Source organism: Falco cherrug, unplaced genomic scaffold (assembly GCF_023634085.1).
Source record: "Falco cherrug isolate bFalChe1 unplaced genomic scaffold, bFalChe1.pri scaffold_41, whole genome shotgun sequence".
Lineage (NCBI taxonomy): Eukaryota > Metazoa > Chordata > Aves > Falconiformes > Falconidae > Falco > Falco cherrug.
The window spans coordinates 259476-399324 of NW_026599482.1; the positions used below are offsets into that span (position 1 = coordinate 259476).

General features: G+C 48.5%; 5 protein-coding genes and 2 long non-coding RNA genes across 8 annotated transcripts; 3 read left to right on the forward strand and 4 right to left on the reverse strand.

The window, feature by feature from the left end:
* Positions 1-24824: 24824 nt before the first annotated feature.
* Positions 24825-36723, reverse strand: LOC129735147 (ribosome-binding protein 1-like). The gene is made up of 12 exons (XM_055700511.1): positions 36602-36723; positions 35518-35640; positions 34158-34585; positions 32885-32966; positions 29404-29811; positions 28710-28858; positions 28363-28485; positions 27200-27352; positions 26745-26863; positions 25796-25949; positions 25237-25371; positions 24825-24953 (listed from the first exon to the last, which is right to left on the reverse strand). Exons 5-12 carry the CDS (start codon positions 29789-29791, stop codon positions 24915-24917), a joined length of 1260 nt encoding a protein of 419 aa, XP_055556486.1. The 5' UTR covers positions 29792-29811; positions 32885-32966; positions 34158-34585; positions 35518-35640; positions 36602-36723; the 3' UTR covers positions 24825-24914.
* Positions 36367-51860, reverse strand: LOC129735146 (ribosome-binding protein 1-like). Of its 2 annotated transcripts, XR_008730594.1 has the most exons (10): positions 51763-51860; positions 48331-48738; positions 47637-47785; positions 47290-47412; positions 46125-46277; positions 45670-45788; positions 44721-44874; positions 44164-44298; positions 43342-43880; positions 36367-36379 (listed from the first exon to the last, which is right to left on the reverse strand). XR_008730594.1 is itself a non-coding variant. In XM_055700510.1 (9 exons), exons 2-9 carry the CDS (start codon positions 48716-48718, stop codon positions 43842-43844), a joined length of 1260 nt encoding a protein of 419 aa, XP_055556485.1. In that variant the 5' UTR covers positions 48719-48738; positions 51763-51860; the 3' UTR covers positions 42960-43841. The 2 variants fall into 2 exon arrangements, 1 of the variants encoding a protein (XP_055556485.1); XM_055700510.1 differs by lacking the exon at positions 36367-36379 and having other exon boundaries at positions 42960-43880.
* An 8506-nt stretch (positions 51861-60366) lies between these two features.
* Positions 60367-72507, forward strand: LOC129735148 (ribosome-binding protein 1-like). The gene is made up of 12 exons (XM_055700512.1): positions 60367-60547; positions 61503-61625; positions 62558-62985; positions 64146-64258; positions 67292-67699; positions 68245-68393; positions 68618-68740; positions 69751-69903; positions 70240-70358; positions 71154-71307; positions 71732-71867; positions 72151-72507. The coding sequence occupies exons 5-11, from the start codon at positions 67312-67314 to the stop codon at positions 71846-71848; spliced, it is 1203 nt and encodes a 400-aa protein (XP_055556487.1). The 5' UTR covers positions 60367-60547; positions 61503-61625; positions 62558-62985; positions 64146-64258; positions 67292-67311; the 3' UTR covers positions 71849-71867; positions 72151-72507.
* A 6662-nt stretch (positions 72508-79169) lies between these two features.
* LOC129735150 (uncharacterized) lies at positions 79170-82458 on the forward strand. The gene is made up of 3 exons (XR_008730596.1): positions 79170-79390; positions 80352-80474; positions 81407-82458. It is a non-coding gene; the product is annotated as an uncharacterized LOC129735150 (long non-coding RNA).
* Positions 82459-82799: 341 nt separating this feature from the next.
* Positions 82800-92473, reverse strand: LOC129735149 (ribosome-binding protein 1-like). The gene is made up of 9 exons (XM_055700513.1): positions 92382-92473; positions 88914-89321; positions 88220-88368; positions 87873-87995; positions 86710-86862; positions 86255-86373; positions 85306-85459; positions 84746-84881; positions 82800-84462 (listed from the first exon to the last, which is right to left on the reverse strand). Exons 2-8 carry the CDS (start codon positions 89299-89301, stop codon positions 84765-84767), a joined length of 1203 nt encoding a protein of 400 aa, XP_055556488.1. The 5' UTR covers positions 89302-89321; positions 92382-92473; the 3' UTR covers positions 82800-84462; positions 84746-84764.
* Positions 92474-99104: 6631 nt separating this feature from the next.
* LOC129735134 (heat shock factor protein 5-like) lies at positions 99105-111964 on the reverse strand. The gene is made up of 4 exons (XM_055700493.1): positions 111803-111964; positions 110786-111338; positions 107563-107937; positions 99105-99238 (listed from the first exon to the last, which is right to left on the reverse strand). Exons 1-4 carry the CDS (start codon positions 111962-111964, stop codon positions 99213-99215), a joined length of 1116 nt encoding a protein of 371 aa, XP_055556468.1. The 3' UTR covers positions 99105-99212.
* A 21289-nt stretch (positions 111965-133253) lies between these two features.
* LOC129735153 (uncharacterized) lies at positions 133254-136641 on the forward strand. The gene is made up of 2 exons (XR_008730599.1): positions 133254-133394; positions 136601-136641. It is a non-coding gene; the product is annotated as an uncharacterized LOC129735153 (long non-coding RNA).
* Positions 136642-139849: the final 3208 nt, after the last annotated feature.

The window sequence follows — 139849 nt, forward strand, 5'->3', positions numbered from 1 at the left end:
TGAGGCAAATAAAGCAACACATTTAATAACTGGGTGCAAAATACATCTAAACAGTTACTCAGTTTTGTTAGCAGCTTCTTCAGTCCTTGACAGTTGCTGCATCCTGAATAACTTCATACTATTTGTAAAGACTGATACCTCATCTGTCGTTGATACCTACTCCTAAGTTGCTCGTGAAGGCGAAAAACAGCCTTCTGACCACTTATTGAACGTTTACCCTTCTCTTCTGTTCCCTGTCTTTTACCCAGTTATTTAACCATGCAGCTGCCTTCCTCCTTATAATGTCTGAATTTCCGTAAGAGCCTTTGGTGAAGGACCTTGCCAAAAGCCTTCTGGAAAACCAGCAGTCAAGCCCGTATCAATATGCTTGTCGACTCCTAGAACCTGCAGGTTGGTGAGACAGGACTGCTCATCACAAAAGCCACACGACTCTGGCTCAGTATCTTATATAATGGTCCAAATCTGCATTAGATACAAATTAAACTTCTAATACAAAACCAAAAAGTCCCAGACATTTGATGTGCGAAAGGAAGAAGACAGAAACAGTGCAGTCAGTAATACTATTGGAGAAGAGTGCTTCAGCAGAGATGGTGTAAAATTATGGAGGATTAAGAAATATTTCAGAGGGAAATAGAAGTAGCAGTGATGAAATTTAACTTGAAGTAAATAAACACACATTAGCCTGAAATAATCCCATACTTCAATTACTGAGCACAATTACTGTGCTCTGAGTAGGCAGAACCTCTTCATAGGAGCAAACATAAATAGCAATATCAATTTCTGCCCCCCCTCCACCAGAAGTTAACAATACAGATAATGTATTTTTTAAATGAGCAGCGGAAAATCAAACATATGACATCTTTATATTCTTCAATGCTACTGTTGTATTTGAAATTATTTGCTAAAACAAAGATTTTAAGACAAAGGGACTAGCTGAAATGGTAGCAGGCAGCAGGAAAAACAAGCTTTTACTGTAATATTTAGCAGTGTGAATGGAGAGAAAGAAAAGGAAAGAAGCGGTGTGTTTTACAATTATTGGGAAATATATTTAACATGTGTAAGTAAACTGTGGGATTCACTGCTGCAGGAGGCAAAATGTCTGTGATGACCTTGAATGATTAAATGATACATCCCAAAATATTGTGAAGGAAATCATATGGGCAAGGCCACAAACAGGAGTCAGAAAAAGATATTCCACATTAATCTGTAATATTAGAGAACTGACTAACAACAATAGGAATTATTAGTCTTTGAAGAACTTTTCACTGGATGGATCGGGACATGGTGGGGGGGTGATTTTCCTTTTGAAGATTGCGAAGTAATAAATATGAAATGTAAAAAAGTTTCTAGTTTTCAAATGCTAACTTAATCCCCCCTAAATTATAGAAGCAGCTAAGCGAAGCAATGTGTGATCAGCCAGCTAGCTGTCTGCAATATTTATGGGTGTCATGGGAATAACAGTAAATGTCAGAACTGAATGTATGCTGTCATGGCCACTAATGCAAAGTCACAGCAACTTAATTTTTCCGGTCTTCTTTTTAGTGATACAGGGCTTAAAATGGTTTTAAATGCATTTAGAGAGTTCTTTGTTAAAAACCATATAAATGTCCAAATGCTGGCATGTTTAAAAGATTTTGGAATAACGTATTATGCTAAACTGTTTGAGAATGGCTATGCATCGTTGTAAGTATCAGTCTGGCTTATTCATCTCCCAGACACTGTGAATTTGGACAATGAAGCCAAATCCAGAATTCTCATTTTGTTGTACCTGCCCTGACTTCAGTGGAGGACCTTCTTGAGCATGATCACAGGATTAACTGAATATAGGAACTTAAGAACACATTCTGCGTGATGGTGAATGCCTTTAACTTGGATTGATTTCAGAGGAAATTAACTTTAGGAAGAGCTAAGAATCCTCTAGGGATGACCTCTTTAAAAAAAACAACCACCAAACCAACCACGACCCCCTACTCCCCCAAATACAAAATCAGACAAAATTCCTGACAATACGAGTATAGAAGTCCTGATTCGGTCATTCTACAACCTTGGCGAAGAGTGGGCTACCAACTCTTCCTTGAAGATGATCATACTCTGATCTCATAGCCATTGATACATGAGAGTTTCAAAGATGTGTAAAGAGAGCAATGAATTTCACTGCAACAATGATGTAGCCAGGAGATAGCTTTTAAGGACCAGATTATATGAGCATGTAACAAAGCCACTGACTTCCCTATTGTCATATTTTGTTTGCCATTTTACATGTAGTCATATTACAATAACGATAATTTTTCATTTCTGTGATTGATTTGTGAGGAACAAAACTTTGGGTTTATCTTGCCTGAGGTAGTTCAGATATTTACCCACCTGGATCTGAAATATCTATGCTCTTACGATCCAGCCACTTGTCCTACATCTTGGGAACACTTCAAAATTTTGCCAAAGTATGTCAAAAAAGAAGATCTGTGTGAATGGATAATTACAAGAGACAGTCATGTAAGGCTTGTCCTACCCTTAAAACTTTTTGTATCAGAAGATGCTTATCTAGCCAAACTGCTTTGCAACTCAGGCTGACCAGAACACACCCGTTGCTGCTGTAGCTCAGCTGACAGATAGTACTTTATTAAGATGCATTAGCTGGGTGGATTAGGACCACCGACTAAATTCCTGCGCTCTGCACCCAAAAATCATGATAGTAGTGCATGAATTTTTGGGAGCATGAATTTATAGAGCACTCATCTTGATAAACATCAAAGTCATAAACCTCTTTCCTCCACAGACAATGGAGTAGAGCCCTATGCTGGGAGCCCTCACCAGCATCTTCTGTTCTGGTTCTCAAATGCTGACTTAGGGGGGCTGCCTGTCCTTGGAGCGAGTGTGCCCTGGGCTTGGGGGGTGTCACCTCGGTACCCTTCCTGCCCGCCCCCCCGCAGACTGCTCACCCACCAGACCCCAATTCACAGCACAGAAGGGTGCTGTCTGCATCCTGCTGACCCCACACCAGGGAACAGCAGGGAGTGAAATGAAACCGGTTTTATAGAGGGTGCAATTAAAGGAAGCAAGGGGCAGAAGTTCATCATCCCCCTTTAACAGGTGCTGAGTTTAGGTAAGCTGCTCTGATGACAGGACTGCTGTGCAGTTGGATAGCCACAGACTTCTGAACTTTGTGGAAGATAGGTCTTTGGTTTACATTTTGGTCACAAAGGATTTTTCTTCCCACTGAAAAAACACCTCAGTTACTTGTAATATTATTTAAATGCAGTCATTTTAGTACTGGCGAACACTGCAACAGACTGACAGCATGATAGTCTTAACAGGTCTATCCTGTAGAAATCTTTCTAATGTCTCAGAACACATTTTACAGTATTTCTTAGTGTAAAAATATCATCTTAAACCTCAGCTTTTAAAAAGGGGGGTTTTTTTGAAAGAAAAAAATTAAAAGAAAAAAAAAATCCTGCCACAAAAATAGAGAATTCTAACATGTTTTATGGCAACGGTTTTAAATTAAACTGTTTCAGAATTAAAAATCCATTAATAGTGGAACAAAACCTCCCAGCATAAAGACATCTATCTAGGGATTCAATTACTGAAACTGCTTGCAATCAACTTACTTCAGTGGAATATCCTTTTTTCAAGCTTACAAGAAAAAAAAAAATTGAAATAAATCAGAGAAGTCAACACCAAAGTTTCTCTACGTCACAAAGCAATAAGGCAATTTAATGTGGTATTAACACATGAAACAGAAGTTAACTATGCTTTTCAAAGATCACTTAAAACAGAACTGAGAAAAATGGGCTGATGATATGTTCTTAGGCTCCCGTTCTAAAATTGTCATGTTCCATAGTTTCAGATGAGTCAGCCGAGTAGGAAAGTTGGTTGTCTTGTACTATGCTCGTGCTTCCAGACCTAATCCCATCCATAATTAAAAATAGAGATTATTTGTCAAAATTTGTCAAATCTGAAAACAGTTTTGAGTTTCGCCTTATCTGACTTATTAGCAAAGCATCTAGGTCCTTCTTTCCTTCCTAATTAAGATGACATGGATAGAAATATTCAATGTTTACTTATGTTGATTCAGAACAAATTAAAATGTAGTAGTAGGAGACTCTGCCTTAGCTGTGTTACAAGAGGTCTGGAGCTCAAAGATTTGTACTGCTATACATCAATAAGAAAATAATATCCATCCTTCTGCACTAGCTAATTATTTCTTTAACTAGAAAAAAAAATGTAAGAAAAATCACTTTTCTTCCAAAATGTTAATTCTCTAGGGAATGTTTTTCAACTGTTCTTTGTTACCTTCCTAACAAAACTGAAACTAATTACAGCAACACTTCTTACCACTCACAGATCTAACAAGCATATAATCATGGTAAGAACAGTTATTTTCCAGCTTTATAGTATATATGTACATTCCTCTTATGCATTTAGAGGTGGACTTTTTCAGCCCAGGAAGGGTGACTGTACGTAGCGTGTCTGGCCTTCTTCAAATTACAGGCTTGATAACGTAAACTGGTCACTTCCTCAACTAACTGGTAGCTGAACAAAAGCACACATTGATTTAAATTTTCCAGGTGATGAAAATTCCTCCACTTAACCTGGTAAGACCTTCCAGGGATTAAGTGCTGCCTTTACTAACAGTAGTATGTCCTTTGATGGTAGTCAGGGTCAGCACACCGCATGGAAATGCAGCTGTCCTTGCCCTGACATACAGTAGACAAGCTAACAATACCATTTTTGTTCAGCTCTGCAGAATCAGTTTGCAAAATGTGTAATTTACATCGTTCAGTTGGTAGGGGTTTTTACTATATATATATATATGTATAAGCAAGGGAAACACAGAAAACTAGGAGGTTATTACAAAAGGTTGGAATGGAGATTAAGCACTGGCAGGAGAAGAGGATTATGAATTTCTGGCAAAGGCCCACCTTCTCGTGTGTAAAATAGGGACATCTCTGGTGTCCCGCAGCAGGGAAGGAGGAAGAAAGCTAGCTGCAGAGAAAGGCACAGCTGTGAGAGAGGCAGACACCAGGGAGTAACTGCCATGGTACATGGCAAATAGGGGCGTGCAGGCTAACAGCAATTTGAGTTCACATGGGTGAAAAAGAAGGAAAGCACTGAGTCCATAACACAAATTAGTAATAAGCTATTTCTTCTTGCAGCTCCCATCACCTTTGGCTAATAACAATCTTTGACAGCAAAGTAACGATTAAAGTCCTCAGGACCAAATTTAACCCACTGACCATGAAGTGGCAAATGAATCCGCTCTTGTGGCTGAAGTCAAGAATGGCCAGTGGTACCAAAGGGACCGCTGTTTCTGTGTGTTAGTTCTAGGGAATCATGCTCTGCATTTCAGTTATGGACTACGTATTGCTGGCTCTGCCCTGAGTTACGGATGATACACTAAAAACCTCACCTGTCCCACCATCAGGTAGTCATGGTCTTCTGGCACTCTCGCTGCACAGGGGGAGAGAAACCCAGATTCATTTCACTGAAGTAATGCAAAAGACAACCTCAGGAATGCCGAGAAGAATTTTTTGTGAAGTGGACATTTTTCTGGATTTTTCAGATTTGCATTCAGTATGCTTTACTTAAGTTTTAGCTGTTTACACTGAGCAACGTAATTCTTAATAAATTATTACCGAGGGGAAAAAAAATGCAAAGCCTCTTGGGAAGACGACAGCATGAGGTTACTAGAATCGCAGGCCGTTAATTCCTTGGGTAAAGCAACATCCTTCTGTGGTGCTGGATTTAGCTTTGATGACAACATTGACAAAATTTCTGCTTCTGGTTTAATTTGAAGTGTGAAACTCTGTTAGCCACCCCGCCCAAACACCATTTTCCTCACTTCAGCTATGCGGAAGAGCAGAGGGATATTACTTTCAGTTTAAAAATAGGAACGGTTTCCCATCAGTTTATTCAATTTTGCCCCCTTTCTGGAACTTACTGCGCTTTTACTTGCCTTGGTGGTTAGGGGCTGTGCTGTAAACCAAAGCAATAAGGACGACTTTAGGTAAAGAAGAGGTTTGGGTTTGTACCTTCTTGCTAAGAAATTTTACGACAACTCCAAGATAATGTACTTGAGGTCACGAAACACACAGGTGCTCAGTCTTCTCGCTACTGTCTTGCTTTGAGGGCAGCCAAGAGAGAGGAATGTCATTTTCTTCCGCCACTGCTGGTGACCTGTGGGCAAGATGCAAGCAGAGAGAGAGATCACCGCACTCTTCCTTCCCCGGCTCCCTGCTCTTCTTTGCCTGTTGGTTCGTAGCAGATTCCTGTTCTGCAGCGGTAAGGATGGTTCTGCTGGTTCCTGCAGTCTGCCTGCAGTCACAGCTGGCAGCACAAGGCTGAGGAGAGGGCAGATCTGCACCAGTGCAGCTCAGGCACCGCCTCAGAGCTGTGCCAGCGCACAGTGCAAGCACTCGCAGTGACAAAGGTGCCGCTTAAGAGTTCTGGCCTTTGTGAATATAGCTAATCTTGTTCTTTTTCTTTTTTCCTCTCTCTTTTCTTCACACACACGCACACCCCCACACCCTCCCTTAGCCAAGTAACATTGTGGTACCCAAAACATCCTGTGGCAATTAGTTCCCCGGTTTCCCTGTGATTAAGTACCTGATTTGATTTCTCCTATTTGAAAACCTCCAGTAGTCGTGCTTGCCTCCTTTACACTAACTACAACTTTACTCCCTATGTTTTTATACAATAACCGCCCCTCTGAAGATTCCTTCTTCAGTATTTCCTTCCGCTGAAGCTAGCTCTTACCCTCGCTGCTGATTTTCTCTGCCCCATTTTAACCCCACCTGATCTGTTCTGGCGTGGGGATCAGAGCTGCACAGGTCTGGGGGGGTTTAGGGCAAATGTGACACAATTCCCGATTTGTTCCGCGTTCCTCTGCGCTCCTCATAAATTTGCTTTTCCTTTTGTGAACTGCCAGTGGTTTTTAAGCCGACACTTTGCAACACCTGCTCTGCCGGCAGCATTCCTCCCGGCGGGGTAAGCACCAGCCCGGTGCACCCCCGGCACATGGAGCAGCTCCCCAGCCCCCCGCTGCCCGCGTCCCCCTCTGTCCCCCCCGTCCCCTCCGTCCCCGCCACCCGCGCCCCCGTCCGTCCCCTCCGTCCCCGCCGCCCGCACCCCGCGACAGCGCAGCGGCCCGGGCAGGTCCGGCTGCTCAGCAGAACCCGCCCCCGCCCCGCCCCTCCCTGGGATGCGAGGTGTCACGTGGCCCTGCGGCCCCGCCCCCTTTCCCGCGCGCGGTCCCGGTGCGGCGGGCAGCCGTGGCGGGGCGCGGGGCTGCGGAACGCGTGCTCCCCGCTCTGCCCCGCCTGCAGCCGCTTTCCACGGCCCGGCGCCCGCCCGCGCCGTGGTTCGAGGACCTCCAGGCTGCCGCCGGGACGGCTCCGGGCTGGCGGCGGGGCCGCCCCGAGCGGCAACTTTCGGCCCCGGGCCTCAGCCGCCCGGTCGCTCACGGAAGCTAGGGGAGATGCTGGTGGCAACGGAGCTGAGGGGCCGGCGGGGTGAGGGGACCGGCGGGGCGGAGGGGGTGGCCGAGGGGACCGGCGGGGCGGAGGGGGATGGCTGAGGGACATGGCCCGGCTGAGGGGACTTGGGGAGCTGAATGGACGGCGGGAGCTGAGGGGGATGGCGGGGCTGAGGGGGGCGGCGGGGCTGAGGGCACCGGCGAGCTGAGGGGCGGCCGGGCTGCGGCCGTGCCGTGCCGAGGGACCGGGGCGCTGCGCGGACCAGCGCCGCGGCGGGGCTGAGGGCCGGGGGCCGCGCGCGGCGGGCGGCGCCTCGCAGGCGGGGCACGTGCCGTTCGGCGCGTGGCGGGGGGAGCGGAGGAGCGGGGCGGCGGTTGAGCGCGGCGTTGGCGCCACCTACCGACACGGACGCGTCGCAGCAGCCCGTCCCCGTCAGTGCCGACACCTTCCCCGCCAGGCTGCGGCGGCTGGTCAACAGCCCGCGCTGCCGCTCCGTTCGCTGGGGCGCCTCCGGCCGGGGGCTGGTCATCAACCGGCCGCGCTGTGAGTGCGAGCTGCTGGGCGCCGGGCCGGCCGTCGCCGCGCAGCCGGGTGGCCGTGGGGCAGCGGCAGCCGCCGGTTTCTTCAAGACCACGAACTTCAGCAGCTTCATGCGACAGCTCAGTCTCTATGGCTTCCGCAAGGTGGGGGTGTTGCCGGGGAGCGGTGTGCTGGGGCCGGGCCCAGAGGGTGGACAAGGCAACGGTGGCAACGGCACCGGGCCCCTGCATCGCTTCCGCAGCCCCCACTTTTGCCGCGACCGCCACGACCTCCTCGTCCACCTGAAGCGCCTGAGGAAAGGCAACAAGGCGAAGATGGCAGCGGGCCTGGATGTGACCAGCCGCCCACCCAACCGCTTCCAGCGCTTGCTTGGCACGCCACTGGCCGGGCAACCGCTGCTTCCGCCCTCGACGCTCAGCAATGCCAACAGGCCTGGTGAGTCGGAGTGGGCCGTGTGGGGCCTTGGTGGGTTTTTGAGAAGCGCTGGGTGGCATGGGATTTGGAAATCAGCACTCCCCTGAGGGAGAAGGGTTACCTGTCCTTGCCGGTGGCATCTCAGTTCACCTGGTGTAGGGAAGCTGTCGTTGTTTATGCAGGTAGATCTGCTGCCAGTAAGCATGAGTAGCATGGTTCACATGTATTTCAGGCTGCCTGTAGACTATAGTACAGTCTCCATTGCGTGCTACACTAAGAACACCCTTGCCCGATCTCTGTGGAGCTGGCACAGCTCTACCAGATGAACGTTACCGCTTCTTGCCCGTCGGTAAGGATGCCCATCAGTAGGGGTGCTTAATAAGCTGTCATTAATTGTGTGCGAAACAGTGAGTCTTGTGAAGTGATAATTAGAGCATCGTGTTAGTTTTGTGCAAAGGAGGCAAGACCTGGTAGTAAGATTTTTGTCGGTTGTCTCCTGAAAAAGAATTCACAAGCTATGCAGTTTTTAAAACGGATTGCATGAGTAGGTGAGAGCTAATTAGAAAATAATACTGCTGAAAAGCCCTAGAACGTGTTTTCTTTCTTTCTAACGCTCTTTGAGAGGATCTGAGTTTTCCCAAGACAAGTCTGAGCCCTCAGGATTATTCCACACGTTTTGTATCGGCCCGAAAGCTTTGTAGCTGGCGCTGTGTAAGGCAGATGTGAATATCTTGCTTTGCAGTGCTCTTGGGCTGCTCTAACTGTGGGCTGCTGCCAGAAGAGCACTCCTGCTTCCCATTCCTTTGGTGGCGTGTTAACTGTCATCTTCCTTGCAGCTGATACAGCAACATGTTGGTTCAGCGCAACGATCGGAGAAGACTTCAACAGCCTTTTTGTGGCTGGCTCCTGGACCCGGGTGATGCACCCCGTGGGTGCAGAGCTGTAAGGCGCGGTGTAGGAGGAGCGGCAGGACTGTAAGGCGCGGTGTAGGAGGAGCGGCAGGACTGTGCGACCAGGGGAAGGGGAGAAGCAGTTGACGGTACTGCTCTCTGCAGCACCGGCTGGCATTTAGAGCAGAGTAGGGTATCACCATGCTCGTGGTTACTGTGTCAGGGTAGGAACTGTCATCTAATTCAAGTGGTGTTTTCCGTGATGTGTGTGGAACTGCACGTGCAATACCAAGAAAACAAAATGAAGCATCGGAGAAGGGATGGAACTTATTTCAGTAGGGAGGCTAGGAAGCATTTAAATTAATGATTTGATGTGAACGTTGTTAACGCTAAGATGAGTCATTGCAGACTTCAATGACATGTGGTTTGTCTGATGTAATGCAGACCACTGGTAAAGGAAATTATTAGAAAGAGATGACCTGTTCATTTTTTGTCCTCTGTTTTGATGGCTGCAGTTTCAGAGTTTTTGCTCTAGGAGTCTCATTTTCTAGAAAGACTGAACAAGGAAAACACTGGGGTTTCTATGCAGTCAAGTTCTGACAGGCTGACAATGCACTGTTGCGCTCTGTACTGACTATTTAGGGACACGTCTTTGCTGTAAATGTGAGGTAATTTGATAGATAAGAGATACTTGTGTTTGCAAAGCGTCAGTCTGTTCCCAATGTCTTGCAGCATGTAACGCTGTGTTAAACATTCAGGAACAATTCCTGGACAGCAACGGGAGGTGGGTAACTTGGCATCCTGTGGTGTCTTGTGTATGTGTTAGAACTAGATAATCTTCATGTCCCTATCCAAAGGTAAAATATAAACAAAAGGATTTTCATACCCCTGTTCCTTCTCTGTTTATAAATGGTGAAAGTACTGAACAGGAAATAAACGGTCCTATACGTTAAGTCTTAGCAAATCTTCAGGGTCAGCTGGTATTTATTTAGTGATTCTTAATGGTTAAATGTGAACTTGCAGAATAATGACTGTATGTTACTGATTTCTTGAATTAGCTTCCGTCAGAGGAGTGCCAGAGGTAAATGTGAGGCTATTTTTAAAAAAAACACCTTTTGAGTGAGAATTGGAAACTACAGGTCTGAGAAAGCCTGGCTTCTAGATCAACCCTATTGATGTGAACCATCCTGAAACTTGTAATTCTCATGGCTAAATGCAATCCTGCAGGGGAGTCACAAATGCAGTAGTTCTTGGAGAAATCAATGAGCACAGGCGTTCGGGGTGTTACTGTCAGTGTTTCAAGAAAGCCACCGAAACAGAAATTGGGCTGTCATGGTATAAAAGCAAATACCATTTCATGAAAACAGTAACTGTCTGAGAGAGGAAACTGTAAAATAATAGAGAAGAATAAAAGGACTATCTAGGAAATAACAAAATGGCAAAGTCTGGGATATTTTAGTCTGCACTGAACTAGTTGAGCTGACTGAGGAAAAACTGGCTTTGAATTTTTTTTCTTGACCAAATAAATGACTTGTCATAAAGTACTTGCAAAGTCCTTTGGAGGATTTTGACATTGCCCTTCCCTTAGCTGTTTGTGAGCTGTCAGTAGTGGAGTTTGGTCAAATCTTGCTTTATGATGTCCCTTTTTTAAAACGTATTGTCTGATTTAACACACAGTACTTTCAAATTGCTTTTGTTTGGTTTAGTAAGTTACTACACTTTCCGATGTATGGCACATTTCTAAATATGGGTAACTCGTTACTGCCAGTTTAAGGAGGTTGAATGCTACGCAGACACCTGTGTTGGCGCTTCACTCGTGTGCCGCACAGCAGTTACTGCATGCTCGGGTCTAAGAGTACAGTCTCCTTTCTGGGTTAAGTATGCTGGAGCAAAGGCAGTCTTCCCAAATCATGTTGTAGAGCCTTGGCTCCTCATATTGCCTTTCTTTGCCTGTGAAAACTCCTTTCCTTAACACTTGTTTCGCTTTATTTTGTACCCACTGCAGGACTGCTGACTGTAGGACAGTTTCATCAACTTTACGGTCAAGGTGTTTTCCCTCCTTACTCCTACACGGCAACCTCGTGCCGAGCCCCCAGCACTTCACCAGCACAAAGATTAGGTCCGACTCCAGTCCCTTCCACTTGGATCCAGCAGGGACGACTTGGGTTGCTGCCAGGGCAAGGGGCTTCCCCAGCTTTTCCAGATAAAGGGGCTGCCTTTCCGGTACTCCAGACGCTTCCAACGGGAGCCACGTACACACTCCAGCCTGTGGCTTCTCTTCCGCCACTTCAGCAAGGGACTCAAAGCGTTGCCGCATCCATTGCAAATTGTAGCAGCTCTGCATCTTCAGTGCCGTACTCACAAACCTGCTGTCCAACAGGTATGGAAAAAAATTTCTGCATTTGCTTTTCGAAAATAGATTTTAAAGTGAGACTTTCAAATATTTTTCTATAATACTCTGCCATGTGTATATCTCAAGTGAGAATTAGAAAGTGTCAAGTCTAAAAGGAAGATGGACCTTTAAAGCAAAAGGAGTTTCTGTTTGCTATTCGTGTCCTTCCTCCAGATTTTGCGTGTCCCCTGGTGATTTTCTGGATAGCCTTTCTGTTGAGGTGAAAGGGCGAGGAGAAAGACATTTGTCCAAAACTAGTCGGTGTGAGGCTAACTTTCATTTTTGTTTTTTCAATTAAGCAAAACTTGGACAATGATATTAAAGCACTGAGACCTTGTTAAGAAGTAGTATCCTAGGCCTTGGTCTCATGTTTTTCCAGGTTAAGGTTTTAAACCTTAAAGATCAGTCAAACGTATTGTGTAGAACAGGGGTCCTCAAACTTTCTAAACAGGGGGCCGGCGCGCGGATTAGGTGGCCGGAAGTCATCTGCGGCTGCTTGGTTTCCCCCTCCCACCCCCGGCAGGGTGGTGGTGGTGTGGGGGTTCTGTAAATACGGGGGGGCGGATTGAGGACCCTGGGGGGCCATATCTGGCCCACGGGTCGTAGTTTGAGGACTCCTGGTGTAGAATATTTCATTCTGCTCGTACTGTTTTTGTATCTAAATTTTTTTTTCTTGCTTAGCTTCTTTATGTTGTATTTTTTTATGCACTGAAGACTAGAAAGTACAAAAGTCTTGGCTCCTTTCTTTTTTCGAAATTATTTCTGCCACAATTGTCAGTCTCACTTAATCACTTGATTACAAAATAAATCAGTCTCACTTCAGTGTTTTTATTCTTCAGAAGAGGAGTTGAAGCAAATTACTGTTCTTTTCCTTGCCCTTACCTTGAATTGGAAAAATCACATGATAGGTTATTTTCTGGGGAGTGGTGGTCTGTTTGTTGTTGTTTTGTGGTGTGTTTGTTTAATTTCCCTAAAACTTCTGAAATTCAGAACAGTGACCCTTTCCTTGAACAAACTAAAGCTCAGTTATTATTCTTTCCTTCTGCCTGCTCCTCCTTTGGCAGCCGCACCTTCACAAAGACAGCTATCTGTCCCTGTTTAGAAATCCTACACAGTGAAATCATTACATCTTTTGTGCATCTCTTCTGAGACCTCTGCTGAGAACATTTCAGGCAATAATCGCTAGTTTCCATAACGTCATTTTTGTCAAGGAAGGGTTCTGAGGAGCTGGGCATTTCTTGTAGACACACTTAAATGTTTAAGAGACAGGCAACTTCTGCCACGTGCTCCTTGCCTTGTGCCCCTTATGCAGAGATTACTGTGGTGGCCAAAGTGTGGAGCCTGCCTTACCAGCTGCTAACTATTAAGTCTTCTCCCAGGAGCAGGTGTCCTGAGAATCACAGAATGGTTTGGGTTGGAAGGGACCTTAAAGATCAGCAAGTTCCCACCCCCCTGCCGTGGGCAGGGACACCTTCTATTAGTTCAGGTTGCTCCAAGCCTCATCCAGAATACTTGCTTCATTAGGGTGGGAGGTGGGAGGTGGTCCCCGCTTTGCGTTTCTATGGTTACAGAGCATAGGCTGAAACTCATCATGATGAATTGTAGTTGTCTCTGTCTCAGCTAAGGCCCCAGCCCTCTTCCGTAGTCAAGGGAAGGAAAGGGGCGTCTCGGGTGCGATTCACGTTGCTCGGTTTAGAGTTTGTCTTGGGGTAAGATTCCTGGTGTCCTGGAAGTGCCTGTTTTGAAGTACTGCCTGTAGGGGAGCTGAGGGAGACCAGCGTAGATTTAGACATGAATATGGAGATCTCTCTCACTGGGTGACGCTCGTTGCTTTAAGTTTAAAGGATAACTTGGCTATGTTGCTCAGGTAGAATCTTCTGGGGTGGGAGGTGGGTGTGAGAATGTGGTGAAAACATACCAAATTTTGCAAGGTGTAATCAAAACTAAAATGCAGAAACTTAGGGAATCTGAGGCGTTTGAAACCTCCAGTGAATTAATTAGCGTTTCTGAGAGTGTAAGTGACATTTCACTGGAGTATGATAAATCTTTTAATTTTCACTGTCGCTCTAGGACTGTCTCAGCGGTTTTACTTCTGTGCCTGTGTATCTCTTAATCTCTCCGCTATCCTTTCTTCTGTATATTATAACATACAGAATGCTGAAAGCGTGTTTCTTCAGATGTCCACATGAAAAAGTCTGGTTTCCTTCATCATGAGAGCACAGCAGCAAGATTAGTTTGTTTGGAAAGTGATAGTTAACCTTAAGATACGTATTTAATAAGTGAGAGAACTGAAGAATGTATGTTCAATCTTATTCTTGACTCTCCATTTCACTTTTGAAGTCCCATTAAATGAAATCAAAGTAGAACTTTCTGAAAAGATTTCTTTTTATGTGTATTCAAACTTGTTTGTTAACTTCCGTGACAAAAAAATTCCTTGGTTTTTCATTATGATTCTTACTGAAAAGGCAGTAAAATAAAATACGCTCGTCTAAGTCTCTTTTTCCCCACTAGCCTTAGACCATAATTATTGTAAGGATTTAGTTCTGTTTACTTTCGGCTATCTGCAAAACCTTTGACAGTAGTAGAATCGGGTGAAAGAAATGCGTTGAAGCTTCATTATCTGAGAGTGTCTAATAATGAAAAATCAGTCATGGAGACCATGTGAGACACATTAGTTATTGGTGCCACCTGACAGTGCAAGTCCAATCGCGCCTTTGGCATACATCTGTGCCTGTAGGGTTCATTTACATATGAAAACCTTTCTGGTGAGTGGTAGTTCAGGAGTAGTCATGATATTCTTCGGAATGACACACTCTGGGTTAAGATAATTCATTTTCTTTGTAAGTCTTAAAATTCACATGGTCACAAGTGTGTATGTGTGTATGAACACCTAGGCTCAGCTATGTGAATGCACTTTGTGGTGTATTGTGACAAGAAACTCAAGCAGCCAAGTCAAAAAGGTGATATTAAGACAGAAAAGACTGATGATGAAGTTTCTGCATGTATGTGTGTGTTTTATCAATTTTACAATATATATTTTTAATATATCTATACATATCTTAAAATAAGTATTTTTAAGATTAAGAAATTGGTCTTAAAATGACTTGGGAGGTAACAATAAATTTCTGGAATTTCGCTTACTGTGTGATTATTGAAATGTTTAATCGAAGTAAGCAATAGAACTGCACACCAGACACAAGTTCCGGCAGTCTGATAGCTGTGTTTGAATTCTTGCAGCCACACCACAGAGCTGTTCAGCAGCAGCCCACACAGATCCTCTGGCTGGCTGTGCTGGTCCTACTGCTTCAGCGTGCACCCACGACAGCTTTCTCCAGGTGAGCGTAGCCTACTGAAAGGAGGTGAAAGCGAAGGAGACTGTATGAATGAGCTGCAGGTTTATACACTTGTGAAATTAAGGATATAAATTTGAAAATTGATCTGCTTGATAAAGTGAAAGTGATGTGGTTTACAAATACCTATTTCAAAGAACCACTGAATGTTAAACGGGTAGTTTTGTAATTCAGGTTAGGTTTCAGGGTAGCAGCATAGTGGGTGTCCTCATCAGCGGAGTGTTTTTTTGCTTGACTTCACCAGAATCACTTTTAGTTAATGAGCCTGCATTTGTATTGGAAGAATGCTCTTGCCTGGACAAAAAGAGATTCTTTAATATTATGAAAATACTGAGAAGCAGCTCCACTTCTTTGTCCCGGACAGCTTCCTGCAGTCCTGAGTTTCATTTGTTGAACGAGAAAAACTAAGGTGACTTTGTGGAATGGGCCCCGCCTCAGAGATCTCTTATTAAAGATAACTCCAGTACTTCCTGTAAATGCGTTATGTAATTCTAGTGGAAACTGCACCTTATTTGGAGGGCCTGGCTTATCAGATATCAGAAGATCTTTAGTAAGAATGCAAGGGCTTCCTTTTCTATTACAGCGTAACACATATACTTTTTTCCCCCCTCACAGAGGACAAGCGAAGCAAGTTATGCTTATGTGTGTTGAAAAAGGGTTGACCTACCCAAGCTTGATCATCCAGTTTCCTGTCTTGCAAATATCAACCTTTGTCTTTTATTCATGAGTTTTTTTAAAAAATAAGCTTATCCAAGATGGGCAGGTTATGGCCTGGATAACACGTTAGTGTAAGGCTATAAATAGCCAACAGCCAGTCATGCCATCGATATTGTAGTATTTATTTTTCGCGCAGTGCATCTTTGTCCTCTCACTTTGATCGTGAGCTGCTTTTTTCATCCAGGACGCGAGGATCCGTCTGAGCGATGGGAAGTCACAATTAAATAGCTTATCTCAGAAGGCCGAGATCAATGGGATAGTAAATCATTCCAAAGGAGTTGTCAAAGGTGGTGTTGTGGCTAGATTGAAGGGTAATATACGGTGTCCAAAGGGTCTAGTAAAACTCAGTTGTTTGGAGAAGCAAGTCCGTGGGCAGTGTGTGGAGTCAGAAGAGCTTTAGGCCACTTGCTAGTGGTTGCTTTGTTTCCTGGAAACCCCCAGCAAAAAGCTGCCGAGCATCTGGGCAGAGACTGCGGGAAGGCGATCCTCTGCGTGAGAAGGCCAAAGGCGAGCAGTGCCCTGTATCAGTTCCACCAGGTCAGTAACCGGCTGTCTCTGAGCAGGGTAACACAGCTATCGTACCGCGTGGATCAACGGGACTTCTAGAGATTTCTGAGTCTTAGCATAGCCTAGGTCATTTCTCCTGGAACGTGGTGACAGGCTGTGCAGGTGGTACAGAAGACAGCAGTTTGCCTGCGGTTCTCGCTGAGCTGTGGGGAATAATCAGTTTGCCTTTTGTGTGTTCTGGGGCATATACTTCCCCAAACTTCTGCTGGGGGATGTGGCAAGCTGCAGTATTGAGCATCCTGCCCGGCTGGCGTATTGATCATCCATCAGTAACCACTTGCACAAATCCTCAAAAGCGGTAAAATTCATCAGCCCTGGCTGACTAAGCATTTTTATTGTTCCTCACAAAAAATAGAACTATTGCATGGTATATTTCCTATCGTTCCACTCAATACCTTCCACCAGTTGCAGGAATTCAGTGCAATGCTGTTGAAGCGTGGTTTGCGGGGCATTTTAGGCTGTTTGGTCCCGCTGTGCGCTGCTAGATAGGAGTGGCAGAGCCTATACGAAACTGCCGGGCCAGTCCCGAAGACAGCGAACCGTATCGGCGCACTAGCAGTCAGCAAGCTGGTTACCAGCCCCGTTTCTGTTGGATCCAGACGGTGCTTTGTGGTCTCAGAAGGAAAAGCTGGCACTCTCGGACAAGGAAGCTTAAACCTTGTGCTGTTCCTTACTGGGTCTTGCAGAGAGCATCACTTTTTAAGTTTAGGAGAGATTTAAGACAGGTGGAGTTTCTGGGTCTTGGAGGCCAGCTGCTGGGCTTGTACAGTACGCACCTGAGCTGCTGAAAGTGTTAGGTGACCCTGCCTGGAACACGGGCAGACCAGGCCGGTAACTAACTGGTTGGTTGGCTGCAGTTTGCTCTCCAGGAAAAGCTGCAGAGAGTTACTGCGTGGAATGGCAAGGGGGCAGAGGTGGTTATACCCAGACATGGTGGCTGATGATGGTGTATCTCACCAGGTTTCTGAAATCGGGGTTTCAGAGGTTTGTATTACACTCTCATCACAGTTGGTTACAAAACAGGGAGCTCGGGTACAACTTCTTACCCATTTTCCATTAGGGTTCTCTTAAGTGGGGTTTGGATTAGTGTGATGAATCGGTATCCTTGGGTAGGAATGAGTCTTTTGAGAGACTTCCTGCTATCTTCTGCAGCAGCAGTGCTGGCAGCTCACAACCATTAGCTCAATACTTCCCCGCTGCTTTATCATAGATGTGAACTGAGGCTACATGTTGGATTTCAGCGATTATTTTCCATTTTTCATTAGGGTTCTCTTAAGTGGGGTTTGGATTAGTGTGATGAATCGGTATCCTTGGGTAGGAATGAGTCTTTTGAGAGACCTCCTGCTATCTTCTGCAGCAGCAGTGCTGGCAGCTCACAACCATTAGCTCAATACTTCCCCACTGCTTTATCATAGATGTGAACTCAGGCTACATGTTGGATTTCAGCGATTATTTTTTTTTTCCTGCCCTCACCTCATTTTTTTTTTTTTTTTTAATAGCAGCCCTGCTGTTTGATTATTGCTATTACCATGGTTATTAAGCTGTCAGTATTTCCTTGTGGAACTGAAGCAAGAGGTAACAGGAAATGGAAGAAATAAACGTGCAAGAAAAAAGAAGAAAAACTTTCTATTTGTAGTAAGGAATGATAATCAGCTATGTTATTTCAAAAAGAAATCAAGTCTGAATTCCGATTGCCCAAGCACTCAAGCCAGATTTGTGTAGTGCTAGCAGTCCCTGAAAAGGTGTGGTTGTGCTTTAATTCCTGCTCACGCTATGCTAATCTTATAAGTGAAATGCCCATCTTCTCTTTCACCACTTTTGCTAAGTCAGACCATTTTTCCTCTTGAGCTTGCGTGACCAGCAAGCTATTAGTCTTTCAGGTCCTTACTTCTCAGTCTTTTATCGGATTTCCTTGTTTTGTTGCTGCCTCCCCCCCATCCTCGTCTGTCATATCTTCTCCAGGTGAACTAAAAGGATTTAAATTGTACCTTTGCGTGGCCACTTTCTCCTGTTGGAAATACATACAAGATCCTGTAGTGCATCCAAGAGGACAATATGTGCTATAACAGCTTCAAGCTGAGGTCCCCTAAGAAGAGGCAGAAAAAGATTCAGTATGGGTGGGTTGGTTGGTTGGTTTTTGGCAGGGATGATCTTATTCCTGGACGGTTTGGTAACCCAGATCTTAATTAAAATCCTGACTACTTACGACAGTAAACAAGCAATGCAACAGAAATGAAACACCTTGTTAACATTTTTAAAAAATAGAACTGAAAAAAAAATCAAATGAGAGGAATAATGTGTGAACCTATCTCATAAAAACATAAAGGTGGCTTAGCCTTTAATGAAAAGATTTTGCTTAACTTAACCTAAATTTCTCAAATTCCAGGTTTTATTTCCCTCTCCGTTTCCCCCCACCCTCCACAGTTTGTGGCTATCTGCAAACTGGCACATCTACACAAATCCACACTAGGACTTGACTTCACACACCCAGAAGACGGGATCTCATCTCTTTGTGGTATCTCCTTCAGGGAGAGACCAAGTCCTTCACTGGCATTTGATCTGATACGGCTTTCCTAGTAGGTGATCCTGTAGCTTCCTGTTTCTAATTTACTCGTCTCTGGAAGTAGCTTTTCATTAACCGTGACCTCAGCTAGAAGGTCTAAGGAAGTCAGGCACTAAGGACTAATCCTTCATGCTGGATCTCTTCCAAAAGAAGGCTGTATTTTAAATAGACCTGAGTTTCTGTTCAACATCGTTGTATGACTTGTATTTGTCAGAAGAAATGACCCTTCTAGTGTCCTTTGAGTCACCTCCAGAAGAAGTAGCAGTACAGACACTGGCTGTTAAAATGTCATCTATTATTTCACTTGGGTAGGACTTGATGCTTTGGAAAAACTCTGTCATTGTCTTCGTTCTGTTTTAAAGGTTATTCGATATATATGAATTCTACTAAAAAAATCATCACTGGATTGCTGATTGTGTCCTGTCGTCCTGTGATGTCATTACAGTGAAAAATTTTAGTAGTGTTCAGACCTGATCTGTGATGGCAAAGGCAGTCTCTGTAGGTTCTACAAGAAGGGTTTCTGACCTGAAATTCTGTCGGGTTTTTACGCAGATTGATGCAGACTTTGGGTTGTGCCTTTGTGGGACCCTGTCATGACAGGAGAGTCCAGATGTGAGGCTGTGACAGGCAGGGCAGTTTTACAGTATTTGCTGTCATCGGTATTTGAACTCCCACTCCTCCTGGGACTGGGGCATCCCTGGGGGGCACCCCTTGTGTAGATGTGCCTATGGACAGTCGCTTGAGGAGGAAAATGATATTATTGGTTAAGAAGCGGTGAGTTCCTCAAGTTGTGTTGTCCATATGCACGTTTACAGCATATGGACCTTTTTCTTTTGCTTAAAAATGTTGTGGTTTATACTGGGTTTATACACAACAGGAATGCTTGAGTTTTAGAAGGAACTGAAGGCGGGTGGATTTTCTCTCTCATTTTCTATTACATATGTGGCACGTGAAGAGGGTGGTTCTAGTGTACCCCCACAGGTCCTACTAAGACCAGAAGTCTCTGATTTGAATGCTTGGGTATATTTAACACCTGCGGTGCAAAGGGTGTGCAGACAATGCATCTGCAGGCATACACCAGCTCCTCTCCAGGATAGACCATGAATAGAAGAAAGGAAGTGTGCCAAGAGTAAGGTGGTTAATGAAAACCAAGACAAAGCAGTAGCTTTTTTTTTTTTTTTTCTTCTGGTTAAACTTGCTATTTTAACTGAGAATAACAGACAATCTTTCAAGCTTTTGGATAAATGGATAAACAGAATCAATACACATCCTGTCATGGTAATTTTTTATACAAAAGTTCACTGTATTTTGTTTTTTCCAGAATCCTCCAATGCAGTCATCTTATGAAGCTGAACTGATGCCATCTGACTGGCTATGTAATATATCTGAAGAAAACAAGAAGGCAGAAGTCGGTCTTGAAGCCATGTTTCAGGTTGCCGCTGAGGTGCATTCATCATGCAAAGCTGAAAAGTGGAAGTGGCACCTGTAGAGAGCCAGAGTTCAATCCTGGAGCTTAATGGAAATCAGGCACTGCCTGTTAATAGTTACACACCTTCTTCAACTGAGGAAAGCCAGCTGGAAGGTCTCACTCCTGTAACTTCAGACACGTCATTTCTGGTGGCAGCAGATCGAACACTGAATTTGTCTCCATTACAGCCTTCTGACATTCTTTGTGCTGCCGATCCCACTCTGTCTATAGAAACTGCTGCTGCTGCTAAAATACTACAAGAACTTCTGACCACACAGGAAGCAGATGAAGAACGGAGCAAAGAACCAGATGACCGCCCAGCTGAGTTCTCCCTCATGATTTTTCAGGAAGAATTGTTCAGTCCAGAGCAGGTAAGGGGTAAAGGGAGGTAAACCAACATCTTTCTTGAGCTAACTATATTTGATAGTAATACTAGGGTCTGGACCGATAGCTTTTTCAATATTCTTGCCTGCTCAAGAACCGAAGGCTTCTTTAATTAAGCTGTTAATGGACAGTGAAGGGTTTGCTTGGTAAAGCAAGATATAAAAAGAAGACGGAATGAAAAAGTATCCCATGTTAATGAGCATGACATGTGTCAGCCTGTTGGCCAAGTTAGGGTGTTCATTTGCATGGGAAACATGTGTAGTGCAGGTGTATTCGTGGTGATGAAGTGGATGCTTTTTTAGGTTGTAACATACCGTCTTTTAATCTCCAACAAAGAAGAGTATTTTGAGAATTGCCACTGGAGGCAGATTTTTGCTTAAATTTAGATAAACGGTTAGATTGTTTCTGATAAATAGTTATTAAGTTCTGTTTTCAGTGGAAAGTATAGTCTTTTGACATTTGAATGGTATAAAGCATCTTCATTGGCTTATACCTTGTGGTGTACAACAAGTTGTAATTGTACTTCAGTCTACCTGGAGCTGGTCTTCCCTGTAGGTAAAGTTGTAAGTCTCATGAGGAGTGAGGGGCATTCTAGATGTTACTCTGTTAAGGCAGCAAATGCATGCTCTGCTTTTTTTTGGTTTTGTTTTGAAAACAAAGTAAGCTCAGGAGATTGACTGCATCTGTTTCTGCTGCATGAGACCTACCTTGCATGTAGGCACTCAAAATCTCATTTTTGTGTATGCATTGAAGCTACTGTCTTATTGTTCTGTCGGTAGCTTGACGCCTTCACTGAAGTTTCTAGATCGGAAATCATCAGCTGGTGCAAACCTCCCATTGTTGCTTTCAGCCAGCGTTATAAAGATTAGTCATCTTCCTCTTGGGTATCTTTCTAGAAAGGGCTGTGTATTCTGATCAAGCCTCTGCATAGCTCAAGCCTAGACTAGACTGTTCTGCTCCGTACTGTGTAGGGAAGAGCACATCCCTGTGCTAGTGCATAGAGTCGGCAGTACTCCTTAATTGGTGCCCACTCAATATATTAAGCGTTGACCGCACTTTAAATGTTGTCAGTTTCGAGAATTTTTGAACTGCGTTTTTAGAATGACAGGTTGTCCCTTGTTGAAGGCCTTTGGAGTCCATGACCTGAAATTCCTTGTCAAGAACTGGGGGAATTAAGCGCATGAACCACGTAGTTGTTTGGGAGGGAGGTTTTGTATATTTGTGAGAATCCTGATGTTGGTCCTGGACCGTAACTGGTTAAATAACTGGCCTCATTTTTTGAGCAATTGAAAAGCAATTCAGGGACTGTTCAGCGTTTTGTTTGACAGATTCCCTCTTTCTGTTAGAACTACTCTTTAACTAGTCTCCTCCTCCCAAACTCAGGAGAGGGAAGGTTAACTTAACACCCTGCTTGTCCAGAGCCTGCGGTCATGGCAGGTGCCGAACTCTCCAGAGGAGGCTTCTGTGCCTGTACTCCTCACATCAGGCTCCAGCACAGTTTTCTTCCTCATCCCTGAGTCTGGAAGCACTCAGGCTTTCAGCGGCTGTTGGTACCATGTGTTTTAGAGCAAGCTTGTGACAGAATAGTGGGCGTGCACAGAAGACCGCTCTGTTCCTCTCTATACGAGCAGAGGGGGAGCAAATTCCTCCACTGTTCGTACAAGAGCATCAGAACAGCTCTGCTGGGTCAGATCAAAGGTTTGTCTTGCCCAGTGTCAAGTCTCAAAACAACAGCTGTAATCTGATGTGTAGGGAAGAGCAAGAACAAGGCCCGCAAACAGAGCAGGGCATTCCTGCTTATACTTTCCAGCTACTTTCAGCCCGAGGACTTGCGATGATGCTGTGTACTTCATCTTGGGTTTCTGCTCTGTGGACTGAAGTCAGCCCTTGAAACTGTCGGTTTTAGCCTACGGGACCTTTTGACCAAGCTGGTACTTTGCTCACGGGCTATTCCTGCACGAAGAGCTTCCTTTTGTGCGTGGCTGTTAGTAGTTTCATGTGATGCTTCCCCATTTCCGTCTCAGAAGGGACATTCAGCTGTCATCCCTGGCTGCTTACTGCATGTCACTTGTGACTTTCCGCATCGCTTATCACAGCCGCCTCAGTAGTCGCCTTTCCTGACTGTACAGCCCTGCTGTAGCTTCCTCTGCGTGGCAGCTGCTCTGCACCTCTGGTTAGCATTGGAATTGTTCTCAACTTGTTCTAGTACATCCTCTTCTGAAATGAAGAGAACATTTTTACAGTGACACAAAGATGTTTGCTGTTTTGTTTTCTGTTTCGTTCAGGTATTTCCCAGCATTTAATTACTCTTGTGACCAGCACTGAGCCTTGAACTGTCTTCCTCATAGAAGTAACAGTTTAGTAGAAACCTGCTTTATTCTGCTTTCCCGATTTCCTAAAAGACAGCAAATTAAAGAGCAGTTCTTTACATGAAAAGAGTTAGTACATTCAACAGTTCAGATCCAGTGTTGCCCTCTCAGCCTCAGTGAATTTCTGTCCTAGACTTTTACAGGCTTTGGCCTTTAATGGGCATATTTTATTCCACTCCTACTCCTAAGAAATGTTTTATTTGCTTCTTAAAGTGGAAATAGAACATGTCTGTAATGCTTGATCAAGAGGAATTTGCCTCTATTTTGTTCAGTCTCCTTGGCCGCATACCTATGTGAAGGCTGAAACGCTTGCTTTCTTTGGGGAAGGTGAATCCAGCAAACCCCGTTCATGCGAGTTGCTAGTTTTAGTACCTCAGCTTCCCATCATGGTTCCAGCTGGGTATAGGTATAGTCCAGTCAGTGTCTCGTAAGTCGTGTAAGTAGTGAGTGAGATGAAGCAGTTTTGGCGTTTTTCAGTAACTGAGGTGAAAAGGCAAAACTTTCACGTCTGTCAGCTTTGGTAGCTTTGATTCTCCGCCAAACAATGTTTCGGACTCTGAAGCTGCAGAAGTATCAGACCTGAGTGGAGGGCCTGTCCACAGGTGCGGTGAATCCATGGTCAGAAACATGTTCGCTTAAAAGACCAAACAATAAAAAAAAGGGATAGCTTGGGAACCAGACTTGTGTGGGCTAGGCTGATGCTGTTTGGATGAAAATATTATTACCTATTATATTAGATTACTGAAGAGTTGGTGTGTAAGATTCTATGAACACAGTGATAAAAAGGAATCTGAAAGGGGTGCTGTGCAGTGTGACTGCTCTTCAGTTTCCACACACGCAGCTGTAAGGGTTAAAATTGGACACAGCATTGGAAGTACAGGTTCACCAGTGAGGGGGAATGAAATTTCCCCAGTTTGCTGGCCACGCTCGTCCTGGTGTAGCCCAAGGTGTCATTAGCCTTACTGGGCACTGCAGCACCCCCAGGTCCTTTGCAGAACTGCTAGTTAGAGTGTCAAGACTTCTTTCACCACGTCGGCTAGTAACAGTTTCTTGATAATGGTTATCCCAATATGCATGTTACTTGTTTTTTCTTTATCAAACACTGCAATTTGGTTTTTACATCCCCCACCTGGTATTGCTCTTCATTATTCTCTTCTTTCTGCAAATTTCATTATTTAAAATTGTTTCTAGAGCAGTTGTTCGGTGGAATATCCAGTTTAGAATGCTTACTTGAGAAATCTTCCCTTCTCTCACTGCTTGATTAAGGCTGCTCACTAATTTTCCTGGAAATTTATTATTATGTAAATGTCACCAGGAATAAAGAGGTCATCATCACTCGTGAGACTTGGATTCTAGCTGGTGTAGGTAGTGACCTACAGCCTGCCTGCCGCCTTTGTTTTTGTGCCTGGGAAGGAGTTGTGGTTCAGACATCAGACAAAAGGCACTGCTAGCCACGTGTTTTTCACGTGGCCTTGTTAATAGTACTGAAGCAGTACATCCAGACAGCGCATTTCAAAGATGGAAAAAAGAGTCAAGTGGGTGTCCAGCAAGTGCAGGAGGTGTGTTGGAGGGAACTAGTTCTCCCTGGAGTACTCCATTACTGTATTTGCACAGGTCTTTTTGAATGATATTATACAACTTTGTCAAGTTTCAAAACTAGGTTTTAGGTCACGAATGGCTTGCAACTTTTTTCTACAGTAAATCAGGCATATATTTTTAGTTTTCGTTTTAGGAATGTGTAAGGCATTTTGGTAAGGTGATGGTAAGGTCTAGGTCACAGACTCGTCAGACTGAAGTCCCTTCCTTCAAACTGTCCTCTTCCCCCTGGAGAAGGAAAAGAGAGGTGGGTTACTCAACTGGCTCTCAACCTTATCCTCGTGGCAGCTCAAGCATCAAAGTGTTTCACAGATGGGCCAGGTCCTGCCTTTTGAGAAGGGAGAACCATGGCCACCATCTCCTGTGCTCCCAGAGCTTCCCAAAAGCCACCCAGATGGTTTCTGGCAGCAAGTGCCACCTTGTCTCCGGTTTTCAACCACTGCCTGACACGCGCTTCCCCCTGCCCTCCACCAGCACCAAGGGGAGGGATGGCTGCGGCCACCACAAGTACCGTTTCCTGAAGCTGTTCTTTACACTTCTTCAGTCTCCCTTTGGCCAGTTGGTCCTGGGTAACCTTCAGTCGCTCCTGTAGTTCGCTTGCTGCCTGGCCCCGGTTCTTTCTTTTTTTTTTTTTTCCTAGTTTTTCCTACATGGGAGTCAAAAGAAGGCGTCTGCCTGAGTCTCCCTTGGCCGTCTGGCGACACTCCCCCCTCCAAAACATCTCGGGTCACCTCAGGTCTCCACTGAGCTGCCTCGGCGGCCACAAGCCAGCGATGCGCCACTGCTCCAGCGGCGTGCTCAGAGGCTCTACCTGGGAGGTGTCCTTTAAACACCCCTAAACCCCCAAATCCAGCCACACCCCGGTGACAATAACAAAGCCACAAGCTCTACCTCCTGCACCAAGGGCTTCAGAGTCGAGAGGGAGCACCCACGTCCTCGTGAGCACCCGCTGGCAGGGGCCACTGGGTTTCCTCTCTCACCTGAGGCTACCACCCAGCACGGTGCACCACCTAGGCTTCCCCCCCCACCCTCACACCCGGCGGGAGCAGGTTTGCAGGCGCTTGCCTGACCTGCAGCTGCTCCATCTGCCTCTCCAAGGCCGCCACTTTCATCTTCCAGCTCTTCCTCAGCTGCTCCTCTTGCCGCAGCACCTCTGACTTCTCAGACAGCTCGTTCATCAGCTTGCCGCACCACTCCTGTAACCTGGCCACCTCAGCGTTTTGCCTGCACCAACAGAAGCAGCGTTATTCCAGCCCGCAGGCCAGTCAAGCATCCCTGGCGTTACCCGGGGGGAACACATCCTCCTGGTGGGCCTGGTAACAGGGCTTGAAACATCTCAACGGTTGTGTTGGCCTGTTTCTCGGACACGCCTGGTCCTTCAGGGATGGGGTGGAAGGAGCTGACACATCAATTTCAAAAGCTCCGTTTCCATCACAGGAGACATTTCTTTCTCATGAAGTAGAAGACGCAAGGATCTGTGTTCCCAGACACAGGAGAAAGCACTCTAAGCAGCTGGCGTCTGCTCTGTAATTAACTGACCACTGTTAATCACCAGCCATTTCAGACTTTCTACAAAAAGGAGCGCCAAATTCTTCTCCCTAGCTCCTGGTTGTTCTGTATGCACCAGGCAGGTCTCGCTTCTCTGCAGCACCGCTCCCATCAAAGAGCCAGCGACATTTCTTCTGAAGTTGGTGAGCACAAGCTCTCCGAAGTGTGGAGAAATGCTGCAGTGCCTTCTGGTCCCCTCTGCCCCCTCCGCTAGCATCAGCACAGGTGACTCCAAAGCAGAGAGGGCTTCCCCTGCCCTTCCACTTGGGAAAAGCATCCTTGTTTCCCCTGCCAGGCCCACAGAAGCCATTTGGCAATCTCTTCCTCACTCCCTCCTCTACCTCCAGCTAGCTGGGGCGTCTGTAGAAGCACCCTCCAGAAAGGGGGTGGCCAATCATGATGGACAGCCCCCCCCAGGGCTTGCCAGAGGGCGGCCCCAGGCTCTGCCCCCACCCCCACCCCTAGTCTTACTTGCTCTCCATCTGACTTCTGATCTGGCAGAAGGCATCACTCAGGATGGAGTTCTCCTGCTGCAGGCGAGCCAGCTGCGTGTCGGGGCCATTCTCCAGCTGCTCCTGCAGGGTGCGGATCTAGGGAGAGACCAACAGGGGTTGATGCCGCTGCTGCCAGCCCCTCAGCTCTCCCCTGAGGAGCCCACTCCATGGGCAAGAGGGACTGGCAAGGAAGCCACAGCGAGGTGTCTGCTGCTGCTGACAGCCCCTGCGGCTGCTGCATCCCGTGAGGATGCTCCCACATCCCTCTTCTAGCGTGAGCACCACGGCTCAGGAGCACTGCGGGGCTCTCGCCCCTCCCCGAGGCTCTGGCCCCCTCGCCCACCTCGGTCTTCTCCAAAAGACCAGGCAGCTGCCACCGAGGGCCAGCCGGCAGCCAGCGGAGGAAGCTGCAGAGCACCGCGTGGGGCTCACCTTGCCCTGCAGCTGCTGCGTTTCGCTGACATGGTCCTGGTAGCTGGCCTGCACGCGTGCCTGCACCACTGCCATCTCCTGCTCGCGGGCCAGCAGCTGCTCCTTCAGCTTGCCCTCCACGGCCGTCGCCTTGGCCCGCTCGGCCGCCAGCTCCTTCGAGGAGAGAAGCCACCCGGTCAGTTTCAGCGCAGGAACTCCCCTGCTTTAAGGGGACTCGAAACAAGTGGCCTCCTGGCTCAGAAGACTTTAAGAAGTGTAACCCTTTCGGCGCTGCCCCCAGGCCCAGCTACACCCTTCCGCACTTACATTTCCTCCTGCATTAAGCTTTGGGCTCAGTGGCCACTGGATGCCACTGTTGTTCCACACTGGGCCAGCTAAGAGACAGGAGTGACAGCCTGGAATTTTATTCCCCTCCCCGGCCCCAGGATCAATATCATCACATCAAGTTTGGGGCAAAGCAGGAAAACAAAAAAAAGAAAACACCCCCACAAACCAAACACCCCCCCCCTCCGCCCCCTGCCAAGGCAGGGGTGCTCTCTTGGCCGGCTGGGTGATGCCGTGCCGCTGCCCTGGGCTGCCTGCACAGGCCGGGGCTTAGCACAGCACTCAGTGCACAGGGTGGCTTCGCCCTCTCCTCTCCTGCCTGCAGGCAGATGGACCTGCTGCAGCAGGGTCCTGGCGGCTGCGGGGCAGGAGGTGCTGAGCACGACGTGCCGGGGGTCCCTTCTGACTTCAACACCCAACGAGAGGTGGAGGCAAGGGGCTGAGCCAGGCAAGGGGGCTGTAAATAGCACCAGGCTCCTTAAAAAGGGACTGATCAACACCTTCTCAGCTCAGGGGCTCTGCCAAGAGATGAGAAGGGCTTTACTGTCCTCCGGAAAGCAGCAGAAAGCTGCAGTCTCTTACGGACACAGCTTTAGCCCCTCCAGCTGCGGCTGCCAACAGGGCACGTGCCTCCCTGGGCTGGATCAGGCCCAGGAGAGGAGCTCAGGTGGGCATCTCCTCCCCTTTTGGGGGAGAAAACAGCAAATGGATGAAGGGCCCAGAGAACCCCTGGGCTTCACCTCCAAGGGCGGGTAAGACGCGGGGAGAGGGAGGCACACGGCGAGCCGTGAGGCGCAGAGCCCGTGCCAGGGGTGCCGGGAGGGCTGCGCGGCACTTACCTGGCTCAGCTCCTCCACCTTGTTTCTGGCAGCGGCTGCAGCCTCCTGCTTGGTGGCGAGCTGCTTCTCCTTCTCCTCCAGCTGGCGTTTCAGGACAGTGACAGGGTCACCCTTCTGCTTGGCCTGCCGGCGCAGGGTGGCACATCAGCGGGGACCACCACCTCCGCATCCAACCCCTCCACCCCACACGCACAGGGTCCTGCCCTCTGCCCCAGGGAAAATTCAGCTCCTGTCTCTAAGGCTGCCCCTCGGGGGACAGCCTGCCCGAAAACGGGCTGCCTTCACCCCTCTGCACCCCCGGAGGCTTGGCCCAGCCCTGGTGGACACGGCGCTGCTGGCAGCCCTACCACGTGCCAGGTGTCCTGGACGATGCCCGCTTTCTCCGTCAGGATCTCGATGAGCCGCTGGGCCTCCCCCTCGCCGAACACCGTGCTGCTGACCGTGGACACGAGCGTCTTGTAGGGCAGGTGGAGGGGCCCATCCGAGTCCGCAGGTGCTGGGGAGGAGAGAGGAGGGGTTGGGAGCGCTCGAGCCAACGGCAGGGCTGAGTAGCATCGCCTCAGTTGACTTCAACCCCATAACTGCCATTTCACGCCAGCAACCGCCCAGATGTCCACAGCCAAGTTTGATACCTCTCTAACTGAAAGCAATGTGACGAGCGCTGGGGACGGCGCTCACCACAGACAAGCGTTCCCTGAGCCAGCTGCCACCTCTGCCTGGCTCTGCTACTGCTCCTGCCGCCCTGCCACCGCCCTCCATCACACTGATCGATTCCAGACGGAGCTGGGCACGCTTTGCTAAAGCCAGGGAGCAGAGACGTGGTGGGCATCAGAAGCTGGACTCCATTGTGACACAGCCTCGCTGGGGGACTGTCGCTCCACGCAGCGGTGCCAGTGATGCAGAGCAGCAAGGTCGTCTCCTGCCTTTCACCAGGCAGGTTCGTTCCAGCTCTTTGCTAAGGGAACGAGATGACTCCAGCCCTTCTCCGATCCCTCTGCCGGCTTACCCGACGGGGATATATGCAGAGGAACTTGGCCTTACCTGGCTCGCTCTTCTTCTTGGATGCAGCCACCTTCTTGACAGGTCCATTATGCTTCTGCTCCTCATGGGCTGGAAGAACATTGCTTTTCTTTATGGTGACAGAGCTGACCACTGGAGCACTTTGGCGCGCCTCTGGGACCTGTCCATTAGGTTTCTCTTGATTTTTCTTTCCTTTTCCTTTTTTCTCAACAGCTTCCTCTTTCTTCTTTTTCTCTTTTTCCTTCTGCTGAGTCTTCTTAAGCCCTTTGCCTTGCTTGGCCAAGGCTTCCTCAGAAGGACGGAGGACCTTCTCCATGAAGGTGAACACCAGGAAGATCCCGATGGCTGATACCACCATCAGACCTCCAAAGAGCACGACATTCGGCATCTGAGGGTCATAGACATCCATCCTGCCTTATTCTTCTGTGCCTGCAAGACACCACAACAACAGTTAGTGGGGAAAACAAAGAGGCGCAACAGCCTCTCTGTGAGCAGCGAGTTTCCCATGTCCATCTGTGTTGTGTGGGCAACCTGCTGACACCCCCCGCCCCCTCCCAGGTTTGCGCTCCTCCGCTGCGCTGCCTGCGCACGGTGCTCCAGCCACACCGCAGGGGCTGCTTGCGCTGGCTGCAGCAAGCTCCAGAAGAACCAAAGAGGGGGAAGAAAAAACCAGGGATGCAATCAGAGACAGCCACGAGCAAAGTGCCCATGCCATGTCCAATGGGACGCTTTTGCACGACCCTGGGCAATCCCTGCAGCCCTGCGGCAGTAAGAGAGCCCGTTTCCAGACTGCCTGGTGCAGTTTGGCCAAGACCTGGGCTCTCCCTGGGCCACCTGGCCTTATCTCTGCGCCCAGGCGCAGGTGGAAGTGCATCCAGGGTCTCAGCTCTGGAATAGAACACCCCCCTGGAAGGGGAAAGCATGCACGGGAGAGCTTTCCCCAGCTTTGCAGCAGCCCTGGCCGCCTCCCTTTGCCAGCCGCACCCTGCGGCACTGCTGGCCTCTGCCCAGCCTGGCAGGGAGGACACGCAGTGACCACATCCCACTGGGTCGCTGCTCCCAGCCTCCAGTGACGAGAACCACCCCAGCAATGATGCTACAGACGCCACACAGAGAACCAAGACGCTACCATCTCCTTGCAACGCAAACACCAGGAAAAGGCCCAAGTTCAAGCCAAAAAAAAGCAAAAGCATGGTCATTAACCATCTCATCTCCCCAGCAGATGCCCACAGGAAGAAACGAAACTTGCAAAGGGAGCACTGGATGTGGTGCTTCTCTTTCCACCTCTGCTGTTAACTGGCGGGCATCCGTTCCCACCCTCCTCTCCACGCTCAGGTTCTCCACCCATAACACACGGAGCCGCAAGGGAGACTGTACTGCCTGGTCTGAGACCTGGCAGGCAGGGTGCAGCCCCGCGCGGAGGAAGATGCTGCTGCCTCCACTCTTCTTAATCGCTAACCGAACCCCGTCCCGAGTCTGGAAGCCAGGCTCTTCCCCGCTGTCCCACTCGTGCGTTTCCCCCATGGGCACCACCTCCACGTGGCTCACAACGCCCACCCCCCACCACCCACCCCCCCACCCCCCCCACCCCCCCCCCCCCCCCCCCCCCGATGCTGCAGTCAGGCAGTTCATCTGCGCAGGGGCACTCCCCAGGAGGTGCCAGGCTGCGCTTTCTCGCTTTCTCGTGATCAATGCATCAAGCCCTCAGCTATCAGAAGTTCCCATCCCCGCCCTTAACTGTCAACATCATTGAATTTCCTCTTTAAGAGGTTGTGGGCTGGGGACGGAGGGAGTGGCTGGAAAGGGAGGAGGCAAAAATAAGAATAAAACTAAGGAGATCAGCATCTTTTCAAAACCTCAGTGCTCACAGGGAGAGACCTCAGAGCCTTTCCCTTTCTCACAGCCGACAGCGGCGAACTCACTCCCAGCCGAATCCGCACTGGTGCAGCGAGGGGGTGACAGGGCAATGAAAACGTCGCCTCCAACCCCCAGGGGGGTTGTTGAGGGCTGTTTCAACCAGCAGCCCAGCTCTCCCTGCCCGCCTCGCCAAGCATCCCAGACAAAGCAGCAGAGAGCCGGCAGGCGGGCAGGCTGCCAACGCCAGCTGGAACCAGCCTCCCCCCGGCAGGACCAACTTTCTACACCAGGGCACCGCGCGAGATCCCAGCTGATACTACAGGCATCGCTATCCCGGCCCGTCCCAGTCGTTTGGGATTTCAGCGGCCTCAGCCGGCTCCATCCCAGCACAGCTGGTGCCAGCCCCCTCCCTCCTGACAACGCAGCATCACTTTGGGATGGTCCCCATCGGGACAGAGGGATTATTCCTAACCTGCAGGGTGAGAAGGGATGGATTTCCTCTTCCTGGCAGGAAACAGAAACGAGGGTCCAGAGAACATGTACCCACGTCCTTCTGCTGGCTTTAGGGCCAGACCAATGTGCCCCGGAGCTGACCGGGGCGGAGCTGAGCGCCCTGCATTCCTCACCTGGCAACCCCAACAATGCGCTGGTACCAACAGAGCTGCTGACCTCACAGTGCCACCGCGTCAGACTTAGATCAAAATTCGCCACTCCAGCTTAGGGCAAGGGCATCACTGACTGCTGGCAAATGCTCTCCAGCCCCGTCAGCTGCTCCCGCCACCTCCCAGAGCAGCTGGATGCTGGATTGGTTTTTGGTTGTGGATGGCTGGGTTTTTTGAGATACTAGTGAGAGATGAGAACTTCACAAGTGAAATGCCCTGTGATGCAGCTCAAGTGAGCTCTGGCTAAAACTTACACCGTCTGACTGAATTTTAGAGGCACTAGAACTGTGCGCAGGACAAGAGCAGGTTTTGCAGTGTCTGTGACACCACAGCTGTGCCATGCAGAGCAGCACATCTGCACCATACAGGCTAGAAACCATTAGATTCCTTCTAGAGCTGCTGCTGTGGCAGAGGACGTTCAAGCCTGTGTCTGTTGAAAGACACGATCTCAAACACCCTGTGCAACAGTAGGAATTAACAATGCGCTTGATCTAGAGATGTGGTTGTCATTACTCATTTCAAAAGGCATTGCATCTCCACGTGGAGAAGCAAAGCTCTGTTCAGCCTGTCAGACACCGTTAACCAAGGAGTAAACATCTTGCTGCAGCATTCAGAGATTTCATGCTCAGTCGGCCTGGCTTGTAGCCAGAGAGCGCCGACCCCCTTCAGTTCCTCCTGCTGCACTGGGCCAAAATCTTGCAGCCTGCAAGACAGACAGGATCGTTGTGCAGCAGTGCCAGCCTTCACACGACAGCTGGCCAGTGGACTGCAACTAGCCAGGGAGGCTGTGCTGCACAGGTGGAAGTTAAAAAAAAAAAAGAAAGAAAGAAAGAAATCCTGAAGAAATTCAGCTTTTCTCCACATCAGACGGCTTGGGTTGGGCTCCCTGATCTCCAAAAAAAGAATCCATTGTTGATTCCTTGGAGCAGCAAAGCCTTTCTGGTCTCTACAGCCCAGATGCTCACTCTGATTCTTTCACCCACCTCTCCAGAGCCAGCGGGAGCCGAGTCAGCCATTGGAGCCTGCCTGCGTGTAGCTTCCTCACCCGCCATACCCAGGGTAGCCCTAGAAAGGAGAGGTGCGCTCCTGAGAGAGCCTGCAGCGAAAAGGGGAACAGTCTGAGCACGGATGGAGTGAAAACGTTCTCCCCGGTATTTCTGCATTGCTATTTGGCATGTAGCCAGATGTCTGCTCTGACACACGTCAGAGAAAACCATCCAAATGCCTACGCTAAGGCAGGGCTTACCTGCTTGGTGACCCGATTGCCTCTTCTAATGTTACTACCAAGTACATTTGATTGATTACTAGCATGCTGGAATACCACATTGAGTGTTTTGCCTCTTTTTTTAGGCATAAAGCATGAATGCCAAGCAAATGGGCCAGAGGACCTGCCCCGAGCTTGCACTGCTGAGAAGCCAGGAGGCTCCCTGGTCGTAGCTCTTGAAGCAAGTCCCGTGTAGATGTCATGCAGTGCCACAACTCTACAGGCATTCCATGTTTTAATAGATCAGTTATGTAAAGCAACCATTCTAGGCAAGGGTTTCACTAACTGCAGGGAAGCTGTTGGTAGAATAAAGCACATTTTGGAGATGTAGCTCGTATGTACAAATGACCCTCAACAAATCAAATCTAAGGATTTCTCTTGGTTTATTAATATTTGCATTGGTTGTCCAGCAGCCCAATACTGTCCCCAATGGATTAACGCTAAAGGTCTCCAAAAATGTTGGTCCAACGCTGCAAAGTGTCAATGTGTCATGGGATGAAAGGGGGGTGGGGGTGAGGTGGGGGTGTGAGAACAAACTGGTTCCTGTTCTTAATTTTCCGAGTTGTAAAAAGCAAAATTCAGTCAGTCTTTTTGAGGCTGCTGGTCAAATGGCCAAACTCAGAAACAGTTTCCCCTGTAACCACTTTATACAGAACTGAAAACCTGTAGTGAAAGTTAGGCTAAAACAACCTGTTGGCACAAAAACTGGGTTAAATTCTTAGTGCTAGCAGTTGCAGAGCAGTACTAATAAAGGCCAATCCTGAAGTGAAACAGACATAAAATAGACACATTTTTCTGGAGAAATAGTCCTAATCCACTCTTGTAAACTCACGGTGCAGTAATAATATTTAAAGGTTCACTTGTTCTAGAGGTTCAGTGTTCTTGTTATGAAGTGCCTTGAGTTCTCCTTCAGCCTGAGGGATTCTATCAACTACTTTTCTGTTGACATAGTTTAATTTAGAACTACCTTCGTTTCTCTAATACACACTTACTAGCGGGTCAGATGCTTCTGAGGCGTCTACAAATGCCGATACTTCTATCAGAGCGCTCCAGTTCTATGGGTAGTACAGTGAAAAGAAACCACATCTCAAAAAGTGGTATTCTCAGCCCCAGTCTTTGGTCACTTGGTCCGTTTGTTCATAATCACTATTGATCTAACGTGGTAGAACCAATCAGCCTGACTAATATGGCTTGATCTGGGCTTTTTGTCTGTTAGCTTCTTTAATTCTGCAGAAATGCATGGAAATACCACCTAGACAGTCTGACCTGAAACTGAAATGCCTTTTGTATGGGGGGTAGAAAGCATTCCTGTGCCAGCTCCAGAGATCTTAAAAGGCTTCCACGTTTCACCGGTGGTTGCTTAAAGCTGTTTCCTTTGTGCAGTGTGTACATGGGAGTTGCACAGAGTTTTCCTGTATGTCTGTAGAGAAGAAGAAGAAAGAAAAAACCAAACCAAACCCCTTAGCCTCCCGTGCGTTACTGGGATATGTTCTGTGCGTGCCAAATTCAAACAGCCTAAATAAATGGGCTTTCCCTCCCCTGGGTCAGCGAGTGATTCCTCTGCAGCCTGCGGACTAGCCCTCCTGCAGCGGGGCCAGCGCTGCCGGCTGAGCGTGCCAGTGCCCCGCGTCAGCCGGGGGCTCGGGAGGCTGGTACGCGCCTGCTGCAGCTGCCGCACGGGGAGAAAGGATGGGGGTACGGGCCGGGGGGAGCAGGCTGGAAGTAAGAGCTGGCGGAGGTGGATGGAGTGGGGCGCGGGGAAGCAGGTTCACCTGCCTGCTGAGTGACGGCCAGCCTGCCGCGGGCTCTAGCTCCCTGGCAGCGCCTGCTCTCGGCCCGGGGGGCTTCAGACCCAAACGCCCACGCCTTGGGGAGCTTCCTGGGAAACTTGTTGCAGTCCGAGCAGGAGAAACCCTGCACATGTCAGTCACTTCCCCCGTGAGAACTGGGGGGGCTTTCTCTGGCCGGCCGCTGGAGCCCAGGCGCTTCCAGGCCGCCCCCTCCCCTGAGCTCTGGGCAGCTGTGTGGGGACAGAGCGGCACTGTCCCCACCGCTCCCGGCACAGCAGCGGGCTGCGCTGGCTCAGCCGCAGGGCCAGGGAAATGGTGGTCCGTGACCTCTCGCAGCATGTGCCCGCTCTGGCCACACTGCGCGGTTCAAACCTTGAATTCAAAGGCAGGCGGCGACGGACTGCTCTGACTTGGCACCCACACAGGTCACAGCGTTGGGAGCACAAGGGTTTCCGATGCAAAGAGACCCACCAGAGCGAAGCTTTGTGACTTCCAAGAAAAGCAAAGCGGCCTGGTTTGAGCTGGGGCTTTTCGCTTGTGCTTCAGTCAGCTCTGAGCTCACCCAAAAGCGGCTCGTCGTCGTCCTCATCAAGGGCTCCTCCTTGCCGAGGTGTCTGCAGGACTGGTCTCTGTCCCAAGTCCAGGTTGAGAAGGAAATGTGGTGACACAGCGGGACTGGTGCTGCCTGACAAACAACGGGAACTCTGAATAGCGAATGCTGTACCACTTATCTAAAGGATGACGCACCTACGTTTAGTTAAAAGTCGGGAGATGTCCAAGGACCCTTACTGCCACATGACGGATGCACAGACTGCTAAGGCCTTGGGTTGGTTATCTTCAGAAGGGACATTCTGTCTTAGATTCCTGTTGTACATGCAACGTGGCGAAGACAAAGACTTTAAACATGGCCCCTGAGGAATAGAGTCTGCGCAGAGACAACTCCTCAAGGACATTGTGCAGGCATGAGATATGTAAATGAATTCTCAGAATTGTAATGAATATGTAAACCATTTCTTGGAAAACTCATGAATAGGTCTGAGTAGCTTGTATAAAGGGGGGACTGAAAAGTCACCTCGGGGTGCATGACTTTGGTGGCGCGATCCCCCATGCACCCAGCGCTGCCGAATAAAGACAACCTCCGCTCGCCTGCATACTGCTGACTGATTCTTCAAATCACCCTCTCCTGACAAAGGGCATATTAACTTAATGAAAAGGAAAACACCAACTGCACGGAGATCACTAAAATCACCTAGAAAAGGGAGTAGTAGCAAACCCCAGGTTCCTACTTTTCTTTTCTAGGTGGCCATTTCCTACAAAAATAACTGCTTTTTCCAGTCTGCTTTTCTTTCTGGTTTCAAAGATGCATTTTGCCTCAGTATTGACAAGGAAATCACAGGAATTTGGATGGGGGTTTTTTTTCTTTTCTTTTTTCCTTTTCTTTTTTTTAGAGCAGGCCATAAATTTGAACCTCCATCATGAGCTTAGTGTTTTCTAAGAAGAAATTTTCTTCACTTTTTGAAAAGCAGTGGACTACTCACTATGGCTTTCACCACTGAGGAAACTACTTCAACTACCACAGTATCAGAAAACCTAAGACACTTACATAGTACTACAAATAAGAATTAGAGATTATTTCCTTAGCTTACCCTTTCACTGGCATTTTAATAATTTTGAGCTCTCCCCAGATGAAAAAATCTTTTTGTCTTTTTCTTCTATCGTGTTTTCATTCTCCATTTTCAAACAGTCATTCTTCCTTACAGTAATCTTTTGTTTCATTTGACGATTAGTGATGTTATTTAATTTATCCACACATTCCTGTTTTGCCACCGCCTGCACTTTTGAACATCTTTCTTTGCTTTTTCCTTCTCAACCTATAAAAACAAAGTTAAGCTTCACGTATTTCTAGAAGACAGAAACACCACATCCAGGATTGATTAATTCAGGGTTTACCTCTGAAATAATAGAAAATGAAATCTTTTTTGTAATTCATAGAGAAGCATTTTCACAAAATTACACTACAAAGTGTATTATGCCATTGAAAGTACTTTGAATTCACTCATCATGAAGGACATAACAAAAATACAGCCCTTAGAAAGAAAACAATAGTGTCTCTTAAAACAGGAACAAGAAAAAAGTGAAAACATTACTGATGGACAAAGCGTTGGGAGGACTGCACAATGTCTGTTGTAACACCACCAGAAAAAAATCAAGTGGAACTGTGCTGGGCTACTGCTCCCTGAACAAGGGGAGGAAAGAAAAAAAAGATCCCAAACCCACAAACACAACTGGTTTCACAGGAAAGAGGAATTTTAGTGAAAGGCAATGAAGACATGTTATCGATTTGTTAATAAGTTAAGATTGATTGACTTTATTTGATTGATTAATTGATTTTATAAAATCATTTTATAAAATTGAAAAATAGAAGGATAAGAAATATTTTTAATGAAACTCTTAGTTGCACAGTAAAAGCTGCTATGAGATCTTCTGTACGTCTTGTACCAAGGCTAGAAGAAGGGGCTGGAACCATTGTTAAAACTTAGGTAATAACTTTAGGGTTGAAAGGTTTCTTTGTATTTAACCAGTCTTCTGTACGCAGAGGTGTACTGAAATGTCAGAATATGAGATGAATGGGAACTGGGGAGAGTCGACTGGAACAGCTTGTGGTTACCTGCCAAGAAACCGTGAACTTCAGTAAAAGGTAATTCCGGCAGGGGGAGATCGCGACCACCGACTCATACACCACCTACCCAAATTGCACCCCAGACCCATTTCTAGACCTTTCTAAGCTCTACTGCGCAGAATCGGATATAGGAGGAGAGTATGTTAATGATTTACGCGAAATGTTATGATTATGCATGAATATTTAATGAATATGTATGAATAAGTTCTATATATGGAATCTGATTTTGGGACCTGGCGTGCGTTGATCGTGAGAGGACTCGCTCACGTACCCGGCCGTCAATAAAGAAGTGTCTGCTTATCTACATCACATTGGTGTCGATAAGTTCTTCAGTCCGAGATTTCGGTAACAGGTTTGGCGACCCAGATGGGACCTCACTGAAGGAGACCGGCGGAGTCAGGGACCTGATCGGTTCCAGCCGGCACCGAGGATTTCTCGGGGACACCCATCGATCCCCGATCCGTAAGGCTCTTCGCGACGTTCCCTGGATATTTGGTAAGACACTTCTTTTTTTAATTGTAGTAAGTGGGTGGGAGTCCCGCTAAAGTAAGTAAGTAAGTAAGTAAGTAAGTAAGTAAGTGCACTGGAGAAAGTGGGGGGGAGTCCCACTATAATAATTGTATGGGAAAGAGTGGGATGGAGTCCCACCAGTGGGTTGGAGCCCCACTGAGTAAGTCTGCCTGTCAGACGCGGTGAAAGAGCTGCGCAGGGTAGGACTAGGAGTCTGCCCGTAAGACATAAGCGAAAGCTATTGCAGGGTTGGACTAAAAGGATCCTTGTGGAAGTGGAAGCCTAGGCGTCTGCCCGTAAGACATAAGCGAAAGCTATTGCAGGGTTGGACAAAAGTGGAGACAAGAGAAACTATACGCTATAGTGTTCTCTAAGGTAGTGCCTCTAACAAGAAGTTAGAAGGTTTTGGTGTTCTTTGTTGTTTTGTGAGTTTGTGTATTAAGAAGAAAATTAAGAGGTATAATATTGTGTTATATGTTTGTTTAAAGTAACTGTGGGAAAGTGTGAGTGTGGCTGTAAGGGTCAGACGTATAATTGAGAACGAAAGCGAGTGGGAGTGTGGATCCGCGGATCGGAGTGACAGAGTTGAATAATTGTGTATTGTACTGTGAGTAATTACACCATGGCAACTAAGTTAACTTGGTTGTTTAAAAGTAAAAGCATGGGTAATCTTGCTGTAAATGACAAAATCCCGAAAAATTCTTTGTTGGGATGTTTATTGGCACATTGGGGAAATTTACAGGATGATCTGCAAAAGAGCCAGATGATTGAGTTTGTAATAATTTGAGTATTGTAATAATTGGTGGCCTTTGTATATATTGGATGATCAGGAAAAGTGGCCCACGAATGGGACACTGAATTGTAACACTATTTTGCAGTTAATGCTGTATTGTAAAAGAGAAGGGAAATGGAATAAAATGCCAGATGTGGATTTGTTTTTTTTACTTAAGACAAAGAAAGGATTGGCAGGATGAATGTAAGCTAACTATTGGAGATAATTTGGTAATGGCTGTAACTTCTGATAATAAGAAAGTGGAAAAAAATGTTGTTTAAATTGTGAGGTTGGGAGTGGATACAGAAGCGACATTTTTTTATTAAATACCTGTAAAGGAAAAATTGGAACAACAACAGGCCATTCCTGCAACCCCTGGATTTGAAATTTGGAAATAAGATAATTACACATGAATTTTTGTATGTACCAGTATGTCCGGTACCCTTCTTAGGAAGAGATTTGTTATCCAAATTAAATGCACAGATTGTTTTTGACGAAGGAGAACTTTTCTTGAAAATACCTGAGTCAAAAACGGGAGAAATCCTGACGATACAAGAAAAGGTAAAGGAACAAGAAATTCCACCGGAGGTGGATTTGGCAGTGATCCCTACTGTATGGGAGACAGATATTCCTCGTAAATCGAAACTAGCAGAACCAGTTAAAATAGATTTGAAGGAAGGCGCAGAACAGTGAGAATTAAACAGTATCCAATCAAACCGGAAGTGAGACAGGAATTGAAGAAATGGATTGATAAATTTTTGGAGTATAAAATTTTGGAAGAATGTGAATCTGAGTATAATACTCCTATTTTACCAGTCAGAAAACCTTCGGGTGAATATAGACTGGTACAAGACTTGAGAGCAGTAAATCAAATAGTTGAGGATATTTATCCTGTAGTAGCAAACCCTTATACACTGTTAACAGCATTGAGGGAGAATTATCAGTGGTTTACAGTGCTTGATTTAAACGATGCTTTCTTTTGTACACCTTTGGAAAAGAAAAGCAGAAAACTGTTTGCTTTCGAATGGGAAAATCCTCAAACCGGGCAAAAGATGCAGCTGACATGGACTAGATTACCCCAAGGATTTAAAAACAGTCCAACTATTTTTGGAAATCATTTAGCAAAGGAACTTGAAATCTGGAAACAGGACAAACCAAGACCTGGGCATTTACTCCTACAATATGTGGATGACATATTGATAGCTACAGAAGAAAGACCTACCTGTATACAGGTGACTATTGACCTCTTGAATTTCCTGGGACTAAATGGGTATAAGGTATCCAGGAAGAAAGCCCAGATAGCCTGCCAGACTGTGATATATCTGGGCTTTGAGATTTCAAAAGGACAACGACAATTAGGAAAAAATCGCAAAGAAGCTATTTGTGGTATACCTGAGCCGAGAAATATTCATGAACTCAGAGCATTTTGGGGAATGACTGGGTGGTGTCGCCTTTGGATCATGAACTATGGGCTAATAGCTAAACCGCTGTACGAGGCCCAAAAGAACCCTCCCTTTGTATGGGGCCCACAACAACAAAAGGCTTTTGTAGAGTTGAAGCGTGCCTTAATGTCTGCACCTGCCTTGGGACTGCCGGATCTAACCAAAGATTTCCAGCTGTTTGTACATGAAAGGCAACACCTTGCACCGGGCGTGTTAACCCAGAGGATAGGAAGCTGGAAACGACCAGTCGGATATTTCTCTAAACAACTGGACACAGTGAGTAAAGGGTGGCCAAACTGCCTGCGAGCAGTGGCCGCAACAGTGATGCTCATACAAGAAGCTCGGAAATTGACTTTGGGAAGAACAATAACAGTCTATGTGCCACACATGGTGATAACTGTCCTAGAACAGAAGGGGGGACACTGGCTGTCCCCCAGCCGAATGATGAAGCACCAGGTGGTATTGACTGAACAGGATGATGTGATTCTAAAGACAACTAACCTGGTAAATCCTGCAGTGTTTTTAAGTTCCATACAGGAAGAAGGACGACTGGAACATGATTGCTTGGCTACCATCGAGTATGTTTATTCCAGTCGTGAAGATCTGAAGGATGTGCCATTGGAGAGACCAGACTGGGAACTGTATACTGATGGAAGCAGCTTTATGGAACAAGGAGTCCGATACGCCGGATATGCGGTAACAACAGAGACTACAGTCATAGAAGCAGGAGCATTGGCGGGTACCACATCAGCCCAAAAGGCAGAACTCATCGCTTTAATTCGAGCCTTAGAACTAAGCAACGACAAGAGAGTAAATATCTGGACTGATTCAAAATATGCCTTTGGGGTAGTGCATGTCCATGGAGCTTTGTGGAAAGAGAGGGGGTTATTGTCCTCTCAAGGATCAAACATTAAGCATCAAACAGAGATTTTACGATTATTACAAGCAGTTCAAAAGCCAGATCAAGTAGCAATCATGCACTGTACGGCACACCAGACTGGCAATACAAAAATAATAGCTGGGAATAATTTAGCTGATAAGACTGCAAAAGGGTAGCAAAGAAACAAGCATTGCAAATGGCAATAATTCCTTCTAAAACAGTAACCCTTCCCAGGGAGAAACCGAGATATTCAGAGGAAGATGACAAATCGGGTCAGTTATTAAATGCTAAGAAAAACTTAGCGGGATGGTGGATAACTCCTAATGGACAGGTAGTAATTCCACCTCCTGTGATGAGAGAGATAATTCAAACGAGACATCAAGAGTGTCACTGGGGAGCAGAAGCCTTAGTAACATCTTTGGGAAAGCAAGTAATATCAGTTAAGATGTTGGGAATAGCTAATACGGTAACTGCAAAGTGTGAAGTACGTTTGAAAACCAATCCAGTGATTAAGAAAAAGGTTCAAATGGGCAGACTGAAATCTGGTACAGAACCTGGAGATTATTGGCAAGTAGATTTTTCAGAGCTACCTAGACAAAATGGGTACCAGTATATCCTGGTAAGGGTTGATACTTTTACAGGATGGCCAGAAGCCCTTCCCTGTCGCACCACACAAGCAAAAAGAGGTTGTGAAGTGGTTATTACAAGAAATAATTCCGAGATTTGGAATTTCCTCTGACAGAGGTCCACACTTTGTGGCTGAAGTAGTCCAAAGTGTTAGCAAAGTATTGGGTATTAATTGGTATTTGCATGCGTCTTGGAGGCCACAATCTAGTGGGAAAGTGGAAAGGATGAATCAAACATTAAAACGACAAATAAGTAGAATTTGTCAAGAAACCAGTCTAAAGTGGCCTCAGGCACTTCCATTGGCATTATTATGAAACAGGGTACAGCCAAAGACACAGGAGGCATTCCTTTCTCATGAAGTAGAAGACGCAAGGATCTGTGTTCCCAGACACAGGAGAAAGCACTCTAAGCAGCTGGAGTCTGCTCTGTAATGAATTGACCACTGTTAATCACCAGGCAGTGGGGGTGGGGGTGGGGGGTGGGCTCTCAGCTTGCCATTCCCTCAGCCAGAATTCAGCAGGACCCCTTTTTCTTGCCTGATCAGAGACAGGTCACGCACATACCCCAGAGCCCAAGTGTGATTTGCACATCCCTTCTCCATCGTGACCCCCAAAGCTGCAGTGCTGGGGGGACAGGACACGTGTCTACCCAGTCCTGCCTGCGTGGAATCTCTGGTGTGTCTAATATAGAGGCTGAGCACACGCAGACTTCTCTGGGAACAAAAGGGAGGCGGGTCTGGCCTTCATCCCCCTTCCTGGCCTTGGTTCTTCACACCCCCCAGAGGTACCAAGTACTCTGGGGGCCTTTTCCCCCCACCAGCTCCTCAAATCCCACTGATGTCAGCGCCGGGCTCAGCAGCTTTATTGTGAGGAGGCAGGCACCAAGCTGTGACGTGGTCTCTGCCATTTCCCAATAAACCAACTTGAAATAAAAAAAGAAAAATTATTTAAAAAGAAGAAAACTCGGGGGAAAAAGGGTGGGTTTGTGTGGAGTTTCAACAGGAAAGCCACAAGAAGGGGAGAGAGAAGGCTGAAGAGCCTGGCAGTGCCCAAGGACCACCACCACGCAGCACCCGCAGGGACGGAATTTCTGGGGTGCGCTGAGGCTTAAGAGAGCAGGAGCAGCCTGCGCTGGGCTGGCGAGGCTGTGCTGCTGCGCCCTGTCCCCACGCTCACGCTGCTCTGCCCTGTCCCCACGCTCAGCCTGACCCCGTGGCAGGGGACCTCGGGGTGCACCGCCAGTGTGAGAACACTCGTGGCTGGAAGGGAAGGCTTCTCTCCTTTGCGTATCTTGGAGAAAAAACAGAGGGGATGGCTGTTTGCAGCACAGCAAGCAAGGCGGGGGAGTAAAGGATCTGCTCCCGGCCACAGCAGGGTCCTTCTTCAGTGACCCCAAACACCTGGCTGGCTTGCAAACTTAATAAAAAATTAGTAAATAATAACCCGGAAAATGAAGCAAGAATAAGCTCTTTTCACTACATCATTGTAAATGCATCGACACCCAGAAATACACAAAAGGATACGCGCCAAGAGCCACCCATCAAAGAGAGGCTTCCTTCCATGCTGGGTCTCACTTTCACACTTCTTCCACTCCAACAAACAAAAAAACCCAAACCAAAACAAAAAAAGTAAAAAAGAAAGGAAAAAAAAAATCACCAGTTGATGTACAAACAGAGTCTTCCCTTTTCACAGATTTGTGGGTTCTGCCTGCCCCGATGTGGTCGGTGCGGTGCCCTTGGGAACAAACGGTAGTTGTACAAAACAGTATGAAGATTTTCTTACAAACATATGCCTGCAGTGTTTACTGGTTGGGTTTTTGTGTTTGGGGTTTTTTCTAAGTTTCAAAACTAGGTTTTAGGTCACGAATGGCTTGCAACTTTTTTCTACAGTAAATCAGGCATATATTTTTAGTTTTCGTTTTAGGAATGTGTAAGGCATTTTGGTAAGGTGACGGTAAGGTCTAGGTCACAGACTCGTCAGACTGAAGTCCCTTCCTTCAAACTGTCCTCTTCCCCCTGGAGAAGGAAAAGAGAGGTGGGTTACTCAACTGGCTCTCAACCTTATCCTCGTGGCAGCTCAAGCATCAAAGCGTTTCACAGATGGGCCAGGTCCTGCCTTTTGAGAAGGGAGAACCATGGCCACCATCTCCTGTGCTCCCAGAGCTTCCCAAAAGCCACCCAGATGGTTTCTGGCAGCAAGTGCCACCTTGTCTCCGGTTTTCAACCACTGCCTGACACGCGCTTCCCCCTGCCCTCCACCAGCACCAAGGGGAGGGATGGCTGCGGCCACCACAAGTACCGTTTCCTGAAGCTGTTCTTTACACTTCTTCAGTCTCCCTTTGGCCAGTTGGTCCTGGGTAACCTTCAGTCGCTCCTGTAGTTCGCTTGCTGCCTGGCCCCGGTTCTTTCTTTTTTTTTTTTTTCCTAGTTTTTCCTACATGGGAGTCAAAAGAAGGCATCTGCCTGAGTCTCCCTTGGCCATCTGGCGACTCCCCCCTCCAAAACATCTGGGGTCACCTCAGGTCTCCACTGAGCTGCCTCGGCGGCCACAAGCCAGCGATGCGCCACTGCTCCAGCGGCGTGCTCAGAGGCTCTACCTGGGAGGTGTCCTTTAAACACCCCTAAACCCCCAAATCCAGCCACACCCCGGTGACAATAACAAAGCCACAAGCTCTACCTCCTGCACCAAGGGCTTCAGAGTCGAGAGGGAGCACCCACGTCCTCGTGAGCACCCGCTGGCAGGGGCCACTGGGTTTCCTCTCTCACCTGAGGCTACCACCCAGCACGGTGCACCACCTAGGCTTCCCCCCCCACCCTCACACCCGGCGGGAGCAGGTTTGCAGGCGCTTGCCTGACCTGCAGCTGCTCCATCTGCCTCTCCAAGGCCGCCACTTTCATCTTCCAGCTCTTCCTCAGCTGCTCCTCTTGCCGCAGCACCTCTGACTTCTCAGACAGCTCGTTCATCAGCTTGCCGCACCACTCCTGTAACCTGGCCACCTCAGCGTTTTGCCTGCACCAACAGAAGCAGCGTTATTCCAGCCCGCAGGCCAGTCAAGCATCCCTGGTGTTACCCAGGGGGAACACATCCTCCTGGTGGGCCTGGTAACAGGGCTTGAAACATCTCAACGGTTGTGTTGGCCTGTTTCTCGGACACGCCTGGTCCTTCAGGGATGGGGTGGAAGGAGCTGACACATCAATTTCAAAAGCTCCGTTTCCATCACAGGAGACATTTCTTTCTCATGAAGTAGAAGACGCAAGGATCTGTGTTCCCAGACACAGGAGAAAGCACTCTAAGCAGCTGGAGTCTGCTCTGTAATTAACTGACCACTGTTAATCACCAGCCATTTCAGACTTTCTACAAAAAGGAGCGCCAAATTCTTCTCCCTAGCTCCTGGTTGTTCTGTATGCACCAGGCAGGTCTCGCTTCTCTGCAGCACCGCTCCCATCAAAGAGCCAGCGACATTTCTTCTGAAGTTGGTGAGCACAAGCTCTCCGAAGTGTGGAGAAATGCTGCAGTGCCTTCTGGTCCCCTCTGCCCCCTCCGCTAGCATCAGCACAGGTGACTCCAAAGCAGAGAGGGCTTCCCCTGCCCTTCCACTTGGGAAAAGCATCCTTGTTTCCCCTGCCAGGCCCACAGAAGCCATTTGGCAATCTCTTCCTCACTCCCTCCTCTACCTCCAGCTAGCTGGGGCGTCTGTAGAAGCACCCTCCAGAAAGGGGGTGGCCAATCATGATGGACAGCCCCCCCCAGGGCTTGCCAGAGGGCGGCCCCAGGCTCTGCCCCCACCCCCACCCCTAGTCTTACTTGCTCTCCATCTGACTTCTGATCTGGCAGAAGGCATCGCTCAGGATGGAGTTCTCCTGCTGCAGGCGAGCCAGCTGCGTGTCGGGGCCATTCTCCAGCTGCTCCTGCAGGGTGCGGATCTAGGGAGAGACCAACAGGGGTTGATGCCGCTGCTGCCAGCCCCTCGGCTCTCCCCTGAGGAGCCCACTCCATGGGCAAGAGGGACTGGCAAGGAAGCCACAGCGAGGTGTCTGCTGCTGCTGACAGCCCCTGCGGCTGCTGCATCCCGTGAGGATGCTCCCACATCCCTCTTCTAGCGTGAGCACCACGGCTCAGGAGCACTGCGGGGCTCTCGCCCCTCCCCGAGGCTCTGGCCCCCTCGCCCACCTCGGTCTTCTCCAAAAGACCAGGCAGCTGCCACCGAGGGCCAGCCGGCAGCCAGCGGAGGAAGCTGCAGAGCACCGCGTGGGGCTCACCTTGCCCTGCAGCTGCTGCGTTTCGCTGACATGGTCCTGGTAGCTGGCCTGCACGCGTGCCTGCACCGCTGCCATCTCCTGCTCGCGGGCCAGCAGCTGCTCCTTCAGCTTGCCCTCCACGGCCGTCGCCTTGGCCCGCTCGGCCGCCAGCTCCTTCGAGGAGAGAAGCCACCCGGTCAGTTTCAGCGCAGGAACTCCCCTGCTTTAAGGGGACTCGAAACAAGTGGCCTCCTGGCTCAGAAGACTTTAAGAAGTGTAACCCTTTCAGCGCTGCCCCCAGGCCCAGCTACACCCTTCCGCACTTCCATTTCCTCCTGCATTAAGCTTTGGGCTCAGTGGCCACTGGATGCCACTGTTGTTCCACACTGGGCCAGCTAAGAGACAGGAGTGACAGCCTGGAATTTTATTCCCCTCCCCGGCCCCAGGATCAATATCATCACATCAAGTTTGGGGCAAAGCAGGAAAACAAAAAAAAGAAAACACCCCCACAAACCAAACACCCCCCCCCTCCGCCCCCTGCCAAGGCAGGGGTGCTCTCTTGGCCGGCTGGGTGATGCCGTGCCGCTGCCCTGGGCTGCCTGCACAGGCCGGGGCTTAGCACAGCACTCAGTGCACAGGGTGGCTTCGCCCTCTCCTCTCCTGCCTGCAGGCAGATGGACCTGCTGCAGCAGGGTCCTGGCGGCTGCGGGGCAGGAGGTGCTGAGCACGACGCGCCGGGGGTCCCTTCTGACTTCAACACCCAACGAGAGGTGGAGGCAAGGGGCTGAGCCAGGCAAGGGGGCTGTAAAGAGCACCAGGCTCCTTAAAAAGGGACTGATCAACACCTTCTCAGCTCAGGGGCTCTGCCAAGAGATGAGAAGGGCTTTACTGTCCTCCGGAAAGCAGCAGAAAGCTGCAGTCTCTTACGGGCACGGCTTTAGCCCCCTCCAGCTGCGGCTGCCCAACAGGGCACGTGCCTCCCCGGGCTGGATCAGGCCCAGGAGAGGAGCTCAGGTGGGCATCTCCTCCCCTTTTGGGGGAGAAAACAGCAAATGGATGAAGGGCCCAGAGAACCCCTGGGCTTCACCTCCAAGGGCGGGTAAGACGCGGGGAGAGGGAGGCACACGGCGAGCCGTGAGGCGCAGAGCCCGTGCCAGGGGTGCCGGGAGGGCTGCGCGGCACTTACCTGGCTCAGCTCCTCCACCTTGTTTCTGGCAGCGGCTGCAGCCTCCTGCTTGGTGGCGAGCTGCTTCTCCTTCTCCTCCAGCTGGCGTTTCAGGACAGTGACAGGGTCACCCTTCTGCTTGGCCTGCCGGCGCAGGGTGGCACATCAGCGGGGACCACCACCTCCGCATCCAACCCCTCCACCCCACACGCACAGGGTCCTGCCCTCTGCCCCAGGGAAAATTCAGCTCCTGTCTCTAAGGCTGCCCCTTGGGGGACAGCCTGCCCGAAAACGGGCTGCCTTCACCCCTCCGCACCCCCGGAGGCTTGGCCCAGCCCTGGTGGACGCGACGCTGCTGGCAGCCCTACCGCGTGCCAGGTGTCCTGGACGATGCCCGCTTTCTCCGTCAGGATCTCGATGAGCCGCTGGGCCTCCCCCTCGCCGAACACCGTGCTGCTGACCGTGGACACGAGCGTCTTGTAGGGCAGGTAGAGGGGCCCATCCGAGTCCGCAGGTGCTGGGGAGGAGAGAGGAGGGGTTGGGAGCGCTCGAGCCAACGGCAGGGCTGAGTAGCATCGCCTCAGTTGACTTCAACCCCATAACTGCCATTTCACGCCAGCAACCGCCCAGATGTCCACAGCCAAGTTTGATACCTCTCTAACTGAAAGCAATGTGACGAGCGCTGGGGACGGCGCTCACCACAGACAAGCGTTCCCTGAGCCAGCTGCCACCTCTGCCTGGCTCTGCTACTGCTCCTGCCGCCCTGCCACCGCCCTCCATCACACTGATCGATTCCAGACGGAGCTGGGCACGCTTTGCTAAAGCCAGGGAGCAGAGACGTGGTGGGCATCAGAAGCTGGACTCCATTGTGACACAGCCTCGCTGGGGGACTGTCGCTCCACGCAGCGGTGCCAGTGATGCAGAGCAGCAAGGTCGTCTCCTGCCTTTCACCAGGCAGGTTCGTTCCAGCTCTTTGCTAAGGGAACGAGATGACTCCAGCCCTTCTCCGATCCCTCTGCCGGCTTACCCGACGGGGATATATGCAGAGGAACTTGGCCTTACCTGGCTCGCTCTTCTTCTTGGATGCAGCCACCTTCTTGACAGGTCCATTATGCTTCTGCTCCTCATGGGCTGGAAGAACATTGCTTTTCTTTATGGTGACAGAGCTGACCACTGGAGCACTTTGGTGCGCCTCTGGGACCTGTCCATTAGGTTTCTCTTGATGTTTCTTTCCTTTTCCTTTTTTCTCAACAGCTTCCTCTTTCTTCTTTTTCTCTTTTTCCTTCTGCTGAGTCTTCTTAAGCCCTTTGCCTTGCTTGGCCAAGGCTTCCTCAGAAGGACGGAGGACCTTCTCCATGAAGGTGAACACCAGGAAGATCCCGATGGCTGATACCACCATCAGACCTCCAAAGAGCACGACATTCGGCATCTGAGGGTCATAGACATCCATCCTGCCTTATTCTTCTGTGCCTGCAAGACACCACAACAACAGTTAGTGGGGAAAACAAAGAGGCGCAACAGCCTCTCTGTGAGCAGCGAGTTTCCCATGTCCATCTGTGTTGTGTGGGCAACCTGCTGACACCCCCCGCCCCCTCCCAGGTTTGCGCTCCTCCGCTGCGCTGCCTGCGCACGGTGCTCCAGCCACACCGCAGGGGCTGCTTGCGCTGGCTGCAGCAAGCTCCAGAAGAACCAAAGAGGGGGAAGAAAAAACCAGGGATGCAATCAGAGACAGCCACGAGCAAAGTGCCCATGCCATGTCCAATGGGACGCTTTTGCACGACCCTGGGCAATCCCTGCAGCCCTGCGGCAGTAAGAGAGCCCGTTTCCAGACTGCCTGGTGCAGTTTGGCCAAGACCTGGGCTCTCCCTGGGCCACCTGGCCTTATCTCTGCGCCCAGGCGCAGGTGGAAGTGCATCCAGGGTCTCAGCTCTGGAATAGAACACCCCCCTGGAAGGGGAAAGCATGCACGGGAGAGCTTTCCCCAGCTTTGCAGCAGCCCTGGCCGCCTCCCTTTGCCAGCCGCACCCTGCGGCACTGCTGGCCTCTGCCCAGCCTGGCAGGGAGGACACGCAGTGACCACATCCCACTGGGTCGCTGCTCCCAGCCTCCAGTGACGAGAACCACCCCAGCAATGATGCTACAGACGCCACACAGAGAACAAAGACGCTACCATCTCCTTGCAACGCAAACACCAGGAAAAGGCCCAAGTTCAAGCCAAAAAAAAGCAAAAGCATGGTCATTAACCATCTCATCTCCCCAGCAGATGCCCACAGGAAGAAACGAAACTTGCAAAGGGAGCACTGGATGTGGTGCTTCTCTTTCCACCTCTGCTGTTAACTGGCGGGCATCCGTTCCCACCCTCCTCTCCACACTCAGGTTCTCCACCCATAACACACGGAGCCGCAAGGGAGACTGTACTGCCTGGTCTGAGACCTGGCAGGCAGGGTGCAGCCCCGCGCGGAGGAAGATGCTGCTGCCTCCACTCTTCTTAATCGCTAACCGAACCCCGTCCCGAGTCTGGAAGCCAGGCTCTTCCCCGCTGTCCCACTCGTGCGTTTCCCCCATGGGCACCACCTCCACGTGGCTCACACCACCCACCCCCCCACCCCCCCGATGCTGCAGCCAGGCAGTTCATCTGCGCAGGGGCACTCCCCAGGAGGTGCCAGGCTGCGCTTTCTCGTGATCAGTGCATCAAGCCCTCAGCTATCAGAAGTTCCCATCCCCGCCCTTAACTGTCAACATCATTGAATTTCCTCTTTAAGAGGTTGTGGGCTGGGGACGGAGGGAGTGGCTGGAAAGGGAGGAGGCAAAAATAAGAATAAAACTAAGGAGATCAGCATCTTTTCAAAACCTCAGTGCTCACAGGGAGAGACCTCAGAGCCTTTCCCTTTCTCACAGCCGACAGCGGCGAACTCACTCCCAGCCGAATCCGCACTGGTGCAGCGAGAGGGTGACAGGGCAATGAAAACGTCGCCTCCAACCCCCAGGGGGGTTGTTGAGGGCTGTTTCAACCAGCAGCCCAGCTCTCCCTGCCCGCCTCGCCAAGCATCCCAGACAAAGCAGCAGAGAGCCGGCAGGCGGGCAGGCTGCCAACGCCAGCTGGAACCAGCCTTCCCCCCGGCAGGACCAACTTTCTACACCAGGGCACCGCGCGAGATCCCAGCTGATACTACAGGCATCGCTATCCCGGCCCGTCCCAGTCGTTTGGGATTTCAGCGGCCTCAGCCGGCTCCATCCCAGCACAGCTGGTGCCAGCCCCCTCCCTCCTGACAGCGCAGCATCACTTTGGGATGGTCCCCATCGGGACAGAGGGATTACTCCTAACCTGCAGGGTGAAAAGGGATGGATTTCCTCTTCCTGGCAGGAAACAGAAACGAGGGTCCAGAGAACATGTACCCACGTCCTTCTGCTGGCTTTAGGGCCAGACCAATGTGCCCCGGAGCTGACCGGGGCGGAGCTGAGCGCCCTGCATTCCTCACCTGGCAACCCCAACAATGCGCTGGTACCAACAGAGCTGCTGACCTCACAGTGCCACCGCGTCAGACTTAGATCAAAATTCGCCACTCCAGCTTAGGGCAAGGGCATCACTGACTGCTGGCAAATGCTCTCCAGCCCCGTCAGCTGCTCCCGCCACCTCCCAGAGCAGCTGGATGCTGGATTGGTTTTTGGTTGTGGATGGCTGGGTTTTTTGAGATACTAGTGAGAGATGAGAACTTCACAAGTGAAATGCCCTGTGATGCAGCTCAAGTGAGCTCTGGCTAAAACTTACACCGTCTGACTGAATTTTAGAGGCACTAGAACTGTGCGCAGGACAAGAGCAGGTTTTGCAGTGTCTGTGACACCACAGCTGTGCCATGCAGAGCAGCACATCTGCACCATACAGGCTAGAAACCATTAGCTTCCTTCTAGAGCTGCTGCTGTGGCAGAGGACGTTCAAGCCTGTGTCTGTTGAAAGACACGATCTCAAACACCCTGTGCAACAGTAGGAATTAACAATGCGCTTGATCTAGAGATGTGGTTGTCATTACTCATTTCAAAAGGCATTGCATCTCCACGTGGAGAAGCAAAGCTCTGTTCAGCCTGTCAGACACCGTTAACCAAGGAGTAAACATCTTGCTGCAGCATTCAGAGATTTCATGCTCAGTCGGCCTGGCTTGTAGCCAGAGAGCGCCGACCCCCTTCAGTTCCTCCTGCTGCACTGGGCCAAAATCTTGCAGCCTGCAAGACAGACAGGATCGTTGTGCAGCAGTGCCAGCCTTCACACGACAGCTGGCCAGTGGACTGCAACTAGCCAGGGAGGCTGTGCTGCACAGGTGGAAGTTAAAAAAAAAAAAGAAAGAAAGAAATCCTGAAGAAATTCAGCTTTTCTCCACATCAGACGGCTTGGGTTGGGCTCCCTGATCTCCAAAAAAAGAATCCATTGTTGATTCCTTGGAGCAGCAAAGCCTTTCTGGTCTCTACAGCCCAGATGCTCACTCTGATTCTTTCACCCACCTCTCCAGAGCCAGCGGGAGCCGAGTCAGCCATTGGAGCCTGCCTGCGTGTAGCTTCCTCACCCGCCATACCCAGGGTAGCCCTAGAAAGGAGAGGTGCGCTCCTGAGAGAGCCTGCAGCGAAAAGGGGAACAGTCTGAGCACGGATGGAGTGAAAACGTTCTCCCCAGTATTTCTGCATTGCTATTTGGCATGTAGCCAGATGTCTGCTCTGACACACGTCAGAGAAAACCATCCAAATGCCTAAGCTAAGGCAGGGCTTACCTGCTTGGTGACCCGATTGCCTCTTCTAATGTTACTACCAAGTACATTTGATTGATTACTAGCATGCTGGAATACCTTCATTAGTATGGATGGAAACGGAGCTTTTGAAATTGATGTGTCAGCTCCTTCCACCCCATCCCTGAAGGACCAGGCGTGTCCGAGAAACAGGCCAACACAACCGTTGAGATGTTTCAAGCCCTGTTACCAGGCCCACCAGGAGGATGTGTTCCCCCTGGGTAACGCCAGGGATGCTTGACTGGCCTGCGGGCTGGAATAACGCTGCTTCTGTTGGTGCAGGCAAAACGCTGAGGTGGCCAGGTTACAGGAGTGGTGCGGCAAGCTGATGAACGAGCTGTCTGAGAAGTCAGAGGTGCTGCGGCAAGAGGAGCAGCTGAGGAAGAGCTGGAAGATGAAAGTGGCGGCCTTGGAGAGGCAGATGGAGCAGCTGCAGGTCAGGCAAGCGCCTGCAAACCTGCTCCCGCCGGGTGTGAGGGTGGGGGGGGAAGCCTAGGTGGTGCACCGTGCTGGGTGGTAGCCTCAGGTGAGAGAGGAAACCCAGTGGCCCCTGCCAGCGGGTGCTCACGAGGACGTGGTTGCTCCCTCTCGACTCTGAAGCCCTTGGTGCAGGAGGTAGAGCTTGTGGCTTTGTTATTGTCACCGGGGTGTGGCTGGATTTGGGGGTTTAGGGGTGTTTAAAGGACACCTCCCAGGTAGAGCCTCTGAGCACGCCGCTGGAGCAGTGGCGCATCGCTGGCTTGTGGCCGCCGAGGCAGCTCAGTGGAGACCTGAGGTGACCCCAGATGTTTTGGAGGGGGGAGTCGCCAGATGGCCAAGGGAGACTCAGGCAGACGCCTTCTTTTGACTCCCATGTAGGAAAAACTAGGAAAAAAAAAAAAAAGAAAGAACCGGGGCCAGGCAGCAAGCGAACTACAGGAGCGACTGAAGGTTACCCAGGACCAACTGGCCAAAGGGAGACTGAAGAAGTGTAAAGAACAGCTTCAGGAAACGGTACTTGTGGTGGCCGCAGCCATCCCTCCCCTTGGTGCTGGTGGAGGGCAGGGGGAAGCGCGTGTCAGGCAGTGGTTGAAAACCGGAGACAAGGTGGCACTTGCTGCCAGAAACCATCTGGGTGGCTTTTGGGAAGCTCTGGGAGCACAGGAGATGGTGGCCATGGTTCTCCCTTCTCAAAAGGCAGGACCTGGCCCATCTGTGAAACGCTTTGATGCTTGAGCTGCCACGAGGATAAGGTTGAGAGCCAGTTGAGTAACCCACCTCTCTTTTCCTTCTCCAGGGGGAAGAGGACAGTTTGAAGGAAGGGACTTCAGTCTGACGAGTCTGTGACCTAGACCTTACCGTCACCTTACCAAAATGCCTTACACATTCCTAAAACGAAAACTAAAAATATATGCCTGATTTACTGTAGAAAAAAGTTGCAAGCCATTCGTGACCTAAAACCTAGTTTTGAAACTTAGAAAAAACCCCAAACACAAAAACCCAACCAGTAAACACTGCAGGCATATGTTTGTAAGAAAATCTTCATACTGTTTTGTACAACTACCGTTTGTTCCCAAGGGCACCGCACCGACCACATCGGGGCAGGCAGAACCCACAAATCTGTGAAAAGGGAAGACTCTGTTTGTACATCAACTGGTGATTTTTTTTTTCCTTTCTTTTTTACTTTTTTTGTTTTGGTTTGGGTTTTTTTGTTTGTTGGAGTGGAAGAAGTGTGAAAGTGAGACCCAGCATGGAAGGAAGCCTCTCTTTGATGGGTGGCTCTTGGCGCGTATCCTTTTGTGTATTTCTGGGTGTCGATGCATTTACAATGATGTAGTGAAAAGAGCTTATTCTTGCTTCATTTTCCGGGTTATTATTTACTAATTTTTTATTAAGTTTGCAAGCCAGCCAGGTGTTTGGGGTCACTGAAGAAGGACCCTGCTGTGGCCGGGAGCAGATCCTTTACTCCCCCGCCTTGCTTGCTGTGCTGCAAACAGCCATCCCCTCTGTTTTTTCTCCAAGATACGCAAAGGAGAGAAGCCTTCCCTTCCAGCCACGAGTGTTCTCACACTGGCGGTGCACCCCGAGGTCCCCTGCCACGGGGTCAGGCTGAGCGTGGGGACAGGGCAGAGCAGCGTGAGCGTGGGGACAGGGCGCAGCAGCACAGCCTCGCCAGCCCAGCGCAGGCTGCTCCTGCTCTCTTAAGCCTCAGCGCACCCCAGAAATTCCGTCCCTGCGGGTGCTGCGTGGTGGTGGTCCTTGGGCACTGCCAGGCTCTTCAGCCTTCTCTCTCCCCTTCTTGTGGCTTTCCTGTTGAAACTCCACACAAACCCACCCTTTTTCCCCCGAGTTTTCTTCTTTTTAAATAATTTTTCTTTTTTTATTTCAAGTTGGTTTATTGGGAAATGGCAGAGACCACGTCACAGCTTGGTGCCTGCCTCCTCACAATAAAGCTGCTGAGCCCGGCACTGACATCAGCGGGATTTGAGGAGCTGGTGGGGGGAAAAGGCCCCCAGAGTACTTGGTACCTCTGGGGGGTGTGAAGAACCAAGGCCAGGAAGGGGGATGAAGGCCAGACCCGCCTCCCTTTTGTTCCCAGAGAAGTCTGCGTGTGCTCAGCCTCTATATTAGACACACCAGAGATTCCACGCAGGCAGGACTGGGTAGACACGTGTCCTGTCCCCCCAGCACTGCAGCTTTGGGGGTCACGATGGAGAAGGGATGTGCAAATCACACTTGGGCTCTGGGGTATGTGCGTGACCTGTCTCTGATCAGGCAAGAAAAAGGGGTCCTGCTGAATTCTGGCTGAGGGAACGGCAAGCTGAGAGCCCACCCCCCACCCCCACTGCCTGGTGATTAACAGTGGTCAGTTAATTACAGAGCAGACTCCAGCTGCTTAGAGTGCTTTCTCCTGTGTCTGGGAACACAGATCCTTGCGTCTTCTACTTCATGAGAAAGGAATGCCTCCTGTGTCTTTGGCTGTACCCTGTTTCATAATAATGCCAATGAAAATGCCTGAGGCCACTTTAGACTGGTTTCTTGACAAATTCTACTTATTTGTCGTTTTAATGTTTGATTCATCCTTTCCACTTTCCCACTAGATTGTGGCCTCCAAGACGCATGCAAATACCAATTAATACCCAATACTTTGCTAACACTTTGGACTACTTCAGCAACAAAGTGTGGACCTCTGTCAGAGGAAATTCCAATAGGAACTCCAAATCTCGGAATTATTTCTTGTAATAACCACTTCACAACCTCTTTTTGCTTGTGTGGTGCGACAGGGAAGGGCTTCTGGCCATCCTGTAAAAGTATCAACCCTTACCAGGATATACTGGTACCCATTTTGTCTAGGCAGCTCTGAAAAATCTACTTGCCAATAATCTCCAGGTTCTGTACCAGATTTCAGTCTGCCCATTTGAACCTTTTTCTTAATCACTGGATTGGTTTTCAAACGTACTTCACACTTTGCAGTTACCGTATTAGCTATTCCCAACATCTTAACTGATATTACTTGCTTTCCCAAAGATGTTACTAAGGCTTCTGCTCCCCAGTGACACTCTTGATGTCTCGTTTGAATTATCTCTCTCATCACAGGAGGTGGAATTACTACCTGTCCATTAGGAGTTATCCACCATCCCGCTAAGTTTTTCTTAGCATTTAATAACTGACCCGATTTGTCATCTTCCTCTGAATATCTCGGTTTCTCCCTGGGAAGGGTTACTGTTTTAGAAGGAATTATTGCCATTTGCAATGCTTGTTTCTTTGCTACCCTTTTGCAGTCTTATCAGCTAAATTATTCCCAGCTATTATTTTTGTATTGCCAGTCTGGTGTGCCGTACAGTGCATGATTGCTACTTGATCTGGCTTTTGAACTGCTTGTAATAATCGTAAAATCTCTGTTTGATGCTTAATGTTTGATCCTTGAGAGGACAATAACCCCCTCTCTTTCCACAAAGCTCCATGGACATGCACTACCCCAAAGGCATATTTTGAATCAGTCCAGATATTTACTCTCTTGTCGTTGCTTAGTTCTAAGGCTCGAATTAAAGCGATGAGTTCTGCCTTTTGGGCTGATGTGGTACCCGCCAATGCTCCTGCTTCTATGACTGTAGTCTCTGTTGTTACCGCATATCCGGCGTATCGGACTCCTTGTTCCATAAAGCTGCTTCCATCAGTATACAGTTCCCAGTCTGGTCTCTCCAATGGCACATCCTTCAGATCTTCACGACTGGAATAAACATACTCGATGGTAGCCAAGCAATCATGTTCCAGTCGTCCTTCTTCCTGTATGGAACTTAAAAACACTGCAGGATTTACCAGGTTAGTTGTCTTTAGAATCACATCATCCTGTTCAGTCAATACCACCTGGTACTTCATCATTCGGCTGGGGGACAGCCAGTGTCCCCCCTTCTGTTCTAGGACAGTTATCACCATGTGTGGCACATAGACTGTTATTGTTCTTCCCAAAGTCAATTTCCGAGCTTCTTGTATGAGCATCACTGTTGCGGCCACTGCTCGCAGGCAGTTTGGCCACCCTTTACTCACTGTGTCCAGTTGTTTAGAGAAATATCCGACTGGTCGTTTCCAGCTTCCTATCCTCTGGGTTAACACGCCCGGTGCAAGGTGTTGCCTTTCATGTACAAACAGCTGGAAATCTTTGGTTAGATCCGGCAGTCCCAAGGCAGGTGCAGACATTAAGGCACGCTTCAACTCTACAAAAGCCTTTTGTTGTTGTGGGCCCCATACAAAGGAAGGGTTCTTTTGGGCCTCGTACAGCGGTTTAGCTATTAGCCCATAGTTCATGATCCAAAGGCGACACCACCCAGTCATTCCCCAAAATGCTCTGAGTTCATGAATATTTCTCGGCTCAGGTATACCACAAATAGCTTCTTTGCGATTTTTTCCTAATTGTCGTTGTCCTTTTGAAATCTCAAAGCCCAGATATATCACAGTCTGGCAGGCTATCTGGGCTTTCTTCCTGGATACCTTATACCCATTTAGTCCCAGGAAATTCAAGAGGTCAATAGTCACCTGTATGCAGGTAGGTCTTTCTTCTGTAGCTATCAATATGTCATCCACATATTGTAGGAGTAAATGCCCAGGTCTTGATTTATCCTGTTTCCAGATTTCAAGTTCCTTTGCTAAATGATTTCCAAAAATAGTTGGACTGTTTTTAAATCCTTGGGGTAATCTAGTCCATGTCAGCTGCATCTTTTGCCTGGTTTGAGGATTTTCCCATTCGAAAGCAAACAGTTTTCTGCTTTTCTTTTCCAAAGGTGTACAAAAGAAAGCATCGTTTAAATCAAGCACTGTAAACCACTGATAATTCTCCCTCAATGCTGTTAACAGTGTATAAGGGTTTGCTACTACAGGATAAATATCCTCAACTATTTGATTTACTGCTCTCAAGTCTTGTACCAGTCTATATTCACCCGAAGGTTTTCTGACTGGTAAAATAGGAGTATTATACTCAGATTCACATTCTTCCAAAATTTTATACTCCAAAAATTTATCAATCCATTTCTTCAATTCCTGTCTCACTTCCGGTTTGATTGGATACTGTTTAATTCTCACTGTTCTGCGCCTTCCTTCAAATCTATTTTAACTGGTTCTGCTAGTTTCGATTTACGAGGAATATCTGTCTCCCATACAGTAGGGATCACTGCCAAATCCACCTCCGGTGGAATTTCTTGTTCCTTTACCTTTTCTTGTATCGTCAGGATTTCTCCCGTTTTTGACTCAGGTATTTTCAAGAAAAGTTCTCCTTCGTCAAAAACAATCTGTGCATTTAATTTGGATAACAAATCTCTTCCTAAGAAGGGTACCGGACATACTGGTACATACAAAAATTCATGTGTAATTATCTTATTTCCAAATTTCAAATCCAGGGGTTGCAGGAATGGCCTGTTGTTGTTCCAATTTTTCCTTTACAGGTATTTAATAAAAAAATGTCGCTTCTGTATCCACTCCCAACCTCACAATTTAAACAACATTTTTTTCCACTTTCTTATTATCAGAAGTTACAGCCATTACCAAATTATCTCCAATAGTTAGCTTACATTCATCCTGCCAATCCTTTCTTTGTCTTAAGTAAAAAAAACAAATCCACATCTGGCATTTTATTCCATTTCCCTTCTCTTTTACAATACAGCATTAACTGCAAAATAGTGTTACAATTCAGTGTCCCATTCGTGGGCCACTTTTCCTGATCATCCAATATATACAAAGGCCACCAATTATTACAATACTCAAATTATTACAAACTCAATCATCTGGCTCTTTTGCAGATCATCCTGTAAATTTCCCCAATGTGCCAATAAACATCCCAACAAAGAATTTTTCGGGATTTTGTCATTTACAGCAAGATTACCCATGCTTTTACTTTTAAACAACCAAGTTAACTTAGTTGCCATGGTGTAATTACTCACAGTACAATACACAATTATTCAACTCTGTCACTCCGATCCGCGGATCCACACTCCCACTCGCTTTCGTTCTCAATTATACGTCTGACCCTTACAGCCACACTCACACTTTCCCACAGTTACTTTAAACAAACATATAACACAATATTATACCTCTTAATTTTCTTCTTAATACACAAACTCACAAAACAACAAAGAACACCAAAACCTTCTAACTTCTTGTTAGAGGCACTACCTTAGAGAACACTATAGCATATAGTTTCTCTTGTCTCCACTTTTGTCCAACCCTGCAATAGCTTTCGCTTATGTCTTACGGGCAGACGCCTAGGCTTCCACTTCCACAAGGATCCTTTTAGTCCAACCCTGCAATAGCTTTCGCTTATGTCTTACGGGCAGACTCCTAGTCCTACCCTGCGCAGCTCTTTCACCGCGTCTGACAGGCAGACTTACTCAGTGGGGCTCCAACCCACTGGTGGGACTTCCTCCCACTCTTTCCCATACAATTATTATAGTGGGACTCCTACCCACTTCCTCTAGTGCACTTACTTACTACAATTAAAAAAAGAAGTGTCTTACCCAAAAATCCAGGGAACGTCGCGAAGAGCCTTACGGATCGGGGATCGATGGGTGTCCCCGAGAAATCCTCGGTGCCGGCTGGAACCGATCAGGTCCCTGACTCCGCCGGTCTCCTTCAGTGAGGTCCCATCTGGGTCGCCAAAACTGTTACCGAAATCTCGGACTGAAGAACTTATCGACACCAATGTGATGTAGATAAGCAGACACTTCTTTATTGACGGCCGGGTGCGTGAGCGAGTCCTCTCACGATCAACGCACGCCAGGTCCCAAAATCAGATTCCATAGATATAACTTATTCATACATATTCATTAAATATTCATGCATAATCATAACATTTCCTGTAAATCATTAACATACTCTCCTCCTATATCCGATTGTGCGCAGTAAAGCTTAGAAAGGTCTAGAAATGGGTCTGGGGTACGATTTGGGTAGGTGGTGTATGAGTCGGTGGTCGCGATCTCCCCCTGCCGGAATTACCTTTTACTGAAGTTCACGGTTTCTTGGCAGGCACCTACAAGCTGTTCCAGTCGACTCTCCCCAGTTCCCGTTCATCTCATATTCTGACATTTCAGTACACCTCTGCGTACAGAAGACTGGTCAAATACAATGGAACCTTCCAACCCTAAAGTTATTACCTAAGTTTTAACAATGGTTCCAGCCCCTTCTTCTAGCCTTGGTACAGGACGTACAGAAGATCTCATAGCAGCTTTTACTGTGCAACTAAGAGTTTCATTAAAAATATTTCTTATCCTTCTATTTTTCAATTTTATAAAATGATTTTATAAAATCAATTAATCAAATAGTCAATCAATCTTAACTTATTAACAAATCGATAACATGTCTTCATTGCCTTTCACTAAAATTCCTCTTTCCTGTGAAACCAGTTGTGTTTGTGGGTTTGGGATCTTTTTTTTCTTTCCTCCCCTTGTTCAGGGAGCAGTAGCCCAGCACAGTTCCACTTGATTTTTTTCTGGTGGTGTTACAACAGACATTGTGCAGTCCTCCCAACGCTTTGTCCATCAGTAATGTTTTCACTTTTTTCTTGTTCCTGTTTTAAGAGACACTATTGTTTTCTTTCTAAGGGCTGTATTTTTGTTATGTCCTTCATGATGAGTGAATTCAAAGTACTTTCAATGGCATAATACACTTTGTAGTGTAATTTTGTGAAAATGCTTCTCTATGAATTACAAAAAAGATTTCATTTTCTATTATTTCAGAGGTAAACCCTGAATTAATCAATCCTGGATGTGGTGTTTCTGTCTTCTAGAAATACGTGAAGCTTAACTTTGTTTTTATAGGTTGAGAAGGAAAAAGCAAAGAAAGATGTTCAAGAGTGCAGGCGGTGGCAAAACAGGAATGTGTGGATAAATTAAATAACATCACTAATCGGCAAATGAAACAAAAGATTACTGTAAGGAAGAATGACTGTTTGAAAATGGAGAATGAAAACACGATAGAAGAAAAAGACAAAAAGATTTTTTCATCTGGGGAGAGCTCAAAATTATTAAAATGCCAGTGAAAGGGTAAGCTAAGGAAATAATCTCTAATTCTTATTTGTAGTACTATGTAAGTGTCTTAGGTTTTCTGGTACTGTGGTAGTTGAAGTAGTTTCCTCAGTGGTGAAAGCCATAGTGAGTAGTCCACTGCTTTTCAAAAAGTGAAGAAAATTTCTTCTTAGAAAACACTAAGCTCATGATGGAGGTTCAAATTTATGGCCTGCTCTAAAAAAAAGAAAAGGAAAAAAGAAAAGAAAAAAAACCCCCATCCAAATTCCTGTGATTTCCTTGTCAATACTGAGGCAAAATGCATCTTTGAAACCAGAAAGAAAAGCAGACTGGAAAAAGCAGTTATTTTTGTAGGAAATGGCCACCTAGAAAAGAAAAGTAGGAACTTGGGGTTTGCTACTACTCCCTTTTCTAGGTGATTTTAGTGATCTCCGTGCAGTTGGTGTTTTCATTAAGTTAATATGCCCTTTGTCAGGAGAGGGTGATTTGAAGAATCAGTCAGCAGTATGCAGGCGAGCGGAGGTTGTCTTTATTCGGCAGCGCTGGGTGCATGGGGGATCGCGCCACCAAAGTCATGCACCCCGAGGTGACTTTTCAGTCCCCCCTTTATACAAGCTACTCAGACCTATTCATGAGTTTTCCAAGAAATGGTTTACATATTCATTACAATTCTGAGAATTCATTTACATATCTCATGCCTGCACAATGTCCTTGAGGAGCTGTCTCTGCGCAGACTCTATTCCTCAGGGGCCATGTTTAAAGTCTTTGTCTTCGCCACGTTGCATGTACAATAGGAATCTAAGACAGAATGTCCCTTCTGAAGATAACCAACCCAAGGCCTTAGCAGTCTGTGCATCCGTCATGTGGCAGTAAGGGTCCTTGGACATCTCCCGACTTTTAACTAAACGTAGGTGCGTCATCCTTTAGATAAGTGGTACAGCATTCGCTATTCAGAGTTCCCGTTGTTTGTCAGGCAGCACCAGTCCCGCTGTGTCACCACATTTCCTTCTCAACCTGGACTTGGGACAGAGACCAGTCCTGCAGACACCTCGGCAAGGAGGAGCCCTTGATGAGGACGACGACGAGCCGCTTTTGGGTGAGCTCAGAGCTGACTGAAGCACAAGCGAAAAGCCCCAGCTCAAACCAGGCCGCTTTGCTTTTCTTGGAAGTCACAAAGCTTCGCTCTGGTGGGTCTCTTTGCATCGGAAACCCTTGTGCTCCCAACGCTGTGACCTGTGTGGGTGCCAAGTCAGAGCAGTCCGTCGCCGCCTGCCTTTGAATTCAAGGTTTGAACCGCGCAGTGTGGCCAGAGCGGGCACATGCTGCGAGAGGTCACGGACCACCATTTCCCTGGCCCTGCGGCTGAGCCAGCGCAGCCCGCTGCTGTGCCGGGAGCGGTGGGGACAGTGCCGCTCTGTCCCCACACAGCTGCCCAGAGCTCAGGGGAGGGGGCGGCCTGGAAGCGCCTGGGCTCCAGCGGCCGGCCAGAGAAAGCCCCCCCAGTTCTCACGGGGGAAGTGACTGACATGTGCAGGGTTTCTCCTGCTCGGACTGCAACAAGTTTCCCAGGAAGCTCCCCAAGGCGTGGGCGTTTGGGTCTGAAGCCCCCCGGGCCGAGAGCAGGCGCTGCCAGGGAGCTAGAGCCCGCGGCAGGCTGGCCGTCACTCAGCAGGCAGGTGAACCTGCTTCCCCGCGCCCCACTCCATCCACCTCCGCCAGCTCTTACTTCCAGCCTGCTCCCCCCGGCCCGTACCCCCATCCTTTCTCCCCGTGCGGCAGCTGCAGCAGGCGCGTACCAGCCTCCCGAGCCCCCGGCTGACGCGGGGCACTGGCACGCTCAGCCGGCAGCGCTGGCCCCGCTGCAGGAGGGCTAGTCCGCAGGCTGCAGAGGAATCACTCGCTGACCCAGGGGAGGGAAAGCCCATTTATTTAGGCTGTTTGAATTTGGCACGCACAGAACATATCCCAGTAACGCACGGGAGGCTAAGGGGTTTGGTTTGGTTTTTTCTTTCTTCTTCTTCTCTACAGACATACAGGAAAACTCTGTGCAACTCCCATGTACACACTGCACAAAGGAAACAGCTTTAAGCAACCACCGGTGAAACATGGAAGCCTTTTAAGATCTCTGGAGCTGGCACAGGAATGCTTTCTACCCCCCATACAAAAGGCATTTCAGTTTCAGGTCAGACTGTCTAGGTGGTATTTCCATGCATTTCTGCAGAATTAAAGAAGCTAACAGACAAAAAGCCCAGATCAAGCCATATTAGTCAGGCTGATTGGTTCTACCACGTTAGATCAATAGTGATTATGAACAAACGGACCAAGTGACCAAAGACTGGGGCTGAGAATACCACTTTTTGAGATGTGGTTTCTTTTCACTGTACTACCCATAGAACTGGAGCGCTCTGATAGAAGTATCGGCATTTGTAGAAGCCTCAGAAGCATCTGACCCGCTAGTAAGTGTGTATTAGAGAAACGAAGGTAGTTCTAAATTAAACTATGTCAACAGAAAAGTAGTTGATAGAATCCCTCAGGCTGAAGGAGAACTCAAGGCACTTCATAACAAGAACACTGAACCTCTAGAACAAGTGAACCTTTAAATATTATTACTGCACCGTGAGTTTACAAGAGTGGATTAGGACTATTTCTCCAGAAAAATGTGTCTATTTTATGTCTGTTTCACTTCAGGATTGGCCTTTATTAGTACTGCTCTGCAACTGCTAGCACTAAGAATGTAACCCAGTTTTTGTGCCAACAGGTTGTTTTAGCCTAACTTTCACTACAGGTTTTCAGTTCTGTATAAAGTGGTTACAGGGGAAACTGTTTCTGAGTTTGGCCATTTGACCAGCAGCCTCAAAAAGACTGACTGAATTTTGCTTTTTACAACTCGGAAAATTAAGAACAGGAACCAGTTTGTTCTCACACCCCCACCCCACCCCCACCCCCCTTTCATCCCATGACACATTGACACTTTGCAGCGTTGGACCAACATTTTTGGAGACCTTTAGCGTTAATCCATTGGGGACAGTATTGGGCTGCTGGACAACCAATGCAAATATTAATAAACCAAGAGAAATCCTTAGATTTGATTTGTTGAGGGTCATTTGTACATACGAGCTACATCTCCAAAATGTGCTTTATTCTACCAACAGCTTCCCTGCAGTTAGTGAAACCCTTGCCTAGAATGGTTGCTTTACATAACTGATCTATTAAAACATGGAATGCCTGTAGAGTTGTGGCACTGCATGACATCTACACGGGACTTGCTTCAAAAGCTACGACCAGGGAGCCTCCTGGCTTCTCAGCAGTGCAAGCTCGGGGCAGGTCCTCTGGCCCATTTGCTTGGCATTCATGCTTTATGCCTAAAAAAAGAGGCAAAACACTCAATGTGGTATTCCAGCATGCTAGTAATCAATCAAATGTACTTGGTAGTAACATTAGAAGAGGCAATCGGGTCACCAAGCAGGTAAGCCCTGCCTTAGCTTAGGCATTTGGATGGTTTTCTCTGACGTGTGTCAGAGCAGACATCTGGCTACATGCCAAATAGCAATGCAGAAATACCGGGGAGAACGTTTTCACTCCATCCGTGCTCAGACTGTTCCCCTTTTCGCTGCAGGCTCTCTCAGGAGCGCACCTCTCCTTTCTAGGGCTACCCTGGGTATGGCGGGTGAGGAAGCTACACGCAGGCAGGCTCCAATGGCTGACTCGGCTCCCGCTGGCTCTGGAGAGGTGGGTGAAAGAATCAGAGTGAGCATCTGGGCTGTAGAGACCAGAAAGGCTTTGCTGCTCCAAGGAATCAACAATGGATTCTTTTTTTGGAGATCAGGGAGCCCAACCCAAGCCGTCTGATGTGGAGAAAAGCTGAATTTCTTCAGGATTTCTTTCTTTCTTTCTTTTTTTTTTTTAACTTCCACCTGTGCAGCACAGCCTCCCTGGCTAGTTGCAGTCCACTGGCCAGCTGTCGTGTGAAGGCTGGCACTGCTGCACAACGATCCTGTCTGTCTTGCAGGCTGCAAGATTTTGGCCCAGTGCAGCAGGAGGAACTGAAGGGGGTCGGCGCTCTCTGGCTACAAGCCAGGCCGACTGAGCATGAAATCTCTGAATGCTGCAGCAAGATGTTTACTCCTTGGTTAACGGTGTCTGACAGGCTGAACAGAGCTTTGCTTCTCCACGTGGAGATGCAATGCCTTTTGAAATGAGTAATGACAACCACATCTCTAGATCAAGCGCATTGTTAATTCCTACTGTTGCACAGGGTGTTTGAGATCGTGTCTTTCAACAGACACAGGCTTGAACGTCCTCTGCCACAGCAGCAGCTCTAGAAGGAAGCTAATGGTTTCTAGCCTGTATGGTGCAGATGTGCTGCTCTGCATGGCACAGCTGTGGTGTCACAGACACTGCAAAACCTGCTCTTGTCCTGCGCACAGTTCTAGTGCCTCTAAAATTCAGTCAGACGGTGTAAGTTTTAGCCAGAGCTCACTTGAGCTGCATCACAGGGCATTTCACTTGTGAAGTTCTCATCTCTCACTAGTATCTCAAAAAACCCAGCCATCCACAACCAAAAACCAATCCAGCATCCAGCTGCTCTGGGAGGTGGCGGGAGCAGCTGACGGGGCTGGAGAGCATTTGCCAGCAGTCAGTGATGCCCTTGCCCTAAGCTGGAGTGGCGAATTTTGATCTAAGTCTGACGCGGTGGCACTGTGAGGTCAGCAGCTCTGTTGGTACCAGCGCATTGTTGGGGTTGCCAGGTGAGGAATGCAGGGCGCTCAGCTCCGCCCCGGTCAGCTCCGGGGCACATTGGTCTGGCCCTAAAGCCAGCAGAAGGACGTGGGTACATGTTCTCTGGACCCTCGTTTCTGTTTCCTGCCAGGAAGAGGAAATCTATCCCTTTTCACCCTGCAGGTTAGGAATAATCCCTCTGTCCCGATGGGGACCATCCCAAAGTGATGCTGCGTTGTCAGGAGGGAGGGGGCTGGCACCAGCTGTGCTGGGATGGAGCCGGCTGAGGCCGCTGAAATCCCAAACGACTGGGCCGGGCCGGGATAGCGATGCCTGTAGTATCAGCTGGGATCTCGCGCGGTGCCCTGGTGTAGAAAGTTGGTCCTGCCGGGGGGAGGCTGGTTCCAGCTGGCGTTGGCAGCCTGCCCGCCTGCCGGCTCTCTGCTGCTTTGTCTGGGATGCTTGGCGAGGCGGGCAGGGAGAGCTGGGCTGCTGGTTGAAACAGCCCTCAACAACCCCCCTGGGGGTTGGAGGCGACGTTTTCATTGCCCTGTCACCCCCTCGCTGCACCAGTGCGGATTCGGCTGGGAGTGAGTTCGCCGCTGTCGGCTGTGAGAAAGGGAAAGGCTCTGAGGTCTCCCTGTGAGCACTGAGGTTTTGAAAAGATGCTGATCTCCTTAGTTTTATTCTTATTTTTGCCTCCTCCCTTTCCAGCCACTCCCTCCGTCCCCAGCCCACAACCTCTTAAAGAGGAAATTCAATGATGTTGACAGTTAAGGGCGGGGATGGGAACTTCTGATAGCTGAGGGCTTGATGCACTGATCACGAGAAAGCGAGAAAGCGCAGCCTGGCACCTCCTGGGGAGTGCCCCTGCGCAGATGAACTGCCTGGCTGCAGCATCGGGGGGGTGGGGGGGTGGGTGGTGTGAGCCACGTGGAGGTGGTGCCCATGGGGGAAACGCACGAGTGGGACAGCGGGGAAGAGCCTGGCTTCCAGACTCGGGACGGGGTTCGGTTAGCGATTAAGAAGAGTGGAGGCAGCAGCATCTTCCTCCGCGCGGGGCTGCACCCTGCCTGCCAGGTCTCAGACCAGGCAGTACAGTCTCCCTTGCGGCTCCGTGTGTTATGGGTGGAGAACCTGAGCGTGGAGAGGAGGGTGGGAACGGATGCCCGCCAGTTAACAGCAGAGGTGGAAAGAGAAGCACCACATCCAGTGCTCCCTTTGCAAGTTTCGTTTCTTCCTGTGGGCATCTGCTGGGGAGATGAGATGGTTAATGACCATGCTTTTGCTTTTTTTTGGCTTGAACTTGGGCCTTTTCCTGGTGTTTGCGTTGCAAGGAGATGGTAGCGTCTTGGTTCTCTGTGTGGCGTCTGTAGCATCATTGCTGGGGTGGTTCTCGTCACTGGAGGCTGGGAGCAGCGACCCAGTGGGATGTGGTCACTGCGTGTCCTCCCTGCCAGGCTGGGCAGAGGCCAGCAGTGCCGCAGGGTGCGGCTGGCAAAGGGAGGCGGCCAGGGCTGCTGCAAAGCTGGGGAAAGCTCTCCCGTGCATGCTTTCCCCTTCCAGGGGGGTGTTCTATTCCAGAGCTGAGACCCTGGATGCACTTCCACCTGCGCCTGGGCGCAGAGATAAGGCCAGGTGGCCCAGGGAGAGCCCAGGTCTTGGCCAAACTGCACCAGGCAGTCTGGAAACGGGCTCTCTTACTGCCGCAGGGCTGCAGGGATTGCCCAGGGTCGTGCAAAAGCGTCCCATTGGACAAGGCATGGGCACTTTGCTCGTGGCTGTCTCTGATTGCATCCCTGTTTTTTTCTTCCCCCTCTTTGGTTCTTCTGGAGCTTGCTGCAGCCAGCGCAAGCAGCCCCTGCGGTGTGGCTGGAGCACCGTGCGCAGGCAGCGCAGCGGAGGAGCGCAAACCTGGGAGGGGGTGGGGGGTGTCAGCAGGTTGCCCACACAACACAGATGGACATGGGAAACTCGCTGCTCACAGAGAGGCTGTTGCGCCTCTTTGTTTTCCCCACTAACTGTTGTTGTGGTGTCTTGCAGGCACAGAAGAATAAGGCAGGATGGATGTCTATGACCCTCAGATGCTGAATCTTGTGCTCTTTGGAGGTCTGATGGTGGTATCAGCCATCGGGATCTTCCTGGTGTTCACCTTCATGGAGAAGGTCCTCCGTCCTTCTGAGGAAGCCTTGGCCAAGCAAGGCAAAGGGCTTAAGAAGACTCAGCAGAAGGAAAAAGAGAAAAAGAAGAAAGAGGAAGCTGTTGAGAAAAAAGGAAAAGGAAAGAAACATCAAGAGAAACCTAATGGACAGGTCCCAGAGGCGCACCAAAGTGCTCCAGTGGTCAGCTCTGTCACCATAAAGAAAAGCAATGTTCTTCCAGCCCATGAGGAGCAGAAGCATAATGGACCTGTCAAGAAGGTGGCTGCATCCAAGAAGAAGAGCGAGCCAGGTAAGGCCAAGTTCCTCTGCATATATCCCCGTCGGGTAAGCCGGCAGAGGGATCGGAGAAGGGCTGGAGTCATCTCGTTCCCTTAGCAAAGAGCTGGAACGAACCTGCCTGGTGAAAGGCAGGAGACGACCTTGCTGCTCTGCATCACTGGCACCGCTGCGTGGAGCGACAGTCCCCCAGCGAGGCTGTGTCACAATGGAGTCCAGCTTCTGATGCCCACCACGTCTCTGCTCCCTGGCTTTAGCAAAGCGTGCCCAGCTCCGTCTGGAATCGATCAGTGTGATGGAGGGCGGTGGCAGGGCGGCAGGAGCAGTAGCAGAGCCAGGCAGAGGTGGCAGCTGGCTCAGGGAACGCTTGTCTGTGGTGAGCGCCGTCCCCAGCGCTCGTCACATTGCTTTCAGTTAGAGAGGTATCAAACTTGGCTGTGGACATCTGGGCGGTTGCTGGCGTGAAATGGCAGTTATGGGGTTGAAGTCAACTGAGGCGATGCTACTCAGCCCTGCCGTTGGCTCGAGCGCTCCCAACCCCTCCTCTCTCCTCCCCAGCACCTGCGGACTCGGATGGGCCCCTCTACCTGACCTACAAGACGCTCGTGTCCACAGTCAGCAGCACGGTGTTCGGCGAGGGGGAGGCCCAGCGGCTCATCGAGATCCTGACGGAGAAAGCGGGCATCGTCCAGGACACCTGGCACGCGGTAGGGCTGCCAGCAGCGTCGCGTCCACCAGGGCTGGGCCAAGCCTCCGGGGGTGCGGAGGGGTGAAGGCAGCCCGTTTTCGGGCAGGCTGTCCCCCGAGGGGCAGCCTTAGAGACAGGAGCTGAATTTTCCCTGGGGCAGAGGGCAGGACCCTGTGCGTGTGGGGTGGAGGGGTTGGATGCGGAGGTGGTGGTCCCCGCTGATGTGCCACCCTGCGCCGGCAGGCCAAGCAGAAGGGTGACCCTGTCACTGTCCTGAAACGCCAGCTGGAGGAGAAGGAGAAGCAGCTCGCCACCAAGCAGGAGGCTGCAGCCGCTGCCAGAAACAAGGTGGAGGAGCTGAGCCAGGTAAGTGCCGCGCAGCCCTCCCGGCACCCCTGGCACGGGCTCTGCGCCTCACGGCTCGCCGTGTGCCTCCCTCTCCCCGCGTCTTACCCGCCCTTGGAGGTGAAGCCCAGGGGTTCTCTGGGCCCTTCATCCATTTGCTGTTTTCTCCCCCAAAAGGGGAGGAGATGCCCACCTGAGCTCCTCTCCTGGGCCTGATCCAGCCCGGGGAGGCACGTGCCCTGTTGGCAGCCGCAGCTGGAGGGGCTAAAGCCGTGCCCGTAAGAGACTGCAGCTTTCTGCTGCTTTCCGGAGGACAGTAAAGCCCTTCTCATCTCTTGGCAGAGCCCCTGAGCTGAGAAGGTGTTGATCAGTCCCTTTTTAAGGAGCCTGGTGCTCTTTACAGCCCCCTTGCCTGGCTCAGCCCCTTGCCTCCACCTCTCGTTGGGTGTTGAAGTCAGAAGGGACCCCCGGCGCGTCGTGCTCAGCACCTCCTGCCCCGCAGCCGCCAGGACCCTGCTGCAGCAGGTCCATCTGCCTGCAGGCAGGAGAGGAGAGGGCGAAGCCACCCTGTGCACTGAGTGCTGTGCTAAGCCCCGGCCTGTGCAGGCAGCCCAGGGCAGCGGCACGGCATCACCCAGCCGGCCAAGAGAGCACCCCTGCCTTGGCAGGGGGCGGAGGGGGGGTGTGTTTGGTTTGTGGGGGTGTTTTCTTTTTTTTGTTTTCCTGCTTTGCCCCAAACTTGATGTGATGATATTGATCCTGGGGCCGGGGAGGGGAATAAAATTCCAGGCTGTCACTCCTGTCTCTTAGCTGGCCCAGTGTGGAACAACAGTGGCATCCAGTGGCCACTGAGCCCAAAGCTTAATGCAGGAGGAAATGTAAGTGCGGAAGGGTGTAGCTGGGCCTGGGGGCAGCGCCGAAAGGGTTACACTTCTTAAAGTCTTCTGAGCCAGGAGGCCACTTGTTTCGAGTCCCCTTAAAGCAGGGGAGTTCCTGCGCTGAAACTGACCGGGTGGCTTCTCTCCTCGAAGGAGCTGGCGGCCGAGCGGGCCAAGGCGACGGCCGTGGAGGGCAAGCTGAAGGAGCAGCTGCTGGCCCGCGAGCAGGAGATGGCAGCGGTGCAGGCACGCGTGCAGGCCAGCTACCAGGACCATGTCAGCGAAACGCAGCAGCTGCAGGGCAAGGTGAGCCCCACGCGGTGCTCTGCAGCTTCCTCCGCTGGCTGCCGGCTGGCCCTCGGTGGCAGCTGCCTGGTCTTTTGGAGAAGACCGAGGTGGGCGAGGGGGCCAGAGCCTCGGGGAGGGGCGAGAGCCCCGCAGTGCTCCTGAGCCGTGGTGCTCACGCTAGAAGAGGGATGTGGGAGCATCCTCACGGGATGCAGCAGCCGCAGGGGCTGTCAGCAGCAGCAGACACCTCGCTGTGGCTTCCTTGCCAGTCCCTCTTGCCCATGGAGTGGGCTCCTCAGGGGAGAGCTGAGGGGCTGGCAGCAGCGGCATCAACCCCTGTTGGTCTCTCCCTAGATCCGCACCCTGCAGGAGCAGCTGGAGAATGGCCCCGACACGCAGCTGGCTCGCCTGCAGCAGGAGAACTCCATCCTGAGCGATGCCTTCTGCCAGATCAGAAGTCAGATGGAGAGCAAGTAAGACTAGGGGTGGGGGTGGGGGCAGAGCCTGGGGCCGCCCTCTGGCAAGCCCTGGGGGGGGCTGTCCATCATGATTGGCCACCCCCTTTCTGGAGGGTGCTTCTACAGACGCCCCAGCTAGCTGGAGGTAGAGGAGGGAGTGAGGAAGAGATTGCCAAATGGCTTCTGTGGGCCTGGCAGGGGAAACAAGGATGCTTTTCCCAAGTGGAAGGGCAGGGGAAGCCCTCTCTGCTTTGGAGTCACCTGTGCTGATGCTAGCGGAGGGGGCAGAGGGGACCGGAAGGCACTGCAGCATTTCTCCACACTTCGGAGAGCTTGTGCTCACCAACTTCAGAAGAAATGTCGCTGGCTCTTTGATGGGAGCGGTGCTGCAGAGAAGCGAGACCTGCCTGGTGCATACAGAACAACCAGGAGCTAGGGAGAAGAATTTGGCGCTCCTTTTTGTAGAAAGTCTGAAATGGCTGGTGATTAACAGTGGTCAGTTAATTACAGAGCAGACGCCAGCTGCTTAGAGTGCTTTCTCCTGTGTCTGGGAACACAGATCCTTGCGTCTTCTACTTCATGAGAAAGAAATGTCTCCTGTGATGGAAACGGAGCTTTTGAAATTGATGTGTCAGCTCCTTCCACCCCATCCCTGAAGGACCAGGCGTGTCCGAGAAACAGGCCAACACAACCGTTGAGATGTTTCAAGCCCTGTTACCAGGCCCACCAGGAGGATGTGTTCCCCCCGGGTAACGCCAGGGATGCTTGACTGGCCTGCGGGCTGGAATAACGCTGCTTCTGTTGGTGCAGGCAAAACGCTGAGGTGGCCAGGTTACAGGAGTGGTGCGGCAAGCTGATGAACGAGCTGTCTGAGAAGTCAGAGGTGCTGCGGCAAGAGGAGCAGCTGAGGAAGAGCTGGAAGATGAAAGTGGCGGCCTTGGAGAGGCAGATGGAGCAGCTGCAGGTCAGGCAAGCGCCTGCAAACCTGCTCCCGCCGGGTGTGAGGGTGGGGGGGGAAGCCTAGGTGGTGCACCGTGCTGGGTGGTAGCCTCAGGTGAGAGAGGAAACCCAGTGGCCCCTGCCAGCGGGTGCTCACGAGGACGTGGGTGCTCCCTCTCGACTCTGAAGCCCTTGGTGCAGGAGGTAGAGCTTGTGGCTTTGTTATTGTCACCGGGGTGTGGCTGGATTTGGGGGTTTAGGGGTGTTTAAAGGACACCTCCCAGGTAGAGCCTCTGAGCACGCCGCTGGAGCAGTGGCGTATCGCTGGCTTGTGGCCGCCGAGGCAGCTCAGTGGAGACCTGAGGTGACCCGAGATGTTTTGGAGGGGGGAGTGTCGCCAGACGGCCAAGGGAGACTCAGGCAGACGCCTTCTTTTGACTCCCATGTAGGAAAAACTAGGAAAAAAAAAAAAAAAGAAAGAACCGGGGCCAGGCAGCAAGCGAACTACAGGAGCGACTGAAGGTTACCCAGGACCAACTGGCCAAAGGGAGACTGAAGAAGTGTAAAGAACAGCTTCAGGAAACGGTACTTGTGGTGGCCGCAGCCATCCCTCCCCTTGGTGCTGGTGGAGGGCAGGGGGAAGCGCGTGTCAGGCAGTGGTTGAAAACCGGAGACAAGGTGGCACTTGCTGCCAGAAACCATCTGGGTGGCTTTTGGGAAGCTCTGGGAGCACAGGAGATGGTGGCCATGGTTCTCCCTTCTCAAAAGGCAGGACCTGGCCCATCTGTGAAACGCTTTGATGCTTGAGCTGCCACGAGGATAAGGTTGAGAGCCAGTTGAGTAACCCACCTCTCTTTTCCTTCTCCAGGGGGAAGAGGACAGTTTGAAGGAAGGGACTTCAGTCTGACGAGTCTGTGACCTAGACCTTACCGTCACCTTACCAAAATGCCTTACACATTCCTAAAACGAAAACTAAAAATATATGCCTGATTTACTGTAGAAAAAAGTTGCAAGCCATTCGTGACCTAAAACCTAGTTTTGAAACTTAGAAAAAACCCCAAACACAAAAACCCAACCAGTAAACACTGCAGGCATATGTTTGTAAGAAAATCTTCATACTGTTTTGTACAACTACCGTTTGTTCCCAAGGGCACCGCACCGACCACATCGGGGCAGGCAGAACCCACAAATCTGTGAAAAGGGAAGACTCTGTTTGTACATCAACTGGTGATTTTTTTTTTCCTTTTTTTTTTCCTTTTTTTGTTTTGGTTTGGGTTTTTTTGTTTGTTGGAGTGGAAGAAGTGTGAAAGTGAGACCCAGCATGGAAGGAAGCCTCTCTTTGATGGGTGGCTCTTGGCACTCTTGTCATCCTTTTGTGTATTTCTGGGTGTCGATGCATTTACAATGATGTAGTGAAAAGAGCTTATTCTTGCTTCATTTTCCGGGTTATTATTTACTAATTTTTTATTAAGTTTGCAAGCCAGCCAGGTGTTTGGGGTCACTGAAGAAGGACCCTGCTGTGGCCGGGAGCAGATCCTTTACTCCCCCGCCTTGCTTGCTGTGCTGCAAACAGCCATCCCCTCTGTTTTTTCTCCAAGATACGCAAAGGAGAGAAGCCTTCCCTTCCAGCCACGAGTGTTCTCACACTGGCGGTGCACCCCGAGGTCCCCTGCCACGGGGTCAGGCTGAGCGTGGGGACAGGGCAGAGCAGCGTGAGCGTGGGGACAGGGCGCAGCAGCACAGCCTCGCCAGCCCAGCGCAGGCTGCTCCTGCTCTCTTAAGCCTCAGCGCACCCCAGAAATTCTGTCCCTGCGGGTGCTGCGTGGTGGTGGTCCTTGGGCACTGCCAGGCTCTTCAGCCTTCTCTCTCCCCTTCTTGTGGCTTTCCTGTTGAAACTCCACACAAACCCACCCTTTTTCCCCCGAGTTTTCTTCTTTTTAAATAATTTTTCTTTTTTTATTTCAAGTTGGTTTATTGGGAAATGGCAGAGACCACGTCACAGCTTGGTGCCTGCCTCCTCACAATAAAGCTGCTGAGCCCGGCACTGACATCAGCGGGATTTGAGGAGCTGGTGGGGGGAAAAGGCCCCCAGAGTACTTGGTACCTCTGGGGGGTGTGAAGAACCAAGGCCAGGAAGGGGGATGAAGGCCAGACCCGCCTCCCTTTTGTTCCCAGAGAAGTCTGCGTGTGCTCAGCCTCTATATTAGACACACCAGAGATTCCACGCAGGCAGGACTGGGTAGACACGTGTCCTGTCCCCCCAGCACTGCAGCTTTGGGGGTCACGATGGAGAAGGGATGTGCAAATCACACTTGGGCTCTGGGGTATGTGCGTGACCTGTCTCTGATCAGGCAAGAAAAAGGGGTCCTGCTGAATTCTGGCTGAGGGAACGGCAAGCTGAGAGCCCACCCCCCACCCCCACCCCCACTGCCTGGTGATTAACAGTGGTCAATTAATTACAGAGCAGACTCCAGCTGCTTAGAGTGCTTTCTCCTGTGTCTGGGAACACAGATCCTTGCGTCTTCTACTTCATGAGAAAGGAATGCCTCCTGTGTCTTTGGCTGTACCCTGTTTCATAATAATGCCAATGAAAATGCCTGAGGCCACTTTAGACTGGTTTCTTGACAAATTCTACTTATTTGTCGTTTTAATGTTTGATTCATCCTTTCCACTTTCCCACTAGATTGTGGCCTCCAAGACGCATGCAAATACCAATTAATACCCAATACTTTGCTAACACTTTGGACTACTTCAGCAACAAAGTGTGGACCTCTGTCAGAGGAAATTCCAATAGGAACTCCAAATCTCGGAATTATTTCTTGTAATAACCACTTCACAACCTCTTTTTGCTTGTGTGGTGCGACAGGGAAGGGCTTCTGGCCATCCTGTAAAAGTATCAACCCTTACCAGGATGTACTGGTACCCATTTTGTCTAGGTAGCTCTGAAAAATCTACTTGCCAATAATCTCCAGGTTCTGTACCAGATTTCAGTCTGCCCATTTGAACCTTTTTCTTAATCACTGGATTGGTTTTCAAACGTACTTCACACTTTGCAGTTACCGTATTAGCTATTCCCAACATCTTAACTGATATTACTTGCTTTCCCAAAGATGTTACTAAGGCTTCTGCTCCCCAGTGACATTCTTGATGTCTCGTTTGAATCATCACAGGAGGTGGAATTACTACCTGTCCATTAGGAGTTATCCACCATCCAGCTAAGTTTTTCTTAGCATTTAATAACTGACCCGATTTGTCATCTTCCTCTGAATATCTCGGTTTCTCCCTGGGAAGGGTTACTGTTTTAGAAGGAATTATTGCCATTTGCAATGCTTGTTTCTTTGCTACCCTTTTTGCTGTTCTATCAGCTAAATTATTCCCAGCTATTATTTTTGTATTGCCAGTCTGGTGTGCCGTACAGTGCATGATTGCTACTTGATCTGGCTTTTGAACTGCTTGTAATAATCGTAAAATCTCTGTTTGATGCTTAATGTTTGATCCTTGAGAGGACAATAACCCCCTCTCTTTCCACAAAGCTCCATGGACATGCACTACCCCAAAGGCATATTTTGAATCAGTCCAGATATTTACTCTCTTGTCGTTGCTTAATTCTAAGGCTCGAATTAAAGCGATGAGTTCCGCCTTTTGGGCTGATGTGGTACCCGCCAATGCTCCTGCTTCTATGACTGTAGTCTCTGTTGTTACCGCATATCTGGCGTATCGGACTCCTTGTTCCATAAAGCTGCTTCCATCAGTATACAGTTCCCAGTCTGGTCTCTCCAATGGCACATCCTTCAGATCTTCACGACTGGAATAAACATACTCGATGGTAGCCAAGCAATCATGTTCCAGTCGTCCTTCTTCCTGTATGGAACTTAAAAACACTGCAGGATTTACCAGGTTAGTTGTCTTTAGAATCACATAATCCTGTTCAGTCAATACCACCTGGTACTTCATCATTCGGCTGGGGGACAGCCAGTGTCCCCCCTTCTGTTCTAGGACAGTTATCACCATGTGTGGCACATAGACTGTTATTGTTCTTCCCAAAGTCAATTTCCGAGCTTCTTGTATGAGCATCACTGTTGCGGCCACTGCTCGCAGGCAGTTTGGCCACCCTTTACTCACTGTGTCCAGTTGTTTAGAGAAATATCCGACTGGTCGTTTCCAGCTTCCTATCCTCTGGGTTAACACGCCCGGTGCAAGGTGTTGCCTTTCATGTACAAACAGCTGGAAATCTTTGGTTAGATCCGGCAGTCCCAAGGCAGGTGCAGACATTAAGGCACGCTTCAACTCTACAAAAGCCTTTTGTTGTTGTGGGCCCCATACAAAGGAAGGGTTCTTTTGGGCCTCGTACAGCGGTTTAGCTATTAGCCCATAGTTCATGATCCAAAGGCGACACCACCCAGTCATTCCCCAAAATGCTCTGAGTTCATGAATATTTCTCGGCTCAGGTATACCACAAATAGCTTCTTTGCGATTTTTTCCTAATTGTCGTTGTCCTTTTGAAATCTCAAAGCCCAGATATATCACAGTCTGGCAGGCTATCTGGGCTTTCTTCCTGGATACCTTATACCCATTTAGTCCCAGGAAATTCAAGAGGTCAATAGTCACCTGTATGCAGGTAGGTCTTTCTTCTGTAGCTATCAATATGTCATCCACATATTGTAGGAGTAAATGCCCAGGTCTTGGTTTGTCCTGTTTCCAGATTTCAAGTTCCTTTGCTAAATGATTTCCAAAAATAGTTGGACTGTTTTTAAATCCTTGGGGTAATCTAGTCCATGTCAGCTGCATCTTTTGCCCAGTTTGAGGATTTTCCCATTCGAAAGCAAACAGTTTTCTGCTTTTCTTTTCCAAAGGTATACAGAAGAAAGCATCTTTTAAATCAAGCACTGTAAACCACTGATAATTCTCCCTCAATGCTGTTAACAGTGTATAAGGGTTTGCTACCACAGGATAAATATCCTTAACTATTTGATTTACTGCTCTCAAGTCTTGTACCGGTCTATATTCACCCGAAGGTTTTCTGACTGGTAAAATAGGAGTATTATACTCAGATTCACATTCTTCCAAAATTTTATACTCCAAAAATTTATCAATCCATTTCTTCAATTCCTGTCTCACTTCCGGTTTGATTGGATACTGTTTAATTCTCACTGTTCTGCGCCTTCCTTCAAATCTATTTTAACTGGTTCTGCTAGTTTCGATTTACGAGGAATATCTGTCTCCCATACAGTAGGGATCACTGCCAAATCCACCTCCGGTGGAATTTCTTGTTCCTTTACCTTTTCTTGTATCGTCAGGATTTCTCCCGTTTTTGACTCAGGTATTTTCAAGAAAAGTTCTCCTTCGTCAAAAACAATCTGTGCATTTAATTTGGATAACAAATCTCTTCCTAAGAAGGGTACCGGACATACTGGTACATACAAAAATTCATGTGTAATTATCTTATTTCCAAATTTCAAATCCAGGGGTTGCAGGAATGGCCTGTTGTTGTTCCAATTTTTCCTTTACAGGTATTTAATAAAAAAATGTCGCTTCTGTATCCACTCCCAACCTCACAATTTAAACAACATTTTTTTCCACTTTCTTATTATCAGAAGTTACAGCCATTACCAAATTATCTCTAATAGTTAGCTTACATTCATCCTGCCAATCCTTTCTTTGTCTTAAGTAAAAAAAACAAATCCACATCTGGCATTTTATTCCATTTCCCTTCTCTTTTACAATACAGCATTAACTGCAAAATAGTGTTACAATTCAGTGTCCCATTCGTGGGCCACTTTTCCTGATCATCCAATATATACAAAGGCCACCAATTATTACAATACTCAAATTATTACAAACTCAATCATCTGGCTCTTTTGCAGATCATCCTGTAAATTTCCCCAATGTGCCAATAAACATCCCAACAAAGAATTTTTCGGGATTTTGTCATTTACAGCAAGATTACCCATGCTTTTACTTTTAAACAACCAAGTTAACTTAGTTGCCATGGTGTAATTACTCACAGTACAATACACAATTATTCAACTCTGTCACTCCGATCCGCGGATCCACACTCCCACTCGCTTTCGTTCTCAATTATACGTCTGACCCTTACAGCCACACTCACACTTTCCCACAGTTACTTTAAACAAACATATAACACAATATTATACCTCTTAATTTTCTTCTTAATACACAAACTCACAAAACAACAAAGAACACCAAAACCTTCTAACTTCTTGTTAGAGGCACTACCTTAGAGAACACTATAGCGTATAGTTTCTCTTGTCTCCACTTTTGTCCAACCCTGCAATAGCTTTCGCTTATGTCTTACGGGCAGACGCCTAGGCTTCCACTTCCACAAGGATCCTTTTAGTCCAACCCTGCAATAGCTTTCGCTTATGTCTTACGGGCAGACTCCTAGTCCTACCCTGCGCAGCTCTTTCACCGCGTCTGACAGGCAGACTTACTCAGTGGGGCTCCAACCCACTGGTGGGACTCCATCCCACTCTTTCCCATACAATTATTATAGTGGGACTCCTACCCACTTCCTCTAGTGCACTTACTTACTACAATTAAAAAAAGAAGTGTCTTACCCAAAAATCCAGGGAACGTCGCGAAGAGCCTTACGGATCGGGGATCGATGGGTGTCCCCGAGAAATCCTCGGTGCCAGCTGGAACCGATCAGGTCCCTGACTCCGCCGGTCTCCTTCAGTGAGGTCCCATCTGGGTCGCCAAAACTGTTACCGAAATCTCGGACTGAAGAACTTATCGACACCAATGTGATGTAGATAAGCAGACACTTCTTTATTGACGGCCGGGTGCGTGAGCGAGTCCTCTCACGATCAACGCACGCCAGGTCCCAAAATCAGATTCCATAGATATAACTTATTCATACATATTCATTAAATATTCATGCATAATCATAACATTTCGCGTAAATCATTAACATACTCTCCTCCTATATCCGATTGTGCACAGTAAAGCTTAGAAAGGTCTAGAAATGGGTCTGGGGTGCAATTTGGGTAGGTGGTGTATGAGTCGGTGGTCGCGATCTCCCCCTGCCGGAATTACCTTTTACTGAAGTTCACGGTTTCTTGGCAGGCACCTACAAGCTGTTCCAGTCGACTCTCCCCAGTTCCCATTCATCTCATATTCTGACATTTCAATGCACCTCTGCGTACAGAAGACTGGTCAAATACAATGGAACCTTCCAACCCTAAAGTTATTACCTAAGTTTTAACAATGGTTCCAGCCCCTTCTTCTAGCCTTGGTACAGGACGTACAGAAGATCTCATAGCAGCTTTTACTGTGCAACTAAGAGTTTCATTAAAAATATTTCTTATCCTTCTATTTTTCAATTTTATAAAATGATTTTATAAAATCAATTAATCAATCAAATAAAGTCAATCAATCTTAACTTATTAACAAATCGATAACATGTCTTCATTGCCTTTCACTAAAATTCCTCTTTCCTGTGAAACCAGTTGTGTTTGTGGGTTTGGGATCTTTTTTTTCTTTCCTCCCCTTGTTCAGGGAGCAGTAGCCCAGCACAGTTCCACTTGATTTTTTTCTGGTGGTGTTACAACAGACATTGTGCAGTCCTCCTAACGCTTTGTCCATCAGTAATGCTTTCACTTTTTTCTTGTTCCTGTTTTAAGAGACACTATTGTTTTCTTTCTAAGGGCTGTATTTTTGTTATGTCCTTCATGATGAGTGAATTCAAAGTACTTTCAATGGCATAATACACTTTGTAGTGTAATTTTGTGAAAATGCTTCTCTATGAATTACAAAAAAGATTTCATTTTCTATTATTTCAGAGGTAAACCCTGAATTAATCAATCTTGGATGTGGTGTTTCTGTCTTCTAGAAATACGTGAAGCTTAACTTTGTTTTTATAGGTTGAGAAGGAAAAAGCAAAGAAAGATGTTCAAAAGTGCAGGCGGTGGCAAAACAGGAATGTGTGGATAAATTAAATAACATCACTAATCGGCAAATGAAACAAAAGATTACTGTAAGGAAGAATGACTGTTTGAAAATGGAGAATGAAAACACGATAGAAGAAAAAGACAAAAAGATTTTTTCATCTGGGGAGAGCTCAAAATTATTAAAATGCCAGTGAAAGGGTAAGCTAAGGAAATAATCTCTAATTCTTATTTGTAGTACTATGTAAGTGTCTTAGGTTTTCTGATACTGTGGTAGTTGAAGTAGTTTCCTCAGTGGTGAAAGCCATAGTGAGTAGTCCACTGCTTTTCAAAAAGTGAAGAAAATTTCTTCTTAGAAAACACTAAGCTCATGACGGAGGTTCAAATTTATGGCCTGCTCTAAAAAAAAGAAAAGGAAAAAAGAAAAGAAAAAAAAACCCCATCCAAATTCCTGTGATTTCCTTGTCAATACTGAGGCAAAATGCATCTTTGAAACCAGAAAGAAAAGCAGACTGGAAAAAGCAGTTATTTTTGTAGGAAATGGCCACCTAGAAAAGAAAAGTAGGAACTTGGGGTTTGCTACTACTCCCTTTTCTAGGTGATTTTAGTGATCTCCGTGCAGTTGGTGTTTTCCTTTTCATTAAGTTAATATGCCCTTTGTCAGGAGAGGGTGATTTGAAGAATCAGTCAGCAGTATGCAGGCGAGCGGAGGTTGTCTTTATTCGGCAGCGCTGGGTGCATGGGGGATCGCGCCACCAAAGTCATGCACCCCGAGGTGACTTTTCAGTCCCCCCTTTATACAAGCTACTCAGACCTATTCATGAGTTTTCCAAGAAATGGTTTACATATTCATTACAATTCTGAGAATTCATTTACATATCTCATGCCTGCACAATGTCCTTGAGGAGCTGTCTCTGCGCAGACTCTATTCCTCAGGGGCCATGTTTAAAGTCTTTGTCTTCGCCACGTTGCATGTACAACAGGAATCTAAGACAGAATGTCCCTTCTGAAGATAACCAACCCAAGGCCTTAGCAGTCTGTGCATCCGTCATGTGGCAGTAAGGGTCCTTGGACATCTCCCGACTTTTAACTAAACGTAGGTGCGTCATCCTTTAGATAAGTGGTACAGCATTCGCTATTCAGAGTTCCCGTTGTTTGTCAGGCAGCACCAGTCCCGCTGTGTCACCACATTTCCTTCTCAACCTGGACTTGGGACAGAGACCAGTCCTGCAGACACCTCGGCAAGGAGGAGCCCTTGATGAGGACGACGACGAGCCGCTTTTGGGTGAGCTCAGAGCTGACTGAAGCACAAGCGAAAAGCCCCAGCTCAAACCAGGCCGCTTTGCTTTTCTTGGAAGTCACAAAGCTTCGCTCTGGTGGGTCTCTTTGCATCGGAAACCCTTGTGCTCCCAACGCTGTGACCTGTGTGGGTGCCAAGTCAGAGCAGTCCGTCGCCGCCTGCCTTTGAATTCAAGGTTTGAACCGCGCAGTGTGGCCAGAGCGGGCACATGCTGCGAGAGGTCACGGACCACCATTTCCCTGGCCCTGCGGCTGAGCCAGCGCAGCCCGCTGCTGTGCCGGGAGCGGTGGGGACAGTGCCGCTCTGTCCCCACACAGCTGCCCAGAGCTCAGGGGAGGGGGCGGCCTGGAAGCGCCTGGGCTCCAGCGGCCGGCCAGAGAAAGCCCCCCCAGTTCTCACGGGGGAAGTGACTGACATGTGCAGGGTTTCTCCTGCTCGGACTGCAACAAGTTTCCCAGGAAGCTCCCCAAGGCGTGGGCGTTTGGGTCTGAAGCCCCCCGGGCCGAGAGCAGGCGCTGCCAGGGAGCTAGAGCCCGCGGCAGGCTGGCCGTCACTCAGCAGGCAGGTGAACCTGCTTCCCCGCGCCCCACTCCATCCACCTCCGCCAGCTCTTACTTCCAGCCTGCTCCCCCCGGCCCGTACCCCCATCCTTTCTCCCCGTGCGGCAGCTGCAGCAGGCGCGTACCAGCCTCCCGAGCCCCCGGCTGACGCGGGGCACTGGCACGCTCAGCCGGCAGCGCTGGCCCCGCTGCAGGAGGGCTAGTCCGCAGGCTGCAGAGGAGTCACTCGCTGACCCAGGGGAGGGAAAGCCCATTTATTTAGGCTGTTTGAATTTGGCACGCACAGAACATATCCCAGTAACGCACGGGAGGCTAAGGGGTTTGGTTTGGTTTTTTCTTTCTTCTTCTTCTCTACAGACATACAGGAAAACTCTGTGCAACTCCCATGTACACACTGCACAAAGGAAACAGCTTTAAGCAACCACCGGTGAAACATGGAAGCCTTTTAAGATCTCTGGAGCTGGCACAGGAATGCTTTCTACCCCCCATACAAAAGGCATTTCAGTTTCAGGTCAGACTGTCTAGGTGGTATTTCCATGCATTTCTGCAGAATTAAAGAAGCTAACAGACAAAAAGCCCAGATCAAGCCATATTAGTCAGGCTGATTGGTTCTACCACGTTAGATCAATAGTGATTATGAACAAACGGACCAAGTGACCAAAGACTGGGGCTGAGAATACCACTTTTTGAGATGTGGTTTCTTTTCACTGTACTACCCATAGAACTGGAGCGCTCTGATAGAAGTATCGGCATTTGTAGAAGCCTCAGAAGCATCTGACCCGCTAGTAAGTGTGTATTAGAGAAACGAAGGTAGTTCTAAATTAAACTATGTCAACAGAAAAGTAGTTGATAGAATCCCTCAGGCTGAAGGAGAACTCAAGGCACTTCATAACAAGAACACTGAACCTCTAGAACAAGTGAACCTTTAAATATTATTACTGCACCGTGAGTTTACAAGAGTGGATTAGGACTATTTCTCCAGAAAAATGTGTCTATTTTATGTCTGTTTCACTTCAGGATTGGCCTTTATTAGTACTGCTCTGCAACTGCTAGCACTAAGAATTTAACCCAGTTTTTGTGCCAACAGGTTGTTTTAGCCTAACTTTCACTACAGGTTTTCAGTTCTGTATAAAGTGGTTACAGGGGAAACTGTTTCTGAGTTTGGCCATTTGACCAGCAGCCTCAAAAAGACTGACTGAATTTTGCTTTTTACAACTCGGAAAATTAAGAACAGGAACCAGTTTGTTCTCACACCCCCACCCCACCCCCACCCCCCTTTCATCCCATGACACATTGACACTTTGCAGCGTTGGACCAACATTTTTGGAGACCTTTAGCGTTAATCCATTGGGGACAGTATTGGGCTGCTGGACAACCAATGCAAATATTAATAAACCAAGAGAAATCCTTAGATTTGATTTGTTGAGGGTCATTTGTACATACGAGCTACATCTCCAAAATGTGCTTTATTCTACCAACAGCTTCCCTGCAGTTAGTGAAACCCTTGCCTAGAATGGTTGCTTTACATAACTGATCTATTAAAACATGGAATGCCTGTAGAGTTGTGGCACTGCATGACATCTACACGGGACTTGCTTCAAAAGCTACGACCAGGGAGCCTCCTGGCTTCTCAGCAATGCAAGCTCGGGGCAGGTCCTCTGGCCCATTTGCTTGGACTTCGTGCTTTATTAGTTCATTAGAACACTAGTATTCTCCTTAAAAAAACACACAACACAACAACAGGAGACATTCCTTTCTCATGAAGTAGAAGACGCAAGGATCTGTGTTCCCAGACACAGGAGAAAGCACTCTAAGCAGCTGGAGTCTGCTCTGTAATTAATTGACCACTGTTAATCACCAGGCAGTGGGGGTGGGGGGTGGGCTCTCAGCTTGCCGTTCCCTCAGCCAGAATTCAGCAGGACCCCTTTTTCTTGCCTGATCAGAGACAGGTCACGCACATACCCCAGAGCCCAAGTGTGATTTGCACATCCCTTCTCCATCGTGACCCCCAAAGCTGCAGTGCTGGGGGGACAGGACACGTGTCTACCCAGTCCTGCCTGCGTGGAATCTCTGGTGTGTCTAATATAGAGGCTGAGCACACGCAGACTTCTCTGGGAACAAAAGGGAGGCGGGTCTGGCCTTCATCCCCCTTCCTGGCCTTGGTTCTTCACACCCCCCAGAGGTACCAAGTACTCTGGGGGCCTTTTCCCCCCACCAGCTCCTCAAATCCCGCTGATGTCAGCGCCGGGCTCAGCAGCTTTATTGTGAGGAGGCAGGCACCAAGCTGTGACGTGGTCTCTGCCATTTCCCAATAAACCAACTTGAAATAAAAAAAGAAAAATTATTTAAAAAGAAGAAAACTCGGGGGAAAAAGGGTGGGTTTGTGTGGAGTTTCAACAGGAAAGCCACAAGAAGGGGAGAGAGAAGGCTGAAGAGCCTGGCAGTGCCCAAGGACCACCACCACGCAGCACCCGCAGGGACAGAATTTCTGGGGTGCGCTGAGGCTTAAGAGAGCAGGAGCAGCCTGCGCTGGGCTGGCGAGGCTGTGCTGCTGCGCCCTGTCCCCACGCTCACGCTGCTCTGCCCTGTCCCCACGCTCAGCCTGACCCCGTGGCAGGGGACCTCGGGGTGCACCGCCAGTGTGAGAACACTCGTGGCTGGAAGGGAAGGCTTCTCTCCTTTGCGTATCTTGGAGAAAAAACAGAGGGGATGGCTGTTTGCAGCACAGCAAGCAAGGCGGGGGAGTAAAGGATCTGCTCCCGGCCACAGCAGGGTCCTTCTTCAGTGACCCCAAACACCTGGCTGGCTTGCAAACTTAATAAAAAATTAGTAAATAATAACCCGGAAAATGAAGCAAGAATAAGCTCTTTTCACTACATCATTGTAAATGCATCGACACCCAGAAATACACAAAAGGATACGCGCCAAGAGCCACCCATCAAAGAGAGGCTTCCTTCCATGCTGGGTCTCACTTTCACACTTCTTCCACTCCAACAAACAAAAAAACCCAAACCAAAACAAAAAAAGTAAAAAAGAAAGGAAAAAAAAAATCACCAGTTGATGTACAAACAGAGTCTTCCCTTTTCACAGATTTGTGGGTTCTGCCTGCCCCGATGTGGTCGGTGCGGTGCCCTTGGGAACAAACGGTAGTTGTACAAAACAGTATGAAGATTTTCTTACAAACATATGCCTGCAGTGTTTACTGGTTGGGTTTTTGTGTTTGGGGTTTTTTCTAAGTTTCAAAACTAGGTTTTAGGTCACGAATGGCTTGCAACTTTTTTCTACAGTAAATCAGGCATATATTTTTAGTTTTCGTTTTAGGAATGTGTAAGGCATTTTGGTAAGGTGACGGTAAGGTCTAGGTCACAGACTCGTCAGACTGAAGTCCCTTCCTTCAAACTGTCCTCTTCCCCCTGGAGAAGGAAAAGAGAGGTGGGTTACTCAACTGGCTCTCAACCTTATCCTCGTGGCAGCTCAAGCATCAAAGCGTTTCACAGATGGGCCAGGTCCTGCCTTTTGAGAAGGGAGAACCATGGCCACCATCTCCTGTGCTCCCAGAGCTTCCCAAAAGCCACCCAGATGGTTTCTGGCAGCAAGTGCCACCTTGTCTCCGGTTTTCAACCACTGCCTGACACGCGCTTCCCCCTGCCCTCCACCAGCACCAAGGGGAGGGATGGCTGCGGCCACCACAAGTACCGTTTCCTGAAGCTGTTCTTTACACTTCTTCAGTCTCCCTTTGGCCAGTTGGTCCTGGGTAACCTTCAGTCGCTCCTGTAGTTCGCTTGCTGCCTGGCCCCGGTTCTTTCTTTTTTTTTTTTTTTCCTAGTTTTTCCTACATGGGAGTCAAAAGAAGGCGTCTGCCTGAGTCTCCCTTGGCCGTCTGGCGACACTCCCCCCTCCAAAACATCTCGGGTCACCTCAGGTCTCCACTGAGCTGCCTCGGCGGCCACAAGCCAGCGATACGCCACTGCTCCAGCGGCGTGCTCAGAGGCTCTACCTGGGAGGTGTCCTTTAAACACCCCTAAACCCCCAAATCCAGCCACACCCCGGTGACAATAACAAAGCCACAAGCTCTACCTCCTGCACCAAGGGCTTCAGAGTCGAGAGGGAGCACCCACGTCCTCGTGAGCACCCGCTGGCAGGGGCCACTGGGTTTCCTCTCTCACCTGAGGCTACCACCCAGCACGGTGCACCACCTAGGCTTCCCCCCCCACCCTCACACCCGGCGGGAGCAGGTTTGCAGGCGCTTGCCTGACCTGCAGCTGCTCCATCTGCCTCTCCAAGGCCGCCACTTTCATCTTCCAGCTCTTCCTCAGCTGCTCCTCTTGCCGCAGCACCTCTGACTTCTCAGACAGCTCGTTCATCAGCTTGCCGCACCACTCCTGTAACCTGGCCACCTCAGCGTTTTGCCTGCACCAACAGAAGCAGCGTTATTCCAGCCCGCAGGCCAGTCAAGCATCCCTGGCGTTACCCGGGGGGAACACATCCTCCTGGTGGGCCTGGTAACAGGGCTTGAAACATCTCAACGGTTGTGTTGGCCTGTTTCTCGGACACGCCTGGTCCTTCAGGGATGGGGTGGAAGGAGCTGACACATCAATTTCAAAAGCTCCGTTTCCATCACAGGAGACATTTCTTTCTCATGAAGTAGAAGACGCAAGGATCTGTGTTCCCAGACACAGGAGAAAGCACTCTAAGCAGCTGGAGTCTGCTCTGTAATTAACTGACCACTGTTAATCACCAGCCATTTCAGACTTTCTACAAAAAGGAGCGCCAAATTCTTCTCCCTAGCTCCTGGTTGTTCTGTATGCACCAGGCAGGTCTCGCTTCTCTGCAGCACCGCTCCCATCAAAGAGCCAGCGACATTTCTTCTGAAGTTGGTGAGCACAAGCTCTCCGAAGTGTGGAGAAATGCTGCAGTGCCTTCTGGTCCCCTCTGCCCCCTCCGCTAGCATCAGCACAGGTGACTCCAAAGCAGAGAGGGCTTCCCCTGCCCTTCCACTTGGGAAAAGCATCCTTGTTTCCCCTGCCAGGCCCACAGAAGCCATTTGGCAATCTCTTCCTCACTCCCTCCTCTACCTCCAGCTAGCTGGGGCGTCTGTAGAAGCACCCTCCAGAAAGGGGGTGGCCAATCATGATGGACAGCCCCCCCCAGGGCTTGCCAGAGGGCGGCCCCAGGCTCTGCCCCCACCCCCACCCCTAGTCTTACTTGCTCTCCATCTGACTTCTGATCTGGCAGAAGGCATCGCTCAGGATGGAGTTCTCCTGCTGCAGGCGAGCCAGCTGCGTGTCGGGGCCATTCTCCAGCTGCTCCTGCAGGGTGCGGATCTAGGGAGAGACCAACAGGGGTTGATGCCGCTGCTGCCAGCCCCTCGGCTCTCCCCTGAGGAGCCCACTCCATGGGCAAGAGGGACTGGCAAGGAAGCCACAGCGAGGTGTCTGCTGCTGCTGACAGCCCCTGCGGCTGCTGCATCCCGTGAGGATGCTCCCACATCCCTCTTCTAGCGTGAGCACCACGGCTCAGGAGCACTGCGGGGCTCTCGCCCCTCCCCGAGGCTCTGGCCCCCTCGCCCACCTCGGTCTTCTCCAAAAGACCAGGCAGCTGCCACCGAGGGCCAGCCGGCAGCCAGCGGAGGAAGCTGCAGAGCACCGCGTGGGGCTCACCTTGCCCTGCAGCTGCTGCGTTTCGCTGACATGGTCCTGGTAGCTGGCCTGCACGCGTGCCTGCACCGCTGCCATCTCCTGCTCGCGGGCCAGCAGCTGCTCCTTCAGCTTGCCCTCCACGGCCGTCGCCTTGGCCCGCTCGGCCGCCAGCTCCTTCGAGGAGAGAAGCCACCCGGTCAGTTTCAGCGCAGGAACTCCCCTGCTTTAAGGGGACTCGAAACAAGTGGCCTCCTGGCTCAGAAGACTTTAAGAAGTGTAACCCTTTCGGCGCTGCCCCCAGGCCCAGCTACACCCTTCCGCACTTACATTTCCTCCTGCATTAAGCTTTGGGCTCAGTGGCCACTGGATGCCACTGTTGTTCCACACTGGGCCAGCTAAGAGACAGGAGTGACAGCCTGGAATTTTATTCCCCTCCCCGGCCCCAGGATCAATATCATCACATCAAGTTTGGGGCAAAGCAGGAAAACAAAAAAAAGAAAACACCCCCACAAACCAAACACCCCCCCCCTCCGCCCCCTGCCAAGGCAGGGGTGCTCTCTTGGCCGGCTGGGTGATGCCGTGCCGCTGCCCTGGGCTGCCTGCACAGGCCGGGGCTTAGCACAGCACTCAGTGCACAGGGTGGCTTCGCCCTCTCCTCTCCTGCCTGCAGGCAGATGGACCTGCTGCAGCAGGGTCCTGGCGGCTGCGGGGCAGGAGGTGCTGAGCACGACGCGCCGGGGGTCCCTTCTGACTTCAACACCCAACGAGAGGTGGAGGCAAGGGGCTGAGCCAGGCAAGGGGGCTGTAAAGAGCACCAGGCTCCTTAAAAAGGGACTGATCAACACCTTCTCAGCGCAGGGGCTCTGCCAAGAGATGAGAAGGGCTTTACTGTCCTCCGGAAAGCAGCAGAAAGCTGCAGTCTCTTACGGGCACGGCTTTAGCCCCTCCAGCTGCGGCTGCCAACAGGGCATGTGCCTCCCCGGGCTGGATCAGGCCCAGGAGAGGAGCTCAGGTGGGCATCTCCTCCCCTTTTGGGGGAGAAAACAGCAAATGGATGAAGGGCCCAGAGAACCCCTGGGCTTCACCTCCAAGGGCGGGTAAGACGCGGGGAGAGGGAGGCACACGGCGAGCCGTGAGGCGCAGAGCCCGTGCCAGGGGTGCCGGGAGGGCTGCGCGGCACTTACCTGGCTCAGCTCCTCCACCTTGTTTCTGGCAGCGGCTGCAGCCTCCTGCTTGGTGGCGAGCTGCTTCTCCTTCTCCTCCAGCTGGCGTTTCAGGACAGTGACAGGGTCACCCTTCTGCTTGGCCTGCCGGCGCAGGGTGGCACATCAGCGGGGACCACCACCTCCGCATCCAACCCCTCCACCCCACACGCACAGGGTCCTGCCCTCTGCCCCAGGGAAAATTCAGCTCCTGTCTCTAAGGCTGCCCCTCGGGGGACAGCCTGCCCGAAAACGGGCTGCCTTCACCCCTCCGCACCCCCGGAGGCTTGGCCCAGCCCTGGTGGACGCGACGCTGCTGGCAGCCCTACCGCGTGCCAGGAGTCCTGGATGATGCCCGCTTTCTCCGTCAGGATCTCGATGAGCCGCTGGGCCTCCCCCTCGCCGAACACCGTGCTGCTGACCGTGGACACGAGCGTCTTGTAGGTCAGGTAGAGGGGCCCATCCGAGTCCGCAGGTGCTGGGGAGGAGAGAGGAGGGGTTGGGAGCGCTCGAGCCAACGGCAGGGCTGAGTAGCATCGCCTCAGTTGACTTCAACCCCATAACTGCCATTTCACGCCAGCAACCGCCCAGATGTCCACAGCCAAGTTTGATACCTCTCTAACTGAAAGCAATGTGACGAGCGCTGGGGACGGCACTCACCACAGACAAGCGTTCCCTGAGCCAGCTGCCACCTCTGCCTGGCTCTGCTACTGCTCCTGCCGCCCTGCCACCGCCCTCCATCACACTGATCGATTCCAGACGGAGCTGGGCACGCTTTGCTAAAGCCAGGGAGCAGAGACGTGGTGGGCATCAGAAGCTGGACTCCATTGTGACACAGCCTCGCTGGGGGACTGTCGCTCCACGCAGCGGTGCCAGTGATGCAGAGCAGCAAGGTCGTCTCCTGCCTTTCACCAGGCAGGTTCGTTCCAGCTCTTTGCTAAGGGAACGAGATGACTCCAGCCCTTCTCCGATCCCTCTGCCGGCTTACCCGACGGGGATATATGCAGAGGAACTTGGCCTTACCTGGCTCGCTCTTCTTCTTGGATGCAGCCACCTTCTTGACAGGTCCATTATGCTTCTGCTCCTCATGGGCTGGAAGAACATTGCTTTTCTTTATGGTGACAGAGCTGACCACTGGAGCACTTTGGTGCGCCTCTGGGACCTGTCCATTAGGTTTCTCTTGATGTTTCTTTCCTTTTCCTTTTTTCTCAACAGCTTCCTCTTTCTTCTTTTTCTCTTTTTCCTTCTGCTGAGTCTTCTTAAGCCCTTTGCCTTGCTTGGCCAAGGCTTCCTCAGAAGGACGGAGGACCTTCTCCATGAAGGTGAACACCAGGAAGATCCCGATGGCTGATACCACCATCAGACCTCCAAAGAGCACGACATTCGGCATCTGAGGGTCATAGACATCCATCCTGCCTTATTCTTCTGTGCCTGCAAGACACCACAACAACAGTTAGTGGGGAAAACAAAGAGGCGCAACAGCCTCTCTGTGAGCAGCGAGTTTCCCATGTCCATCTGTGTTGTGTGGGCAACCTGCTGACACCCCCCGCCCCCTCCCAGGTTTGCGCTCCTCCGCTGCGCTGCCTGCGCACGGTGCTCCAGCCACACCGCAGGGGCTGCTTGCGCTGGCTGCAGCAAGCTCCAGAAGAACCAAAGAGGGGGAAGAAAAAACCAGGGATGCAATCAGAGACAGCCACGAGCAAAGTGCCCATGCCTTGTCCAATGGGACGCTTTTGCACGACCCTGGGCAATCCCTGCAGCCCTGCGGCAGTAAGAGAGCCCGTTTCCAGACTGCCTGGTGCAGTTTGGCCAAGACCTGGGCTCTCCCTGGGCCACCTGGCCTTATCTCTGCGCCCAGGCGCAGGTGGAAGTGCATCCAGGGTCTCAGCTCTGGAATAGAACACCCCCCTGGAAGGGGAAAGCATGCACGGGAGAGCTTTCCCCAGCTTTGCAGCAGCCCTGGCCGCCTCCCTTTGCCAGCCGCACCCTGCGGCACTGCTGGCCTCTGCCCAGCCTGGCAGGGAGGACACGCAGTGACCACATCCCACTGGGTCGCTGCTCCCAGCCTCCAGTGACGAGAACCACCCCAGCAATGATGCTACAGACGCCACACAGAGAACCAAGACGCTACCATCTCCTTGCAACGCAAACACCAGGAAAAGGCCCAAGTTCAAGCCAAAAAAAAGCAAAAGCATGGTCATTAACCATCTCATCTCCCCAGCAGATGCCCACAGGAAGAAACGAAACTTGCGAAGGGAGCACTGGATGTGGTGCTTCTCTTTCCACCTCTGCTGTTAACTGGCGGGCATCCGTTCCCACCCTCCTCTCCACGCTCAGGTTCTCCACCCATAACACACGGAGCCGCAAGGGAGACTGTACTGCCTGGTCTGAGACCTGGCAGGCAGGGTGCAGCCCCGCGCGGAGGAAGATGCTGCTGCCTCCACTCTTCTTAATCGCTAACCGAACCCCGTCCCAAGTCTGGAAGCCAGGCTCTTCCCCGCTGTCCCACTCGTGCGTTTCCCCCATGGGCACCACCTCCACGTGGCTCACAACGCCCACCCCCCCCCCACCCACCCCCCCCACCCCCCCCCCCCCCCGATGCTGCAGCCAGGCAGTTCATCTGCGCAGGGGCACTCCCCAGGAGGTGCCAGGCTGCGCTTTCTCGCTTTCTCGTGATCAGTGCATCAAGCCCTCAGCTATCAGAAGTTCCCATCCCCGCCCTTAACTGTCAACATCATTGAATTTCCTCTTTAAGAGGTTGTGGGCTGGGGACGGAGGGAGTGGCTGGAAAGGGAGGAGGCAAAAATAAGAATAAAACTAAGGAGATCAGCATCTTTTCAAAACCTCAGTGCTCACAGGGAGAGACCTCAGAGCCTTTCTCACAGCCGACAGCGGCGAACTCACTCCCAGCCGAATCCGCACTGGTGCAGCGAGGGGGTGACAGGGCAATGAAAACGTCGCCTCCAACCCCCAGGGGGGTTGTTGAGGGCTGTTTCAACCAGCAGCCCAGCTCTCCCTGCCCGCCTCGCCAAGCATCCCAGACAAAGCAGCAGAGAGCCGGCAGGCGGGCAGGCTGCCAACGCCAGCTGGAACCAGCCTCCCCCCGGCAGGACCAACTTTCTACACCAGGGCACCGCGCGAGATCCCAGCTGATACTACAGGCATCGCTATCCCGGCCCGTCCCAGTCGTTTGGGATTTCAGCGGCCTCAGCCGGCTCCATCCCAGCACAGCTGGTGCCAGCCCCCTCCCTCCTGACAACGCAGCATCACTTTGGGATGGTCCCCATCGGGACAGAGGGATTACTCCTAACCTGCAGGGTGAAAAGGGATGGATTTCCTCTTCCTGGCAGGAAACAGAAACGAGGGTCCAGAGAACATGTACCCACGTCCTTCTGCTGGCTTTAGGGCCAGACCAATGTGCCCCGGAGCTGACCGGGGCGGAGCTGAGCGCCCTGCATTCCTCACCTGGCAACCCCAACAATGCGCTGGTACCAACAGAGCTGCTGACCTCACAGTGCCACCGCGTCAGACTTAGATCAAAATTCGCCACTCCAGCTTAGGGCAAGGGCATCACTGACTGCTGGCAAATGCTCTCCAGCCCCGTCAGCTGCTCCCGCCACCTCCCAAAGCAGCTGGATGCTGGATTGGCCTTTGGGTTTTGGTTGTGGATGGCTGGGTTTTTTGAGATACTAGTGAGAGATGAGAACTTCACAAGTGAAATGCCCTGTGATGCAGCTCAAGTGAGCTCTGGCTAAAACTCACACCGTCTGACTGAATTTTAGAGGCACTAGAACTGTGCGCAGGACAAGAGCAGGTTTTGCAGTGTCTGTGACACCACAGCTGTGCCATGCAGAGCAGCACATCTGCACCATACAGGCTAGAAACCATTAGCTTCCTTCTAGAGCTGCTGCTGTGGCAGAGGACGTTCAAGCCTGTGTCTGTTGAAAGACACGATCTCAAACACCCTGTGCAACAGTAGGAATTAACAATGCGCTTGATCTAGAGATGTGGTTGTCATTACTCATTTCAAAAGGCATTGCATCTCCACGTGGAGAAGCAAAGTTCTGTTCAGCCTGTCAGACACCGTTAACCAAGGAGTAAACATCTTGCTGCAGCATTCAGAGATTTCATGCTCAGTCGGCCTGGCTTGTAGCCAGAGAGCGCCGACCCCCTTCAGTTCCTCCTGCTGCACTGGGCCAAAATCTTGCAGCCTGCAAGACAGACAGGATCGTTGTGCAGCAGTGCCAGCCTTCACACGACAGCTGGCCAGTGGACTGCAACTAGCCAGGGAGGCTGTGCTGCACAGGTGGAAGTTAAAAAAAAAAAAAAAAGAAAGAAAGAAATCCTGAAGAAATTCAGCTTTTCTCCACATCAGACGGCTTGGGTTGGGCTCCCTGATCTCCAAAAAAAGAATCCATTGTTGATTCCTTGGAGCAGCAAAGCCTTTCTGGTCTCTACAGCCCAGATGCTCACTCTGATTCTTTCACCCACCTCTCCAGAGCCAGCGGGAGCCGAGTCAGCCATTGGAGCCTGCCTGCGTGTAGCTTCCTCACCCGCCATACCCAGGGTAGCCCTAGAAAGGAGAGGTGCGCTCCTGAGAGAGCCTGCAGCGAAAAGGGGAACAGTCTGAGCACGGATGGAGTGAAAACGTTCTCCCCGGTATTTCTGCATTGCTATTTGGCATGTAGCCAGATGTCTGCTCTGACACACGTCAGAGAAAACCATCCAAATGCCTAAGCTAAGGCAGGGCTTACCTGCTTGGTGACCCGATTGCCTCTTCTAATGTTACTACCAAGTACATTTGATTGATTACTAGCATGCTGGAATACCTTCATTAGTATGGATGGAAACGGAGCTTTTGAAATTGATGTGTCAGCTCCTTCCACCCCATCCCTGAAGGACCAGGCGTGTCCGAGAAACAGGCCAACACAACCGTTGAGATGTTTCAAGCCCTGTTATCAGGCCCACCAGGAGGATGTGTTCCCCCTGGGTAACGCCAGGGATGCTTGACTGGCCTGCGGGCTGGAATAACGCTGCTTCTGTTGGTGCAGGCAAAACGCTGAGGTGGCCAGGTTACAGGAGTGGTGCGGCAAGCTGATGAACGAGCTGTCTGAGAAGTCAGAGGTGCTGCGGCAAGAGGAGCAGCTGAGGAAGAGCTGGAAGATGAAAGTGGCGGCCTTGGAGAGGCAGATGGAGCAGCTGCAGGTCAGGCAAGCGCCTGCAAACCTGCTCCCCTCAGGGAGATGGGGCGGGTGGCTGAATTGTGTGGGATCCGTGGGGTTGGCCATGGGCAGAGCTCGGGGGGGAGATGAACGTCTGCATTTGGAAAGCGAGCTGCCTGGTGGACCTCTTCATCGCCTCCTGCCCCCTGTCAGTTTGTCACATGCAATGAACTCTTCTTGCACATCCCCGGCAAAGCCCAGGGGGCACGCTGCCCTGGTGGGAGCCGTTCTCGCTAGAGGTTGTACAAGTTTAATATTTTAACTGAAGGAACAATGAGGTACTTACACGGCAGACAACAACTAAATTCTTCTACTCTCCCCTTTCTGTAATAGTTAGTTTCAGAGTAGCTGTCGCCGTAATCTCTGAGAAAATGTAGAATCTTTCTTACCGAGAGAGTTGCCTGTGTCTGAACCGCGTCTTTTCCTGGAGAAAGATTTTACAGATGAATCTGTCTGTCCTACAGATTCATTCACAGGCTCAGCTCCTGAAGTGAATTGTCTCTCTTCTGTCTCCGCTGTCCTGGATTCACTTTTAACACTAGTATTCTCCTTAAAAAAAACACACAACACAACAACAAAAGAAATAAACCCAAAGATCACTCAATGTTATCTTGTAATAAAACTAATATAAAACCAATAAAACAAAATAAAAGCTATTCTTCTCCACTCCAAAAGGGCATCCAACAGGTGTTGAACACTGCCTAGACAGTTGACATAGTAAGCGTTTTTAACTCAGAATTAAGGTTGCTAAATTGAAACAACCTCTTGCAAATATCATATTAAGCAAAATATGAGATCAGAAAACTAGAATACACAAAGTTAGGGTACATGTCCCCACAGTCTGAGCTTTGCCCTCAGTTATTAAACTAGCTAGAAGAAATAAGCTAGAAGAAATACAGGCGCGCTCCTTGTTACCAGCACGTGTAATAATGACGACAGATCTAGCTCAAACAACTTCGCAGAGCTGTGTGATGCAGAACCACATGGAAACCACACGTTTCTGGTTGGGAATCTCACCCCACCCCATCCAGTCATTAAGACATTAAGTTATAACGTGTTGCTTGCTTTTTAGAGCCCTCTGCTGCTGCTCTGCATGTGTTTTGCAGGCAGCCATTGGGCAGACTGGTACATTTCCATGATCATGTGGCAAAAATCTGTAGCTTAAAAAAAAAAAAAAAAAAAAAAAAGAGAGAGAGAAAAGGGCCAAACAACCAAGTTCTGTTTCTATTTCACTGAGGCAGTACAGGCCCAAAGTTAAGCACCTGGAATTTAGCTTTAGACAGAAAAATTTTCTCAGTATCACCTGTTCTAGAATATTCATCTCCTCTGCAAATATCTTATCCATCAATGACCTAAAGATGAATGACTGCTCAGAGTCTGCAATGTTTCCTTCTGTTAAGAGGAAAAAAGCTTTTGAAAACCATTATGTGTGAGTTTACAGAAGACAAGAGGTCACACTTGGTAATAAGACAGTCTTTCCAAAAATCACGCTCGCCACCTTGAGTCTGTCATTACTCAGTGCTGAGTATATAACCTGCTATGTGTATACATATCAATAGAAACACACGTACATTCCTTGACAAAGTTGTATAATATCATTCAAAAAGACCTGTGCAAATACAGTAATGGAGTACTCCAGGGAGAACTAGTTCCCTCCAACACACCTCCTGCACTTGCTGGACACCCACTTGACTCTTTTTTCCATCTTTGAAATGCGCTGTCTGGATGTACTGCTTCAGTACTATTAACAAGGCGACGTGAAAAACACGTGGCTAGCAGTGCCTTTTGTCTGATGTCTGAACCACAACTCCTTCCCAGGCACAAAAACAAAGGCGGCAGGCAGGCTGTAGGTCACTACCTACACCAGCTAGAATCCAAGTCTCACGAGTGATGATGACCTCTTTATTCCTGGTGACATTTACATAATAATAAATTTCCAGGAAAATTAGTGAGCAGCCTTAATCAAGCAGTGAGAGAAGGGAAGATTTCTCAAGTAAGCGTTCTAAACTGGATATTCCAGCGAACAACTGCTCTAGAAACAATTTTAAATAATGAAATTTGCAGAAAGAAGAGAATAATGAAGAGCAATACCAGGCGGGGGATGTAAAAACCAAATTGCAGTGTTTGATAAAGAAAAAACAAGTAACATGCATATTGGGATAACCATTATCAAGAAACTGTTACTAGCCGACGTGGTGAAAGAAGTCTTGACACTCTAACTAGCAGTTCTGCAAAGGACCTGGGGGTGCTGCAGTGCCCAGTAAGGCTAATGACACCTTGGGCTACACCAGGACGAGCGTGGCCAGCAAACTGGGGAAATTTCATTCCCCCTCACTGGTGAACCTGTACTTCCAATGCTGTGTCCAATTTTAACCCTTACAGCTGCGTGTGTGGAAACTGAAGAGCAGTCACACTGCACAGCACCCCTTTCAGATTCCTTTTTATCACTGTGTTCATAGAATCTTACACACCAACTCTTCAGTAATCTAATGTAATAGGTAATAATACCATTTTCAGCCTAACAGCATCAGCCTAGCCCACACAAGTCTGGTTCCCAAGCTATCCCTTTTTTTTATTGTTTGGTCTTTTAAGCGAACATGTTTCTGACCATGGATTCACCGCACCTGTGGACAGGCCCTCCACTCAGGTCTGATACTTCTGCAGCTTCAGAGTCCGAAACATTGTTTGGCGGAGAATCAAAGCTACCAAAGCTGACAGACGTGAAAGTTTTGCCTTTTCACCTCAGTTACTGAAAAACGCCAAAACTGCTTCATCTCACTCACTACTTACACGACTTACGAGACACTGACTGGACTATACCTATACCCAGCTGGAACCATGATGGGAAGCTGAGGTACTAAAACTAGCAACTCGCATGAACGGGGTTTGCTGGATTCACCTTCCCCAAAGAAAGCAAGCGTTTCAGCCTTCACATAGGTATGCGGCCAAGGAGACTGAACAAAATAGAGGCAAATTCCTCTTGATCAAGCATTACAGACATGTTCTATTTCCACTTTAAGAAGCAAATAAAACATTTCTTAGGAGTAGGAGTGGAATAAAATATGCCCATTAAAGGCCAAAGCCTGTAAAAGTCTAGGACAGAAATTCACTGAGGCTGAGAGGGCAACACTGGATCTGAACTGTTGAATGTACTAACTCTTTTCATGTAAAGAACTGCTCTTTAATTTGCTGTCTTTTAGGAAATCGGGAAAGCAGAATAAAGCAGGTTTCTACTAAACTGTTACTTCTATGAGGAAGACAGTTCAAGGCTCAGTGCTGGTCACAAGAGTAATTAAATGCTGGGAAATACCTGAACGAAACAGAAAACAAAACAGCAAACATCTTTGTGTCACTGTAAAAATGTTCTCTTCATTTCAGAAGAGGATGTACTAGAACAAGTTGAGAACAATTCCAATGCTAACCAGAGGTGCAGAGCAGCTGCCACGCAGAGGAAGCTACAGCAGGGCTGTACAGTCAGGAAAGGCGACTACTGAGGCGGCTGTGATAAGCGATGCGGAAAGTCACAAGTGACATGCAGTAAGCAGCCAGGGATGACAGCTGAATGTCCCTTCTGAGACGGAAATGGGGAAGCATCACATGAAACTACTAACAGCCACGCACAAAAGGAAGCTCTTCGTGCAGGAATAGCCCGTGAGCAAAGTACCAGCTTGGTCAAAAGGTCCCGTAGGCTAAAACCGACAGTTTCAAGGGCTGACTTCAGTCCACAGAGCAGAAACCCAAGATGAAGTACACAGCATCATCGCAAGTCCTCGGGCTGAAAGTAGCTGGAAAGTATAAGCAGGAATGCCCTGCTCTGTTTGCGGGCCTTGTTCTTGCTCTTCCCTACACATCAGATTACAGCTGTTGTTTTGAGACTTGACACTGGGCAAGACAAACCTTTGATCTGACCCAGCAGAGCTGTTCTGATGCTCTTGTACGAACAGTGGAGGAATTTGCTCCCCCTCTGCTCGTATAGAGAGGAACAGAGCGGTCTTCTGTGCACGCCCACTATTCTGTCACAAGCTTGCTCTAAAACACATGGTACCAACAGCCGCTGAAAGCCTGAGTGCTTCCAGACTCAGGGATGAGGAAGAAAACTGTGCTGGAGCCTGATGTGAGGAGTACAGGCACAGAAGCCTCCTCTGGAGAGTTCGGCACCTGCCATGACCGCAGGCTCTGGACAAGCAGGGTGTTAAGTTAACCTTCCCTCTCCTGAGTTTGGGAGGAGGAGACTAGTTAAAGAGTAGTTCTAACAGAAAGAGGGAATCTGTCAAACAAAACGCTGAACAGTCCCTGAATTGCTTTTCAATTGCTCAAAAAATGAGGCCAGTTATTTAACCAGTTACGGTCCAGGACCAACATCAGGATTCTCACAAATATACAAAACCTCCCTCCCAAACAACTACGTGGTTCATGCGCTTAATTCCCCCAGTTCTTGACAAGGAATTTCAGGTCATGGACTCCAAAGGCCTTCAACAAGGGACAACCTGTCATTCTAAAAACGCAGTTCAAAAATTCTCGAAACTGACAACATTTAAAGTGCGGTCAACGCTTAATATATTGAGTGGGCACCAATTAAGGAGTACTGCCGACTCTATGCACTAGCACAGGGATGTGCTCTTCCCTACACAGTACGGAGCAGAACAGTCTAGTCTAGGCTTGAGCTATGCAGAGGCTTGATCAGAATACACAGCCCTTTCTAGAAAGATACCCAAGAGGAAGATGACTAATCTTTATAACGCTGGCTGAAAGCAACAATGGGAGGTTTGCACCAGCTGATGATTTCCGATCTAGAAACTTCAGTGAAGGCGTCAAGCTACCGACAGAACAATAAGACAGTAGCTTCAATGCATACACAAAAATGAGATTTTGAGTGCCTACATGCAAGGTAGGTCTCATGCAGCAGAAACAGATGCAGTCAATCTCCTGAGCTTACTTTGTTTTCAAAACAAAACCAAAAAAAAGCAGAGCATGCATTTGCTGCCTTAACAGAGTAACATCTAGAATGCCCCTCACTCCTCATGAGACTTACAACTTTACCTACAGGGAAGACCAGCTCCAGGTAGACTGAAGTACAATTACAACTTGTTGTACACCACAAGGTATAAGCCAATGAAGATGCTTTATACCATTCAAATGTCAAAAGACTATACTTTCCACTGAAAACAGAACTTAATAACTATTTATCAGAAACAATCTAACCGTTTATCTAAATTTAAGCAAAAATCTGCCTCCAGTGGCAATTCTCAAAATACTCTTCTTTGTTGGAGATTAAAAGACGGTATGTTACAACCTAAAAAAGCATCCACTTCATCACCACGAATACACCTGCACTACACATGTTTCCCATGCAAATGAACACCCTAACTTGGCCAACAGGCTGACACATGTCATGCTCATTAACATGGGATACTTTTTCATTCCGTCTTCTTTTTATATCTTGCTTTACCAAGCAAACCCTTCACTGTCCATTAACAGCTTAATTAAAGAAGCCTTCGGTTCTTGAGCAGGCAAGAATATTGAAAAAGCTATCGGTCCAGACCCTAGTATTACTATCAAATATAGTTAGCTCAAGAAAGATGTTGGTTTACCTCCCTTTACCCCTTACCTGCTCTGGACTGAACAATTCTTCCTGAAAAATCATGAGGGAGAACTCAGCTGGGCGGTCATCTGGTTCTTTGCTCCGTTCTTCATCTGCTTCCTGTGTGGTCAGAAGTTCTTGTAGTATTTTAGCAGCAGCAGCAGTTTCTATAGACAGAGTGGGATCGGCAGCACAAAGAATGTCAGAAGGCTGTAATGGAGACAAATTCAGTGTTCGATCTGCTGCCACCAGAAATGACGTGTCTGAAGTTACAGGAGTGAGACCTTCCAGCTGGCTTTCCTCAGTTGAAGAAGGTGTGTAACTATTAACAGGCAGTGCCTGATTTCCATTAAGCTCCAGGATTGAACTCTGGCTCTCTACAGGTGCCACTTCCACTTTTCAGCTTTGCATGATGAATGCACCTCAGCGGCAACCTGAAACATGGCTTCAAGACCGACTTCTGCCTTCTTGTTTTCTTCAGATATATTACATAGCCAGTCAGATGGCATCAGTTCAGCTTCATAAGATGACTGCATTGGAGGATTCTGGAAAAAACAAAATACAGTGAACTTTTGTATAAAAAATTACCATGACAGGATGTGTATTGATTCTGTTTATCCATTTATCCAAAAGCTTGAAAGATTGTCTGTTATTCTCAGTTAAAATAGCAAGTTTAACCAGAAGAAAAAAAAAAAAAAAGCTACTGCTTTGTCTTGGTTTTCATTAACCACCTTACTCTTGGCACACTTCCTTTCTTCTATTCATGGTCTATCCTGGAGAGGAGCTGGTGTATGTCTGCAGATGCATTGTCTGCACACCCTTTGCACCGCAGGTGTTAAATATACCCAAGCATTCAAATCAGAGACTTCTGGTCTTAGTAGGACCTGTGGGGGTACACTAGAACCACCCTCTTCACGTGCCACATATGTAATAGAAAATGAGAGAGAAAATCCACCCGCCTTCAGTTCCTTCTAAAACTCAAGCATTCCTGTTGTGTATAAACCCAGTATAAACCACAACATTTTTAAGCAAAAGAAAAAGGTCCATATGCTGTAAACGTGCATATGGACAACACAACTTGAGGAACTCACCGCTTCTTAACCAATAATATCATTTTCCTCCTCAAGCGACTGTCCATAGGCACATCTACACAAGGGGTGCCCCCCAGGGATGCCCCAGTCCCAGGAGGAGTGGGAGTTCAAATACCGATGACAGCAAATACTGTAAAACTGCCCTGCCTGTCACAGCCTCACATCTGGACTCTCCTGTCATGACAGGGTCCCACAAAGGCACAACCCAAAGTCTGCATCAATCTGCGTAAAAACCCGACAGAATTTCAGGTCAGAAACCCTTCTTGTAGAACCTACAGAGACTGCCTTTGCCATCACAGATCAGGTCTGAACACTACTAAAATTTTTCACTGTAATGACATCACAGGACGACAGGACACAATCAGCAATCCAGTGATGATTTTTTTAGTAGAATTCATATATATCGAATAACCTTTAAAACAGAACGAAGACAATGACAGAGTTTTTCCAAAGCATCAAGTCCTACCCAAGTGAAATAATAGATGACATTTTAACAGCCAGTGTCTGTACTGCTACTTCTTCTGGAGGTGACTCAAAGGACACTAGAAGGGTCATTTCTTCTGACAAATACAAGTCATACAACGATGTTGAACAGAAACTCAGGTCTATTTAAAATACAGCCTTCTTTTGGAAGAGATCCAGCATGAAGGATTAGTCCTTAGTGCCTGACTTCCTTAGACCTTCTAGCTGAGGTCACGGTTAATGAAAAGCTACTTCCAGAGACGAGTAAATTAGAAACAGGAAGCTACAGGATCACCTACTAGGAAAGCCGTATCAGATCAAATGCCAGTGAAGGACTTGGTCTCTCCCTGAAGGAGATACCACAAAGAGATGAGATCCCGTCTTCTGGGTGTGTGAAGTCAAGTCCTAGTGTGGATTTGTGTAGATGTGCCAGTTTGCAGATAGCCACAAACTGTGGAGGGTGGGGGGAAACGGAGAGGGAAATAAAACCTGGAATTTGAGAAATTTAGGTTAAGTTAAGCAAAATCTTTTCATTAAAGGCTAAGCCACCTTTATGTTTTTATGAGATAGGTTCACACATTATTCCTCTCATTTGATTTTTTTTTCAGTTCTATTTTTTAAAAATGTTAACAAGGTGTTTCATTTCTGTTGCATTGCTTGTTTACTGTCGTAAGTAGTCAGGATTTTAATTAAGATCTGGGTTACCAAACCGTCCAGGAATAAGATCATCCCTGCCAAAAACCAACCAACCAACCCACCCATACTGAATCTTTTTCTGCCTCTTCTTAGGGGACCTCAGCTTGAAGCTGTTATAGCACATATTGTCCTCTTGGATGCACTACAGGATCTTGTATGTATTTCCAACAGGAGAAAGTGGCCACGCAAAGGTACAATTTAAATCCTTTTAGTTCACCTGGAGAAGATATGACAGACGAGGATGGGGGGGAGGCAGCAACAAAACAAGGAAATCCGATAAAAGACTGAGAAGTAAGGACCTGAAAGACTAATAGCTTGCTGGTCACGCAAGCTCAAGAGGAAAAATGGTCTGACTTAGCAAAAGTGGTGAAAGAGAAGATGGGCATTTCACTTATAAGATTAGCATAGCGTGAGCAGGAATTAAAGCACAACCACACCTTTTCAGGGACTGCTAGCACTACACAAATCTGGCTTGAGTGCTTGGGCAATCGGAATTCAGACTTGATTTCTTTTTGAAATAACATAGCTGATTATCATTCCTTACTACAAATAGAAAGTTTTTCTTCTTTTTTCTTGCACGTTTATTTCTTCCATTTCCTGTTACCTCTTGCTTCAGTTCCACAAGGAAATACTGACAGCTTAATAACCATGGTAATAGCAATAATCAAACAGCAGGGCTGCTATTAAAAAAAAAAAAATAAAAATGAGGTGAGGGCAGGAAAAAAAAAATAATCGCTGAAATCCAACATGTAGCCTCAGTTCACATCTATGATAAAGCAGCGGGGAAGTATTGAGCTAATGGTTGTGAGCTGCCAGCACTGCTGCTGCAGAAGATAGCAGGAGGTCTCTCAAAAGACTCATTCCTACCCAAGGATACCGATTCATCACACTAATCCAAACCCCACTTAAGAGAACCCTAATGGAAAATGGGTAAGAAGTTGTACCCGAGCTCCCTGTTTTGTAACCAACCGTGATGAGAGTGTAATACAAACCTCTGAAACCCCGATTTCAGAAACCTGGTGAGATACACCATCATCAGCCACCATGTCTGGGTATAACCACCTCTGCCCCCTTGCCATTCCACGCAGTAACTCTCTGCAGCTTTTCCTGGAGAGCAAACTGCAGCCAACCAACCAGTTAGTTACCGGCCTGGTCTGCCCGTGTTCCAGGCAGGGTCACCTAACACTTTCAGCAGCTCAGGTGCGTACTGTACAAGCCCAGCAGCTGGCCTCCAAGACCCAGAAACTCCACCTGTCTTAATCTCTCCTAAACTTAAAAAGTGATGCTCTCTGCAAGACCCAGTAAGAACAGCACAAGGTTTAAGCTTCCTTGTCTGAGAGTGCCAGCTTTTCCTTCTGAGACCACAAAGCACCGTCTGGATCCAACAGAAACGGGGCTGGTAACCAGCTTGCTGACTGCTAGTGCGCCGATACGGTTCGCTGTCTTCGGGACTGGCCCGGCAGTTTCGTATAGGCTTTGCCACTCCTATCTAGCAGCGCACAGCGGGACCAAACAGCCTAAAACGCCCCGCAAACCACGCTTCAACAGCATTGCACTGAATTCCTGCAACTGGTGGAAGGTATTGAGTGGAACGATAGGAAATATACCATGCAATAGTTCTATTTTTTGTGAGGAACAATAAAAATGCTTAGTCAGCCAGGGCTGATGAATTTTACCGCTTTTGAGGATTTGTGCAAGTGGTTACTGATGGATGATCAATACGCCAGCCGGGCAGGATGCTCAATACTGCAGCTTGCCACATCCCCCAGCAGAAGTTTGGGGAAGTATATGCCCCAGAACACACAAAAGGCAAACTGATTATTCCCCACAGCTCAGCAAGAACCGCAGGCAAACTGCTGTCTTCTGTACCACCTGCACAGCCTGTCACCACGTTCCAGGAGAAATGACCTAGGCTATGCTAAGACTCGGAAATCTCTAGAAGTCCCGTTGATCCACGCGGTACGATAGCTGTGTTACCCTGCTCAGAGACAGCCGGTTACTGACCTGGTGGAACTGATACAGGGCACTGCTCGCCTTTGGCCTTCTCACGCAGAGGATCGCCTTCCCGCAGTCTCTGCCCAGATGCTCGGCAGCTTTTTGCTGGGGGTTTCCAGGAAACAAAGCAACCACTAGCAAGTGGCCTAAAGCTCTTCTGACTCCACACACTGCCCACGGACTTGCTTCTCCAAACAACTGAGTTTTACTAGACCCTTTGGACACCGTATATTACCCTTCAATCTAGCCACAACACCACCTCTGACACCTCCTTTGGAATGATTTACTATCCCATTGATCTCGGCCTTCCGAGATAAGCTATTTAATTGTGACTTCCCATCGCTCAGACGGATCCTCACGTCCTGGATGAAAAAAGCAGCTCACGATCAAAGTGAGAGGACAAAGATGCACTGCGCGAAAAATAAATACTACAATATCGATGGCATGACTGGCTGTTGGCTATTTATAGCCTTACACTAACGTGTTATCCAGGCCATAACCTGCCCATCTTGGATAAGCTTATTTTTTAAAAAAACTCATGAATAAAAGACAAAGGTTGATATTTGCAAGACAGGAAACTGGATGATCAAGCTTGGGTAGGTCAACCCTTTTTCAACACACATAAGCATAACTTGCTTCGCTTGTCCTCTGTGAGGGGGGAAAAAAGTATATGTGTTACGCTGTAATAGAAAAGGAAGCCCTTGCATTCTTACTAAAGATCTTCTGATATCTGATAAGCCAGGCCCCCCAAATAAGGTGCAGTTTCCACTAGAATTACATAACGCATTTACAGGAAGTACTGGAGTTATCTTTAATAAGAGATCTCTGAGGTGGGGCCCATTCCAAAAAGTCACCTTAGTTTTTCTCGTTCAACAAATGAAACTCAGGACTGCAGGAAGCTGTCCGGGACAAAGAAGTGGAGCTGCTTCTCAGTATTTTCATAATATTAAAGAATCTCTTTTTGTCCAGGCAAGAACATTCTTCCAATACAAATGCAGGCTCATTAACTAAAAGTGATTCTGGTGAAGTCAAGCAAAAAAACACTCCGCTGATGAGGACACCCACTATGCTGCTACCCTGAAACCTAACCTGAATTACAAAACTACCCGTTTAACATTCAGTGGTTCTTTGAAATAGGTATTTGTAAACCACATCACTTTCACTTTATCAAGCAGATCAATTTTCAAATTTATATCCTTAATTTCACAAGTGTATAAACCTGCAGCTCATTCATACAGTCTCCTTCGCTTTCACCTCCTTTCAGTAGGCTACGCTCACCTGGAGAAAGCTGTCGTGGGTGCACGCTGAAGCAGTAGGACCAGCACAGCCAGCCAGAGGATCTGTGTGGGCTGCTGCTGAACAGCTCTGGTGTGGCTGCAAGAATTCAAACACAGCTATCAGACTGCCGGAACTTGTGTCTGGTGTGCAGTTCTATTGCTTACTTCGATTAAACATTTCAATAATCACACAGTAAGCGAAATTCCAGAAATTTATTGTTACCTCCCAAGTCATTTTAAGACCAATTTCTTAATCTTAAAAATACTTATTTTAAGATATGTATAGATATATTAAAAATATATATTGTAAAATTGATAAAACACACACATACATGCAGAAACTTCATCATCAGTCTTTTCTGTCTTAATATCACCTTTTTGACTTGGCTGCTTGAGTTTCTTGTCACAATACACCACAAAGTGCATTCACATAGCTGAGCCTAGGTGTTCATACACACATACACACTTGTGACCATGTGAATTTTAAGACTTACAAAGAAAATGAATTATCTTAACCCAGAGTGTGTCATTCCGAAGAATATCATGACTACTCCTGAACTACCACTCACCAGAAAGGTTTTCATATGTAAATGAACCCTACAGGCACAGATGTATGCAAAAGGCGCGATTGGACTTGCACTGTCAGGTGGCACCAATAACTAATATGTCTCACATGGTCTCCATGACTGATTTTTCATTATTAGACACTCTCGGATAATAAAGCTTCAACGCATTTCTTTGACGCGATTCTACTACTGTCAAAGGTTTTGCAGATAGCCGAAAGTAAACAGAACTAAATCCTTACAATAATTATGGTCTAAGGCTAGTGGGGAAAAAAAAGACTTAGATGAGCGTATTTTATGTTACTGACTTTTCAGTAAGAATCATAATGAAAAACCAGGGAAATCTTTTTGTCACGGAAGTTAACAAACAAGTTTGAATACACACAAAAAAAAATACTTTGACAAAGTTCTACTTTGATTTCATTTAATGGGACTTCAAAAGTGAAATGAAGAGAGTCAAGCATAAAATTGAACATACATTCTTTAGTTCTCTCACTTACTAAATACGTATCTTAAGGTTAACTATCACTTTCCAAACAAACTAATCTTGCTGCTGTGCTCTCATGATGAAGGAAACCAGACTTTCATGTGGACATTTGAAGAAACACGCTTTCAGCATTCTGTATGTTATAATATACAGAAGAAAGGATAGCGGAGAGATTAAGAGATACACAGGCACAGAAGTAAAACCGCTGAGACAGTCCTAGAGCGACAGTGAAAATTAAAAGATTTATCATACTCCAGTGAAATGTCACTTACACTCTCAGAAACACTAATTAATTCACTGGAGGTTTCAAACGCCTCAGATTCCCTAAGTTTCTGCATTTTAGTTTTGATTACACCTTGCAAAATTTGGTATGTTTTCACCGCATTCTCACACCCACCTCCAACCCCAGAAGATTCTACCTGAGCAACATAGCCAAGTTATCCTTTAAACTTAAAGCAACGAGCGTCACCCAGCGAGAGAGATCTCCATATTCATGTCTAAATCTACGCTGGTCTCCCTCAGCTCCCCTACAGGCAGTACTTCAAAACAGGCACTTCCAGGACACCAGGAATCTTACCCCAAGACAAACTCTAAACCGAGCAACGTGAATCGCACCCGAGACGCCCCTTTCCTTCCCTTGACTACGGAAGAGGGCTGGGGCCTTAGCTGAGACAGAGACAACTACAATTCATCATGATGAGTTTCAGCCTATGCTCTGTAACCATAGAAACGCAAAGCGGGGACCACCTCCCACCTCCCACCTTAATGAAGCAAGTATTCTGGATGAGGCTTGGAGCAACCTGGACTAATAGAAGGTGTCCCTGCCCACGGCAGGGGGGTGGGAACTTGCTGATCTTTAAGGTCCCTTCCAACCCAAACCATTCTGTGATTCTCAGGACACCTGCTCCTGGGAGAAGACTTAATAGTTAGCAGCTGGTAAGGCAGGCTCCACACTTTGGCCACCACAGTAATCTCTGCATAAGGGGCACAAGGCAAGGAGCACGTGGCAGAAGTTGCCTGTCTCTTAAACATTTAAGTGTGTCTACAAGAAATGCCCAGCTCCTCAGAACCCTTCCTTGACAAAAATGACGTTATGGAAACTAGCGATTATTGCCTGAAATGTTCTCAGCAGAGGTCTCAGAAGAGATGCACAAAAGATGTAATGATTTCACTGTGTAGGATTTCTGAACAGGGACAGATAGCTGTCTTTGTGAAGGTGCGGCTGCCAAAGGAGGAGCAGGCAGAAGGAAAGAATAATAACTGAGCTTTAGTTTGTTCAAGGAAAGGGTCACTGTTCTGAATTTCAGAAGTTTTAGGGAAATTAAACAAACACACCACAAAACAACAACAAACAGACCACCACTCCCCAGAAAATAACCTATCATGTGATTTTTCCAATTCAAGGTAAGGGCAAGGAAAAGAACAGTAATTTGCTTCAACTCCTCTTCTGAAGAATAAAAACACTGAAGTGAGACTGATTTATTTTGTAATCAAGTGATTAAGTGAGACTGACAATTGTGGCAGAAATAATTTCGAAAAAAGAAAGGAGCCAAGACTTTTGTACTTTCTAGTCTTCAGTGCATAAAAAAATACAACATAAAGAAGCTAAGCAAGAAAAAAAAATTTAGATACAAAAACAGTACGAGCAGAATGAAATATTCTACACCAGGAGTCCTCAAACTACGACCCGTGGGCCAGATATGGCCCCCCAGGGTCCTCAATCCGCCCCCCCGTATTTACAGAACCCCCACACCACCACCACCCTGCCGGGGGTGGGAGGGGGAAACCAAGCAGCCGCAGATGACTTCCGGCCACCTAATCCGCGCGCCGGCCCCCTGTTTAGAAAGTTTGAGGACGCCTGTTCTACGCAATACGTTTGACTGATCTTTAAGGTTTAAAACCTTAACCTGGAAAAACATGAGACCAAGGCCTAGGATACTACTTCTTAACAAGGTCTCAGTGCTTTAATATCATTGTCCAAGTTTTGCTTAATTGAAAAAACAAAAATGAAAGTTAGCCTCACACCGACTAGTTTTGGACAAATGTCTTTCTCCTCGCCCTTTCACCTCAACAGAAAGGCTATCCAGAAAATCACCAGGGGACACGCAAAATCTGGAGGAAGGACACGAATAGCAAACAGAAACTCCTTTTGCTTTAAAGGTCCATCTTCCTTTTAGACTTGACACTTTCTAATTCTCACTTGAGATATACACATGGCAGAGTATTATAGAAAAATATTTGAAAGTCTCACTTTAAAATCTATTTTCGAAAAGCAAATGCAGAAATTTTTTTCCATACCTGTTGGATAGCAGGTTTGTGAGTACGGCACTGAAGATGCAGAGCTGCTACAATTTGCAATGGATGCGGCAACGCTTTGAGTCCCTTGCTGAAGTGGCAGAAGAGAAGCCACAGGCTGGAGTGTGTACGTGGCTCCCGTTGGAAGCGTCTGGAGTACCGGAAAGGCAGCCCCTTTATCTGGAAAAGCTGGGGAAGCCCCTTGCCCTGGCAGCAACCCAAGTCGTCCCTGCTGGATCCAAGTGGAAGGGACTGGAGTCGGATCTAATCTTTGTGCTGGTGAAGTGCTGGGGGCTCGGCACGAGGTTGCCGTGTAGGAGTAAGGAGGGAAAACACCTTGACCGTAAAGTTGATGAAACTGTCCTACAGTCAGCAGTCCTGCAGTGGGTACAAAATAAAGCGAAACAAGTGTTAAGGAAAGGAGTTTTCACAGGCAAAGAAAGGCAATATGAGGAGCCAAGGCTCTACAACATGATTTGGGAAGACTACCTTTGCTCCAGCATACTTAACCCAGAAAGGAGACTGTACTCTTAGACCCGAGCATGCAGTAACTGCTGTGCGGCACACGAGTGAAGCGCCAACACAGGTGTCTGCGTAGCATTCAACCTCCTTAAACTGGCAGTAACGAGTTACCCATATTTAGAAATGTGCCATACATCGGAAAGTGTAGTAACTTACTAAACCAAACAAAAGCAATTTGAAAGTACTGTGTGTTAAATCAGACAATACATTTTAAAAAAGGGACATCATAAAGCAAGATTTGACCAAACTCCACTACTGACAGCTCACAAACAGCTAAGGGAAGGGCAATGTCAAAATCCTCCAAAGGACTTTGCAAGTACTTTATGACAAGTCATTTATTTGGTCAAGAAAAAAAATTCAAAGCCAGTTTTTCCTCAGTCAGCTCAACTAGTTCAGTGCAGACTAAAATATGCCAGACTTTGCCATTTTGTTATTTCCTAGATAGTCCTTTTATTCTTCTCTATTATTTTACAGTTTCCTCTCTCAGACAGTTACTGTTTCATGAAATGGTATTTGCTTTTATACCATGACAGCCCAATTTCTGTTTCGGTGGCTTTCTTGAAACACTGACAGTAACACCCCGAACGCCTGTGCTCATTGATTTCTCTAAGAACTACTGCATTTGTGACTCCCCTGCAGGATTGCATTTAGCCATGAGAATTACGAGTTTCAGGATGGTTCACATCAATAGGGTTGATCTAGAAACCAGGCTTTCTCAGACCTGTAGTTTCCAATTCTCACTCAAAAGGTGTTTTTTTTAAAAATAGCCTCACATTTACCTCTGGCACTCCTCTGACGGAAGCTAATTCAAGAAATCAGTAACATACAGTCATTATTCTGCAAGTTCACATTTAACCATTAAGAATCACTAAATAAATACCAGCTGACCCTGAAGATTTGCTAAGACTTAACGTATAGGACCGTTTATTTCCTGTTCAGTACTTTCACCATTTATAAACAGAGAAGGAACAGGGGTATGAAAATCCTTTTGTTTATATTTTACCTTTGGATAGGGACATGAAGATTATCTAGTTCTAACACATACACAAGACACCACAGGATGCCAAGTTACCCACCTCCCGTTGCTGTCCAGGAATTGTTCCTGAATGTTTAACACAGCGTTACATGCTGCAAGACATTGGGAACAGACTGACGCTTTGCAAACACAAGTATCTCTTATCTATCAAATTACCTCACATTTACAGCAAAGTCATGCCGCTGAATAGTCAGTACAGAGCGCAACAGTGCATTGTCAGCCTGTCAGAACTTGACTGCATAGAAACCCCAACGTTTTCCTTGTTCTGTCTTTCTAGAAAATGAGACTCCTAGAGCAAAAACTCTGAAACTGCAGCCATCAAAACAGAGGACAAAAAATGAACAGGTCATCTCTTTCTAATAATTTCCTTTACCAATGGTCTGCATTACATCAAACCACATGTCACTGAAGTCTGCAATGACTCACCTTAGCCTTAACAACGTTAACATCAAGTCATTACTTTAAATGCTTCCTAGCCTCCCTACCGAAATAAGTTCCATCCCTTCTCCGATGCTTCATTTTGTTTTCTTGGTATTGCACGTGCAGTTCCACACACATCACGGAAAACACCACTTGAATTAGATGACAGTTCCTACCCTGACACAGTAACCACGAGCATGGTGATACCCTACTCTGCTCTAAATGCCAGCCGGTGCTGCAGAGAGCAGTACCGTCAACTGCTTCTCCCCTTCCCCTGGTCGCACAGTCCTGCCGCTTCTCCTACACCGCGCCTTACAGTCCTGCCGCTCCTCCTACACCGCGCCTTACAGCTCTGCACCCACGGGGTGCATCACCCGGGTCCAGGAGCCAGCCACAAAAAGGCTGTTGAAGTCTTCTCCGATCGTTGCGCTGAACCAACATGTTGCTGTATCAGCTGCAAGGAAGATGACAGTTAACACGCCACCAAAGGAATGGGAAGCAGGAGTGCTCTTCTGGCAGCAGCCCACAGTTAGAGCAGCCCAAGAGCACTGCAAAGCAAGATATTCACATCTGCCTTACACAGCGCCAGCTACAAAGCTTTCGGGCCGATACAAAACGTGTGGAATAATCCTGAGGGCTCAGACTTGTCTTGGGAAAACTCAGATCCTCTCAAAGAGCGTTAGAAAGAAAGAAAACACGTTCTAGGGCTTTTCAGCAGTATTATTTTCTAATTAGCTCTCACCTACTCATGCAATCCGTTTTAAAAACTGCATAGCTTGTGAATTCTTTTTCAGGAGACAACCGACAAAAATCTTACTACCAGGTCTTGCCTCCTTTGCACAAAACTAACACGATGCTCTAATTATCACTTCACATGACTCACTGTTTCGCACACAATTAATGACAGCTTATTAAGCACCCCTACTGATGGGCATCCTTACCGACGGGCAAGAAGCGGTAACGTTCATCTGGTAGAGCTGTGCCAGCTCCACAGAGATCGGGCAAGGGTGTTCTTAGTGTAGCACGCAATGGAGACTGTACTATAGTCTACAGGCAGCCTGAAATACATGTGAACCATGCTACTCATGCTTACTGGCAGCAGATCTACCTGCATAAACAACGACAGCTTCCCTACACCGGCAAGGACAGGTACCCTTCTCCCTCAGGGGAGTGCTGATTTCCAAATCCCATGCCACCCAGCGCTTCTCAAAAACCCACCAAGGCCCCACACGGCCCACTCCGACTCACCAGGCCTGTTGGCATTGCTGAGCGTCGAGGGCGGAAGCAGCGGTTGCCCGGCCAGTGGCGTGCCAAGCAAGCGCTGGAAGCGGTTGGGTGGGCGGCTGGTCACATCCAGGCCCGCTGCCATCTTCGCCTTGTTGCCTTTCGTCAGGCGCTTCAGGTGGACGAGGAGGTCGTGGCGGTCGCGGCGAAAGTGGGGGCTGCGGAAGCGATGCAGGGGCCCGGTGCCGTTGCCACCGTTGCCTTGTCCACCCTCTGGGCCCGGCCCCAGCACACCGCTCCCCGGCAACACCCCCACCTTGCGGAAGCCATAGAGACTGAGCTGTCGCATGAAGCTGCTGAAGTTCGTGGTCCTGAAGAAACCGGCGGCTGCCGCTGCCCCACGGCCACCCGGCTGCGCGGCGACGGCCGGCCCGGCGCCCAGCAGCTCGCACTCACAGCGCGGCCGGTTGATGACCAGCCCCCGGCCGGAGGCGCCCCAGCGAACGGAGCGGCAGCGCGGGCTGTTGACCAGCCGCCGCAGCCTGGCGGGGAAGGTGTCGGCACTGACGGGGACGGGCTGCTGCGACGCGTCCGTGTCGGTAGGTGGCGCCAACGCCGCGCTCAACCGCCGCCCCGCTCCTCCGCTTCCCCCGCCACGCGCCGAACGGCACGTGCCCCGCCTGCGAGGCGCCGCCCGCCGCGCGCGGCCCCCGGCCCTCAGCCCCGCCGCGGCGCTGGTCCGCGCAGCGCCCCGGTCCCTCGGCACGGCACGGCCGCAGCCCGGCCCCCCCTCAGCTCGCCGGTGCCCTCAGCCCCGCCGCCCCCCTCAGCCCCGCCATCCCCCTCAGCTCCCGCCGTCCATTCAGCTCCCCAAGTCCCCTCAGCCGGGCCATGTCCCTCAGCCATCCCCCTCCGCCCCGCCGGTCCCCTCGGCCACCCCCTCCGCCCCGCCGGTCCCCTCACCCCGCCGGCCCCTCAGCTCCGCTGCCACCAGCATCTCCCCTAGCTTCCGTGAGCGACCGGGCGGCTGAGGCCCGGGGCCGAAAGTTGCCGCTCGGGGCGGCCCCGCCGCCAGCCCGGAGCCGTCCCGGCGGCAGCCTGGAGGTCCTCGAACCACGGCGCGGGCGGGCGCCGGGCCGTGGAAAGCGGCTGCAGGCGGGGCAGAGCGGGGAGCACGCGTTCCGCAGCCCCGCGCCCCGCCATGGCTGCCCGCCGCACCGGGACCGCGCGCGGGAAAGGGGGCGGGGCCGCAGGGCCACGTGACACCTCGCATCCCAGGGAGGGGCGGGGCGGGGGCGGGTTCTGCTGAGCAGCCGGACCTGCCCGGGCCGCTGCGCTGTCGCGGGGTGCGGGCGGCGGGGACGGAGGGGACGGACGGGGGCGCGGGTGGCGGGGACGGAGGGGACGGGGGGGACAGAGGGGGACGCGGGCAGCGGGGGGCTGGGGAGCTGCTCCATGTGCCGGGGGTGCACCGGGCTGGTGCTTACCCCGCCGGGAGGAATGCTGCCGGCAGAGCAGGTGTTGCAAAGTGTCGGCTTAAAAACCACTGGCAGTTCACAAAAGGAAAAGCAAATTTATGAGGAGCGCAGAGGAACGCGGAACAAATCGGGAATTGTGTCACATTTGCCCTAAACCCCCCCAGACCTGTGCAGCTCTGATCCCCACGCCAGAACAGATCAGGTGGGGTTAAAATGGGGCAGAGAAAATCAGCAGCGAGGGTAAGAGCTAGCTTCAGCGGAAGGAAATACTGAAGAAGGAATCTTCAGAGGGGCGGTTATTGTATAAAAACATAGGTAGTAAAGTTGTAGTTAGTGTAAAGGAGGCAAGCACGACTACTGGAGGTTTTCAAATAGGAGAAATCAAATCAGGTACTTAATCACAGGGAAACCGGGGAACTAATTGCCACAGGATGTTTTGGGTACCACAATGTTACTTGGCTAAGGGAGGGTGTGGGGGTGTGCGTGTGTGTGAAGAAAAAAGAGAGGAAAAAAGAAAAAGAACAAGATTAGCTATATTCACAAAGGCCAGAACTCTTAAGCGGCACCTTTGTCACTGCGAGTGCTTGCACTGAGCGCTGGCACAGCTCTGAGGCGGTGCCTGAGCTGCACTGGTGCAGATCTGCCCTCTCCTCAGCCTTGTGCTGCCAGCTGTGACTGCAGGCAGACTGCAGGAACCAGCAGAACCATCCTTACCGCTGCAGAACAGGAATCTGCTACGAACCAACAGGCAAAGAAGAGCAGGGAGCCGGGGAAGGAAGAGTGCGGTGATCTCTCTCTCTGCTTGCATCTTGCCCACAGGTCACCAGCAGTGGCGGAAGAAAATGACATTCCTCTCTCTTGGCTGCCCTCAAAGCAAGACAGTAGCGAGAAGACTGAGCACCTGTGTGTTTCGTGACCTCAAATACATTATCTTGGAGTTGTCGTAAAATTTCTTAGCAAGAAGGTACCAAACCAAACCTCTTCTTTACCTAAAGTCGTCCTTATTGCTTTGGTTTACAGCACAGCCCCTAACCACCAAGGCAAGTAAAAGCGCAGTAAGTTCCAGAAAGGGGGCAAAATTGAATAAACTGATGGGAAACCGTTCCTATTTTTAAACTGAAAGTAATACCCCTCTGCTCTTCCGCATAGCTGAAGTGAGGAAAATGGTGTTTGGGCGGGGTGGCTAACAGAGTTTCACACTTCAAATTAAACCAGAAGCAGAAATTTTGTCAATGTTGTCATCAAAGCTAAATCCAGCACCACAGAAGGATGTTGCTTTACCCAAGGAATTAACGGCCTGCGATTCTAGTAACCTCATGCTGTCGTCTTCCCAAGAGGCTTTGCATTTTTTTTCCCCTCGGTAATAATTTATTAAGAATTATGTTGCTCAGTGTAAACAGCTAAAACTTAAGTAAAGCATACTGAATGCAAATCTGAAAAATCCAGAAAAATGTCCACTTCACAAAAAATTCTTCTCGGCATTCCTGAGGTTGTCTTTTGCATTTCTTCAGTGAAATGAATCTGGGTTTCTCTCCCCCTGTGCAGCGAGAGTGCCAGAAGACCATGACTACCTGATGGTGGGACAGGTGAGGTTTTTAGTGTATCATCCGTAACTCAGGGCAGAGCCAGCAATACGTAGTCCATAACTGAAATGCAGAGCATGATTCCCTAGAACTAACACACAGAAACAGCGGTCCCTTTGGTACCACTGGCCATTCTTGACTTCAGCCACAAGAGCGGATTCATTTGCCACTTCATGGTCAGTGGGTTAAATTTGGTCCTGAGGACTTTAATCGTTACTTTGCTGTCAAAGATTGTTATTAGCCAAAGGTGATGGGAGCTGCAAGAATAAATAGCTTATTACTAATTTGTGTTATGGACTCAGTGCTTTCCTTCTTTTTCACCCATGTGAACTCAAATTGCTGTTAGCCCGCACGCCCCTATTTGCCATGTACCATGGCAGTTACTCCCTGGTGTCTGCCTCTCTCACAGCTGTGCCTTTCTCTGCAGCTAGCTTTCTTCCTCCTTCCCTGCTGCGGGACACCAGAGATGTCCCTATTTTACACACGAGAAGGTGGGCCTTTGCCAGAAATTCATAATCCTCTTCTCCTGCCAGTGCTTAATCTCCATTCCAACCTTTTGTAATAACCTCCTAGTTTTCTGTGTTTCCCTTGCTTATACATATATATATATAGTAAAAACCCCTACCAACTGAACGATGTAAATTACACATTTTGCAAACTGATTCTGCAGAGCTGAACAAAAATGTTATCGTTAGCTTGTCTACTGTATGTCAGGGCAAGGACAGCTGCATTTCCATGCGGTGTGCTGACCCTGACTACCATCCAAGGACATACTACTGTTAGTAAAGGCAGCACTTAATCCCTGGAAGGTCTTACCAGGTTAAGTGGAGGAATTTTCATCACCTGGAAAATTTAAATCAATGTGTGCTTTTGTTCAGCTACCAGTTAGTTGAGGAAGTGACCAGTTTACGTTATCAAGCCTGTAATTTGAAGAAGGCCAGACACGCTACGTACAGTCACCCTTCCTGGGCTGAAAAAGTCCACCTCTAAATGCATAAGAGGAATGTACATATATACTATAAAGCTGGAAAATAACTGTTCTTACCATGATTATATGCTTGTTAGATCTGTGAGTGGTAAGAAGTGTTGCTGTAATTAGTTTCAGTTTTGTTAGGAAGGTAACAAAGAACAGTTGAAAAACATTCCCTAGAGAATTAACATTTTGGAAGAAAAGTGATTTTTCTTACATTTTTTTTTCTAGTTAAAGAAATAATTAGCTAGTGCAGAAGGATGGATATTATTTTCTTATTGATGTATAGCAGTACAAATCTTTGAGCTCCAGACCTCTTGTAACACAGCTAAGGCAGAGTCTCCTACTACTACATTTTAATTTGTTCTGAATCAACATAAGTAAACATTGAATATTTCTATCCATGTCATCTTAATTAGGAAGGAAAGAAGGACCTAGATGCTTTGCTAATAAGTCAGATAAGGCGAAACTCAAAACTGTTTTCAGATTTGACAAATTTTGACAAATAATCTCTATTTTTAATTATGGATGGGATTAGGTCTGGAAGCACGAGCATAGTACAAGACAACCAACTTTCCTACTCGGCTGACTCATCTGAAACTATGGAACATGACAATTTTAGAACGGGAGCCTAAGAACATATCATCAGCCCATTTTTCTCAGTTCTGTTTTAAGTGATCTTTGAAAAGCATAGTTAACTTCTGTTTCATGTGTTAATACCACATTAAATTGCCTTATTGCTTTGTGACGTAGAGAAACTTTGGTGTTGACTTCTCTGATTTATTTCAATTTTTTTTTTTCTTGTAAGCTTGAAAAAAGGATATTCCACTGAAGTAAGTTGATTGCAAGCAGTTTCAGTAATTGAATCCCTAGATAGATGTCTTTATGCTGGGAGGTTTTGTTCCACTATTAATGGATTTTTAATTCTGAAACAGTTTAATTTAAAACCGTTGCCATAAAACATGTTAGAATTCTCTATTTTTGTGGCAGGATTTTTTTTTTCTTTTAATTTTTTTCTTTCAAAAAAAACCCCCTTTTTAAAAGCTGAGGTTTAAGATGATATTTTTACACTAAGAAATACTGTAAAATGTGTTCTGAGACATTAGAAAGATTTCTACAGGATAGACCTGTTAAGACTATCATGCTGTCAGTCTGTTGCAGTGTTCGCCAGTACTAAAATGACTGCATTTAAATAATATTACAAGTAACTGAGGTGTTTTTTCAGTGGGAAGAAAAATCCTTTGTGACCAAAATGTAAACCAAAGACCTATCTTCCACAAAGTTCAGAAGTCTGTGGCTATCCAACTGCACAGCAGTCCTGTCATCAGAGCAGCTTACCTAAACTCAGCACCTGTTAAAGGGGGATGATGAACTTCTGCCCCTTGCTTCCTTTAATTGCACCCTCTATAAAACCGGTTTCATTTCACTCCCTGCTGTTCCCTGGTGTGGGGTCAGCAGGATGCAGACAGCACCCTTCTGTGCTGTGAATTGGGGTCTGGTGGGTGAGCAGTCTGCGGGGGGGCGGGCAGGAAGGGTACCGAGGTGACACCCCCCAAGCCCAGGGCACACTCGCTCCAAGGACAGGCAGCCCCCCTAAGTCAGCATTTGAGAACCAGAACAGAAGATGCTGGTGAGGGCTCCCAGCATAGGGCTCTACTCCATTGTCTGTGGAGGAAAGAGGTTTATGACTTTGATGTTTATCAAGATGAGTGCTCTATAAATTCATGCTCCCAAAAATTCATGCACTACTATCATGATTTTTGGGTGCAGAGCGCAGGAATTTAGTCGGTGGTCCTAATCCACCCAGCTAATGCATCTTAATAAAGTACTATCTGTCAGCTGAGCTACAGCAGCAACGGGTGTGTTCTGGTCAGCCTGAGTTGCAAAGCAGTTTGGCTAGATAAGCATCTTCTGATACAAAAAGTTTTAAGGGTAGGACAAGCCTTACATGACTGTCTCTTGTAATTATCCATTCACACAGATCATCTTTTTTGACATACTTTGGCAAAATTTTGAAGTGTTCCCAAGATGTAGGACAAGTGGCTGGATCGTAAGAGCATAGATATTTCAGATCCAGGTGGGTAAATATCTGAACTACCTCAGGCAAGATAAACCCAAAGTTTTGTTCCTCACAAATCAATCACAGAAATGAAAAATTATCGTTATTGTAATATGACTACATGTAAAATGGCAAACAAAATATGACAATAGGGAAGTCGGTGGCTTTGTTACATGCTCATATAATCTGGTCCTTAAAAGCTATCTCCTGGCTACATCATTGTTGCAGTGAAATTCATTGCTCTCTTTACACATCTTTGAAACTCTCATGTATCAATGGCTATGAGATCAGAGTATGATCATCTTCAAGGAAGAGTTGGTAGCCCACTCTTCGCCAAGGTTGTAGAATGACCGAATCAGGACTTCTATACTCGTATTGTCAGGAATTTTGTCTGATTTTGTATTTGGGGGAGTAGGGGGTCGTGGCTGGTTTGGTGGTTGTTTTTTTTAAAGAGGTAATCCCTAGAGGATTCTTAGCTCTTCCTAAAGTTAATTTCCTCTGAAATCAATCCAAGTTAAAGGCATTCACCATCACGCAGAATGTGTTCTTAAGTTCCTATATTCAGTTAATCCTGTGATCATGCTCAGGAAGGTCCTCCACTGAAGTCAGGGCAGGTACAACAAAATGAGAATTCTGGATTTGGCTTCATTGTCCAAATTCACAGTGTCTGGGAGATGAATAAGCCAGACTGATACTTACAACGATGCATAGCCATTCTCAAACAGTTTAGCATAATACGTTATTCCAAAATCTTTTAAACATGCCAGCATTTGGACATTTATATGGTTTTTAACAAAGAACTCTCTAAATGCATTTAAAACCATTTTAAGCCTTGTATCACTAAAAAGAAGACCGGAAGAATTAAGTTGCTGTGACTTTGCATTAGTGGCCATGACAGCATACATTCAGTTCTGACATTTACTGTTATTCCCATGACACCCATAAATATTGCAGACAGCTAGCTGGCTGATCACACATTGCTTGGCTTAGCTGCTTCTATAATTTAGGGGGGATTAAGTTAGCATTTGGAAACTAGAAACTTTTTTACATTTCATATTTATTACTTTGCAATCTTCAAAAGGAAAATCACCCCCCCACCATGTCCTGATCCATCCAGTGAAAAGTTCTTCAAATTCAAATTCAAATAATTCCTATTGTTGTTAGTCAGTTCTCTAATATTACAGATTAATGTGGAATATCTTTTTCTGACTCCTGTTTGTGGCCTTGCCCATATGATTTCCTTCACAATATTTTGGGATGTATCATTTAATCATTCAAGGTCATCACAGACATTTTGCCTCCTGCAGCAGTGAATCCCACAGTTTACTTACACATGTTAAATATATTTCCCAATAATTGTAAAACACACCGCTTCTTTCCTTTTCTTTCTCTCCATTCACACTGCTAAATATTACAGTAAAAGCTTGTTTTTCCTGCTGCCTGCTACCATTTCAGCTAGTCCCTTTGTCTTAAAATCTTTGTTTTAGCAAATAATTTCAAATACAACAGTAGCATTGAAGAATATAAAGATGCCATATGTTTGATTTTCCGCTGCTCATTTAAAAAATACATTATCTGTATTGTTAACTTCTGGTGGAGGGGGGGCAGAAATTGATATTGCTATTTATGTTTGCTCCTATGAAGAGGTTCTGCCTACTCAGAGCACAGTAATTGTGCTCAGTAATTGAAGTATGGGATTATTTCAGGCTAATGTGTGTTTATTTACTTCAAGTTAAATTTCATCACTGCTACTTCTATTTCCCTCTGAAATATTTCTTAATCCTCCATAATTTTACACCATCTCTGCTGAAGCACTCTTCTCCAATAGTATTACTGACTGCACTGTTTCTGTCTTCTTCCTTTCGCACATCAAATGTCTGGGACTTTTTGGTTTTGTATTAGAAGTTTAATTTGTATCTAATGCAGATTTGGACCATTATATAAGATACTGAGCCAGAGTCGTGTGGCTTTTGTGATGAGCAGTCCTGTCTCACCAACCTGCAGGTTCTAGGAGTTGACAAGCATATTGATACGGGCTTGACTGCTGGTTTTCCAGAAGGCTTTTGGCAAGGTCCTTCACCAAAGGCTCTTACGGAAATTCAGACATTATAAGGAGGAAGGCAGCTGCATGGTTAAATAACTGGGTAAAAGACAGGGAACAGAAGAGAAGGGTAAACGTTCAATAAGTGGTCAGAAGGCTGTTTTTCGCCTTCACGAGCAACTTAGGAGTAGGTATCAACGACAGATGAGGTATCAGTCTTTACAAATAGTATGAAGTTATTCAGGATGCAGCAACTGTCAAGGACTGAAGAAGCTGCTAACAAAACTGAGTAACTGTTTAGATGTATTTTGCACCCAGTTATTAAATGTGTTGCTTTATTTGCCTCATCTCATAAAGACAGAGTGGGAAAAAGCTCATAGAAGAACAGCAAAGATCACGGGTATGGAGTATCTTCCATGTGAAGGAAGACTGTGCAGACCAGGACTCTTCAGCCCAGAAAAGCTCCAATATGTGACAGAGGCATATAAAACCATAAATAGCCAGAGAAGTTTATTGTTTATTTTCTTTCCCTGTGGGACAATTAGGGTTCAGCCAATGAAGCTCGCAGGAGGCAAGTTCACACTGAACAAAACAGGGTGAATCTTTATACAATATGTAGTTAAACTGGTGGAAAGCCTTGCTGTAGGATGCTATGAATGATAGCATTTACACGATCTCAAGAGGACACTGTGTAAAAGCCTGGACAGGAAATTCTGTTGAGCTATTAAATGCAAAGATTTTCCTGAATCCCTCTGGAGAGGTCCATAAGCTGCACATTCTTGGAAGAGTGCATACCAGGAGGTGTCACTGGAGGCTTTGCATCCCCAGGCACCTGCTGGTGGCCACGACTGGCGACAGGACACAGGGTTAGACACGGTGCAGCCATTTCTTATGGTCTGCTCCCCTCAGGACACTTGGAACAGCTTCTCTTCTTAAGCGACAGCAGATGTTGTGCCTAACTGATGATATCCCAGTCAGCAAAGTTACAAAAAGACCCGTCAGCTGTATATTGAGGCCAAGAAAGTTCAGGCTGAGACACAGGTTTTAAACACGTAAGGTCATTTCTGTTTATAAGCCTTAGTCCAGCCGCAGCACGCTCCTGCTCACTGAAAGCTTTGGCAGCAGCTAAGATTTCCCTGTGGCTGCTGAGCTCAGCAGAACGGGAACGGTTTGCTCCTGCGGACTGTCCTTTCTTTTGCTAGCTGCGTGCTTCCCAAATCCCTCCCTGCTAATGAGGGCCACAGAGAGGCCACCAGGACCCTTCTAGTTGTGAAGGAGAAGTTGAGTAATTGCTAGCTGCATGTGCCCCTCTCTCCGTACCCTTCCCAGCAGGTGCGCTGGCTCTTCCCTTGCTACGCAGCCCCTCCTCGCTTCCCCAGTTGCTGCATTACTGCCCCTACCAGACCTTGGGAGCTCTCCTGATGTTGTAAACTGAAGGAGGGTGGCTATCCTCATTTCCCACTCTTGCTATTAATCCTGCTCCTCTGTCCTTGTCGAGATACTATTTCCACCTTCGCCCTGCTGATCTCCCACCTTCCAGGGCCGATGTCGCCCATGCAGCCGCCCCTGCCAGGCACCACTGCCTGCACCTGCCTGTGGCTCCTGCTGCTCTCCGCAGACCTCACCTTGCCCCCTGCGGAACAGTGGGGCTTGCTGGGCTTCTTTGCCTCTGCTCTGTTTTCTTCTGCCTGAGCTCTAACTGGGGAATTGTTCCTTGCTTTGTGCTTAAGGTTAAGAAGCTGAACTAGTTCTCCAGGTGTTCCTTATTGAAAATGTCCCAAACCCAAAAGTAGTTAAGTATTTATATGCCCCTTGTTACTCCTGAAAGCAAAAGGAAAACACACTTTCCCTACCATTGTCCCTGTTTGACATTTGCCATAGCAAAATTTACAGAGGACTTTGGTGTATGGCCCATTTGTGCATCGTATTTTTAATTTGGAAACCACAAAAAACCCAAAGTCTCATTGCCATGAAAAAGTAATGCTCAAATCTGTAAGAATATAAACCATACCTTATAAAACAAGCTCTGCTTTTCTCTCACAGCTCCCATCTCAGGTTGCTTTCACTTGGTCCTTAGTGATAAAACGGCACCATAAACTTGTTTTATGTCCTGCTCTGTAGTAAAGCACAGTGCAGTAGGTGGCAGACACAAGAAATTTATATTCTTAGTCACTTCACTGTGAAAGGTATTAATGACAAATGAGAGCAGTAGCCTCAACATGTCAAATTTATAAACAGCAGAGAAAATGGAGATGGACCAAAGTAAAGGTATGAAGAAAAGTTCAGTCTTTACCAGCCCCTGAAGACTGATGGTGTGATTTGCCTCTGAGTGGTGGAAGGGAGTCAGAGAGGGTCTTAGACTTCCTCTTGTGCTATCCTCCTGCAGATGGCTGGGCTCGGGGCTGGTGGGTGTGCACGTGTTCTTCGCAGAACTCTGCAAGGGAATGCTGAGATGTGGTGCTAGAAAACATGAAGCTCGGTGCTCGGCAAATGCTGTGTCTGCAGCTCACTGCTTGCAGGTCCCGATGCAGACGGAAGTGGCAGGGTGAATGATGCATCTGATACTGCAGCTGTGACTAGCTGTGGCTTTGGAAAGAGCAGAAAACTAGTCATGCAGTAAGTGTGCCTGAAGCTTTGATCTCCCTATAAAATTATCACTTTTCTCCACTATTGAAAGAGACGTACCACATATGCATTAAGCCAAATGGAAGAGAGCATTAGTTTTTGGACTGTCACCATCTTTAAGCACCAGCAAGAAAATAGGAGTGTGTTTTCCTGCTTCAGATACTACAGATTCTGTGGGACGTTGACATTTTCTTACAAGCTGTCTGTGAACTTACTCAAGAGAAGGGCAAGCTAATGAGGCAAACATTGTTTGCCTTAAGTGTCTGTTTCTCCTGTGTGTCCGGGGGCTGTGACACAGTCCTGCAGACCAAAATGCAACCCCCAACAAACACTAACGATAAAAAAGGAAAGTATACAGAAAAATCCCTTACCGTCTCGGAGATTTGCTTTTCCTTGCTCTTTCTTCTTACTTCCTCAGCGTTTTCCACATGAAATCCCGTGGCTTGACTGTCACACCATGGAAAAACAAGCAGGGCCAGTCTTTCACGTTCCTGCACTCAGCATGGTCCCCACAGCTATTTTGATGAGAATCGTGGGTGGGCGGGAGGGGCGAGCTGAGCCTGGGTGGCCGCTCTGGCTTCCAGATGAAGCTGGATCTCCCTGGTACAAGAGGCAGTCGGCGGCTGCAGAGCCTGGACAACTGACAGACCACCCTGAGCCCCTCACCAGAGAGCTCCAGCCATGGGAGGGATAATAACAGACACCCAGTTGCCTCCCTCTGGAAAACTAAAGGAAGAGGAAAGGCTAGCGCAAAGTTTCTGGAGGTCATAATCCAAGAGCTCTGGGGCATCCTGCTGTCAGTGGGAAGAATTAGTGGCTGCAGAAAAAAGGGATCAATGCAGAGGTCAAGAGTAATGTGGAGAGCTACACACACAGAGCGGAGAGGAGGGAGGGCAGACAGCCTGGAACATGCCTGGGTCATAGATGAGCATGAACCAGGTTTTGGTTCGGCCTTGTGGACATCAAGGAAATGATGTGGCCCTGTTGTATCCTGCATTGGCACAGCGTGTTGTCGGTTTTGTGCGTTGCCTGTGCTGCACCTCTCTGGCCCTGGCTGAGTTAGTGCACAGGCAGAGACCCCCTCTCCTGTCTGGCACGCCACATCCAGCACAGCCCCGACACAGCCTGCCTGCTTCTGGTTCTGCAGAAGCCCGTCTCTTGCCTGTGTGAGACCCTCTTGGGAAAGCTGGCCACCAGAAAAGGCCGTTTCCCAACCTGGGGAAGAAGCTGATAGAGCAGGGCCCTGCAGGTAACTTCAGTCAGCTTCGCATAGTCCTACTCAGCTTCTCCTCCAGCCCAGGGTGAGGATGCACAGCAAGGTAAAGAGAGAGAACACAGAGCTCAGAACAGATAGGATGGGCTACCTATGTAGCTGTTTGTGCCTTAATGGCATTTGCCACCGTGCAGGTGGCTGAAGAACCCAGATAGTGTGTAAGGCACCTTCTGACCTTCTTTAGTGCTGTGCGTGTCAGCTCAGCCACATGCACACAGTCATGCTTGCAGAAGGGGCAGGTTGACATCCAACACAGAAGTACTGTGTAGTATCATTCTGTGCAAAGCCCAGGGTGTGCATGGATGAAATACTGGTATTTCGCCATTCTGGTATGTATCTTAGTGACATAGTTCTGCACAGTTGCAAACAGAATTATAAAACAGGTTTCTTTCTACCTTTTTTTTTTTTTTCCCTAAAGGTGTGGAGAAAGAAGTACAAAAAGATCAGGATGCTAACAGGCCTGTTGTCTCACCCCCTAAGAGATCAGCGGTAACAGCCACCAGGCTCCATTCACCAGGTAATTATGAACCAAAACCCACTGCTCAGGGAAGATTTAAACTTGTTGACTTTGCATCTCTTGTCAACACACTAAAGGGAGACCTGCTATTAAGTGAAGACTGATTGTGTCCAAGGTTCATTAAGCTGGCTCTGAGTACAGCAGGCTTTATCATACCAACGCATGAGCTGAACAGACTTTTGTTTTCTTTGTTACAACCACGAAGTCATCTCTCTGTCAAAACAAAGAGTTGTTGCTATTACATCTTTAAGGTCACAGGAACATTTAGGTTTATCATTACAATTTTCTTATGTAACAAGAGAACAGATAGGTATAGTGAAATAAAAGACACCTCAGCTACCTGGAATGAGAGTATATTGTATATTGCCTGGGATCTACTCTTACTGTTTGCAGAGGCGCTGAATTTCCTGGGCTGTTTCCGTGCATGACTGGAAAAGGGGTTATCTATAGAATTAACCTTCGGAGTGCTATTGGGGCATTGTCAGCTTAGCCCTCAACATTGCGTACAAACACATGGGTTTAGCATTTCTGAAGAATACCTTTGCTTATTTACTAAGATGAAGGGAATTTATTTCTATTTATGTTTCCTACGTGTACATCAACAGATGTATAAGGTACCTAAAGGCTTTTCTAAGGCTGGCCTTTGGCTGATAACGCTTCTGAAATGCGTGGGCATGGTCCCAATGATTTCTTTGTGCTTGCAGTTTATCTCCTGTTCTGTTGCCTCAGTTTTTAGACTCTACTTAAATACTTCAAATGCCATCTCTACAGCTATATGATGCTTGAGTTGTTATTATGGGGAGCAGAACCCCATGTTTCTTCATTTGATGGTAAAGTAAAAAAAATGTAGAACAGCTCTTTGGCTTCTAGAACATTCATCAAGAGTCTCTTCATGTTTACTAAACTCAAACTCTTCTTCCTCCTTCACACCCAACAAAATCCAGAAAATGGGAGGTTAAATTTAATCTTCCCAGCACCAACAGGATTCAGAATTCTTCTCCTCACAAAGCTACTAGGGTAAAACATGAACTTACCACTGTCTTCTGAACCATACAATTTTTAGGCTGTTAACTGGTGAGATCACCAAGAGAGATCCAAAGAAAAATGTGTTGTGCAGAGTGCCTGACCAGCAGCTCACCAGCATTTATAACAGTGGGACTCCAGTTTAAGCACCAGAACTGATTGTGGTGGTAGCAGCATGTTACAGAACAGCTGATTTGCTTCCACTAGAACTGGAAAGCAAAATGAAACAGAGGTATTTCTGTTGTCCTAAGGAGGCCTGCATTTCCACAGGTCACTTAATGGTTTTCAAGGCTGAAATTTTTGGCATATCCAATTCGTAAGTCCTCAAATGTTGCTTCATTGTCATGAGAGGCTGAGTAAGTGCCCTCTCTCCCACTGCACAGACTGATTTAGGATTTCTTAAGCTTGGTTGTCTGAAATTATGGCAACCTAAAATTGTTTATCAGTGTAAGGATCAAATAGGAAGGTAAACCTCATCTTTATTTTTGAGAGTAGCCTTTAGCATTCTATGAAATGACAACAGCAATAACAGAAATAACAAACAGACAATGTTTTCACCTATTTAACAATTCCAAAACACAGTCAAAGCAGCCATTAAACAGGACAAGGCATAAGGGTAGCTGGGGCTAAGGGGCAGTAGCACAGCCTTTCCTCCATCAGGATCACAAACTTGTGAGGCATTTACTCTTTGTGATAGGAGAGCACGTGTCCTCCAGGTAACTGCCACACCTACATGTGGCCATGAAACAGGCTGTAAAACTTGGAGTGCTGTCTCTAGGTTGTGTTCCCTCTGTTACTGGCCTCCTCACATGCAGTTCTTTTAAATCAGTGCTGGTCTTTGACTGTCATGCAAATTTTTTTTAGCCTTGAATCTGATCTTTAGACTTTTGGTCAGTCCTCCTGCAGACTTGCAAGGAGTTTTGAGATGCAGAGTCTCATAGCGATATCTATTTTATCTATTGATGCAATCCCATTCCTGAAATATGTGTATAGGAACAGGTGTACATAGATGCAGGTGCTCTGTATCCACTCCATTTTAGGATGGTGCTGTCTGTTTCTGACATCTGTCACTCTACAGATTGCTTGTTATCAGTCCTCTGAAAGTAATTCTCTCACTTCCCTTATGAAAATGTCCAAAATTGGACAGTTAAAAGGCAAACGAATTGCATTCCCCATCTAAATCCTCATGGACTGTGTTAATTGTGAGTATATACTTGTCATGTCTCCTAGTTCAAACACAAGTAGATAAAAAAGACCTGGGAGTTTTGAAGTGGATCAAAGGGGTTTGGTGATTATTTCAGCATACACGAGGTCTCCCCCCTGGTCCCACCATCAGCAAAAAGGACATTCAGGATCAGGGCCAGCATCATTAATACATACCCTGTTTTGTGCAGAGCAACAGAAGGGAGACACGAATGGCAGAGTAAGCTTAGTAAGCTCTTTTCAGACCCAAATGAACTGAGAAATTCAGATTCATCCCTGAGGAGAATAGCACAATTTCATTTACAAGGACAGCTTATAATACTGATGAGGACAACACAGAGATGTGTGCTTCAAGTGTTCCAGTGAACAGGAAAGCTAGAAAGACAAAGCAACCTGATGGGATTCTGTTTTCATTAAAACTGGACTGATTTTAAGAGCTTCCCTTTACGCTTCTCCCTATGCCTTTTGTTGTAACATCACCATGCTGCCTCAACAACCCAAGATTTTTATACTAGAAAGTCAGGTATTTGTGGCCGTTGCTCCTATGAATCTCTTATTTTGTGATAGTACCTACTGCCTACTGCCCAGCTGAGAGCCCCTTTACATGAATGGAAGAATCTGTAAGATAATAGCATTCCTGAACAAAAAGGTGTACAGGCTTTAACTGTCATGAAAATGGATAGAGGGCAATGGCTGTGCTGGCTGAACTCTCTTAATGACTCTCTTTTCCTTTTTACCTTTTTGCTCTTTAATAACTCTGTTGGGTCCCGCTGCTTGTGGCGTTTTTAGTTCATGTTTCTGAATAAATATTAAGACCCCTCTATCAGCTCCAGGTTCCCAATATCTTATTCCCCAGGTTCGTCCTAATAGCCATCCGTGGTCATTAGGCTGCAGGATTTCTAGTACATAACGTGCTTACAGCTGCCAAGATGGGGGTCCTCTGTGTGTCTATCCCAGCTAGGAGCTGGTGGATTGCATCCTCTGGGTCCCCATGTTATATTTAAGAATCTATTTTTAATGGCTACGTCCCAGTTTGAAGCTATGGTTTCACATCCCCAATATGCACAGTAATAGTGATTAGGGAAATTGCAATAGCTTTTCCCTGGATTCGAACTGGGGCAGAGATAAAAAGGTTTTATTGTTCTTTCTCCTCGACCGGGTAGGTCTAGTTCATAAAAGACTAAATCTTCCAATTTAACTTGGAATTTTGGGGATCAAATATATCGTTATACCGAACTTCTATTGAATCTTCCCATCAACCTAAGGTCCAATTGAAGGGTAATGCTCTTTTTTTTTTTTTTTTTTTAAAGTCATGGTAACCAATACCATTAATAGGATACTAGCTTTCATTTCCCCACTGTTCAGTACCTCTCTGCCTTCCTCGTCCACTCTTTTGCAGAGAACAACGGGATATCAATATCTTCTTGGCAGCAGCAGGTAGTCTTCAGGGGAATTTTGCTGTTATCCTGTCAATAATTTCCAAGGTCTAAAGAGTTAGTTATCTCTTAAATATATTTCCACCTGTTTGGTTGCTGTGTCCGTTTCCAGGCGAATCTTATAGTACAGTCTTAAAACTCTGCACCAGTCTGTTTCATGTACTTCCCAAAGTTCAGGTACTGACAGTTCCCATCCACAAAATAATTTACAAATTTCCACTTGATCCTCTGGTCCCCTGGTACGTATCGAATCATTGTGACATTTCATACAGTAAGGTTGTCTCTTAAATGAAACACAGGACCAATCCCTATCACAATTTAGACATTGGCAAACAACCCAACATGAATGTCCGGAAGTGGGGTGTTTTAAGCAGGGCATTCCCCGGAGATCTCCTCTTCTGGGTGATTCGGGTATCTCCGTCTCTGTGTTGTTTTGCGGTCAGCCAGCAATGGTGAGACAGATAGCGATGTCCCAATAACGTCCTTCACACCGCCCCGTGGCTCAACATTGCTGCTCCGTGGGTGGCATAGATAGAGATAGAGAAAAGATTCTGCCAACTATACAAAGGAGGTTAACAATCTTTATCTAAGCATTAAACCCATTTACCATTATCAATAAACAGTAACAGGCAATAACTACAAATGACTAACAAGAACTACAAATCCCTAACAAACGTTAGCTAACAACTCAAAACTCAAACATGTCATAAGCTAATTTCAAAACATTATCATAACAGGATTACATAACAAAACACAATACAACATTTCTTAGCATATATAAGGTTTGTTTGTGGGGGTTAAGAATCAAGAGCCAAGAGGTGGGCATTTAAAGGGGTAAATTTTCATGCCCCTTTAAGGTTAGGCTGCGCATGCGTTTTCATTGTGCAGTTTTGGTCAGGGCATTAGCCTGAATCTTGACCAGGAGGGTCACGGACCAATTTGTTTGTCTCGCCACAAACAATCCTTATCATTTTGGAAAAGATGGGAGCAGGAGACGACACACTCTGTACGGTTTTGCTGTTCAGCCTTTGTCTCATCGTGACTACAGTAACCATCAGCATGTGCTTTTGTGAGTGTTTTTGGTCACGCCGGTACAGAAGAGTGGGATCTCTTCCTCGCAATCCGCCCCGAGTAGTGGAACCCATGGGATACCAAAGCAGAGTGCGAGAGACTGTTACATAAACAAAAGAAAACTGTTGATCTCCAGCAGTTACCATGTGACTTGTTATTTGTTTCTGTTCATTTTCGTTACCTCGTGAAGAAAAATACCAAGGACCAGACAGACTATCGTGGAGGGAACAGATGGAGTTACCACCCCGACATTATTCAGGACCGTGCTGGACTCACGAGTGAAGAAGCCTGTTTTCCACCTCACATGAGACTTTGCTGGACTGTCATTCTGTTATTCAACTTCTAGTTCATGTTTGTTAAGAAATTGTTATTTGTTGTTTACTGGTTGTCAAATGATTCATTGAATTTACTTTACATCTAACACACGGTTTTCAAAATAAATCAAAAGGGTTGGGTAATACATATAATAACCTACAAAAACAAAACCTAAAAACAACACTGATAACTCTACATTCCAGTTAAGTAATAAATGAACTATAAATACTATAGTTTCTTTAAACATTCTTTTTTTTTTTTAATACATATGCGTCACTATCATGGCTAGACTATAGGGATTTCGCATGCGCGGTCTTTCCAGATTGTTCCAGTACATTCTGTGGGGTTTAAAATTGCGCATGCGCATGTTCAAAGGCATACACGATAAAAGATGGCTGCTGGGTGTCCAGATGAAGTCCTGGACCCATTTCCCGAGCTTACCACTCCGGTAAGTTTGTTAATGGTAACATTTATGGCACTATGGCCAAATGACAGGTCCTTGCTTTCAGTGCAATGTTTTCTCACCATCAGACCACCACGTCACCTGCCAGGGAGGAAGGCTCTGGATGGTCTAACCTGTATGGTTCATTATAAAGGGGAATCAAACCCCCCCTTTTTTTTTTTTTTCTCGTTGGTTAGGCAGAGGGTGAGTTTTTCTGCTGTCACACATCAAGAACTTATGGTGGAGGTGGAAAAGTATAAAAGATGTTACCACATCCTCGTCTGTGCGTTCCTGATGGTTGTTTTCTTTGGTATTCTACTTGTATTCTTCATCAGCCTACATTGTTGTATGAATTGTTAATAGTTAATTATTCCCAGATTCCTGTTTGCTATTAAATTGTTATTGTGTTAACTATCTAATCTGTATTGTCGACTGTACATTTCGGCGTACTACTCGAATTTGTTTAACGCCATTGGGTGAAATCATAGTAGCAAATTGCATGTTAGTTATAACGTGTTGAATTAATCTTATAAAACATGGAACAGCACATGGCAAAAACAATAAGGTGGCTAATCCACATAACAAATAAAATAGGATTCGTTTTACCCAGGGGCTCCCGAGAAGCCAGGAAAACAAGTCAATATTCCAGTCTTTCCAAGTTCGGACGGGAACATGGGCTAACCTCCCTGTCTCTGATGTGATTTGTTTAACTCCCTCACCATTGCCATCAATTTTCAAATAACAATTGGAAACATTTCATTTACCACAAACACTTCCTTCTTCGGCTAGCAGGTAATCGAGAATCATTAGAATAGTTTGGCTCCTGATCTGTACTTACAGTTTGGATTTTACCATCTGGTATTAAGGATAATTCCTCCTTTCCTACCTCCTCTGCTGCTGCAGAGTTTCACCTGCACATCCCATAACAAGTCACTGTCATGGTAAAACACACAGATTTACATTAGTAGAACTACTACAGAGTGTATTTTATTTCAGTTTTTCTGCCAATATTCCCCATAGCCTTGCTGAGCAAGGGATATTGTTTTACCTGAACTAGGCAGGCCTTCCCCTTATCATTTTTACTGTAACAGGTAAAGCATTTTTTCCTTACCTGGAATTTATTTCCAGATATACCTGGTTAAAGATTTCTTTTCCACTTAAAGATTTTGGTGAATTTGGCAGTCTTACTTGTTTTCTTAGTTTGTACTTTAAAGGTTTCAGGATGTTTTCCTGGTGGCCAGCAGCTCCCACAACTGTAACAAATTCTTTTCACTGAAGTTTAACACCAAATAAGTTGGTTTTGTATTCACTAAAAATTCCACCTCATTTTTCCTAGTCCCTAGTTCACCAGAACCCCTTGTTGGTTCTTTAGCTCAGGGCCCTCTCGCTTCCAGTGTCCACTTTCCCTACAATATGCTCATTCGCTTCTGCCTGATATTCCTCCTCGGTCTCTGCTTCATCTCCTCTACCAGTTTAGCACGACCCAGCTCTTCTTCTCTCACCTTCTGTACACGTCCCCTGTTCCTTCTATCAACTTTTCTACATCACGATTACCTTAGTAAAAATCAACTCAAACCTTTATCCAGGCCTATTCACAACCAACTTTCCAACATCTAAATTTCCCCATCCGAGATTCACCTTCACTCTCCTCAGACCCGCTGCCTGCCCTAGAGGGGCCGTTACCGGTCCCGTTGTGCTGCAAATGCTGCAGCAATCGGGGTGACATTGTCAGGTCCTTCTGCTCAAGTGTCAGCAACAGCAACCCCCTCCTCCCCACCATCAGAAGGGTTCGGGGCAGGAGATGCTCTTCCTGCTCTGCAGGTTACACAAGCCTGCCTCTGCTACAGCACTTCTGTTTTGACTCTTTCTGACCCTGAATGCAAATCTGCTCCTTGTTGCTTTAAGTCTGCGTTCTTACATACCACGCCTTCGCAGGCAAACAGCAAACACCCTGCCATGCGTCCCGCAGGGCTCAGCCGCACCTTCGAGGGGCGACGGGGCTTTGTACAAACTCACCCCGATACTTTAACACTTTCACAGGGTCTAGATAGCGGTGGGAGGGGAGGGAGGGAGGTGGTAAGGGCTGCTGCGGGGGGGGGGGGGGCAGGGGGGGGGCGGTGGAGGTATATACGCAGGGGGAGAGGTAGGGATCTCATCCTCACTTCTATTCTTCTTCTTTTCCCCCCTTTGTTTTCTTTTAACGGGAACAAAAGGGCCCTAGTTTCAGACCCTGCCCATAAGGAAGCATACTCACTTTCCTCCGGGCAAAAGGGGTCTTTTGAATTCACATATCTATTCAAAGCCTGGCATATCCAGTCTTCAGGTGCCCCGAAGACTGGTCGGTAGAGGTGGTCGCCCCTGATTTGTTTCCCACCCCAAACTTCCATACAGTAGTGTATCAATCTTACTTTACTCTTACCCTGCCTAGAAGGGTACGCATCCCAAAATTTTACCATGAGTCCTAGCGGACTCTCCGGTGGTATCTGTGGGAGCCTAATCTGGACCCCAGAACCACCCATGGGATCAGAGGGCTTGCTTTTCCTCTGTCCCGTCTTCCGAGGCGCCTTCTTTCACTCGCGCAGTCGCTTCCCCTGGTTCATGGCGCAGCCCCTCGCGGGGTCTGGAAACCGCACTACTGAGGGTCCGCACTCACTTCGCCCTCCCTGGGCGTCGCACACAAGCACGCTTCAGGATACCCAACCCCAACCGAATGGTTAACCGGCCTATACTCACGCGTCCTGCGTCTTCATTCGGGCTTCGTGCACAGAGGTTATGGGGTAACCGGTTTTATTTGCTTACTGTCACATTTGAGGTTCGTCGGTAAAGGGTTTGGCGTAGAAGCACCCTGACAAGGGCCGCTTATCCAGCGGGGCGCCTCCCCTGCCACGGACCTCAGGCCAGACTGCCCTTATCCGAGTCCCGGCACCAAAATTGTTAGAGTTTACCTGTCCAATGAAATGACAGAGACTGGCCAATTAGAAAATGTGATTTATTAAAGCAAGCGACAAGTAAGCAAAACAGCGCTGGGCGGCCGGCGAGTCTCCTGCTCCACCAGCGGCGCGCAAATTCAAGCAAGCTGAGCAGCTCTTTTTATCTTCCCCGAGGTCGCTTCTGACACCTTCAGTAGCCCCTCTGCTGCTTCTGTTATCCTGGTTTCTCGTCAGACAGGACGTTCCCATGTTTGGTGCAGCAAGATAACATTGTGGAAACGTCTCTTCTTGTTAAACAGTAAGTTCTTAAGGCCACCACGATGGGTTCCTTCCTCTTGCTTACCTTGGTTGATGAGCAAATTCCCTTTAGTTACTTATTACAGTACCAGCCCAGGAGAGAGGGGAGGCTGCTGCAGCCCCCCCCGGCTCCGGCCAAGGAAGTGTGTTCCAGTGGGCACACGCGTGCCGAGCGGGCATGCCCGCCACACACAGGTGTGCATGCAGGTAGGGTCAGCGCTGGGTTATGCGGTGTACACACCCGCACAGGCAGGCAGAGGCAGCCCCCAGCCCCTGGTGCCTGTAAGCCCGCCGCAGGGGGCTGCGCTTTTCCAGCGCCGGGTGGGCACCGGGGCCCGGGGGGCAGCGATCTCGCTCGGGCTCTCGGCAGCGGAGCTCGGCAGCAGCCCGGGCTGCGAGAGGGGGGCGGCTCGGGGGGCGCGGGGCCACCCGGGGCGGGGGGGACACCCCTCCCGGCCGGCGGGCGGCCCGGCACCGGTGCCGCGGGCTGGAGCGACCCCGCCCGCCCCTCCGTCGGGGACAGCCGGCGGCTGGAAGCCGGTGGCCGCCCCCCGCCCCCCCGCGCCGCGGTGCGCTCGCTGCGGGGTGCGCCGGCGGGGCCGCTGTGCCCGGGCCGCAGAGCCCGCACGGCAGCCGGGGAGGGCTCCGCCGTCCCCCCCCGCCCTGCCCGGGGGCGGCTGCGGGAGCGGCGCGGGCGAGCCGGGGGAGCTGCGGGTGACGGGCGCCCCCCGAGCGGCTGCGGAGGACGGGCACGACCGCGGCAGAGGCCGCGAGTGCGGCGTGAAGGTGCCGGTCAGCCGGAGCCGCCTCCCGCGGGGGGCCCGGGCTCGCTGCCGGGTCTCCGCGCGGTCGGGGCTGTCGCTGCCGAGGTTCGAGACGTTTCGCCGCCGCCCCTCGCCCCGACACGCTCCTGCGACGGCGGCGCTGGCCGTGCCCGGCTCGGGGCAGGCGTTGGCCAGCCGGAGAGCGGACCCCTTCTCCGGGAGAGGCCGGAGCGAGGCGGCGAGCGCCGGGGAGCGCGCAGGGAAGGGAGCGGGCAGCCCTGCGCAGGGGGCGAACCCGGGGGCTGCGCCGCGGCTCCGCACTCGCGGCTCCGCCTCAGCCGCCGGCAGCCCCCGCAGAGCCGCCCCCGGCCCCGCACCGCGCCGCAGGCAGCCCCCGGCGCCCCGGGAAGCGTTGCGGACCGACGGCTTGCACGTAGGTGGTCAGCAGAAGGCAGCTCTGCGCCTTAAGTGGCGACGTAGAGAAAAGATGTGAGGGTCTGCAGCGAAGCACAGCAGAGGGTCCGGAGGACAGGCGTGTCGCAGGCGCTTGGCAGCACACGGCCTCGGGAGGGGGAACAGACGCCATGGGGCAAGCTGGGGCACAAGGTAAGCTCAAGGAGAACCAGTTGGTTAATGGGACCAAACAGAAATTACTTGAACTGTGCATGAACACTTGAGTGAAAGTAAAGACCGCTGTGCCTTTAAATGGGGACGAGGCTCGTAAGACCCAGTGAGGGTTAAGTGTGACTAAAGGTCATCGTAAACGGTTTTTCCAGGTGTATAAAGTATTTTCCTGTCGCGAAGAGCTGTGCTAGCTTTGTGGGTTTGCCCCCCAGCTCCCGTCCCCGCAGACACGCGTAGCTGGTCCCTCGGCCGTGCGGGTGCTCGATCCGTTGCGCGGCGGGCGATGGGATCCGGCCGTTGGCCGGCAGCATCAGGTCCCGAGGAGACGGTCGCTGCCGGCCCCGGCCGGGCTCGGCGCTCGGAGGGGCTGCGCGACGTCCCGGTGCGACATGTCCCTTCCCGGGGCTCGCCCCCCGTCTGGGTGCGAGGGGGGTGGCGGCCCGGCGAGTGGCGGGCCTGCCGGGGTGGGAGATGCGGCTCCAGGTGCTTTGGCCGCCGGCCCGGACGGTGCTTTCGCCTCTCGTTACGCGTTCGGGGGAGGCAGGAGGGTCGCCGTTACCGTCAGCGAGCCCGTGCTGCCGCCGCTGCCCGGCGCCGGGGCTGTGTGGCATCCCGGGGGTGGCGGGGAGCGGAGCGATGCGCCTCGTCCTTGCAGGGTGCTGAGCTGCCCTTCCCCGGGGCCAGGGCTCGCTGCCGCTTCCAGCTGCACAGGATTTTGTCTCGCAGCCTCAGGGTGAGGGCTGGATTTTCGCGAAACGAGGAGGAGCTGCTGGCACCTTCTGTACTGGCGGGCGGCTTGATTTCTTGCTGTGCTTTTCGTACATTTTTAATAGCCCGGTGGAGTACAAATTGTAAAGGAAACTTCATACGCAGAGTTTTAGAGTTTGAAGAGAGATTATTCACCCTCCAGCTGTCGTGAGGTTTCACCTCTCCTTCCTGGCAGGACTGATCTTCCAGTTAGAAGTGAAACAAGGTCAAACGGTTAAAAAAAAAGGTTTCCTTCTGTCAGGGCGAATCTAAATCAATCAAATTCCCGGGCACCAAAGTGTGCTGTGTAACAAATGTGAGTGCAAAGGTAAGCACGTAGCTACAGGTAGCAGAAGAGCATGTGCGAGAGAAGTTGTGGGTCTTCTCTCTAAGTTCTAACACCTTGCTCTCTGCGCTGTTCTTCTGCAAATTTGCCTGGATTTTAAGCATGGACAGAAGAGGGAGAGAACGAACATATGCATTTGATTTACTTAATAGAAAATATCTTGGCAGAAACACATGCTTGTGCTGTGTATTCTGTTAGAGTTTGGCTTTTTAAAATACTCGTATGTTCTGTCTAATGAAAAGCTGGTAGTATCTCCCATTCACCTAAGAATATATGTCCAAACATAGCTTGAGGTATGCTGCTAATCACGTTAAGAAAAATGTATAGCTTAATATCAAACTAGCTAAAGTGCAGTCACTGGGGAATATCTCGGTGCTTGTAAACTTTAATTTAAAGAGTGCTATGAGGCTGGATTACCCGATAACCAGTACAATAGAAACAGCAATATAGCCCCTCTTTTTTGAAGGAAGACTGTAGGTCATTTTGAACAGCATAGAATCATAGAATCATTTAGGTTGGAAAAGTCCTTTAAGATCATTGAGTCCAGCCATTAACCTAACACTGCCAAGTCCATCACTAAACTGTGTCCCTGAGCACCACATCTACACATCTTTGAAATGCCTCCAGGGATGGTGAGGCCACCCTGAAACTTCCCTGGGCAGCTGGTTCCAGTCCTTGACAACCCTTTCAATGAAGAATTTTTTCCTAATGTCCAATCTAAACCTCCCCTGGGGCAACCTGAGGCCATTTCCTCTTGTCCTATCCCTTGTATCCTTGTTGGATCTGGTAGAAATGATCCCCAAATGGCAGTGTGTAAAGGATTAATTTAAATTCCAGATTCTGGTTGCCTGGCATTAGCAAAAATAAAGCTTTTGTGTTATTTCTCTTAACAGTTAAAAATTAGGTGCAGGAAAAATAAAGAGAAACACTAAGTACTGAATTCCCCCCCCCATTTACATTTTGGTAAGACAGAACTAATTTGCTCTCCTATCTGCTGTGCATCCTGGTGCTGAGCTAATCTTTTCTATGCCCTAGATTGTTATTAGCCTTGCTTGCTTATTACTGAAAGATTTACTTTCTAGGACTCCTTTTAATTCCATTTGCTTCTACACTGCCTTTTGTCTTAAATGTTATTTTTTTGTGGTGTCCTTTGAAAGATTCTTGGCCTTTTCTAACCTGGGACAAATTTATAGTAGCCTGCTCGAGTTTTCCTAATCGTTAATGATCTTCCCAGCAGGATATGTTCTTTGTCTTCTTCCTAACATGATTCGGGACACATTCTGTTTTAAAGTGCCCTTACCCTTGAACCATTGTGCTGGGATTTAGTGTATTGACCCAAACTCTAGTAGATTTTTCTTGAGGCTTTTCTGTGTCACTTTGCACAGCGCTCATAAGATACCTGCTGTCAAAGTGCTTGCATTTTAGTAATAACACCTTGGCATTGTTAAATTAAGTCTGTTTAAATTTTCCTTTGGCCGACTCATCTGTTTTAATTCCTTAAGTATTCAGGTTTGTTCTGAGACAGGTCGAGGAAAGGAGCACTTGTTCTTTACAGAGGATGAAATAGCAGAAATAAATGTGTAAATAGGCATGACCATTAGGCCATCAGGGGTGTTTCTATGGGTATGCCTGCCATGCCCAGAATGGTGTAAGAACAGTAATCCGCTTTGCAGATTTGGCTGTATGACCATATCACTATGTTTAGAGGTGCAGGCATCAATAGATGCAAGTGTTTTCACAGAATTAAGAAAACCATCTTGTCCATGCAGTCCAGCCATAAATGATGCCGAGAACAACAAATAATAGAAAAAAAAAAGTCTTTTCAGAGGCATATGAGTAAATAGAGTATTCTGTGCTGTCCTGTACATGCATGTGTGTACATGTATTCGTAGCCAGTGAGTCATGGCTCCTAAGCCTGATTTAAAAACTGAATGAGTTCATTATAATCCCCCTCCCCGCCTTCCCACCCCACCCCCCCAAAAAAAAATAAATCTGAGGAATCAATCTAATCTGCTTTACTAAATGAACATGTGAAAGTGCTTACCAGGGATAAACCTGGGGACTCTACATATTTCTCTCTTTTTTCCTCCAACAGAATGAAAACACCTTTGAGACAATAAAGGAGTTGGAAGAGGAGCCAGTGTGTCCCATTCAGTATTCTCTGTGTATCTGCGTGCACCGCTTCCCCTGTTTGGTTTCTGATCGAGACGGGAAGGACAGGGAGGGTGTAAGGACATTGCAACTCTCAGAGAGAAGATAGGCTTTTGTGCTGGCTTCAGCCAGTTCTGAGCTCTTTGGGGCTTAAATCTCCCCAGAATGGGTGTGATGTTGAGTTGTCTACTCCAGGGCAAATGGAGAGGAGGAGGGGCGCCTGGAGGGAGGACCACTGGCGCAGGGGACACCCTGAGCATCAGAAGTTGTTGGAACCACTGATGACTAGAGCTGTGACCAGGGGGGACCTCTCAGATTTCTCTGCATGTGGTACCCCAGTTGCTGGGACATACATTAAGCAGAGATTGTGCGGTGTGGCGGGAGGGTGACTTGGTTTGCAAAGGGGGAGCTCAGGCCAAGCCCCTGCAAGGCAGGTAGAACTGCAGATCCTCCCTGTGCTTCGTGTTCACCTTGCCTGTGACAACGTGCTGCAGAAAAGCTGAGCACAGCCCTTTGCTGATGCCAGCAGCTTGTGCTCCCTGCTGTGCGCCTCTGAAATATTTTGGTTGATCGTCATTTCATGGCGAGCTCTATTGTCCCCCCAGCCAGGGCTACTGCAGCAGTAGCAAACCAGGGCTTCTAGTTACTCCCCGACGCCTGCCTTCCTCCCCCTCTGCATCTCCCCAGCTCTCACAGAGGAGGGGTTGCCAGTGGTGCCTTCTCCAGGCAGGGCACATCTGCAGCTTCCATTGAATACCCTCCTTCCCTTTGAAAGCCCTGCCTCTTTCTGGCGGGTGGGGTTTGCTCATTTCCGTGAGCGCTTTTGCAGGTGGTGGTGACATGGGAAGGAAAGGGACATACAGTGCTGGAGGTAAAGAGCCGCTGCGCGTCTGTTTACACCGTGTTTGTACAGCTGAGGTGGGTACAAATCGGGGGTGGCTTTGCTGGAGAACTCTGCCAGGGATATAACTGACCGCCTGTTTGGGAGTCCCAGAGCAGCACGTTCGGTAACAGGAGATCGCTGCGCTGCCTGCCCTTGCCGTTGCTGTTGCGCATGCGGCAGTAAACACCTCCTCTGCACAAAACTGAGTCCGGGTAGAGTCCACGGAGACAGTGTTGGTAAGAATCCCAGGTGCTGCAGAAAAGCAGTCTGAGGTCTCAGCTGAGCTGTACTGCTTCAGAAGGGAGATCAGCCATAGATGCGTACGTGCTTTCTTTCTCAGAGAGGGGAAAGATGGTGTGGGATAGTCCTTTGCTCGGTGGTCCTGTGGGCATGTGCACCGGAGAGGAGCCATCACAGGCCACCTCTTCCTGAGCAAGCCACCACTGTGGGAGGCACTGAGGTGCTCAGCAGAGGCAGTTTAGGAGCGACAGGGGTGATCTGTCCCGCTGCTTGGAGGTAATCCCCTCCATACAACCCTGAGATGCAACGTACCCAGCTAGAAGGAATCCCAGTAGAGGTGGACAAAAAGATGAACACGTGCAGGTATTGCTCCCCAGCAACATGCGAAAAAATTCATCAGCCGTACATATCCTGGCATGTATCCGTTCATATGGAAGGTGAATATTTATGGTTTTTAGTGTAAGTGAAAAGTTGTTGGACAGTCTGTTTTGCCTTGGAACGAAACCATACAATTAAATTTCGCGAAGCAACCCGTGTTTCAAATCCGTGGACAAGGTGAAATGCCATGTGCGTGAGAGCGTTTCTCATCAGCGCGGATCTTTGCTGTCTCTAAAGCAGTGCAGGCTGGGGCTGTGGGTGCTACTGGAGACATGCAGCCCGCCTGCACTGCAGGAAGGTCATTCTGGTCTGACTGTCAGATGGAGCTGTATGTTGTACACTATTGTACGTGTTGTGCCAAGCTTTCTGCAGGTAAAGAAAGAAGCAGTCATGTATTTGACAACAGCAATCATAGGTGATGCTGTGAAGAAATTCAGGGAAAATCTGTGGCGCATGTGATTTTGACTACAACCAAGCTGTAATTCTGACTTGTCTTGGTCACTTTAATTAGTAATGTGTCATTAATTTAAAAATAACCGGTGCGGTTAAAGAGCATGGGTGTTGGTCAGAAATGCCTGGTTTCTCATGTGTAAATTCACCAAGTCAGAGGCACTGATGCAAGTGCCTGGATGAATCGGTAAAACAGGGCTGGGCTAGCCAGGGCTGGCACGGGCAGCGTGTGCAGCATGTAGTGGTTTAGGCAATAGCTCTAATTCAGAGTTGTGGTGGAGGTGCTGAACGTGCTTGGGTTTGAAAGCACACAGTCTTCGTTAGCTTCAACGGAAACTGCAGGATTCTGCTGCGCAAATCAATGAAACTGTGAGATACAATCCACTGTTCAGGAAAGTCAGAACATGTTTTTAAGGAGGTCTCTGTTGGGAGGTAAAACCGCTGCTGAAGCGATAGCAGCGATGGAGCGTGTGTAAAAGAGCCTGGGGAGACCCGCAGCCTTCTGGAGCCAGGCAGAATATTTCCTGTTCACTTGAGCTATTGGTCACGAAGGGAAGATGCTTCCTACAAACTGGGGTTTGTTCTAATGGAAATAGGTGACTGGTGAATAAAGAGGGCAGTGGAGAGTTGTCTTTTTTCCCCATTTTTGCAAAACGGAAGGCATTATTGTTCCAGTTTAACAGCAGGTGGCACTTGGTTCCAGTGCAAGTAGTTATCTCTTCATTGCCATAAAAAGAAATCCATACAATTCTATCAGTTCTGATTCTGAATCAAAGAATGAAAATAGCTTCTGAACAGGGTCTTGACTAATAATTCATGTGCTGTGGTATCTGCATGGTGTGTCTTCATTGCCTTTCACTAAAATTCCTCTTTCCTGTGAAACCAGTTGTGTTTGTGGGTTTGGGATCTTTTTTTCTTTCCTCTCCTTGTTCGCAGTTCCACTTGATTTTTTTCTGGTGGTGTTACAACGAACATTGTGCAGTCCTCCTAACGCTTTGTCCATCAGTAATGTTTTCACTTTTTCCTTGTTCCTGTTTTAGAGATACACTATTGTTTTCTTTCTAAGGGTTGTATTTTTGTTATGTCTTGCATCATGAGTGAATTCGAAGTACTTTCAATGGCATAATACACTTTGTAGTGTAATTTTGTGAAAATGCTTCTCTATGAATTAAAAATATCTTTTTAGATTATTTCAGGGGTAAACCCTGAATTAATCAATCTTGGATGTGGTGTTTCTGTCCT

Excerpts from the sequence above, each read along its gene's own strand:
- LOC129735147 (XM_055700511.1), bottom strand. The coding sequence starts at position 29,791 with ATGGATGTCTATGACCCTCAGATGCCGAATGTCGTGCTCTTTGGAGGT. Across the intron at positions 28,486-28,709 it reads TCCAGGACACCTGGCACGTG|GCCAAGCAGAAGGGTGACCC; the intron begins GTAGGGCTGCCA and ends CTGCGCCGGCAG. Across the intron at positions 25,372-25,795 it reads GGCAGATGGAGCAGCTGCAG|GAAAAACTAGGAAAAAAAAA; the intron begins GTCAGGCAAGCG and ends ACTCCCATGTAG.
- LOC129735146 (XM_055700510.1), bottom strand. The coding sequence starts at position 48,718 with ATGGATGTCTATGACCCTCAGATGCCGAATGTCGTGCTCTTTGGAGGT. Across the intron at positions 46,278-47,289 it reads AGGTGGAGGAGCTGAGCCAG|GAGCTGGCGGCCGAGCGGGC; the intron begins GTAAGTGCCGCG and ends CTCTCCTCGAAG. Across the intron at positions 44,875-45,669 it reads AGAAGTCAGATGGAGAGCAA|GCAAAACGCTGAGGTGGCCA; the intron begins GTAAGACTAGGG and ends CTGTTGGTGCAG.
- LOC129735148 (XM_055700512.1), top strand. The coding sequence starts at position 67,312 with ATGGATGTCTATGACCCTCAGATGCTGAATCTTGTGCTCTTTGGAGGT. Across the intron at positions 68,741-69,750 it reads AGGTGGAGGAGCTGAGCCAG|GAGCTGGCGGCCGAGCGGGC; the intron begins GTAAGTGCCGCG and ends CTCTCCTCGAAG. Across the intron at positions 70,359-71,153 it reads AGAAGTCAGATGGAGAGCAA|GCAAAACGCTGAGGTGGCCA; the intron begins GTAAGACTAGGG and ends CTGTTGGTGCAG.
- LOC129735149 (XM_055700513.1), bottom strand. The coding sequence starts at position 89,301 with ATGGATGTCTATGACCCTCAGATGCCGAATGTCGTGCTCTTTGGAGGT. Across the intron at positions 88,369-88,913 it reads CAAGAAGAAGAGCGAGCCAG|CACCTGCGGACTCGGATGGG; the intron begins GTAAGGCCAAGT and ends TCTCCTCCCCAG. Across the intron at positions 85,460-86,254 it reads AGAAGTCAGATGGAGAGCAA|GCAAAACGCTGAGGTGGCCA; the intron begins GTAAGACTAGGG and ends CTGTTGGTGCAG.
- LOC129735134 (XM_055700493.1), bottom strand. The coding sequence starts at position 111,964 with ATGGCGGGGCGCGGGGCTGCGGAACGCGTGCTCCCCGCTCTGCCCCGC. Across the intron at positions 107,938-110,785 it reads CAGCAATGCCAACAGGCCTG|GACTGCTGACTGTAGGACAG; the intron begins GTGAGTCGGAGT and ends TACCCACTGCAG. Across the intron at positions 99,239-107,562 it reads ACAAACCTGCTATCCAACAG|AATCCTCCAATGCAGTCATC; the intron begins GTATGGAAAAAA and ends TGTTTTTTCCAG.